The sequence below is a fragment of the Haliotis rufescens genome, unplaced genomic scaffold (genome assembly GCF_023055435.1).
Source record: "Haliotis rufescens isolate VD_foot unplaced genomic scaffold, xgHalRufe1.0.p SCAF_48, whole genome shotgun sequence".
In the NCBI taxonomy this organism is placed as follows: Eukaryota; Metazoa; Mollusca; class Gastropoda; order Lepetellida; family Haliotidae; genus Haliotis; species Haliotis rufescens.
The window spans coordinates 940,456-1,084,634 of NW_025964201.1; the positions used below are offsets into that span (position 1 = coordinate 940,456).

At 39.5% G+C, this 144,179-nt stretch overlaps 5 protein-coding genes across 22 annotated transcripts in view; 2 read left to right on the plus strand and 3 right to left on the minus strand.

The window, feature by feature from the left end:
• The window catches only part of LOC124117252 (protein mono-ADP-ribosyltransferase PARP15-like), a 75,031-nt gene extending 42,604 nt beyond the window's left edge, over nucleotides 1-32,427 (minus strand). For 14 of the 17 annotated variants that reach the window (XM_048383386.1, XM_048383380.1, XM_048383385.1 and 11 more), the window contains exons 1-3: nucleotides 32,159-32,427; nucleotides 29,982-30,093; nucleotides 15,250-15,439 (exon numbers count right to left, since the gene is read on the minus strand). The gene's annotated coding sequence lies outside the window, so the exon portion shown is untranslated. Of the gene's footprint in view, nucleotides 1-15,058; nucleotides 15,085-15,249; nucleotides 15,440-29,981; nucleotides 30,094-32,158 lie in introns of all 17 variants that reach the window. The other 3 variants (XM_048383378.1, XM_048383376.1, XM_048383377.1) reach the window with 3 other exon arrangements.
• A 6,739-nt stretch (nucleotides 32,428-39,166) lies between these two features.
• LOC124117236 (protein mono-ADP-ribosyltransferase PARP15-like) lies at nucleotides 39,167-106,728 on the minus strand. Its single transcript, XM_048383392.1, has 34 exons — nucleotides 106,642-106,728; nucleotides 86,718-86,825; nucleotides 85,929-85,958; nucleotides 85,331-85,378; nucleotides 84,510-84,539; nucleotides 83,917-83,964; nucleotides 83,096-83,125; nucleotides 82,503-82,550; nucleotides 81,682-81,711; nucleotides 81,089-81,136; nucleotides 80,267-80,296; nucleotides 79,675-79,722; nucleotides 78,853-78,882; nucleotides 78,260-78,307; nucleotides 77,438-77,467; nucleotides 76,845-76,892; nucleotides 76,023-76,052; nucleotides 75,430-75,477; nucleotides 74,608-74,637; nucleotides 74,016-74,063; nucleotides 66,229-66,293; nucleotides 65,270-65,503; nucleotides 62,949-63,164; nucleotides 60,755-60,848; nucleotides 52,151-52,194; nucleotides 51,753-51,986; nucleotides 49,568-49,789; nucleotides 48,265-48,304; nucleotides 46,826-46,875; nucleotides 44,980-45,155; nucleotides 43,564-43,626; nucleotides 43,283-43,401; nucleotides 42,539-42,675; nucleotides 39,167-42,287 (listed from the first exon to the last, which is right to left on the minus strand). The coding sequence occupies exons 22-34, from the start codon at nucleotides 65,294-65,296 to the stop codon at nucleotides 42,033-42,035; spliced, it is 1,677 nt and encodes a 558-aa protein (XP_048239349.1). The 5' UTR covers nucleotides 65,297-65,503; nucleotides 66,229-66,293; nucleotides 74,016-74,063; nucleotides 74,608-74,637; nucleotides 75,430-75,477; nucleotides 76,023-76,052; nucleotides 76,845-76,892; nucleotides 77,438-77,467; nucleotides 78,260-78,307; nucleotides 78,853-78,882; nucleotides 79,675-79,722; nucleotides 80,267-80,296; nucleotides 81,089-81,136; nucleotides 81,682-81,711; nucleotides 82,503-82,550; nucleotides 83,096-83,125; nucleotides 83,917-83,964; nucleotides 84,510-84,539; nucleotides 85,331-85,378; nucleotides 85,929-85,958; nucleotides 86,718-86,825; nucleotides 106,642-106,728; the 3' UTR covers nucleotides 39,167-42,032.
• Nucleotides 106,729-114,541: 7,813 nt separating this feature from the next.
• Nucleotides 114,542-120,184, plus strand: LOC124117235. Its single transcript, XM_048383419.1, has one exon. The coding sequence runs from the start codon at nucleotides 114,542-114,544 to the stop codon at nucleotides 120,182-120,184; it is 5,643 nt and encodes a 1,880-aa protein (XP_048239376.1).
• Nucleotides 120,185-124,082: 3,898 nt separating this feature from the next.
• LOC124121032 lies at nucleotides 124,083-129,353 on the plus strand. Its single transcript, XM_046483977.2, has one exon. It carries the CDS (start codon nucleotides 124,083-124,085, stop codon nucleotides 129,351-129,353), a length of 5,271 nt encoding a protein of 1,756 aa, XP_046339933.2.
• A 7,369-nt stretch (nucleotides 129,354-136,722) lies between these two features.
• LOC124117255 (protein mono-ADP-ribosyltransferase PARP14-like) overlaps nucleotides 136,723-144,179 on the minus strand; it is a 20,283-nt gene continuing 12,826 nt past the window's right edge. For both annotated transcript variants that reach the window (XM_048383393.1, XM_048383394.1), the window contains exons 7-15: nucleotides 143,112-143,345; nucleotides 142,458-142,679; nucleotides 141,807-141,873; nucleotides 141,243-141,307; nucleotides 140,700-140,875; nucleotides 140,468-140,524; nucleotides 139,393-139,511; nucleotides 138,845-138,981; nucleotides 136,723-138,014 (exon numbers count right to left, since the gene is read on the minus strand). In XM_048383393.1, coding sequence (XP_048239350.1) covers nucleotides 137,844-138,014; nucleotides 138,845-138,981; nucleotides 139,393-139,511; nucleotides 140,468-140,524; nucleotides 140,700-140,875; nucleotides 141,243-141,307; nucleotides 141,807-141,873; nucleotides 142,458-142,679; nucleotides 143,112-143,345 — 1,248 coding nt within the window. In that variant the 3' untranslated portion in view covers nucleotides 136,723-137,843. The remainder of the gene's footprint in view (nucleotides 138,015-138,844; nucleotides 138,982-139,392; nucleotides 139,512-140,467; nucleotides 140,525-140,699; nucleotides 140,876-141,242; nucleotides 141,308-141,806; nucleotides 141,874-142,457; nucleotides 142,680-143,111; nucleotides 143,346-144,179) is intronic.

The following is a 144,179-nucleotide window of genomic DNA, read 5'->3' on the forward strand; positions in this document are numbered from 1 at the left end:
TAAGCAGTTCTACAAACATGACTCTTCTTACATCAGTTCACGACATCATTGTCAAAAGCAAAAGGTTTGAGTAGCTTAATTTTATGCATGTAGTAAAGGAAAACTGCATTACCTTATTTCACAGACACCACTTGCTTCAGTGTATTGGCTTTGTGTATTTCATTTGTGCATTTTGTATGTTTATGTTCAGCACTCTCTTTTATATATCCAGCTGTTGTTAAGTTGTTACCTGGAGAGATATTTACATAAGCAAGTTTTGCTTGTTTACCGATAAAAATACGTTTAAGCCAACACAGCTTACCCTAAAACACATGATTGTAAACTATTCAAAAAGGGGCACTAATCTCTGGCTTCTTCTCGGGTGTCGGACTCAAACTCAAACTCATTTATTCTTAGAAAAACATGACATCCAATTATCTACAATTTTTATTATGTACAATTTAACAAAAATAAGAAAAATAGGATACGTGGATACTAATACAATTTACCAATTGTATTGTACACATTGTTAAGGAATTTAGATAGGCCTTTTAGATCTCTTACACTGTTAGTGGTCATAATTAATTTTCTTAAATGTTTGGAAACTTAAGATATTGCTTATTTAAGAGTTCATATCGCCGTTCGTGAAAAGCTTCACATCGGAATAAATAATGCAATTCATCTCCCACAGCGATAGAATCACAGAGTGGACATTGGCTGTCTTCCCTGGGAATGTTCAGCTATGGACTAGTTTCAACTGGTAATCCTTGGTTAGAAGTTCTGACTTTTAGTATTGGGAGAAATATTGATTTTGAGAGCAGTAGATATTTCTCAAATGAAGGTTGATTCTTCAGGTAATACGACCTTTGGATTTCCGCTTGGGCTTACTAATTGCGGTGAGTCAATTTGCTCGCTAACGCAACCGAGCGTGACAATAGACTGGGCTACCAGTCTGCAAGGACAGCTACATAAACTTACGCATTTTTGAAAATTGATTGGTTACCCATGATCTATGAAGATTTCGACAAAGGGCGCATGGTAATTAATTTCTTCAGCCTAAACAAACAGACAAATAACGGCGAAAGCTCATCGGATGTCGTTATTTGGAAATACCCCTGATGGTTACAGGTTAATAATAAAAAAGTATCCCTGAGTGAAAGCATTTGCGGATTACGGATTGCGTGGATGATACAATTACTACTCCCTTGTTGTCATCCACATTTTCTGATATAACCCTACACTTGTGTATTTGTCGTAATTCACTTGCTGCTCAGTTAATGAATTTATAACATGCACACTTAGTTGAAGCACCACTCAGATTACCCGGTAAAGGTTCCAATTTGGTCTTTCTTGTACCTGGGGTAATTATTCAATCTAAATCCAGGCTTGAAGTGAGGTCGAATGTGAGTTATGTGATATGCACGTGGCAGCCCAGCAAGAGATGTATGATCAGTTGCTTTACTTTTTTGGTAAATCAACGGATCATTCCCAGCCATCAAAGGATCAACAGGAAATACGTTGATTGATTAATTACTGTTATCTTGCGCAGTGGATATGTCAAAAGTAAGTGTTTACATGTGAAGGTAGGTTTACTAAACCTAGGGAATACACTCATATCATGACGTGAAGTACAGATGTAAAAACAACATACTTTGTTCAAAGGGTAACCGATAATACACTGACTGGTTGTTCATTGTCATCTAACTCAATGGATGTTTTTAAGAATCGTGGACATTATAAAAATAGTTGTCACGTGGGCTTTCACAAGTGATCAGTTAAGAAACGAACACGGGTTATAATATCCGATACATTTAGATAACGTTTAAAAACGATATATTTTAATATTTTAATATATTTCATATATATTACAAATATTGTTTCCAAATAATTATTATCAAAGTATTTGATTCTCACAGACATTTGACATCGAATAAGTATTTTTGTACAGCTGCAGACGCAATGGATATTGTTCATTTATGTTGATATTACCGGATACATTATAACTTTGGTAGGTTTGTTTTCATTCATTCGCTGCAGCTTTGAACAGAATCATTCTTGTTCCTTTCCGTTTGGTTGGGAAGTTTTTCGATGCGCGATAGACGTTGTTTTCACAAGTATTTTCTTTTGTAAGCGTGTATATGTTACAGTCAATGTGTAAAATATGATTCACTGAGGCAATTTATTAAATGCCTAAATATTTCAGTCATTTTACAAATTGAATGAATAATCTGTCCATTTATTTAACCGACTGACTAAAAATGATAAAGACGATCAAAAGAGCTTAAACACATCACAATATATTAATTATGCTAAGAAAAGAAGCCATACAATACAGAACTGTACTTGGTGATGATATTAAACATAAACAAATATTTGGAATTCGTTATCATATTAATAAAGATGGACATATTTTTCAGCTAATTTGTAAAATAACTGAATATTTAGGCGTTTAATAAATTTCCTTAGTGAAATCTGTTTGCATTTTGAGTGTAAACATATACACACGGTAAAATAAGCAATGTTCAGATGAAATATTTACTTTGTGTTGCAAGTCAAAATAGTGTACACGAGGATCGCACAATTACCAAGCAAGTGACTTATCAAAACTTCATCACCATTACCGATGCTCCCCACAAATATACCTACATTTCCAAAACTGTATTTCATTTTTGTTGTTCAGTGTGACCATACGTCCTTCTACTATCAATAAAAATGCGCTTACGAATGGCGAGCACAGGTCGCGAACAAGTCTAGATTTCTGCTATATCATCCGGGTACTCACTGGGAAAATACAGTAATGCACAGGCAACAACTACTCCCGCGGAATTGCTTTAGATCAGTGCTCCTTTGTACATTGAAATACTATATATTGTGAATGCCAAAATGATGTATCAAGGATCAAGTAGAAGATACATTGACAGTAGCGCTTGGAATTTATTCAACAGACCCGTGAAAATAACACTGCTGTATCTTATTATTTATTTTAGATGACACAGTCAAAGCTCACTTCTCCTGGCGGCCATTATCGAACGGCCAGCTAAAACACAACCCCGCGCTTACGTCTACAGGTCTCTTTCTGTAGTACGGTAATTGTATCCTCAATGATATAGCCCACCATCATTAATTACATGCTGCTCTTTTCCAGCCACGTGGAGCTGAGATAAAGAGTCCAATTTATCATAAAGTAATTAGGGTCCAATAAAAACAATGCGCCGCCAAACCTCATTCATATTATCACTGAAAGTCGTACTACAGACGGTTCATGTCAAATCACAATAAAGCATTTCAATGGCAATAACATTTTCCAGGACCACGTATTCTCTTAACACCATCGGATTTAGAAGCAATGGTCGTATAAAACAAGCCAGATCTATTTAATCACAACAGTATTCATGTTATTCCCACAAAATCACATAAAAAAAGGAGACATTAGCAAATACATGTGTATTATCATTTTTCGTCAGGATAACAAAAGTTTCTCTCCTTGTTACCACCTCCAGATTCAGCTTAACACGGGTCCTCCTTTGGTCCAAAGTTTGTTCCCCCTCTAATGAGTGTGTCACGCGTTGCACATGCGTGGCGGACGGGTTCCACACGAATGACCAACCCGATGCACACTGGTTGCGTAACGCATTGCCCATGCGTGTAAGGGGAATGAACTAGATTCTAGGCAGTAGTGTACACCTTTTCTCAACAACAAATAATGTGTTATCCGATCGGTATATTGATTTGTTATTGCAAAGTCATCAGGATTGTTCGCATTAGCTAAATTGTCCAGGGAAGATAACAGAAACTGTACAGAGTATATAAATCTAAGCCCATTACTTTGCTTTATTCTGGCTTTCCCATCCTTGTCCGTATAATGTATAGTTTTAGTCAGTGAGAATGATATGTATTTTTCCATATTATTGGGAATACAAGTTAAGCAGCCGTCGGTCTTTGAGCTAGCTTGCATGATGAGATGAAAATCATATCCTCTAAGGTTGTGAAACACAACGGGTATGGGTATTGTTTGAGAATTCATTTTTAATTTCAAGTTACACTCATTATGCGCGGCTCCCCGATAATTATCAGTGACGTGGCAACGATCTCTTACCGAATCCCAATTCAGGGGTTTATTACAAACATGACAATTCGTTGACTTCATATAGGCCCTCCAATCATCTCTCGTCATACACATGGGTTTTCCCTGATTGTTCTCTCTTCGTTTTGTAGATATTCTAGGAACTTTCCCGCTGCATCGGGACCTCTGTCAATCACGGGCGGGTTTGTTTTCCCATCATACCTTACAACTATATATCCAAACCCACACGGAATATGTTCCTGAGTTTTATACATAAAACTACATTCAGTATTGTGTGAGGTATTTTCTATAGGGGGTTTGATAAGTGCTTCGAAGTCAGCATTAATTACGTACGGCACTGGCATTTGATTACAATAATGTTCAAATTTTAATATATTTCCCCCCTCTTTAGGCATATCAATAGCAGTCTGTCAAACACCTCTGCAGTCTTCTTTATGCGCTTCTAATAGATCTTGTCTGCTGTACCCATGCAGGCATCTTTCACAGAAATATTTCTTTCCTGCATGTCTTGTTTGATCAGATAATGGCCTGCTTTAACTCTTTATCCATGTATAATGATATTTACCATCTTTTTCGATCAGAAATGATTTGATTCTGGGAATATCTTCCGGAGCAGAGCTTATCCTGTGTACAACAATTCCTTTAGAAGAATGTCTGAAAACATTTATGGCTAAATTATTTTGCTTTTCCGCCTTATCAATTTGTGAGATTGGTGTAGGTTCGTCTATACCAGCAAGGTTCCGTCCATCGTTTCGGGGATAGCTAGAAGACCTATCCGGATTTTTGTCTACGGGGAACAATGCAGATCTTATCATCATTCTGAAACAGTCATCGCCTTTATTTTTTACATTAATTATGGCTTTTTTTCTTTTTATAATACGGGGGTAAATCTATGTAAGATCCACCTTTGAAAGGCATATAATTTGCTATATCTAAATATAAACTATCGATTTTATTCACAGCCCAACCCGAACCTCTATTAGTCCAGCGTTCTAAAGTTTCTTGTATCCTCTGAATTGATGTATCTAATGATGTGTCTATAGTATCAGATTCGGTTATAACTTCTTGATTGCTCTGGAAATAAGGTTCGGTATATTCAGTGCTATAGTCTGCATTACTTTTACTCAATGACATTTTAATCACAGCTGGTATTTTATACTATTTAAATCATCTAACTCCTTGTTAATTTTGCTCAATACAATGGGCTTAACATCATTAACATCCATGTTGGAATTAATATCCATCTTCCAACCTCTTAGGTATTTACCAACCCCGGCTGTGGGAACAAATTTAAACTCATTATTATCAACAACATCACCAACTGATTTATTATTATCTAGTAAAGCGATCAATTCAGCTCTTCCCATTCCAGAATAACCTCTCAGCCCAATTTTTTTCGCTTCAGCTTGAGTTCTCTAACAGTCTGGGGTTTGTTGTATTCCAAACCGAGTAAATCAATCAATTCAGCTTTTCTCATTCGAGAATATCCATGTAGACCACGTTGTTTTGCCAAAGCCTTCAACTCTCTGACAAAAGCCATTGTGATTTAATGGTATATACAAAATGATTCAAATGTCTAAATTGTTGTTTTTCATATATAGATATGTATTCTCCCCAACCTATTCCTCTCATTGATGTAATCTCTCTTCCTAGCGTAAATAATCTGCTTCCTGACCCAATCAGCACCGTGACTCTTACATAAACAGTAACTACCTTCGACCCCAATCCCACATACAGAACAAACGTATTTTTTATATCCCTGTCTGAAATAATAAGAATGGGTCCCACAGTTAACACCCACACATGGCTTCTAACATTGAATCGATTTCCCCATGAGTGTATATCTGCACAGATTCATGGTTATACACATATCATATCATTTGTCTAAAAGGTTAATCACATCTCCACTGGTCAGTCCACTAGTGAGCTGTCATCGTGACATAGCTCATAGCTTATGTGCAGCTAAAAATAGACAACAGTCTTCACGACATAGCTGAACAGCCAGTCAGTCCTATTTATAGATTAGCAGTCAGGGTTATTATTAATGGTTGATACGCAATAGAACATAGCTAAAAAAAGCCATGGTGGACATTCCCAAAGCTATAAATTGTATGTATGTGCATAAAACTGACATTTGGGTCAAGTTTCTTTCCACAAACAAGGAAGCATTCGTGCATGGCAGATTCAACATCCTTAAATGTTTGAATTGAATGAATGTCCTTGCTTACGCAGTTCTTCATAAATAAAATCTAATCTTAATATTCTGCGCCTGGCCCATTGTGACTGTGCTGCTTCGAGTTGTTCTACTGCTTTATTATGTCTTTTCTGCTCCTTGCCCTCATACTAGAAAATTAAAAATTACTGCTCGAAAAAGCTAAAGCATTAACAATAGCTCCACCGACCATCATCGCAATTGATGCCATATTAAATGAATATAAAATATTCAAATGTTCAATTATATAAAATATTCAAATGTTTAATTACTTCATTATGTCTTCTGGGATAAGCCCTTGTTTGATTAGCATATCTTTTGTAGCCATTGCCAATCCAATATCAAGAACCATCATACCGATATCATAACCATTAAATTCTAGCTTGGGTGGCGTGGCTTTAGTAATCATTTTAGCTATATTGGCATAGCCAATGGCGAAGCCGCTGACCACCGCTGAATGATACGTTGCGTTTACCAACATTTTACCGTCTGTAACTGGAGTAGTCATTATAACATTATATGAGGGCTTACCTCTAATTGAACTTGTTGTTGTGTAATCGGGGGTGACGGTCTTATAAAACAGCCATACCCCCTCTATAGCAACAACTCCTAGTGCATAGGGAGCCCAAGTTTTAATCCGACGACTATGTTCAATATTTGAATTATGTATTAGTTTTGCCTTCCTCGCTAGCGCACCCTTCCTCCACGCTGCGATTTTCAAAGGATTCTTAGTCACTCTGGCTTGTGATTTCACAATCGGGATTATTTCCTCGTTCAGTTGTTGTGATTGTGTTTCCACAATCTGTGATACAATCGGGGTTTGTACTTCTTGTTGTGTCTCCACAATCTGTGGGGTCACTTGAGTCTCCATTATTAGTAAGTGGGTTAAATTGACAATACCTAGCCGTTATTAAAGCGGTTGTTACCGAAGCTAAGAACATTCTGTATCTATGATAAAACTCACAGCTTACTGCGCTTATAGCGTGTTCGATGAATCGAGAGATTCGCATAAATACGGGCGATGTTCTGCCAGGATAGGAAGAAACGTACTAGCTACGACTGTGTATAGTTGTAACATAGCCGAACCTATTGTTTTAATCATGGTAGCTCCCAGACTCGTTACGTGAGTACAGTTTTTTATTTTCTCCATCGGTCATGTTATCAATTTTTTCGATGGTATAATTTCCCCAAAAATATTGGTAACATTTTCCACCGGCTACCAAAGCAGCGAGTCTTTCTCTATGTTTATCTAAAGATTTATCTGTAACTACTTCTGCATGTTGATCAGGTTTGAGCATTTGTTCGATGAGTTCATCGCATTCCATAATGTAATACCTGAGGAGATATTTAAGTCTAACATAATGGAATATGGCATATCCAATACAGCCCAAAATAATAAACTGTTGCGAAAGAATGAGGATTTCAAACCACATTATTACATAATAACTGCTACTGTTTAATTTATCGTATTTTTGTTATATTTTTGCTGTATTTGCTAAAATTTGCTATATTTTTGCTAAGCAGTTGCTATAATTTTGCTAAGCAGTTGCTATTTTTGCTATATTTTGGCCATATTTGCTATATTTTTGCTATATTTTTGCTCAGCAGTTGCTATTTTTGCTATATTTTTGCCATATTTTTGCTTAGCAGTTGCCATAACTTTGCTTAGCAGTTGTTGTTTTTTGCCATTTTATTTCTAAGCAATTGCATAAGCAGCTGGTTGATCGGTTTTTAATACGAGTTTACAATGCTTCATTTCCGCTAACAGTTTTCTGACTTTATCTCATTCGGGCTTGGTATAAATAACATCATTTTCACGTAGACATTCCTCAAATGAATCTCGGTCTTTGCAATGAAAGAGGGCTACCAATTTGGTCTGCTCCCTGAGATCTTTCAGGACAGTGTTGTATTTTTGAGTAAGTACACAAACGCTATGCTAAGTATGCCGACCGGAGAATGCTAAATATGAAAGCATATCTTTCTTTTTGGTAAGTTCTTTACTCGCACTGCAGTCTCCTTTTGTTTTTCATGACATACTCGTAAACAGTCTTGTAAACGGTCGCCCATATCAAATCTGTGCACCCCGGGATCATTCATTACCCAATCTCTCGATAACGTTTATAGTCGGCACAGAATAATAATATGGTCGAAAACATAGCAATAATGACTTTTGATAATATCTAGAATAAAAGCTGTTTTTCCACAACCCGTTTGCCTGCAGATGAAAGCTCAGTGTGGTTCTTAAGGTAAAAGATTATTAATAGATCTCTTGCACGAATCTTCCATTCTGTACATTAAGTTGGGCGTCCATAATCACGTACAAATATAAATTTAATTTACCAGCCGCTTCCTGGAGCTTCGTTATCTGTATAGTAATACCCTCGCTAGCATTTTCTATTCTCCGCCCACTGCTGTGTAGTTAGTCATCTTCAGTGGTTTGCATGTCGAGCCATAGCGCATACTTCGTGGCAAGGAATTTAGCAATCGACACAACCCACGAGAGACAGATCTTTCACGACCGCGTTAACTTCTGGGCTTCGTTTTATAGAAGGGAGTTTTTTAATCTCATCCCACTGTTGATATGCTCGCATGCCTTGACTATATAGTTGATTAGGCAAGCCCTCAATAGTCAATTCTACTTTTGTAATCTTGAGGTTGTAGAACTTCTCGGTATCTCTTGCAAATGCATCAGAGGGGTCCTCGAACAACATTAAAATACCCTTCAACTATCTAAGGGGAACGTTTAGATTGATATTTCACGTCGTATCTCTTTTGTTCCTGGTGATCTTTCGGTGTCGAAGCACGCGATCGTACAAAATGGTTAAACTTCCAGTATACTGGTTACGAATTTGTCTGGCTAATTCAGGATCTGTTATCATATCATACTCCAGTGAGATATTGTTAAAAGAATAGCTAGTACCATCTTCAGCAGCTTTGATTACTCTGCTGTAGTCATTAAAAGTAAGTTCGTATTCTAACCTATCGTCTAGGGATGCTTGATAGAAGGGCATGTGACTATCTAGTAATTCAAAGTCTAGTGGAATATAGAATTGGTTAACTAATGCATCAGCAACAGCCTTATATTCTACGACGGTATTATCGCCACTATCAGCACCCACACCCAGTCTCAATGTGTTCTGATTACAAATACCTTGGTATTGTAAGTTTTCCCATACTTTAGCCGTTCCCCAGAGATCCTTGTATCAGAAATATACATCGCTGTCGTCAATACTCAAAACTTCATTGCCGCTAATTTTAATCGTGATTTTCTTAACAATCGCACGACCTATGTTCTGAACAAGCTCTCTGCTAGCGTCGGTAGAATTCAAACTAATTGTAAATGGTAGTCGTGCAGTTCCCAGAACTAACACATGGTGTGCGTCGAGATTAGGAAAGCGAACCAGAAGTGTTTGATTCTGATCAATGGTACTCCGGTTATTAGTTATAGTTACAGACTGGCAAATTGCTTTGACCCCTAATGGATCCCGAAGTCTATGTCGTGGGTTTAACTTGAGTCTGTATTGCGAAGACATTTTTATATTGAAATTATGTATCCTTATGTTTAATATTAAAATGGATGATTTAAATCTAGATAACTTTGATAAACCGAGTACAATCGAAGAGGGTACTGATGAAACCAGGTTTATGAATCTTAATGATGAACTTTTACAATCAACCGTAAATGATTATTACAATGCCTTAAAAGAAACTTCTATTGGTCGTGACTATTCAAAGTTTACTATAGATAGTAAAGGAATATTGCGACTGCGTGGCTCTCCTTAAATTGATCTTAAGAATTCTCGTACTCTGAGCCCTGTCTTCGATAGCTGCTAAACATGGCATCAACACTGTTCGTGATGAATTAGGTTTTGTAGAATACTCAACTTTCTGTGAAGAATACTAAGGTTCTTCAGTCTGTGCGTACTGAACTCAGTAACATAGATAAAGATAATTTGGAAGAAAGCTCGAAGCTGGCCTCGGACAGACTATGAGAAATCTTGGATACCTACTACGATAATTCCAGGTTACAGGTACCATCCTCGGAGTTCAGTATTAGGGAATTACGAGGCCTTGACAAGGCAATGCAAACAATGCGAGGAGAACTCATCAATAATATAGCCAAGCTATCCGAACTCGACAAGCATATAGCTTATGAGAAACAAAACTTGAACAGGCGCGTGATGAATTCAGTAGACGCCGCGTTGCAGAAAGACTGTGTAACTTAGAAAAAGAAAGATCAGCCACCCTCGAAGCAGCTTTGAGTAATAGAAAGGCACTTCGTTCACAAATCAGTCGAATTCCAGAAACTATTGATCAAGTCGTCAATGATGACACTACATTGGCCGATAAAATTAAAACATTGTTCAGAGAACAGGGGATAACCATTGCCAGTATTTTAACCGCTAGGGATTTATTATATCGACTCTCGCGTTAACCGGTGGTACAGGCGGTACAGGAGGTGGCACACTGCCTAGTGATAAAAATGGTGTAAAAGAGTGGATAAAAAAGTATTTAAAAGCATTAGAAAAAGCACTGGAATAGCTCGTTGGGAAAGCCGCGTCTGCACTTCCCGGTATAATAGGGAGTATCGCGTTAACCGGTGGTACAGGCGGTACAGCAGGTGGCACACTGCCTAGTGATAAAAATGGTGTAAAAGAGTGGATAAAAAAGTATTTAAAAGCATTAGGAGAAGCACTGAAATAGCTCACTGGGAAAGCCGCGTCTGCACTTCCCGGTATAATAGGGAGTATTGTTTCCTGGCTCTTGAATTTATTAGCAATGACCACCACTTGGCTTAGTCAAAACTTGTGGGCACTGATCGCAGCAATTGCCGGGCTGTTGTACGTATCCGCTAAGAACTATTTAACCAAATCATGAGTAAACCAACTCCATCTACTATAAGCGCTGTTTGTTGTTGATTTTTAGCTGCAATATGTGGTGGCACTTGTAGTTGTGCGTTAGTAGATGTGTTAGTAGGAGCGTCAGTAGATATCTGTGGCTTGACTATTCCCGTTTCGCCTGTGTTTGTTTGCGTTATTAATTCAGTGTTAATATCTGAATTTATACCTAGTTCTTATTGATCAGTAGCAATAACAATTTTATTATTATAACCGATCACTTGACCAATCTTAAGTTCCATATTACTCGGAGACATGTATAGTCCCGGTGCATAAACGTAGTCTACTTTGGATTGAGCGTACTGTAATACATCTTGATATCGTTTTATAGAAGATGGTATGTAAACTGGTGAATTAATAGCATCCTCCACGTTTGCTACAAACTGTTTTTGCTCATCAAGCGCCGTCCCAGAACCAATTATTCCCGTTCGTGTTTGCGATTGTGCACCGAGAATTGCCCATACTTAAGTTCTTATTGATTCATTAACTCTTACAACTCCTTACAATTATTTTCTGTTTTATCATTTAGAAATTCATTCCAAGCGCTTGCTGTATCATTCAGTTGCACAATTGTTTTAACAATATAAGCTAAACCACCCTTAAAACTCATAAGATCTCCTCTCCAATCGTTACTCGAAAGTTCCCAAACATGATTAAGATTATGCAATCTTACAAAAAGATTGTTTTCCTGTAACAACTTAAATGGATCGAATGGTAAATGAGGTTTTTTTAACTAAATCATCACTTTCTTCTTTAACAGTTTTTTGTCCACTCTATGGAACACCTAGACCATGGTTAAGTCCTTAAAAACGCCAATCTTTACTCGTAGAAATATTAAATTCCTGACAAATACGCTCATACCCGAACCTATTGTACGGATTATTTGATGCATTCCATGCTCGATCCTGCGGTAATGGGGCACTAATTTCTTTAAGAATACATCTAATCTGATAGTACACGTGAAATGATAATACTGACTTATTTAGTTCAATCCTGGGGCATAAAGAGATACACCACATGCTGTTGTGGCACACCATATGGCAAAGTTTAACTGGTTCAGCCAAAATTGCATCGGATTGTGGAACCAATCCTGCAACATTTTATCGCTAGTTGTCATGACCCTGTATTTTTCAAAGATATCAGGGAAGTTAACAAAAACATTAGCACAAGAGGCACTTACTAAAATCGACTGATTAGTAATGTAAGTTGATTTCATATTTAAGTTATGATATAGTATCTTTTTATATTTAATATGTATGTTACACTCCCAGGAATAACAAATGATCAGTCTATTCAACTGCTTCATACTATTGATAACTCGGCTGGTCAACTTGAAGTCGCTCTATGTGATGTAACATATTACCCGCGGTGGACTAATATAAGTGCTGCAAGAAGAAATAATTGGTTTTTAATAGGTGAATTAGGTATTGATCACAATCACATTGTTATACCTGATGGGTATTACAGCGTATGCTCACTCAATGATTAATTTGTTAAGCCTTTGGGAATTAGTCTCACACAAAATGAGTCGAATGGGATGCTGATTTTAAACTCTGGAGAAAACAGTTTAATGCTTAACCCGAACGTAGCAGATACACTTGGACTTGTAAACTCCGGAGGAGTAATATTGACAATAATAAATCCCAAAGAAACACGGCATGGAACTAAATTACCTGAACTGCTAGAATGGGACTCGGTGTAGCTATTGTTGGTTTAATATCAACTATAATCGCCCCGCCTATGGTACTTTGCATGGAAATAGCCGCAGGAGTCTTAGGACTGGCAGGAATAGCGATAAAATTTATTTCTTGTAAGTTGCAAATGAAAGCATTAACACATGATAATATTCGGATACTCACCCAAGCAAAGTTGAACAGCATTGAGGATCATAGTTCAACAGCACTGACTGATTGTAAGATATCCGAGGAGCAGTTTCGTTTAGTGCTGTCAGAACTCACCAAATACAACGCAATGAAGCTGGAGATTCGATCAAATTCTCGTAAGACTAGTGGTATTAGCAAAGACGAGAAAAAAAAGTTCTTAGAACAGGGGAGACAACAAGCGCGTCAATTATTCGGTGCCAAAACCAAAGAACTTGTTGGAGATTAAAAATAGATTGTTTCCTATTGTTGGATCACATTTAAAGGAATGCTTACATAAGTATATAATAATGAAGAATTACAAACCAACAAAGGGAGAACTCGTAAAAGCAATCAAAGCATTTTTGCTCATGGACAAAATTATCAAATGGAGAGAGTTACCACAAGGTATATATTATATCAGTGATGTCAAACCACCCAAATACGGTTATCAATTGTTTCTTTCCAATTACCAAGAAGAGTATATAGTATGGTTTCCCAGAAAAATGAACGAAGAACTTAGTAAAAATGTTGAATATCACTTTGTTAAAAATAATGGTATGCGTATCAGTAAGAATGATAGAGAATATTTTCATTACAATTTAGTTTAATATCATGACGTTTGTTGATGCGCATCATCATTTTGACATAAAAAAAAATCATCTGTAGTAGCGGTATAGGTATACAAGTCTGGCTCCAGTGGAAGTGAGCCAGAATCACCATTACCTATACTACTAGTTCTATCCAAGTTCCTGTACTTCTGACACTATGTTATGATCTGTTGTTCTCACAATTGACCAAACCAACCGTGATAATGACGAGGGAGACATAGGTTTGAGTCTTCGTTGATGTCCGTCGTGACTGACTACACACATATGGTTAATGTCACCACATATGATGTGTTTCACAATGTACAATATTGGGAGGATATATTTAGTGAAAGAAAAACACTCTCTCTTGAGCAGCAAGTCCACAGACATATGAAGAAAGTAAAGAACAGTCAGACTACAATTGCAGACAGGACGAGCCCCTAGGTGACCAAGTCTATTTGCAAAAGGAAAAACAAACTGCAAAATAAGCAGAAATCCTATTACCGCATGATTGAGCAAACTTCCCCAGTTACACACAATAGCCACAATAAGATGGTATCACAACTAAAACAGAACACCTGAGGGTGGCCATGGTTGTTGAATGGGTTAGCCAAAGGTGCTAATGTTATTTGAAAGTGATGAAAGTTTAATGAATAAAACAAGCAGGTTTAAACGGTCGGTCACTTTTGTCATAAATTTTGTACCTCATAGGCAGTTTATAACTAAGTGTAATAGCGACATAGAACAAGTCATATTGACTATTCAGCAAGTGCTGAATCGCTATCATTCGGATAGATTAACAGATCTTTGCCGAGTTTGGCCACAAAAGCAATCATTTTTATCCTTTGTCCGGACAAGCACTATGTTTCCTGGTTGACGTAGTATCTAATGCACATCTGAATACTATTCGCAAATCAGATGGGATTAACCTATATATTGTTGAGGAAGGATTATCAATTGTAAACTCATCGAGGGTATGAACAGTTAATTTGAATGACATTTGGTTATCTCTCTTTAAAAGCACTCTGAAAATGCAAGCAGGACACAACCGGCAAACAACAAGGAGGGACCAGCAGAGAGGCAAGTCAAGGACAAGCTGGGGCAAACACTGACTAGCAAGTCCAGCCCATCAACTAGAGACACTTCTATAATGTGGCCTATATTTAGATCTGATAAATGACTGTACTCCGAGAGTGTTGTACAGAATGTAGCCCCTGCTCTTATATAATGTAAAGACAGTTGATTTTGCTAAATCATACGTTGAAGTGAACAAGCAGAACCTGTCAAGTATAATGAACCTAAATAATAAGGAACATTTCTTTAAAAATTGAGTACAGGTTATTTTCGTTTTAATAGTGTTGTCAGTGTCGACAGCTAAAGATGAATTATCTTTAAAAGATTAGGAATCTTTGTTTCCTGTAGTGATCACTACATACGTTTAGAACTGCTTTCCAGTGACATCCTGCAAGACATGAAAAGGTCGAAAAAGATAACGTAAGATGATATACACACAAAAGATAATACGATGACATGTCGTCATTCTTCTCCAAACCAGAAAAAACAGCGTTGGACTATGTCTCGAGGGCTATATCCTGTTATAAGGTGTTACAACTATAATCTAACTCACCACTTGTGATGGAGCTGTTTCAAGCTGAAACGTGTCAATCACACTGTCGTCATTCACTTTAACAAAATGGCCTCGGTCTAGCGGGTATTCAACATTCGTCTGACCTCCGGTTTACTAATCTCTTTGCTTTGGCGTGCCTAAAGGACTGCACAGTGAATCGCGGCGCCTATGACGACTGGGCCACCCGTGCCTGAAATTGAAAAAGAAAAAGTGAGAATGGAAGCAGGAAAAGAGAAAGAAAAATAAGATAGAGAATATCGACTTAAATTGAGATTGGAAGCTGATAAAGAAATTCGGCTAAAAGAATTTGAATTACAGAATTATCACTCTCTCAGTGCCTGAACAGGTGATGGTGCGTTGGTGTTTTTTTCCGCCATTCTGTGAACGTGATGTTGAGAAGTTTTCTTGAATTTTGAAAAGGTGGCTAACAGTTTGAAGCGGACTGCTCAGAAGTTTATTCACATTATAAAAATGCAATAATCCAAAAATGGCTATCACGTTGTAAACAAAAAGTTATTTTTAAAAAGCTTTTGACTCCGTTGTTGTTCGTTATAAACTATGGTACTGGTTAAGAACTACTGGTCTTCAGGGGGAAATGTACTCTATATTAAAAGCTATTTATTCAAATATCAAATTTCTTTGACTGTCCTGTTGGCTTACGACAAGGATGTATCTTGAGTCTGATATTAGTTCTCATTTTTTATTAGTTAATTATATTATGAAATTATGGCTAAGGATAAACATGATATTCAAATTTTCCCAAATGTAATAGAAATTTTGTAAATTATGTCATTTTAGTATTAGATTCTGTTGTTGGACTACAAAAACAATTTAACATTTTAGAATGTTACACCAAAGAGTGGAAACTATCAGTTAAGTATGATAAAACAAATATTGTCATTTTCAGAAGTGGGGGTAAGGTGCCACTGAATGAAAGATGGTTTTTCGTTGGCAAATGTGTTAATGTTCTGAGCCATTATACATATCTTGGTGTAATGTTTACCCATACAATGAACTTCAAGAAAGGTGTCTCGGAATTAACATCATGTGCAAAGAAGGCCTTAATCAATGTAAGGTCTGTCTTGCAGAAAGTGGGAGCTTTTACACCAAATATATTTTTTAAATTATATGATGCCCAAATCCAACCAATGCTGTTATGTGGATCAGAAGTATGGGGATTTTAGCGATACAACATTCTCGAAAAGCTACATCTTTTAGACTGTAAAAAAATCTCATCCGTTGGTCTATCAACATCCAATTGTATGGTCTATGGCGAGTGTGGCAGATACCTGTTATATATCCACTCGCAAATTAGATGCTTAAAATGCTGGTTTAATATTCTTGGAATACATGGACACCGAATGCCCAAACTTGCATATAATATGCTTGCACATTTAGACGACATGGGCAAAGTTACATGGGCATATTAGAAACCTTTTGTTTTCTCATGGCTACGGCTTTGTATGGTTAAACCAAACAGTTGGTGATATTAAACTCTTTTTGAAACAATTTCATGAACAATCTATAAATATATTTTACAAGAAATGGCATTCCACTGAAGAAAATAGTTCAATGTATGACTTGTATAGAACTTTTAAGAGTCTATTCAACCAGAAAAAATACTTATCTACATTAACATCAAGAATCATTTATTCAAGTTAGGACCGGATAGTCAGATATCATTTTAAATGAAGGAAGAAAAATGTCCACTGAAAAATCGAAGAGGATGTGCCCATTATGCCATTCAGCTATAGAAAATGAAATTCATTTTAATTTTGTATGTCCTTATTATTGTGATCTAAGAAACAAGTTTAAACCAGAACGCAATGTCTAATTATCCCGAACCTGCTTTATTTCTCCTCTTTTTTCAAAAGATGATGTTGTCATATTAAAACTTGCTATATATGTTAAAATGCAATTTCCCTCCCAACAAATTGTTAACATGAGTATATATCCAAATATGAAAAAACTACTTATTTGTAACTATTTTGTATATGGGCCGGACGCCTTATATAGAATAAATATATTTGACATGACATGACTTACCTATTGATAGGAGTTCGGATTATCAGGTTGTTAAGTTTTGAAGTCTTATGAATTGGTTCCTGAAGCTTACAGGCAAAAGTATACGTCTGCTAAGAAGATGGATGGTTCTACTTTTGTTGCGTTTGCAATGGAGAAGGAGTGATTGAGTGATTTGGGTTTAACACCACTTTTAACAGTATTCCAGTTCTGTCACAGCATGTCAGCTTAATGTGGGAGGAAAGCCCCAAGTGATGCAGGTCTCAGACGTTTACCACTTCGGTGAAACGCACGAGCACGGGTATGGTGCTGACAAATCTAGAAACATAATAAGGTCGAACCGGGATTCAAACCCACAATCATAGGTTTCTGGCGTGTCCAAGGGACGAATCGCGGAGCCTTAGACGAATAGGCCACCTGTGGATTTTCATCTGAGCCCACTTGTAGATATTGCTGCAAGTCAGGGTACATCATTTCTAACTGTAGAAAGATTGCTTTCAAAAACAGGTCATTCATCCCAGAATGCTTTTGTGAATATCAAGTCACAACCTTTTTATGGTTCAGAGTTAGGTGTTGTAGACAAGTCATCAAAGTATGTCGTTGTTAGTGAGGAGTACATGTACTTACCTTATGTTAGTAAAGGTTTTGTGTCACCTGAAGGTGACAGTTCCAATGTTATGCCCATTACCGTTTTGTGGGATACTGGTGCTCTTCAAACTCTGAGTTTGGCCACTTTCTGGGGAGTCATCAACGAACTGTGAGGTTTTAACCAATGGTTGTGGTTGTACCAGTGCACCTCTCCATTTCGTGAATTGGAAGACCGAATTGGTGTCTGGTTTGGTCAAGGTTTTCGTTGTAGCAACTCTACCTGATAAGGGTGTAAAGTTGCTCAATGGGAAGATTCGGCTGGGGGAGATGTTTGGCACAGCCTAGTGTTTCTTTTGAGCCTACCGCTTTGGAAAGTACTAAAAATCTTGAAAAAGAGTGAGTGAGTGAGTTAAGATTTAACGTCACATCGGCAGTATTTCAGCCATATCGTGACGAGAAGTACATGAATAATACATATTGTTATACAATATAAAACGCTGTCAAAGATGGACAGTACTAGCATATCACAGTCTATTTAAAACTAGTTGAGAAGATATCTTGAAAAAGAAATTCCAGGTACTTTTCCTTCGTGTGTTGTTACTTGCTTGTGCTATGGCAAAGCAAAGTTCTTCTGAAAATGATTCCAGTTGCCTGGTACCTTTATTGATCATTCTTTTAGACTGGGTTTGAATTTGGTCTTTCCCGCATATTCGCACAATTGTCTCGTCGATTATCTGTACCTTTTCTCCCAATACCCATTGTCATTTCGCTCTCACTTTCGGATGCGATTGTTCAGGCATTGCATTTATCTACCTTCTCCAGCTACATCTATTGGGAACTGTAGATGCAAGATTTCCTAATGTTTCAAAGTATGAACTGTTAGTGAAATGACATGAAAACAAGTTAAAATTGTTACAATTCATTTAACTTATTATCCATGGTGGTCCAATGATTAAGACACTTTTTTATTACTCTAACGTTCTAAAGTTCAATTTTCAATGTAATATTTATCAATTCTAAGATACGTGTATACAATGTTTACATTTTCTCAATGACCTTAACCTTCATGTGCAATGTGAAACCTCACAGGTCATGCCGCGACCTCTTCAAAACTCATGCTTTTCGAAGCACATGCTCACCAGTGTGTATTGGACCTCCATGCTGCCAGGTCCTCACCTTACTGCCTGCTATATTTGAACTATCTAAAGACACATGTGAGAACCTTTGCCTTTCATTGTTAGGTTTTCTGAACACCCTGAAATTGTATATATGCCGAAATATTAATTTAGTGCAAAATTGTTTAGATATTTCACACAACTGTTACATTATATTTGCAAATGTGTGCTTGGTAATTTTGCATAATTTCAATGTAGTCAATGTATTTATTGCTTCATTTGGATGTAATTTCGAATGTGTTAAATACTAGGAAAATTGGTCAATGTTTCTGAATTTACAGAAAGCTTTTGTTAATTGTAGTTTTCTGAACCTCATCAACTTGTCGACGCTTCAAGTTGTCACCAACTCGTCACCAACTTGTCATCAACTGTCACCAATTGTTCCTAAAGCCATGGCTCTAACTAAAAACTGTACTAAGTTAAACGTCACGAAATAAACCCTGTTGATGCGAGTGTTAGTTTTGCCGTCTTGCATCCACATTAGTTCAGAAAAATATACAGACAGTAGGGTGTAATTATTGGTAAAATGGCAGTATGTTGAACGTCTGACCGTAATGGAGGCCAATTCACACTCATCTTAGACTGTGCAGTCTGGGATACGTTTGAAGTTTTTTTTAAGCTGTTTATTGCTTAACAGTACATGTATTAAACGTTTAACCATAAAGCAATCTATCGCACAACAGGTGTTAATTGTTGAAAAGTGACATCTGTATTCTTAAAAGTCATGGCTACAAGAGACATGCGGGATTACTCGGACGTTTCCAATCCTGTAGAAGAGGACAAACACTGGGACATGCTGGGAGGCGAAGAGAATAAGGACACTTCACAACGTCCAGTACGACAGAGAATTCTTACGGAGAAAGGCAAAAGTGAACATTTACATCTGCTAAGGAACAAGAGTATTGCTGCTCTTTCTGCGTTGACTCAGATCAAAAATGAACTTGTTTCTCTTATGAACAATCACGATAATTTGCATTTAGTTAAATCTTTTCTTGATAATTTTGCTGCTTTGTTTTCCAGTTACAAAAAAAGAAGTTCTCAGCTCTATTCCAGTGAACTTGACACTCCTGAGGAGAAAGTGAAGTCTATTAAGCATGCTGCGGTTAAGCTGAATGAAGCTCATGGTTTCAGGGATTGTCTGATCAAGGTAACAGAGAATCAATTTCAAAACAAAATTCTATAATCAGTGGGCTATCTAAGCGTTCGTTTAAGTCTAAAAAGTCTACCATTAGCTCTACTAGGTCTGCTCATATTTTTGAGAAAGCGAAACTTGCTGAGCTCCGTGCAGAAAAGGCTATGCTGCATTCGATGACACAGGCCCAGACATCCATGCATGAAACGCAGCTGAAGATGAAAGAGCTTGAGCTCGACATGGAGATCGCCAAGACCAGTGCAAGAGAACAAATATTTGCCGATGCTGAGGTAAAGTCAACAACAGAGATGAAGGTAAAGATAAGAGGTACAGACGACGATGAGATGAATCAGATCTTTCCTTTTACATCCGAAATTAAACCTGATATAATTTCCAATGCTGCGAATCACTGCACTGACCGGCCATCTTGGCAACTATCGAATCCTTGTTCCAATCCTGTACATTACAACACTGGTCAGTCCTCGCAACCAAGGTTAGATCCTAATGCAAATGACTTTCTGCCAGAAAATAGGAATATTTCAAATAACTTTGTTCAAGATCATGAATGTTTATCTGATTATCAACTTCATTAATCAAACCATGTTTTCCTAGAGACTCAAAGACAGATGGCCAACGCCATGTTTCTACAACAACCGGAAGTCCCCAAGTTCAAAGGTGACTCAACGGAATTTGCCGCTTTCTTGATGGCGTTCGATGCCCGGATTGTTCCACACACACAGACCGATGCTGATAGGCTTTACTACCTAGATCAACAGTTGCAGGGAGAGGCAAAGGATCTTGTTTCTGGATGGCTCTACATGCATGTAAATACTGGCTACAGCAGGGCAAGAGATTTATTGATGAAAGAATATGGTGACCCATATAAGTTTCTACAGCATACTTGAACAAAATTCTTTCATGGCCTGTATTGAAAATTGATGACTATGTTGGACTTAAACAGTTCTCCTTTCTCCTGATTAAATGTTGTCATGTAATGCAAAACATTTCACGCATGCTTGTTCTTAATCATGCTCCACATATGCAAGCAATTGTCTTAAAGCTTCCACAGTATCTGCAGACCAAGTGGAGGGATCGCGTAACCCAAGCAAGGATTCGAAACCACGTCATTGGTTTTCCAGACCTGGTCGACTTCATAGACTTTGCAGCCAAGTCGGCGAACGAACTAACGTTCGGTAAGCAAGCTTTGACCAACTTACACGATGCATCATATCACAAGTGGACATATAATAAGGCCAAGCAGATGTCTAACAGGAATCAGACAACCAGTTTAGCAACTCAAGTTGGAAATAACACTTCACAAGGTAAACGATTTTCTTCAACTTGTTATTTCTGCAAACAACCTCATGATCTTGATGACTGTGGATCCTTTGCACAAAAGTCTCTCAGCGAGTAGCGTGACTTCTTAAAGGAAAGTAACCGATGTTTCAGTTGCTATGGCCTTAATCACTCTGCCAAAGGTTGTCTAAAAAGACACACTTGCAAAAACTGTAGTAGACGTCATCCTACCGCTATGCACGATAACAACTTCCAGCCACTGAAAAGGCCAAACGAAGTAGTGTCTGAAAGTAGTAACAAGCAATGAAGCGATGATACTCCTGTCAAACAGGTTCATGATGCTGCAAGTTGTAATGCTTCAAAGTCCAACAACTGTATCAAAACTGTTCTTCAGCCTATTCTTCCAGATAACGGTAGTACAGGCTGCTTTAACATGGATGACCTACGAGATCGACTTGGTGCCAAGCGTTCGCCTACTGTATTCAAGCTTCAGACAATAAATGGTATAGATTTCGGCCAGACATCTGCTGTAGATGACCATGTGGTTTCAGATCTTGACGACACGCAGCATGTAGATTTGCCACGCACATTTTCCAAAGATGTTTTGCCCGTAGATCATGATCACATTCCAAAGCCCGAACTACTGAAACAATTTTCTCATCTTAAAATTGTTTCTGACAATTTACCAGTACACATGCCTAATCTTGACATTGGTTTACTGATAGGCAGTAACTGTTCACTTGCGATACAGCCATTAGAAGTGGTCCCACCGCTAGGTGAAGGACCCTTTGCAGTTCTTTATAGGCATGGTTGGACAATTAATGGTCCAATACAGCTCAAACACAATCTTTCCAACAAAGATGTAATAGAATTGTTCTGAAAGAAATGGAATGGAAAAGTCAAAAGAATGCATTGCTCCTGAAACAGTTTTGAAATTGTTTGAGTTAGACTTCAATTAGCACGATCTTGGATCGACTCCAAACGAACGAGGCTATTCTGTTGAAGATTGTCGTTTTATGAAAGACACTGAACAAAATCTGAAATTCGTTGACGGCCATTTTGAAATTCCTCTTCAATTTTGAGATATGTCTCCACTCCCATGTGACAGGGAACAAGCTTTTAAACGCGTCCTTTGGCAAAAGCGAAAGATGCTAAAAGATGACAGGTACCATAAAGATTATGTTAAAATTATGGACACCATATTGTCTAAATGATATGCTTGTGAGGTCCCTGAAGATGAACTGCAACGACAAGAAGGTAAAACTTGGTATTTACCGCATCATGGTGTCTATCACCCAAAAAGGCCAAATAAGATTCGCGTCGTATTTGACTGCAGTGCTAAATTTGATGGTTGTTCACTTAATGATGTTCTGCTACAGGGTCCAGACTTGGCCAACTCTTTGATTGGTGTCCTCACAAGATTCCGCTCGGATGATATTGCTTTTTGGGGTGATGTGGAGGCAATGTTCCACCAAGTAAAAGTGCCTAAAGAACAACAAGACTTTCTAAGGTTTCTGTGGTGGCCTAACGGGGATTTGAACAGGACTTAAAGGAGTACAAAATGACAGTTCACACTTTTGGAACTGTGTCATCTCCCACTATTGCAAACTATGCACTGAAAGCTTCTGCAAGAAATGCAAAGTCAAAATGTGACGCAAAGGTTCTCGAAACCATAGAAAGGAACTTTTATGTAGATGACTGTCTCAAGTCTGTTGAAAACAACCAAGTAGCTGTTGACCTGATAACCAATTTGCAATCTGCATGCGCAGAAGGGGTATTTAATCTTACCACATTTACTAGTAACAGCAAAACTGTTTTGGCATCCAATCCCACAGAACATTGTTCTAAGGAAATCCAAACAGTTGATTTGAATTATGATGACATTCCAATGGAACGAGCACGTGGTATGTAATGGGATATAAAGTCAGATAGTTTCAAATTCTCCGTAGATTTGCCAAAGAAATCAATGACAAGGAGAGGAATTTTGTCTACAATGTCTTCCTTGTACGATCCTTCAGGCCTTGTGGCATCAGTCTTACTACCTGCCAAAAAGATCCTTCAAAGCTTATGGAAGGACAAGTCCTTAGGCTGAGATGATGAAGTCAGCACTGAGCACAAACGAGGATGGGAACAATGGCTTCAAGAGTTGGAATTGTTAAGAGGCTTAACTGTTAAACGCTGCTTCAAGCCTTCTTCTTTTGGCACAATTGTTTCCAGACAATTGCACATCTTTTCTGACGCTAGTACTACCGGGTACGGATGCTCAGCTTACCTTAGACTATGTGATGACCAAGATAACATACACACTGCTCTGTTACTAGGCAAAGCCCCTTTGAAAAAAACTCTGACCATCCCAAGGCTTGAACTGACAGCAGCTACAGCTTCAGTTAAACTTGGTCAGTTTTTGTTGCATGAGTTTGAGATCAGCATTGATAAAGTCACTCATTACACCGACTCCACAACCGTTCTTCACTATATCAGCAATGAGCGGAACAGATTTCCAGTTTTTGTAACAAACCGTGTGAAGATGATCAGAGATTACAGTGAGCTCCAGCAATGGAAGTATATTGATTCAAAAGTTAACCCAGCAGATATTGCTTCTAGAGGATCAGTTTCTCAAGTCAACACTCTGGTTTGATGGACCACAGTTTCTTGGAACTCCTGAAGTCAAATGGCCAGTCTCTGATTGTCATGAATTAGCTGAAATGGCTCATAGTGAGACAGTAGATACTTTGATCAATCATTATTCTTCATGGTATCGTCTAAAAAGAACTGTTGCAATTTACCGCAGATTATGCGCATATCTTCAGGTCAAGAAATCGCAATCCTCAAGTGCTTTGAAGAAGCAATCCACTGCAATGAACGAACCCCTCACCGTCCAAGAGCTTGCATCAGCTGAAAGAAACATTCTTAGATTTGTCCAATTGAACACTTACAAGTCTGAAATAGTATTTCTTGAGAGCACAAGCAAAGGGAAGAGGCCGAGCACATGTCAAATTACCAAAGACCAGTTCCATTCAAAAGCTGAATCCTTTTGTCAACGATGGTTTACTGCAAGTTGGTGGTCGTTTAAGCAAAGCAAATGTGCCTGATCTTGTCAAACATCCAATGATCTTGCCCCGTAAAAGTCATGTAGCTACCTTGATCATTCAACAGATCCATGATAAACTTGGCCATGCAGGTCGTAATCATGTGTTGTCTGCCTTGAGAGAAACATACTGGATTCCAAACGGAAACTCTGCTGTATGGTCAGTTCTCAACAAAAGTGTTGTATGCAGGAGATATAAAATGCCTACAAGTGTACAACTAATGTCAGAACTTCCAGCCAACCGTGCCAACCCAGCGCCTCCTTTCACATATACAGGTATTGACTTCTTTTAGCCACATGTTGTGAAAGAAGGGCATAAGTATGTCAAACGTTATGGTTCACTTTTTACATGCCTTGTCAGTAGAGCCGTTCATATCGGAACCGCAAATTCTTTGAACACAGATTCCTTCATTAATGCTCTTCGGCGATTCATTGCTCGTCGAGGTCCAGTTAAAGAAATCCACTGTGACAACGGAACAAAAGCAGTGCCAGGGAACATCGTCAAGCAATAGATGACTTGGATCAGTCAAAGTTACATTCTCACCTGCTTCAGCAAGACATTAGATGGAACTTCAATCCACCCTCGGCAAGTCATATAGGTGGAGTGTGGGAAAGGCTGATCAGACCTGTCTGCACTGTCCTGAATCCTTTACTTCATGAGTTTAGTCAGCAACTGGATGATGAAATGTACAGAACCTTCCTATGTGAGGTAGAAGCAATTTTGAATTCAAGACCTCTTACTCCAGTTTCTAGTGACCCTGACGATCTTGATCCACTCACGCCAAATCACCTACTCGTGATGAAATCAAAAATCTTTATTCCCCCACCTGGCGAATTTCAGCTAAACGGTGATTATGCACGTCAACGCTGGAGACGCATTCAACATCTGGCAAATGTCTTCTGGTCACGTTGGAAAAGAGAATATCTTGTAACACTACAACAACGTCAAAAATGGACTACTCCAAACCGCAATTTCCAATTGAATGATATCGTGCTCATAAAAGATGATACACTTCCCCGAAGCACTTGGTCTATGGGTCGTGTGACCGGAAGTGAGGCTGATGAAAGCGGATATGTCAGGAGTGTCATATTGAAAACAAAAGACTCTGAACTGCGAAGACCTATTCACAAACTCGTTTTACTAATTCCCTCAAACAATTGATTAAAATGTATGTTTGACGTCTTGTTAATAACAGTATCAACTTGCATTTTTGTAGGTCTGTTTTTTGCTGTTAAACACACCGTGAGTATGTTTAAGAGGCCGAGTGTGTAGATGCAAGATTTTTTCATGTTTCAAAGTATGAACTGTTTGTGAAATGACATGAAAACAAGTTAAATTTGTTACAATTCATTTAACTTATTATCCATGGTGGTCCAATGATTAAGACACTTTATTATTACTCTAACGTTCTAAAGTTCAATTTCCACGTAATATTTATCAATTCTAAGATACGTGTATACAATGTTTACATGTTCTCAGTAACTTTCCACAACCTCGTGACCTTAACCTTCATGTGCAGTGTGAAACCTCACAGGTCATGTTGCGACCTCTTCAAAGCTCATACATTTTGAGCAAAATTGTTTAGATTTTTCACACAACTGTTACATTATATTTGCAAATCTGTGCTTGGTAATTTTGCATAAATTCAATGTAGTCAATGTATTTATTGCTTCATTTGGATGTAATTTCGAATGTGTTAAATACTAGGAAAATTGGTTAATGTTTCTGAATTTACAGAAAGCTATTGTTTATTGTAGTTTTCTGAACCTCATCAACTTGTCGACGCTTCAAGTTGTCACCAACTCGTCACCAACTTGTCATCAACTGTCACCAATTGTTCCTAAAGCCATGGCTCTAATTATAAACTGTACTACGTTAAACGTCACCAAATAAACCTTGTTGATGCGAGTGTTAGTTTTGTCGTCTTGCATCCACAGGGACAACCCAATAGACACAAACAACGTCAAATTAAAGACGTCCTCAAGTTGCCAATGCATGTTCGAATCTCCATAAATGACGTCATGATCGAACAATGTTTTATCGTGAAATTGATATCGCTTCCTTCTTCTTTGTTCTTTTCGATTTATAGCGTAGCTCTCTTATATCATCAAATGTAAATTTCTCATTGCTTCATCATGACGTATCCGTGTCATAACCAATCATGTAGCAATAGCATACACAAATATAGTTGATTTCGACATAGAATAGTGTCATGATATATAATTATCCTTTGGTGTGCAATATTTCTGATTGATAAATCTAACATATGCTTACTTATAAGAATAGCGACTTTACATTTTTATATCACTTTATCAGGTCCCTGTAACATTTGCAAAATAAAACAAATTTAATAATACAACTGAACCTAAATGTATGTATGTTGTAATATCCTTAAGTTGCTGAGTGCGGCATTAGACAATAAACAAAACATAATATCTTTAATAATTATATTAACAATGCTGATGCTAAAAAATAATCTCCACAATATCCATACCTCTTTCTCTATGTTTAATATGAAAACATAATAACTCTTTTTAATAATCTGAAGGAATACTAATGACAATAATATCATAATAATATCATCATGTTCTCAACTGAAGTAGTCCTCAACACTACTTCATTCAGTGAAGAAACCCATGAACATATTATCTATGTAACATACATCAATGGAAATTAGATGAACAGTTGAAGTAAATTGTGAGTCTACAATGATTTTTGCAAGGCTGCTCTCATAAATGTCATGACGCTACGTATTCACAACATATTGTGCTGGGCACAGTATAACTCATGATTCTGGACTGAGGGAGGGCCGTATTCCTCCTTGTGGGTCACCTGCTTGGTAATATGGGACGGGACAACTGCAGGGGGTGAGGGCAGTTAAGTTGAAACAGACAGATAACAAAGATCATTTTACAAATGTGAAACCCCATTCCACAAAGAAAGAGGCGTAAGCTGAAACTTGGTGTTTCTAACTGACTCTCGGGGATACATTTAATATAACAAATTTTGTGTGTGTGTGTATGTGTGTATGTGTGTGGTAGTGTGTGTGTGTGTGTGTGTGTGTTGGAGAATGATGAAAACCAACACTGCCATCTGCAGAGCCTTGGTGAGCAATGGCACAGTGATTTATGAGAGTTTGTGCGTGAGTCGGATTTTACGCCGCCATAGCAATATTCCGGCAATATCACGGCGGGGGATTCCCACTTGTGCCTTTGATATGCAGAGAATCGAACCTGGACTTTCGGCACGAGGAGCGAACGCTTTTACCACTAGGCAACGCCAGCGGCCTTGATCATAAGATCAACGATATGTGTTTCCATTTTTCAAATGTTATAGTTTGCAATCACAGATAATGTTTATCACCACTGTAAAATGCAAGGATACCAGCATATCATCACCATTACCATCATCATCATCGTCGTCGTCGTCACCATCATTATCATCACCACCACCACCACCAGCAGCATCGCTACCGGTATCGTAATCACAGGTATATACGGTACTCCACACAGAGATTAACGAGGGGCATCTATTTGATCAGGGGTTATTTAAATATCCACAATAGCTGTGTGTCAGTATATCCAGTTTCTGTCAGTGCAGAAAAATACCAAGTCGGTCAGCTGTGAACACGGTTCTTCACCATTGGGTATCAGCTGATTTTCTTACGTCCTTGACACACAAAGACTTCTTGACATGATGTAACTTACAGGTAGAGGGGATAGTCGGATTGCAGACACGAGGTGGATGTCGTCCAAAGAGTGCTACGAACTACCAGAAACCGTTTCATAGATCATACTTTCTGTCTAGGAAACTATTCATTACTGCTGTACAGTATCAAATATATTGGAACAGTAAAAGAAAATAACGACACCAATTCTCAAACTGTTTAAAATTATATTCCCAGGATATATATACACATCCGGGCAATTGAAAATGCCTGCCCTTCTAATGTCAATCCTGTGCACTGTGAAATTGCGACCCCCGTGTTCCTTAAGACGTCATGTGCACGTCACCTGTTGTGAGATACGCATTGATATGATGCATGTAGTATCGCCTAAGATACCCGAAGCAAATATATCTCCATCGAATAACAATTTCTTGTTTGTTTCATTTTTTACCACCAATTAATTACAAATTGCACAATGAGGTGAGGTGAAATGGGGTTTAACGTCGCGTCCACGATTATTGCACTTTTATAGCGATGTGCATGCACGTGTGTGACGTGTGTGCGTGCGCGCGCGCGCGCGTGCGTGCGTGCGTGCGTGCATGCGTGCGTGCGTGCGTGCGTGCGTGCGTGCGTGTGTGTGTGTGTGTGTGTGTGTGTGTGTGTGTGTGTGTGGTGTGTGTGTGGTGTGGGGGGGGGAGGGGAGGGGGGGGGGTGAGTGTGAGTGTGTGTGTACATGTAGGTCTATTGGATATTGCATAAAACACTCATTTTGAGCGGGATGATAGTTCGAGTTGGATAAACACGTTAACTATGATATTCTTAAGGTAGAGAATGCCGCGCATGAATGTATTAATGGGATTCCCAGGTACATGGGGCCTTTTCGGCAGAATATCCACACAGAAGAGACTTTAATGGGGATCGTGTGAACATAATGTGATACCTGGTAGATTGTGTGTCATCAAACTGGACAACTTTGGTCTTTGACGGATTGTGGCGTAAAACACACTTATTCATTTACTTGTATCGGAAATTGAATGTTCACCTTAATTGTTATTGATGAACACGTAATATATTTTTAATAAATAAATGTAAATAAACGTTATAAATGTCATACGATTTCACTTGTCTACCATCTTGGATGCAAGGCGAAAACATTTCAGCGCGTTTGAAGCTTCTGAGAATGCCCCCTGCAGTGTTGGACGAACATTCTGTGGTAGCGCGGCGGTGTTGACCAGAGCCTGTCAGCATTTTTTCCTGTCCAGGTTAATTAGGTCTCTGTGTGTGTGTGTGTGTGTGTGTGTGTGTGTGTGTGTGTGTGTGTGTGTGTGTGTGTGTGTGTGTGTGTGTGTGTGTGTGTGTGTGTGTGTGTGTGTTCGTTCGTGTGTTTGTGCGTGTGTGCGTGCGTGCGCGTATGTGTGTGTATGTGTGTGTGTGTTTTTTTTTTGGGGGGGGGGGGTGAGAGTGTGGGGATAGATGATGGATTTAACAACAAGTAAGGTCATCTTGAGCGGGACGGTTTTCGTAGATGGATTAGCATATGAACTATAATTCTCTTTAGGTAGAAACTAAAGATCTACGATGTTCGACCTGGTAGAAGTGTGTAATCAAACCGCACAGCATTGGTCTTTGAATGACTGTAGCGCCAAACAAACTCATTCATGTACTTGATCTGAATGTTCATCTTAATTGTTATGGATAGTCACGGAGCCGTGATCCAGAGAACAGGGTGTCATTAGATAAAAATGAAGTAATAATAGGATTACCAGAACTTATGCTGGTCTACAGGTGGGGATTCCTCCCAGACAAAGAGATCACCCCCTCCTGCTCCTCCCAGACACAGAGATCACCCCTCCTGCTCCTCGTGCTATTCCTGGCCTGGGATAGATAAGCACGTTATATAGCAACTGTGTATATATTCAAGGCCTGGGATTGATAAGCACGTTATATAGCAACTGTGTATATATTCAATGCCTGGGATTGATAAGCACGTTATATAGCAACTGTGTATATATTCCTGGCCTGGGATTGATAAGGATATTATATAGCAACTGTATATATATTCATTGCCTGGGATTGATCAGCACGTTATATAGCAACTGTGTATATATTCAATGCCTGGGATTGATAAGCACGTTATATAGCAACTGTGTATATATTCCTGGCCTGGGATTGATAAGCACGTTATATAGCAACTGTGTATATATTCAAGGCCTGGGATTGATAAGCACGTTATATAGCAACTGTGTATATATTCCTGGCCTGGGATTGATAAGCACGTTATATAGCAACTGTGTATAAATCCCTTGCCTGGGATTCATAAGCACGTTATATAGCAACTGTGTATATATACCAGGCCTTTGTTGAGAAATACTTTCTTGCTTGTCATTGTATGTAATAAGAAAGATTATAAGAAATAATTTGTATGATCGTAGATACTATTTAAAAACATACCTTATTATTATCTTACTTTCAAGTAGTTAATGTAGTACACAACAGTCAAAACGCGACTGAATGGTTCAACAATAAAGTGGTCTCTGCCTTGACCCAACGAGATTCAACAAATAATTTATATCTGCCTCATGACTTCACATAGAATTATGAAAAAAAGATGAATTCTACAATGTTACCAACAATACTTATAAAAAAAAATTTTACCTTGAGATGTTAGAAAGAAGTGCTATTGAGACTCGGTCTTCAACCGTTAAGAAATGTCAAAAGGAAATGACACAGCCTCAAGATCTGTATCTTTATATAGCCTGTAGTAGGGTCAGTTCAAACCGGTTACAAAACGCAATGATTCAAATATAACTCTTCTGCAGTTTCAAACGATTCAAACACATCTTGCAATCATATATGGCCATTTTGTGATAGCAGCTTATGCAAACAAAGGTCTCAGTGGTGAAGCGTAAAGGCTATCCCCTTATCCATACTTATAAGGTCACCAGCCACAAGTCTTTAACAAGGCTGAAATAACTGTTTCATGTTTATTAAAAAGTTTAGATTTAAGTTCATACAAAATATCTTGCTACCGAAGTGATTATTTGTAATTGTTTTTTTATAGTAAGGTCGTATATAACTTTTTGTGTCTGACGAGAGTACACCAACACATGACATAGTGGACATGCCCGGAACATGTTATAAGTGTTTGTATATGGTTAAGTCATTCAGAATCATGTGTTGACACAGCCGATAGACGACTGGCTCGATTACCTGATTTGACGCGCTCAACATTGATCTATTTGTAACACAGGCTACCCCGACATTGTCCCTCGATCGCGAACGCTGGCGAGCTATTTTTAGCGTTGAACCTGGGCACCTGGGGCAGAACACCCCTTTCCCTATCATCAGTATACGACTTGTTGGTTGTTTGTTGGTTTCACACTAGGTTATTTTACATACAGATTTCGGGGTAGACATTTGGGAATCGACACGTAACACTATGTAGAAAGACAAAACGTGTTGGTTAATTCAATATTTGTTGTCTCTTTTAGGGACACAAAATCGCAGACTCATGCTTTCAAACATGCATTTCGGCTGTTTCCGATATTACACGATCGATTTATGATTTCCGGCTTGACCGTAGCAAAACAAAAATAGGAGATCTGCAACATTAGTCAAATGCTAATACTAATAGCATGTCACGGGGTCAAATGTAATTTATGATTGAACACATGTCCTCATACGTTTTAAGTTATCGACATTACACAATTTTTAATTGTTTTTTACAACGTCAAATACCAAGTGATCTTGAAACAAACAAAATTACGTTAGATGTGAGAGACACACTAAGTACGATCCAATGATATGGTTTACACATCTTATAACATAGGCACATTGTTTTCTCGGAACCCATACGTGAATAACGAGTGCATTAGTCACCTCGTCCATTCCTCTGCCTATGTCACAAGTCCACATAGTCAAAATAACACAATGATCTTACCTACTGGCGATGATAAACTGTTGTATGCTGAAATATGTTTCACACTGCTGTCATTCTTTACAACAAAATGGCCGCCCTCTCTTTCTTCTCAAAGTTGTATTCACTGAAATCCTACTTTCTCTTTGCCTGTGATATTTATATATACCCGTAATACAGCCTCTGACGTGGAACAAGGGTAACAGTGCAGGTATGTGCCCACATATATCAAATCCAGGTAACAATACCCCTAGTTCGCTCCAACACTTGAGTGGACCAATAGATACAGTGAGTGTGCTACACTTTAAGGTCGCTTTATTTCAGCCAAAGAGCCATGTCATAGAAAGTTGGATACAAAGGAAAGTAAAATGGATCATCTATCTATTTGGGAGGAGTTGTGTGTGCGTGCATGCGTGATGTAGGTGTAAGGATACCATAATTAAAACAACGTGATAGAAATTTTAAAAATGAAATGCACTGCCTTGAATTATAAATATTGTAAAAAGAGCCCTTCAGTGTATAATGAACGAATATCACGCAACCATTATGATATGAATATCATGTCTAGGCAGGTTGACATTTATGGGATTGTTTCCCCATTGTTTTAAAAATTGCTTAATTGGCATGTACATTGAAGCAATAATATCCCAAGGTAGCGTAATGCTCTAGGAAACGAGTTTGTTTATATACATCACTGCACATTGTTAAATGTTTCGTCCGTCTTGTTTCATGGAGGTGGTGATCATCAATCTTCTAGCAAACCTCAATGTACGATGACATGGATTCATGCGTCAACCCATTGGATCAATGCCAATACGCTGCTGATAGAGCTTGTTTATCAAAAGCCCTGTAAATGCGTTATGAGGGCAAAGCGTAAAAACCGGTGTGTAAATCCACGTCATATGGCCAATGTAGCGCAAATGACCTCATTTTTAAAGTGAGGTTTTGTCCTACTCAGTTGCTAGTGGCATAGTTGCTTGGTGGCATAGTTTCAGATCTTGGCGATGTACATGTGTTCCTTGGTTGGCTATGGCTAAAAGGTAAAGGTTTCCATGAGTAATGTTTTTCACGTTGATGTGGCCACCGCAAACCTCCCCCTTCAGTGTATTTATACATGTGTATTACGCACACCAAAGATATTTTTTTGCTATTTCTTCAGTGAAGAAAACTACACACAATACACATTAGCCACACATGATGTGTATATGAACTTAAGGCTGTTTGAAACTTTCTTGGAGTTATCTCCCTTTGACCATGCAACTTAAATATTCTCCAAGTCAACGTAAATGAAAGTGTCAAAACCCTTTCAAAAATCATAAAATAATGTCAAATGCAGGAATCAAACCTTTCTGCTAACAAACAGTGAGGACACCAGGTGTTCTCTAAAGGTGCCCGTATCCTGCTCCGTCGGTAGCACTCGTAACCTAAGTTTACTCACTCATACACTCATCACAACCTTCATGCTCAGGTGTTTCAGTCTGTCGTCCTTCACTGACCCGAAGAAGCATCCAGGCAGAACTTTGTGTCAGTCGGCATGTTCTGCTCCACCGGCACAATCCGCCATCCACACAATAGCTTGAATGATTAGTGCGGTGTTAAACAACAAACATAGATGACTAAATGTCCACCCACTTGTTCTCGGGGTCGTACAGCATACACTTGTAAAGCTGAGACTCAAGTGTCCTGCAGTGATCGTCCTCTCCTGACATCGGCCGAACAGTCGCGGGCGTCAGCTTCAAATATTTTACCTGTGTGCCTTTCATTATCTCTCTCTCTCCAACAACATTAAACGACTCATTAAATATATCCTACAAGACGAAGACAACGTTTGATAGCTGATGCCATCGAATATTGTCTCTACTGTGTGGTCAAGTATTCAGACGTTCAGACACTGTAAACATAATCACCTAGGTAACCACGCTTCAAGAACACAATATTAATGTAAAATAAACTTTGCTTCACAGTTGGCAGTTTGGATTTGACACAAAGAAGGTGAGATGTCACTATGGTTTACATTGTTATTGAATTTACTTGTATTCAAATGACTAACTTTTCCCCACTACACAAGTTCACACATTTTATACTATTTGTAAATATACAAAGTCAGCCCAGAGAATAATCAGTCTCGAGGATCTGCCGATATAGTGATGAATATTGCATCGATGGGCCACTGAGAATCAGTGACGACAGCGAAAAGAACAACACACCCACATAAACTCATGGCATGATACCAAGATCATATCCGGTTGTTTTATTGAGGGTGAAGGTTTCCAGACACACCCCATCGTGTCAGCTTGATGTGAGAGGAAAGCACGAAGTGATGCAGGTCTCATACATTTACAACTTTGGTGAAACCATAAGCAGGCTATGGTGCTGACAAACATAAAAGCATAATCGGAGTGAATCTGGGAAACAATTCTTCGCAGCGACCAGGACCACCCGTGTCCCTAACACTAAAGTACTGACCCCATCTCACCTTCTCCTCAACTAGTTGTCCGGCTAACATGTGTGTTTGTTGTCCTAAGTCGATCTGTGACCCATCTGAAATGTTTAAGAAAATGTACTACTTTCGTTGAAGTATATTGGAAAATATTGTTTCAATAATAATAATAATGTACTACACTGCAAACGAAACGTCACCATGGATAGATATATGAGAAACCTTATTTGTCCAAACACTGTAAACATACTTTCAGACACATTAAAAAGATGAAACTTGGCACAACTGATCATCAAGGTTGACATTAATGTGTCAAATGTCCTTAAAGTGAAGCACGACGCTAGTCTCTGGGAAAATGGCATCACAAGTCAGTATCTCTTGTGTCCGCCACATGATGACTGCCGTGCAACGTCGATACATGGAATGAATGAGGCGGTTGATGAAGGCCATAGGCACTTGAGCCCGCACTCTGAGAAACGCCGTTCAGCTGCAGTTGTCGGCCTTGGTTGGACGTCATTCAGCCGTCTTTGAATCTCGTCCCACAGGTGCTCAGTGGGATTTAAATCGGGACTTGATCAATGTACCGACCTGCTGTGAAACCATTGCTGCTCCCTGGACCGTTTTACTGGAAGACCACAGGGCCGACCCTCTGTGCAAGACCAACTACACCCCACACCATCTTGGTCGGAACACCCCACGAGTCTCTCTCAACAACACAGGCATCCGAATAACGTTTCCCACTGGCGTCGCCAGACTCTCTCTGTGCCATCTACTGTTGAGATACAGTAACGGCTCTCGTCTGAGAAGAGGACTCTTCCCCACTGCTGGTGGCGCCAATGCTGGTGCTGTGTTGCCCACTGAAGACGGTCCCGGCGATGACGTGGTGTCAGAATAGGTCCTCGGTGTGGCCTGTGACAGCTGATGTGTCTGCTCGTCAATCGTCGACGCAAGATGTCCGCACTAATGTGTCGCTGGTGTGTCCCCATGGTTTGTCAAGCAGTTTCCGCAGCAGTAACAAAGCGATCTTGTAGATGCTGTTGCACAATCAGACGATCCTGACGTCGGGTGGTGACCCTTGGTCTTCCTCTACGTGGTCGGTCATCTGTAGTGTTGGTGATCTGGTACCGTTGCTGGAGCCTGTATATGGTCCTTACGTGGAATTGAAATGCATTGGCTACTTGCCGGGCGGTGTGTCCAGCTTGCAATCGTCCAAGTGCTTGGTGTCCCTGATTTCTTGTCAATCTTGGCATATGGTAGCACGTGCATCGGGTTACCATGGCTGTTGCCGTGATGCGTTTGGGCGATCGGTTTTATTGTCATTTGCTTTGGGGTTTTTGTCATCAAATTTCATTTTTCCGTACAAGGTAATGTTACATTTTATAAACTTTGACCAAAATTACCCAAATATTTAAATGACAACTTTTCATGCAATGTTACTTGGAGTTACGTTTCTTTTGCGGTTCAGTATAATAATAATCTCAATGTCAGTGGTGATTTTCTTGATGGTTCTGTACTGCTGGACGGTACAGAAAAGAGTGCCATCCAAGCGAAGTGCCCAGATCAAATCGGCCCAAATCAGCAACCCTGCAGAGTCCTCCGCTTGGTTGAAGTCGTCTGGCCTGAAAAGTGAAACAGAAGGCTTTTTGTTTGCTGCTCAGGACCAGTCACTTCCCACTTGAAACCATCAATGTGTGGTTTGGCATCAAAATATGAAAATGAAATGTGAATTTGCAATGAATTTAATGAGACTGTCCAACACATTGTCAGAGGATGCCCTGCTTTGGCACAAACACAGTATCTTAAGCGACATGATAGAGTGGCTAGATAATTTTATTACCGTTTTCGCAATGCTTGTCGTTTTGACACAGAGGTCCATGCATGGTACGACCCAGCATATGTAGAGGGCGTCATGCAAAATGAGAAATACAAAATTCTTTGGAATAGGCCCGTATATAGCCTCAGACGTATCCAGGCTAACAAAACCTGATCTTGTCCTTTTTGATAAATCCAATGATCATTTATATCATTGAATTTTCTGTCCCTTCAGACAGTAATGTGATTCAGGAAAAACATGGCAAATATGCGGACCTCGCTTTCGATATTCTTGCTTGCCTCTGTGACGCCTGTTTACCTCACTTTCCTCTGTCACGCCTGCTTGTCTCTGTGACGCCTGTTTACCTCGCTTTCCTCTGTCACGCCTGCTTGCCTTTGTGACGCCTGTTTACCTCACTTTCCTCTGTCACGCCTGCTTGCCTCTTAGAAGCCTGTTTATCTCACTTTCCTCTGTTGCTTGCCTGCTTTCCTCTGTGACGCCTGTTTACTTCACTTTCCTCTGTCACGCCTGCTTGCCTTTGTGACGCCTGTTTACCTCACTTTCCTCTGTCACGCCTGCTTGCCTCTTAGAAGCCTGTTTATCTCATTTTCCTCTGTTGCTTGCCTGCTTTCCTCTGTCACGCCTGTTTACCTCACTTTCCCCTGTGACGCATGTTTGCCTCACTTTCCCCTGTGACGCATGTTTGCCTCACTTTCCTCTGTGACGCATGTTTGCCTCACTTTCCTCTGTGACGCATGTTTGCCTCACTTTCCTCTGTGACGCATGTTTGCCTCACTTTCCTCTGTGACGCATGTTTGCCTCACTTCCTCTGTGACGCATGTTTGCCTCACTTTTCTCTGGGACGCATGTTTGCCTCACTTTCCTCTGTCACGCCTGCTTGCCTCTTAGACGCCTGTTTATCTCACTTTCTTCTGTGGCTTGCCTTGCTTGCCTCGGTGACGCATGTTTGCCTCACTTTCCTCTTTGACGCATGTTTGCCTCACATTTCTCTGGGACGCATGTTTGCCTCACTTTCCTCTGTCACGCCTGCTTGCCTCTTAGACGCCTGTTTGTCTCACTTTCTTCTGTGGCTTGCCTTGCTTGCCTCTGTGACGCATGTTTATCTCACTTTCCCCTGTGACGCATGTTTGCCTCACTTTCCCCTGTGACGCATGTTCGCCTCACTTTCCTCTGGGACGCATGTTTGCCTCACTTTTCTCTGGGACGCATGTTTGCCTCACTTTCCTCTGTCACGCCTGCTTGCCTCTTAGACGCCTGTTTATCTCACTTTCTTCTGTGGCTTGCCTTGCTTGCCTCGGTGACGCATGTTTGCCTCACTTTCCTCTTGGACGCATGTTTGCCTCACATTTCTCTGGGACGCATGTTTGCCTCACTTTCCTCTGTCACGCCTGCTTGCCTCTTAGACGCCTGTTTGTCTCACTTTCTTCTGTGGCTTGCCTTGCTTGCCTCTGTGACGCATGTTTATCTCACTTTCCCCTGTGACGCATGTTTGCCTCACTTTCCCCTGTGACGCATGTTTGCCTCACTTTCCTCTGTGACGCATGTTTGCCTCACTTTTCTCTGGGACGCATGTTTGCCTCACTTTCCTCTGTCACGCCTGCTTGCCTCTTAGACGCCTGTTTATCTCACTTTCTTCTGTGGCTTGCCTTGCTTGCCTCTGTGACGCATGTTTGCCTCACTTTCCTCTTGGACGCATGTTTGCCTCACTTTCCTCTGTGACGCATGTTTGCCTCACTTTCCTCTGTCACGCATGTTTGCCTCACTTTCCTCTGTGACGCATGTTTGCCTCACTTTCCTCTTTTAAGCCTGTTTGCCTCACTTTCCTCTGTGATTTGCCTGTTTGACTCTGTGACACCTGGAAAAGGTTTTGTAGCTTTTATTTATCAGTTGATATCACGCCGTTTACATTTACTTCCCACGAGAGAGCGTTGCCGCGATCAGGGGCGAAGTCTGTTTTACCGATCGTTGTCCTAAACCTGCGCAAATGTTTGCCGTTGCGTGTATCAATTAGTAGACAGGAACGTTTATATTTGCGGAGCCTTCTACCAAAACGCTTTCTTTCACAAATATACGCTTGTCCCTATGAATTTCGTTTCACTGAAGACTTACATGCTAACGATTGGCTAAATCTTTTTTATTCAACTGAGTCAACAATTTCTGTCATGAGTGTTTGGCCTTACAGAAGTAACAAAATCTGCATAAGCCCAAATTATGTTTTGTTAGGAAGTTAGCTGATCTTCATTTCTTATAATTCACCATTTACCTTATCAACCATAGATGAAGTGGTGGTATCCCACACGCACGTTATACATACACAGATTCCCTTCCACTGAAGAGTCAATGGAGGGAACACCAGGGGAGTCCTCGTTAATGTCGATTACCTCCCTTGGAATACCGTCCACAATTTGTACAGAATCACTTTTTACTGCAACATGTGCATACGTTTCCACACAAACTTACATCACCTTCATGATCTGCGTCATTTGCTAGCGTGGATCGCGTATATCTTCATCTTCATAACGTAACATTTCAACCATAAAGTCCTTAAAAAGAGTACACACACACACACACACACACACACACACACACGCCAAATAGCCCCTCATAAAACGCCAGACCCCCCCCCCCCCCCCCCCTCCCCACCCCTACCACCCACCCACCGAAAAAAAGCGTGAATATTATTAAATGGCCGGCCCTTACGATGAGGGGTACCTTCACGTCTTCCTTTACCTGTGATTGATGAGGAAGAGTGGATGAGGAAGAGTGGATGAGGAAGAGTGGAGATGTTTTACTAGGATCACTGGATTAGAAATAAATGTGAGTCTGTAAATGCACACGTAGGTAAACTTCAGGAAATGACAGTTCTTGTGTCGTGTGGCTGCGTCGTTATATGCACTCACTCACTCACTCACTCATGAGGAGATCGCCTATCATTACACAATGTTCATGTCCCATCTTCCTATTTGCACAAGAACAAACTAATATTTGGATGATATGTTTTTAATCTTTGCTGCTGTAGCTACAGTATTGCTGACTGCAATGTGTGAAGACCATTTCTTGCATCCCGGTCGTGATGTCTCCGGAATATTACTAAAACTGCGTAAAATCATACTAAAAAAACTCACTCACTCATCCTGCTTTTTCTTTAATGTTTGTATTCAATGATGTGCTTATGGTCTCTTTAGTATCTACCCAATGCTCATCTAACTATAGTTTTAATTCACCCCCTGTTGCTGCCCGCTCGTGATATGCCGGTATGAATCAATGAACGAATTTCTTTATTTCCTCCGGAATTAACATCCGAGCAAATGCATGGTGCTAGTACATATATACATATGAAAGTACAAGATTCGATAGCCACAGTAAATACAAATTTTCATTAAATGCTGAACCATATGTATTTTGAAAAAAATATTTCATGCATAGGAGATACTTAGTTCTTTTAAGAACTGGAGGTGCAAAAAACTACAAAAATGTTGGAAGATGGAAAAATGTTGAAAAATGTAAAAGAATCTGTCAGAATTGTAATTTGAATGAGTTAGAGGATGAATTCCACATAATAATGAAATGCCTATGTTAAAATGATTTGAGAAACCTTTTTGTACCAAAGAAATATTTAAGCAAATGCACATCCAAATGTTTTGTTAATTTAATGAATGATTATGATCAAGCTAAAGTAGAAATCTTGTTAAAATTTTGTAAAGCTTCACTTGTAAGGAGATCATGTATATATGTATATGATAAACAGCAATTACGCTTGATGTATATTTTGTATTTCGGTATACTTTGTATACTTTGTATATGGGCCTTAGGCCTCAAGTACAAAAAAGATTGATTGAATATATAGTTATCATCAACAGTATATGTACAAAAGTGAGAACTATTGCGATGTAATTTGGGGATAATCTGGTACATGTTTCAAATTTAAGATATACACATAGAATAGTAATTATATACCATCCCAAGTACGTTGGTTCCAGATTGTGCAAGCATATCATTCTCTTCCAGAAGTTCAGTTTAAACATAACTTTCAACATTCCTTTTGTCTATGCGGGTGAAGAAGAATTCAATTCGAACATTTATTAAATATTCAGTGTAGTAGTACATATTTGTCATAATCATAGGCATGCCTTTCACATTCAGAACATTCTCTTGATGTCATGGGTCTGGAGGCTATCTTAAGAGAGTATTGGATGCAATACCTAAGATCAGGATATGTTAATGCTTCAATGAAGAGTGGACATTTTAAGGTTAATTTTACAAGGAGATAATATCATTATGCCACATATGCTAGTGCTAATTTTGACATTATGAACATTGACTAAGACTAAGCTAAGTATGCACATATAATGTTTCATTGCAGTGTAGCATGAGTTGTACAGAGTCCTCCGAGGAGTAGTAGCCTGCATTTGTCTACGTATCCTGTTAGTGTCCACATTCCTAGATTCGCTATGGCTGAATCAGTTGATGATGTTGGTCTAGACCTTGAATGGCTCTGGCAAAGTGCTGTTGAGAATTCTCTATCTGAATAGTATCTTTACCATGTATGCCGCTTAGCAGCTCACACGCATAGAAGCTGGTAGAGAGAACCATTCGGTTCCATATTTTCACACATACAATAGGGTGGAGATCATAACTATGTAATCCTACAAACGTGAGTGAGCTTACTGTGCGTCCTGTGTTTTGTCAACATCGCACTATCATATTTGTACATGCAAGTTTAGTGTTTAGGATGACTCCCCCATATGTCACACTATCACATGTATCCTTGGTAGGAACGCTACCCAGCTGAAATTTGAATGGATTATGTTTTACCTGCGTAAAACCATACTCCCTCACTCTTTCATATTTTATTCAATGATGTGCCTATGGTCACTATCTATTCCATGCTCATCTAACTGTTGTTTCAATTCACCCGCTGTTGCTGCCAGCTCGTGACATGCCAGTATGTATTTGGATTGATATTGTATTGCTGCTATGCAGCCACAACTGGCCACAATGACTACATTACTAAAATGCCAGTATATATTACATAATTAAACGTTTACTTGGGCACGCACGCCTAGACAGGAGATACATGTAATATTCATTCTGCACTAATACATGCTACACATGTTCCTCCGGTTTTACGCTTGTGTGGACCTTTCTACACCAATGAGGTAAACTTGAGCGTAAGATCTAAATTATTTTAGCCACGAGAGAGAGAGAGAGAGAGAGAGAGAGAGAGATAGAGAGAGAGATAGAGAGAGACGGTGGAGAGAGACACACACAGAGAGACAGACAGAGTATATATTAACAGTTATACTTCGATGTTATTAAAGTTCCTTAGTGTTCTAAAAAATGTTTGTTGCTCTTCTGCAGGAACAGGAAATAACTTTACATCCATCCTTGCCTAAGAAAGTTTGCCATTACTGCATACACAAGTCTTTTCTTTTTCTCAACATACATATATAACTCAGTATGTGTCAGGTTGGAAACACCAGAAGGTCGACCGCTGTAAATGACTGCATGATAATAGGTGATATATTTACAACAATTGTATATCAGGAGGAAACGAGTCATGGCTATGACACTTTGCTAGATTTGTGTTAAAACTAGCAGATGTTACATTCTCCTTCTCCAACTCAGAATCCTGGAAACTCCTCTCCTTTATGCATGTCCATTTCGTACAGATACTGACTAAGAGTGTGATCATCATCAAATGGAGATGCCCCATCGTCTGGAAATTTAAACCTCCCCAAGATGTCGAAGTGCACAATGTAGCAGGGGAGGATGCAGGCATCCTCATAGATGACAATTTCTTTGCCGTACGGGTCAACGTGGGAGTCGTATCCTGGCTCCTTAGGCGCGCCCAATTTCATTTTCTCACATTTGAAGATCTGAAAAATTATGCATGCTTAATAGAACACGTAACAATGAAGAGTTAGTATGTCGCTGTTACATTAACTATGCCGTGACTGCATACCTTCTATGGTTGTTACGAATTTATTCGAATGTATTGGTTTTAAACATTTTCTTGGATTTAAGCATTTATATTTGTTCTCATTTGTTTTGTAGTTACACTATTACATTGATTTTTTATATCTTTAGTTGTTTTCCTTTAACGAACATATCCATATTTGAATCTAACCTTTCCTTGAAGAACTTTGCACAACAACAGCTTGCAAGTCTTTTGCATATAATTCATGGAAAATCTTGGGTATTTACTGAAGTAGATGCCATTCCCGTACCACCCAACGTCAGTGGATTCTTCGAAGTAGGGATGATCTGAAAACGTATAGTTTCTGCAAATGTAACTTGGTCCTTTTTAGGAAGAAACCAAATCTCTCATTTCACTTATTCTGTTATGTATATATTTTTCACTAATAACCGCAGATTAGAGGAATATAATTTGAAAACACTTTAGTGATTTGATAGTTCTGTGTGAGTGAGTATGGTTTTTTGCCGTTTTTAGCAATTTTCAACTAATATTACGGCAGGGCACACATTAACACATTGTACCCATGTTGGGAATCGAACCCGGGTCTTCAGCATGATGAGCGATCGATTTAACCACTAGGCTACCCCACTGCCCCTGACGTAGTTATGAGCTGTCGGTATACACTTTGAAGTCACGCATATCTAAATTGTAGGTATTTACTTTTACTTTGTAACGAGCTTAAACTTCCATTCAGGTTGCTCCTATGTATATGAAAGTTCAAACTTCAGTGAGGGGAAGTGAATTCTCAATTTTGATAGATGCTAATTTCTCAGGTCTTATTTGAATGTATAAATGTTTTCTAACATATTCCAAATATTGAAAAATTCAAAAGACGTTTACAATAAAAACATGTCTTCGTCCACTATTTTCCACAGCTGATCGCAATGAACAAACCTATTTGCCGGAATCCTTCACGACAGATACTTTTAATATTATCTTCGGCAGTTCCATGAAAACCAAGAACGTGATTCTCAAATCCGGTTTGCTTCTTAGCCATCCGTCGTTGCGCTGCTCTGAAAGAACACACACTCAATGTTGTGCCTCTGACTCAATCATGGTCATACATTTACTACATACATGTGAAAAAGGCCAAACCTTTCAAAAGCTACTATGATTCCTTTTCCTCTGTGTGTGGCATCGTATTTATACCGTTGAACACATTTATTCGTGCTTACCTAAATTGCTTCACAAGTGCAGGGTTCACCACATATTCGACCTTTGTCAATTTGAATGTGTGTCTGAAACATGAAAATAGTGAACGTTACGTTGGCAAAATAAATTGACGGGAAATAGTTCTAATAATAAATATATATTTAAATGTATTCACAAAGAAACATTTGCTTCCTGCTGCAGATTTACTTAAACATATACATTTAGCAAAGTGACGTCGCTGGTATTTTGATGTATCTGATGTGTAAGAAAATATACATGGAACATCATCATCAATCTAGCAGGTGATGATTGCTGTAATTACACATAGACACTGTGTCAGTTTCACACTGGAAACTACAGTTAGATGTAATCTGGAAATAGGGGCCAGATCTCTAAAACTAAAATTTTATTTTCATCACAAATACAAGGATTCTTGAGGACTTTTTTATCAGTCGCTATGAGCGGCGCAAATTTGCCAGCGTGCTTTCACAAACATAACATTTCATTCTTTCATTAACCTATAAAACTCTGCCCTCAACATTATATATTTTATCTCACCCTCAGTCAGTGACCACCATCAGATACATCGACTTGGTTCTTGTAAACAAAAGCAACAAAAGACCCGTGAAGATCCGGGATAGAATAGGTCTTCAGCAACCCATGCTTGCTGTAAAAGGCGACTTTGCTTGTCATAAGAGGCGACTAACGGGATTGGGTGGTCAGCCTCGCAGACTTGGTTGATGCATGTTATCGCATCCCAATTGCGTGGGTCGATGATCATGATGTCTATCACTGGATTGTCTGGTCTAGATTCGTTTATTTACAGACCGCTGTCATATAGCTGTAATATTGCTGAGTGCGGCGTTATACAACAAACACACAAACAAACTAAGAGACAAAAGCGACAAAACCAATTTCATATTCACAACAAATTTCTGCCCTAAGCAGAGTTCATTGGAAATTCTCATGGAAAGAACATGCCTTATCGATTTTGTATGAACAGATCTAAATATGAAAGCGATGACGCGTTTCTATTTCAAAGGAGTAAATCAGTGGAAGGGCATTGTCTATTTCATCATTATTATTATTATTATTATTATTATTATTATTATTATTATTGAACGAAATCAGATCATCCCTATACCCAAGGCTTAAGTTCAACCTCTTGGCCAAATTACCTTGCGAATCCGAGCAAACGGTATCAGAATGTAAAATAGTTTTTTTTCGTGTGTGCAAACAAAAGAAGAATTCAGAGCCGACTATTGAATCCTTAGCATCGTATGTTCAGAAACCGGTAGTCAATTAAGTTTCCACCTGTCACATCAATGAATCGAGTCAAATTGATATACTATTTATCCATATAAAACATTGCTGTATGTTTATCAAAAGGGTTATCTATTGACACCCCAATTGTATTCTATCGGTTACCACCTGGTTACCTGTTGACACTGTCTTTCGATAGGAAGCTGAAGAACTGAGACTCGACCACACTGTAATGGCTGTACTCTGGCGTGTCGCGAAGAACGGGATTGTTTGTCAGCTCAAAGTACTTGACTTTCGTTCCTTCCAAAGCTGCTTTTTCTCCAGTGACATATGGTGTCTTGCTGAAGGGATGCTGTTAGTCGTAGTTTTGGAAATTTTAGATTAGCTATGCATGGAAGGAAGGTATCATAGATTGTGAATATTAGTTGGTCACATATACTCGGAAAACAAGTCAGAAAAAAGACACTGAAACATTATTCAAACTATTAAACTAGTGTGTACTTTAGCATTGGACATAACGTCATATATAAGTGAATTAGGCGACTGTTGGTCATATGGATAATTTGCTACGCCCATAGAATGCTGGCACGAAGTTATGTGACTATGTGGGATAGATGGCGTCCATGGCTGGACAAATAAAAGCCACAACATGGAACACTCCTGCCTGGTCACTAATTCAGACCAATACCATGATCACCAAACCATTCCATGAAGCGCTCTTCAACACAACTCTCTTCATTCATCAGCGTACACCCCTTACTCTAACTGCTGTGGAACTACAGTATCAACTCTCATTTGAGAAACGGATCCTTTTCCTCTGCTACTTGTGCCAGTTGCGACGTTTCATAGAACAATGCAGTCTATTTTGACGATGGCGAGTTTTTTGGATGCCACCAGATGCAAGACGTCAAAAAACTGAGCATAAGCAACACTTCCAGTTGATGATTTGGAAATTCAAATCCTTCGAAGCATTTCTCATTGTCAGTTGATGATTCGAGACAGTTCATTGTCGTTTTGGGGCCTGTTAGATATGTGTAGAAGTGACGCTAAACACGTCCATATGTTCTGTTATTGTCCCCTTCCTTATCCCATGCGCAGGTTAGGGAAATGGGGTCTTACCTCAGACAGTTCAATATAAGCTAGCAGGGGAAAGTAACCATGCTGCATTTATAGTTGTGTAAATGTGATATTATATGGTAAATAATAACGTAATATTTGGTCATTCGTCTGATTGATGGCCGTGACCAATGACCGTGAGAGGCAGCTTGACTCCTGAGGGTTTCTAGGGCTCCGATCTTGACCCACACTTAAGGACATGTAGGACATGTGGTGTCTCCTTAGTCAAGTGACTTTGTTCCAAATGTGCCTTTGTTCACCCAGCAGTGAATGTGTACCTGGTGTGATGAGATGTTAACCTTCTAGCGGCTCACAGGCACATTGGGCGTATTTGGGCGTATTGCTGGACGTTGGAGCCACATGTTGAGCTCTATTGATACACCAACCGAATATGGTTGTCTTGTTGACGTGACGTCACGCTTGGACGACCGGCCCTTGGAATGTTAGCCGTTGCCCTGATATAGATAACGTCACCAAAGAGATGATATTGTGATTCAAAGAACGTTTGAATGTCTGACATCTTCGTTTTTTGCCATTTCCGTTTGCAGCATACCAACGGCGCGTTGACATTGGTTTTCAGCAGGCCTAGGCATTGCGAAAGCGTTATTAACAGTTAAAGAAAACTGTTGTGATGAGCAGATGATAGCAACACAGTCATTGTGTGCTGTTCACATTTTAAGAAAAAACATGTTTGTGAGTATCATGCTCCCAACAAACATGTAAACATCCAAATTGTGCACCATGGATCAACATGCAGGTGAAATTGGTAAATCATGACCTTAAAAGAAAGATGTATTATTAATTTCAGAATATAGTTATTTTTATAGAAGTGCATACGAAGCACAGTTACTTTTTTCCGTTAGTAATAATTGAATCTCTCTAATTTTTTTCAAAGGTTATACTTACCTTCTGTCCTGAACCATAGGGATCATCCGTTCCTCTCATTGATGCTCCACCTAAATTAACAGTTGCAAGTAAAACTGTCATATCCTGATTTTTACTTTATAATTCCAACTAACTATGGATGTTATACAAAAGGTATCGGGAACAAAGATCAATTTGGCCTCCGTTCACCCAGCAGTGAATGAGATGTGAAATATAAGCCCTTTTTCATGATCATATGAAATTAAATCCAACCATATTATAAGCATGTGTTGATGGTTTTTTATCAGTTAGTGATGATACCAAGTGTAAATGTAACCTGCCCCACCTGGAGATGTAGTGGAAATGAGTCAATTTTCACTATGTGTGTCAGATATAGATACATCACCTTCCTCAAAGGTTCAGTATAATTTGTCAAAAATGAAAGCAAATTTCATCTGTAGTTTTCTGAGAAAACAATATGTGAGACACAGGACTTCCGCATTGATAATATCTGTGTAAAATTTGAGTACATCAAATTTAGGCAAGAAGTAGGCATCCCACATGGGATCATGCCGACCTTCTTACTGATCAACCCATGCTTGTCGTAAAGGGCGACTAACGGGATCGGGTGGTCAGGCTTACTGATTGGGTTGATGCATGTCATATAGCTGGAATATTGCCGAGTGCGGCGTTAAACAACAAAGTAACCAAGTCTTACTGATCAGTTTCTTTATGCAAATGAATTGGAATTTCTACTCTGATTGGCCAAAAAACAAGGATATTTGAATTCAGGTATATCAATGATCTGATATCGTTGAACAATGGTCAAAAAGCCAATTCCCTTACAATAGTATACCCACCTGAACTAGAAATATAGGAGACCATTGTCTGTTTCATATTTAGATCTATACATAAAGATTCAGAGTGACAAAAAAAAGTCTCCACAAGACTGTATGACAAGAGGGATGACTTTCCAACAGTCAACTTTCCCTTTATGTGGAGCCATATTCCAATAGCTCCAGCCTTTGGTGTCTACATTTGACATCTTTTTAGGTACAATCGAACGTGCTCTTCCTACGGAGTTTTCAGAGAGCATCATACGACTCTTGCTCAAAAGTTGTTTCATCAAGTTTACAACAGTCAAGTTCAGTAAAGCTTTCAAAACGTTTCATTGAGGACATTTCCAAATTTGACGCATTAGTGCCAAAAATGTTGTCGGATGCAATTCCCTATTTTGATTAAAACTGACTTGAATTTGGATTTGTTGGGGACGTGTGTCACCGATGAGGCAGAATATGCCCACCTTGTCGCGAACACCTGATATCATTACTGTTTGATGGTGATTAATAGACACATGCTTATGATGTAGCGGGGAATGAAAACTAAACAATACTAGAATTTGTATTTTTCTACAAAGGTGTAATTCCAAATATAGCATTTGTTACATTTGACACTTTCTAAAAGGCATTGTGTATTCATACCTTCCGCTTCTTCGATCTTGCTGACGTGCGCTTCCACAACCTGAACAAAGAAATAGAACAACAAGGCTCCGAAGTTCAACTGAATAGTATATGAAACCAGACAAGCTTTACGTGAGTATGTGAGTGCACCATACCTCACCTGGTTCAATCAGTGAAATGACGCCAGGAGTAAGCATATCCTGCTCTCCCGGTAAAACTGTGATTACATTTTGAAAAAGGCATTACAGGCTTTTTCGAATCTCTGATGGGAACACACCTGCAGTTTCTGATACCTCGTGCTATGTTAAGGGCCATTCTTCCGGTTCTTTGTTTTGGTTTGAGGGTCGTCAAAGCCATGGATGAACACATTCTTTCGGGACAGATGGGTGGCCCTGAAAATGGCCTTTGATCGTGAGAGACTAACTCCTCACCCACACAGGTGCTGTGCTGCAAAGGCACGGATGGTCTGCCACCTGTTTCCTGACAGGACACTGACTGGTGTTGCGATTGCATGTGGAGATGCCCCCACCACCACAACAACAACAAAAAAAACCTCCTCCTCCTCCTCCCTCCCGCCACCACCACCACCATTTTTTAAAAAAAGAAAAAAATGAACATCAAGGATTTTACAGGTGCTTCTTTCAACTTTGATATTTTCATATTGTACGAGCGCTTCTTATCGTCCCCCTCCTCCCCTGAAACGGATGTGCCGTCCTCTTAAAGGTGCGCACGCCCACCGGAAACGGACATGCCTCCTTCTTGGATGCGCACGCCACCGGAATGGATGTGCTGCCATCTTGGATGCGCACGCACCAACGAAACCGGAAGTGTCGTCATCACGGAAGCACACACCACCAGAACCGAAAGTGACCTTCGCGCATGCGCAGAACCTAAAGTCGTCCTGGGGTTCCGTCCTCAACTACTAATGTTCAATTTTCTATCCCATGGTGTAAAATTAATTACTTTTTATCGTAAACACATACAGTGCGATGACAAGTTTTATTTGACAGCTCTATGTAAACTGTGAGCGAAATCCGTTTTCAAATCGACGTGTAAATATCTCGTTAGTGTAGGTGCGTTTTGATGATCTGCATGGGTACAACGTGTCGCATGAAAGCGTGTCCCATTTCACACAACTCACGTCCAACATTTTGCATACGTTTGAAGTGGGTCCGACCTGCAGGTTATCACGATGCAATGAAGTTCAGTTTGAGTTAATGTGCCTGTTGCCTATCTGTGTTAAGCCTGTTGAATTAAGAATTAGACATGCTAAACTCATATATGATTAAATGTAGAACATATGCCCCCTTCCCAAAATATGCACCTTTCTTAGGCTTTCGTCTTTTGGGTGAATAACAACAGATACGGTTTCAAGGGAGGTGTTGGGATGGTTGTCTATGAAATTCTTGAATGCTGACATCATCACCATGGCTGACGCTTCTGGGGGATATCCAGCATAACCAGTTCCCAGGATTGGAAAGCTGATTGATTTGAAGCTCTGCTTTGACGCCTTTTGTGAACATTTGGTGACTATTGACGCAAAATCCTGTTGAAAAATAAATTGGATTATACAGTGAAAGTGAGTTACGAATTGATAAGAACATAATAACAAAATATTCAGCTGATACCAAAATGTCAGCGCAAGAGAATAAACAGTCTCGAGCATCTGTCCAGATTCTATAGGGCATTAACAGCAATATAGTGACAAACATTATTTGAAGGGATCACTGTAAATCAATGATAACACCAGGTGTTCGCAAAAATGGGAAGTACACTCTTCAAAAACAGAAACACACAGGTAGATTTTTCGGAAATTTATTGTACCTAATAAAGTCGATATATTTAATATCATAGATACAAATATGCAATTTTGGAGCTCGATAATCACATGTTGTCGTAGTACAAAGGCATTGAAAACTGTTCAACAGTTGAACTCATGTGACCGACCCGGGCAGCAACCACGGTTCTGCATCTCTGGAAATCTCTGCAGTCGGCACTGACTGGATAAGTGTACGAATTCTGTCCTGCGGTATTCTGCGCCATTCTGCCTGTAACGCGATGGGCAGTTTTTGAGTGTCTTCGGCGTGTTCTGACGTTGACGTACACGTTAATCGAGTTCATCCCAGAGGTGTTCGGTTGGTTTGAGATCTGGAGATCTCGACGGCCAGGGCAAGGGTTTCATATTGGCATTATGAAGGTAGTCTACCGTGACACGAGCTGTATGCGGTGGAGCGTTGTCTTGTTGAAACTGCTCCCTCTTGCAGTTAATGATTGGAAGTAGGTGAGGTTGAAGAATATGATTTAGCAATTTCCAGTTTCTCAAATTCCAAAGTTGTAAGGTATGGCACCAGTGCAAGCGTCGATGTGGATAGATGTGTTGCAAAACGCGGACGATAACTTGTCTTCTGGGTCGGATTCCAGCCTCGCGGAGATGGTTCCTGACAGTCTGGTGCCATATCCTGCTCAAATCAGGGATGCGTCCTGCAGTCTCCGTAGCATTGCAATGACGTAGGTGGAACAGTCGAATGTAGCGATCCTGTGCAGGGGTGGTAACTCCTAGTCGGCCGGTTCTCGGACGGTCAGAAGTGGAAATGTACCGTATGTATCGGTCACAAAGGCGGCAAATGGTGCTGTGGTGGACGTTGAAGTGGCGTGCAACAGAAGACTGCGATTCCCCTCTTTGAAAACGTCCTATTATGATGTTCCGAGTCTCGGCATTTTCAAACTTTGAATGACAAATTATTGGCTTATGCTTTCCTTTTTATAGCCACTACCACGAGTTACGAATGCCATAACTTGCACGTGCATTTTGCTTTTTCTGTTTTCTGAATATCTGAATATCACTGAATATTGTTTCTCTGATTTCCATCTCTGGTTTATAGTGAGTGAGTGAGTTGTGTGTAACGCCACTGCCTGTCAGCTTAATGTGGGAGGAAAGCCTCAAGTGATGCAGGTTCTAGACGTTTACTCTGGTTAATAGATGCGGTGAGGGTAATTAATTATACATAGTCATCAATACATCTGAAACAGGGGTTATTTCTTTGACAAAGTGTCAATTCTTTGGATTAACAAAAATATATAAGAATTCGTCTTGTATACAAAGAGAAACAGATTGGCTAGAAGAGGAACACAGAGACAAAAGAGCTGTAGCAACTCAACTATGATAGTCTCTCTTACGTTTGCCAACTTGAAATGAACCTCTTGAATTGGTAACCACTCTAGTGTAATAGGAATATTGCTTTTCACGTTTGTGTATAATTAATGTCTAGCTTTTAAACAAATAGTATTTGATCTGTATTTGGCAGATGTGAATCCGTTGTTTCTAATTAAAAGTTCACACAATCTTGTCACCGTTTCATTAGTAAATTACGACATATTGTTATCTTAAAATTATTAGGGTTTTTAATTCACCTCGTAACACCACAACATTTAAGCAGGTAGAATTACACCTGGGAGGCCACACCTAAGGAATATGTATGTGAGTGTTGTTTATGGGGCAAGGGGATTACCGTCAGCGTTTTCTTGTTCTTCTGTGCCCACTCTTCTAGAACGACATGGAATACTTTCTTGCATGCGAGCTTCCCACCTTGTGTCTGTACCAGTGTCCTTGCCTTTACACCCGATGGGTACTGCTGTCTGCACTCGTCTTGAAGAACCTGACCTCCAGCTTCAAGAAGAGATCCAGACACGGCACCAACGGACAGATTCAGGTCAGCCTGGGTTGTGTTGACCAGGGCATCAGCCTAGAAATTGAAGTATGTATATCACTGACCTCACTATTTCCAGTGACCTTCTGTGATATTAATGACAAACATGTTCAATCATTTATGTACTTTCATAACTTCATGTAGTTCTTTACTGCTTACTGTGAGACAAAACATAGTTTATATAGTAAATTCTTACTTACCTGTGACTCAGCAAGTAGTCCTGCAATAACCAAGACAGTCAGTCCTGCAGGCAATTGAAATTAGCTGTAATCTTGCAGACATCACTCAAGACCAACTATCGATTTTATAAGTCATGTTTCTTATTTGGGAGTTGGTGAGAGAGTAAGGTTCAACGTCGCTTTGAATAAACTAAGTGTCATTGCGTGCCAGCTTGATGTGGGAGGAGAGTGAATGGAAGCCTTAGACGTTTAATACTTTGGTAAAACCCACGCGAGGTGGTGCTGACAGACGAAGAAACAATCAGAGCGAATCTAGGATTCAAAACCAAGATCACACGTGCTTCCTCCTATTTGAAGAGTTGTTCCTGTATAAAATGTTTTACCACTTACAACATATTCCGTACTTTTCCACATAGTTCAGTGTGACTTCGTAACAGAAATAACGTTTTTGGATTAGTCCATCCTTCTCTTTCCCAACATCGTAATATATACCATTTTCCTGTTAGAGTTATTAAAAGTTTGACTTTAAATTCATCTTCTCTAAAAGTGAGGGAGTGACTGAGTGATTATTGCTAAAAGCCACATAAGCAATCTTGCAGCTATTCGCGGCGACTTCTCAAAAAGAGGGAACATCTAATAAGGAGTGAGTGAGCATGGTTTTACACCGCTTTTAGCAATATTCACAAGAAAAAATACCCATATATACAAAATATACAATTTTGTATATTTGATATTTCCAAAATATACAATTTTGTATAGTTGGTATTTCCAAAATATACAATTTTGTATATATGGTTAGATTTTACCACTGCTTCATTCAATTTCATCACCTCTTATAGAATGTTTCACATAATATGTGGTTGCAAAGTTTACTAATGATACCGAACAGTATAATTATTGCATGTGACAATAATGCTTTAATACTATTTTCATTATGACAACTATATGATGTTATGAAATAATTTGTATTTGGTTATGTTTTACAGATCTTAATAACAGTTTGATCAATATAAAATGCGTACGCCAGCAACAAGTAGTTGAAAGTAGTTTTAAACATTGATGTTTATCGTTCCAAAGCTCTGTTCTCCAGCTCAGTTCATCTTTGTTTACGAGAACGTTTTTAATATGGGCAATTTTCTTCTTTCGGGACATTGGAGCAGTCATAATATTCATAACATCATAAATATTAAGATTACAGGCAATTTTAACAACTTTAGTACTCCATGAACTTTTACATAGTAACCATTTTCTTCATCAAAGCGTTACAAGTACTGTTATTAATCTTGGGGTAGTCTAAAAACATTAGCATGTAATGTAACAAACGGGGAGGAGAGACCCATGTCTCCATTAGTGGCTATACTGGAGGTACCGTTACTAACACCAAGAAATAATTTACCGGCTCTATTGTGGATTAGATTAACGTTTTATCCTCATATACCAGAGCCATAGAACATTACCGGCTCAACAAGACTTTCATACAGTTTCATAAAAAACATCATAAGACATACACCCAACAGAATAAGACAAAGCATGGCTGGCAGAATTGTACAACTCTTTCACAGTTTCACATATCTAGATTCTCGTCAACCCGTAGTCCCAGATAACGATATGGTTCTACATAGACCAGTGTTTGCCCAGCGTAGAGGAATCTGGTTAATCTGTATCACTTAACGAGTGGTGAATAGCTTACTCTGCCCACAGTCGAGAGCAGCACAGTAATTAGTAGTTTAGACCAGGCGAATACACTGGTCACACTTGACTGGTCTGTCTGATGATTCGGTCACCTGCCAAATGGGATGTCTGACAATTGGGTGTGAACCTTACAGAGGAAGTTATTTTATGAATGCGTCACGTGTTTCAAAAGAGATGACCATTATCTAAGTAAAATACTTCTAAGATCATAAAGGACATAACATTTAATAAAGTGAAATTCATTTTCGACAAACTTTAATGAACAATTTTAAAACAGTGCGGGCAAATTCTATTTTCTAAAAGGTTTGGGGGGTTGTAAATCGTCCTGTTTCGATCCAGATCTAAAACTAGCTAAAAAGCGACGGTGGTCCCTGTATTTAAAACATAAGGAGCAACAACGTTACGATCATGAAAGTTCTTAATGTATTGCCCTTAACGTTATGTTTATCGTTCCAAAGCTCTGTTCTCCAGCTCAGTTCATCTTTGTTTACGAGAACGTTTTTAATATGGGCAATTTTCTTCTTTCGGGACATTGGAGCAGTCATAATATTCATAACATCATAAATATTAAGATTACAGGCAATTTTAACAACTTTAGTACTCCATGAACTTTTACATAGTAACCATTTTCTTCATCAAAGCGTTACAAGTACTGTTATTAATCTTGGGGTAGTCTAAAAACATTAGCATGTAATGTAACAAACGGGGAGAAGAGACCCATGTCTCCATTAGTGGCTATACTGGAGGTACCGTTACTAACACCAAGAAATAATTACGGGCTCTATTGTGGATTAGATTAATGTTTTATCCTCATATACCAGAGCCATAGATCATTACCGGCTCAACAAGACTTTCATACAGTTTCATAAAAAACATCATAAGACATACACCCAACAGAATAAGACAAAGCATGGCTGGCAGAATTGTACAACTCTTTCACAGTTTCACATATCTAGATGCTCGTCAACCCGTAGTCCCAGATAACGATATGATTCTACATAGACCAGTGTTTGCCCAGCGTAGAGGAATCTGTTTAATCTGGTTAATCTGACTGTTGGAATATTATCTATGCATTATCCCGTCTATAAATCTAGATATATTTACATTTTAGCGATAATGAAAACTGAGTAGAGATAAGATATATTGATGAACAACGTCTTTATTACAGTTAGGAGCGACGCTTAGGTGTATGTTGTAACACCATTATCAAGCAAGTGATGTTGTTCATCCACAGATCTTATCCTCTCTCAATACTCCAACTTCTAAATTCCTCGCAAAGAAGATAATGATACTTGTTTTGAATCTTTCCATCGTACAAAATATTCTTCGCACAGTATTCAAGAAACAATGTAATATTAATATATTACTACGCCATCAATATATGTTGTGCAATATTTGAGAGGTTGGCGCCTGTCGGGACGGTGTGAGATGCTAAAACTGTTTTTGTATAGTCTAGTATCCTTTGGCTAGTGACAGCTACCACTGTTTATTCCCATTCAAGTTGCTAATGGTGTTTCATCTAAACAGTATTATGGGAACGGAAATTAAAACATTACTTCATTCGTTATGCTACCATTTTTGAATATATGTCCATGAGATTAATCTGTTCATTTTTCCGTATTTTTATTACGGAACTTATAGCTTTGTGTGGCACAAACGATCAAATAGTAAGATGACTACAATTAAAGGGCATTAATAACGAGAGGCTGTTCACATATATGTACATCATATATGTATCACGCGAATCATTTCTGGTTTTACTCGACGTAAGAGCTAGAAACGTTACCTACTTCCGGCGCAGCGGTTCTAGATGTTGGCGCTATCTAGATTGGGTCCCTGACACATGCAGCCCTATTTGATGGGTGTATTGTATTAATAAGCTGAACTTTTATAAATCTATTTTTTGCAAATATATACTGGTCACTCCAACTAATCATTGTTACTAAAATATATAGGATTGTTGTCTATAACGTGTCCATTCGTATGTCTGGTTTACGTCTGTTCTACTAATTATTGACACTAAGAAACTCGTACAATTTTTTAAATCATTACTAAACGTGTTGTACTTGTCTACATCTGAATTGAAAAGTGGGAGAAAAGTTGCTTACTGTATTTTGCCGCCTTTGATGGTTCTGATGATCAAGATGACAACGTCAAAATCTAAGTGTTCAAGTGTTTATGTCCAGGCCCCCGTGACATGCAGTTGTCATGTGACATGTAATTAACTAATTGAATTGCCAAAACAATTCCGACAGCAAATAACCGCATCCACAACAACAATGCGTGGATGCAAAGAAAGAAACCATTTTAAACCCCTTTCTGTATATTTGTATTTGTATTCCTTTCTGAAACTATCATTCTACAAACAGTTGTGTTCACCGCCAATTGTGATACTTCTACTTAAGAAAATAAAAAAGGATGTTTATTTAGTCATTTGACATGCGTTCATTGTAAACAAGGATTAGTGTTAAAGGATTACTAAGTTTGTCATCCAGTATAATGCACTTCCTCGATTAGCATAATTAGAACAGAGTTTGTAATTAGTTATATCCTGACTCCAGTTAACCAAGGCAGCTACATCAGTTGTGATTTATGAATTTGTGGAATCTTAATGAAAATAACGACCGCCTGTCACAAAAATGCAAACGAACATTGAACACGCACAGTTGCAGATTTTCCTTTCGTACATTTGAGGGTGAACGTGAACGAAGCCGTGCAAGATGCTTTACAGCGATTTGTCTTCAGAACACATATTGAGCTCAGGTAAGTTTATTAATGATGATATTTTCATCCATTCATAGATATGGCGATCATGAGCGCTGACACTATATGTATTCGCAATAGAACATTTGGAAGACTAGACACAAATTGAGTCACAATATGACAACATCAAATCAAAGAATTTGTTTAATGCAACAGATTTAAGGCATTGAAATTGTACATTATTATAAAATACATGAGTGTCGCTACGTCTCATGTCAAATACATCAATGAATTCTTTATAAAAAAAATAATTTAATATTACTATGAATTTATAGCTAAAATTATGGAGTCTTGCATGTCGAGCCAACAAACTATAGTACATATTATTCACCTTGGAATTTCTGTTTACTGTGCTTGCGGTGGGGTCAACCCTATTCCCAAAATGGACAGTTCCAAATACTACTGCATAAAATATTAATGCCAATTTGGAGAAAATTACCAAATGATTGAATGCAAGTAAAACTTAATCCAGGGAAAAAGAAAACTGTTCAATATCACGTCAAAGTGTGCCCAAGTGCAAAACCTAATCTTAAAATGAAAGGACTTTGGTATTAATATTTCAGTCAGATTATGATATTGGCGAGTTAACGAGGTAAGCCCTATGATTAATTGTCTTAAATACCTTTCTGGTGTCCACCGCCGTGAACCATACTCAATCACTCAGATAAATAACCCCTTTTACATAAGTCATGAACAAGCATATATATATTGCCAATATTTTGCTCCCATGTTTTGGATAATTGTACCAAAGAAAAAGAATTAATCATAGAATGTCTACACATTAATTCATTACGGACGCTGAAATAATGCCGATGAGACGTTAATTTTTACCTCGCCCACTCACTGATTACGGACTATTTGTGGGCCAATAAGAGGTTCAAGCCACGTGAAAATGTAGAGTGAGACCAACGTAGCCATTACACCTTTTTACAAGATGGAAAACATCTTTGCTGTTAGTGATTACATATAAAGAAATCTAACCAATTCACAGGCTATACGTTGTAGAACTGAATGCAAGTCATTCCTACCTGATACCATTAATAATTGGAATAGTCACCGGAAAAAGAGGATTATTAAACTTAGACAATGTTATATTCAGTTAAGCCATGATACCAGATTTTGTCACTTTAAACTTCCATCGGCTTAAAAAACACATCTCAGATAACACATCATGCATGCTCTTGTGGCTGTCACAATGGTACACTGCATTAATTTTTACACATGCCCCAACTACAATATATTTAGAAACGATTCTATTCTAAAGGTTAAGTGAGTTTCTAATCAGTGGTTTATTGGAAACAATTTGAACAGTGCCTAATTTAGCTATTTTGAAATCGGCCATGTACATCCGACGTTCGGGTGGATTTGCACATATATAATAACTAGTAGTAAGACTTAATACATACTTTGAGACACGTATTAAGTATTAAAGAGTTAAATAACTTTTCTTAGGAAACCCCTTTCCATCAACCGCACTGTTGACCTATCTTTTTTGTTCTGTTTTGATGTATTATTTAATACAATATGTATATCTCCCCTCATCCCAATGTTAATAAAAGGAAGCTTGGTGGGGACTTTTGGGATATAAGAAATGAATACAGACTGCCATATTGTCTGAATGTCTTAACAATCACCGGGTGTGACCACGTAGACAGGATATCATTCGGGTTTCTCATAATTACTCCATGAGCATGCTTGGCATTGTAGCTTGGGGATATTAAATGTAAGTTTGTTATCAGAGGAGATTGATAGTGAACTTTTAGTACCAGTTAGATATGATATCTATATGACTTCTTTCTGTTTGACAAAGGATTAAGGGTATATGTGTGGGTAATCCTTCCATGCTGATGAAAGAAAGTCACTCTACTAGTTCATGTAATCTACGTCAAATAAGATCAGAACACATGCATTATTACAACATACTCAGGATACCAATAACAACGAAATGTACAAATTAACAAACATGATCAATATTATTATTACATGTTAATGCCATGTATGTAAATATAGCTATATAAACATATGTTTAATTTTTCAGCTTGTGTGAAGTCGTCCATAAATACAAGAAAACGTATATTTTCCCAAAATTATATTACCCTCAAAAGGGCAATTATATTCATGTTACATTTTTTCAGTCTCTTTTTTAATTCGAATGACGTAACATTTATGTTACTTTGATTTTATTAGACCCATGTTGTTGTTACAGACCCAGGGATTGACTAGGTTCATTACATGTCATAAAAGTGCCGGGACATAATATGGTGGCAATACATTCTCTAATTAACACCTGTCACAAAGGGACGGGCAATTTGGGTTTGTCCTCAGGGAATGTGTTATGCAATTTGTGTATTCACGAAATAACATTCAACAAATTATGTACATGGTCCTGTGATGTAGGATTGATGCATTCGTACTTTTTATAAATAAATGAATTGCATTTTTTTTTTAACCGTATGCGAAATACGCATAATGTCGGAAAGCGCAAGTTAAATACTGACTTCATCCCAAAATAAATCACAAACCCTCTCTTATAATTTGTATATTATTCTATATTTTAATTATGTAAATCACGTTCCTGTCACTTTTAAAGTAGAATACGTTACTCACTCAACCAATTCCATTATTATTTTCCCAAAGATCAAAGATTAAAGCAGTTATCAAGATTTATTTTCCATATCTTTAAAAATACTTAATCTTTACATTGAAACTGCCATCATGATGTATTATTATTATTATTATTATTATTTTTACTATTATTATTGATGTACATATGGTTTGCACCCAACCATGCGCGTGCCAAATTATACAGCGTCAAGCTTTTAGAGCGCCAACTAAGTTTTCCAAAGTAGAAATTAAGCCAAATGAATATATATCAAGTTTCCTTTTGCTAGAACATATGCATGCTGTTGTGTTTTTTCAAGGTAATCTTCGTTCTCGCATTGATAACAATATTTAAAGATCAAGTATTATAAAATATAATACGGGAATATATTACACACGTTATTTACGCATCCGGTTGCTCATAATACAATTTTCCCCAAGGACTACCGTTTTACAAAACGCGATTTTCCGCGTTTCCGCCGAGATTTCACATTATAACAATGTATATCTACAATGAAACCGACAGCTCAGAACAAACCAAATTCAACACTTTCAAGTAGTGATAAAATATTTTTCATCCTCTGTGCAATCCACTCTGTTGGCATATGTGCACGAGAGCATGTTACAAAACACATCGCGGCCTCCCCGTAAAACAAATCCAAGCTCAAACACTTTCAATACAGAAGTTACCGCCAAAGCAATCGCCCCCGACAGCTAATCCCCTCTGTGCATTTGACCATAAAGTCTACTCACATACCAAGCACCGCGCCAGGAAAAGTACCAGACGCCTCAACCGCCCACCCGTCAATATCATTGCAAGGACAGTATGTACTCCCGCTAACAGTGTGGAGTACTAATTAAACCCTCCAGTAATGTTACCCACCACTAAATCAGTTTTTTGTAACTTGCTGATACTATTTTGCACATACAAAACATTTATAGAGCAATACATAGCAATTATCCTCCTTTACCAACATATACAAAGAAACACAGTGCTCAACTTAAAACACTTCAATTTGCACATATATCATAATTATACACAAATGCATAATAATTATCTCCCTTTACCAATATATACAAACAAAACAAATTTGGATACACCATATATACAAATTTGTATATTTTGTATATGTCATATATACAAACTTGTATATTTTGTATATATCATCTTTCCAATCTTGTATATCCTTTGGAAATATCATCTTTCCAAAGGATATACAAGCTTGTATATATGGATTTTTTTTGCAGTGATTCCATCAATATCACGGCGGAGGACACCAGAAATGGGCTTCACACATTGTACCCATCTCGGCAATCGAACCCGGTTGTGCGGCGTGACGAGCGCACGCTTTAACCTCTAGGTTACCCGACCGCCCCATCTAATAACGATAGCTATAACAAATACTGTAATCTATTGCGTTCATTGTGTATGCTGACATTAACTGTACATACGTAAACCATACATCCAACAAACTCGAAACAAAACCCTCAATGTTTTTACTACCCATTAAAAGGAGTCTATCTTAGAAAACAAAGAAACTTATTGATATGAATCAGACTGAGACTTACTTTTATCGTGTGCTGCTTGGCTATTGAAAACTACCTCCCTAAGTTTTGTGTTGTCAAATGTTGCCGAAAGTCCCTGTCGCCTTGCTTCAAATTCCTAAAATATATTCATGTGGCAAAAACCTTAATCGTTTCAGATGATACGTGAAATAGATGTGATGGACCTTTTTCACACATTATCTGAATAAGTTGAAAAACAAGTTAAAAAGTGTAAACAAACAACACAATGACACTCGAGTTTTTGATGGGATGAGCACATGAGAATTAGGAACAGTCACAAAAAGGATGTTCGATACAACTCCCTATTCTGACTATATGTTCTCGTGTATTTGCAGCTGAACACCTTGCAGCCTTTGCATTTGCTTGTGGTGGGTGCCCCCGGTGGGCGATAAGTTTTTACCTGTTCGCCAACTAATTGAAAGTGATACATAAATACACAGCGACAAAAGTCTTCTGTTGGCAGAAATTTCTTATGATTGGAAATGTTTTTGTCGCTTTACATTTATCTTGAAGGTATTAAAAAGGGAACGATCCATAACTTTCTTCGTTAGCGATATAGATTTCTAAGAAAAGGTCAAAATATACTGCCCGACAAAAGAATATTTTATTTGATCAACAAACTACAAACGTTTTAAAAACGTTAATATGCTGAAAACAGTCGCAAAATTATTGTCCAAAACACAACTTTAAAACCCGTATCAAATACATCACCATTGAATAACCATTTTTTTTTTTTTTCATCTTTAGCCACCTTCAAACATGGGTGTATACTTTCGTTTACTCTAAAAAGGAAATAATACATGCGAAATGCCACTTCATAATGTTATGTTGCAGTAGTGTTGATTGTAAGTGGCAGCAAATTTATTGAGGCGCTCATAAAGTTCCAAGTGTTCTCTTTGCTTATGGTGACACTCCCACAGCATATCCTCGCCTTCCGTAAACCTACAAGAACCCCTGGCTTCATTCCTGCGGTTCCGGCGACCTCAAATTGCCTGCCCCTGATTTCCATTAGCCAATTTGATTTGCTACGCTACTCAGTTTAACGGACCAATCACAATGCGAGTTTCAACCAGCCTCATTGGGAGTTGGTGATATCAACAAAAACCATGGCGGCTAGTCCCATTGATTACGACTGAGTTTACGAGAAAGTCAACATTGAAAAACTGCTAGTTACAGTTGTCGATGGACTACCTGATTCTCAATCTTCACAAAGTGAGTGAGTATGGTTTTTCGCCGATTTTAGCAATATTCCCGCAATATCACGGCGGGGGACACCAGAAACGGGCTTCACACATTGTACCCATGTGGGGAATCGAACCTGGGTCTTCGGCGTGACGAGCGAACGCTTTAACCTCTAGGCTAACCGACCGCCCAGAAGACTGGTTGGTAGCACCTATTTAAGAGCGATACGAGGGCGATTCGAGGCCTTGCTTCTACGATTTGATTTGCGACTTTTCATCTTGCCCAGTGCGGAAGGGATACCTGTTTCAAGCATTCAAGAACGGAGCACGTGCCTCAATCAAAATTTTCAACTGTGACAAGTATTGGACATTTGTCAGTATTTCAATAATCCTGTGTATTTCAATATAATGTGTTGATTGTTCATTGCCCATGTGTGGTTATTTAATGATTTCATAATTTCATTCTGTACGTACAGATTTCTGGGTTAAGCTTCACGTTTCAGTTTCAACACGTAACAATACTACTCAGATACAAAAATTATGTTTAAGTTACTGCAGTTTATGAATCACAATTAAATAGTGATGATGCCAGGAATTCGCGAAAAGTCGAGCATATCCCGCCCAAAAGTGGCACCCGTCCCAAACACATGGAAAGGCAAGTCAATTGTTCACCTGAAAAAAACATAGAAACTTACAAGAACAAGTCAAAATACAAGTCTTCGTAGAAAGAGCATGCTCAGCGGAAGGGAAATGTCTATTTGACTGTAACTGAACGATATCAGATTATCGATATACCTGAAGCTTAAGTTCAACTTTGCAAGATTTCCTTGTTCTGATATAGCCAATCTGAGCAGAAATGTCGATTCACGTGCATGAAGAAACAGATCAGCAAGAATGGGAGCACGGTTGGTATCCAAGGGAATGTCTAAATTTCCTATTTTACATAGATGTTATCTTTGAGGAAATCAAGCATTTTCTGGGCACAGTACACCAATATTTTCAACTTATTAGCTCACCTTTCTCATAAGCTCATTTGATGGATGTACCACAAGCTTAACTGTTCTAAGAGTAGAATTAGTCTGCAAAAATGCTTCAACGGCAGTGATGATAATGTCAGCAGACCGATTTCCGGGGAATCTGTGAAACCCTGATCCAAGTGCAGGAAAGGCAATGGATGTAAAACCCTCCTTGGAAGCCTTTTGTAGACAATTGTAGACTACCTCCAGCAGGGTCTAGAGAACGGACAATGGTATATCAGTGATAATTTTATGCTGAACACCAAAAGAAACGCGAAATCTTCAAGTTCCTATTTAATATGGGAAAATGGTTGTGAAAACGGTTGGCTGCTATGGTTCCATTGTAATGGGCTTTAATTGTTTCAAAATGACCCTAACCAGATTTAAGGGCAGTGAACACTTAACCCGCAGCGCTCAAACGCACCGACGTGGAAGTCAGCGTGGGATGGATACGCACAAAATGCACGTGCTGCTTATGTCGCAAAAACTGTCCGTGAAGATGTTGTCTTTAAAAGCCACGAAAGTGTCACTGTGAATCATTCACTCATCAACGTCAGTGACAATGCCACGACTGTCACAGATCGATCGAGAGAGAGCTATTGGGCAACTTCAAGCTGGTGAGAGTGTTCAGAGAGTTGCAAACACCTTTAACGTCCACGCTTCCACCATCTACCGTCTGCAGGAAAGATTCCAGACAACCAACAGCACCAGAGACAGGCATCGTCCCAGCAGACCACGTGTGATAACACAACGTCAGGACCGTCACATTCACAGGTCACATCTGCAAGGACGTTTCCTGTCGGCCAGTGAAACTGCTAGTCACGTTGTTGGAAACCACGGGAGGGCTGTAAGTTCCAACACAGTAAGACGGCGACTTCGTGATAGAGGGCTTCAGTGTAGGCGACCATCACAAAGTCCTGTTCTCACTCAACGTCAACGTCACCGTCTCCTGAGACTATAGTGGGCCAAAGCACGCTTGAAATGGCGTCATCAGCAGTGGAGAAGAGTTCTGTTCTTTGATGAAAGTCGGTATTGTGTTGATCGTGCCGATGGACGTGTTACAGTATGGCGACGTCGCGGTGAGTTCTATCATGACCAGTGTTTCCTTGAACGGAACTCGTGGGGTGGTTCTAGTGTCATGGTTTGGGGTGGAATAGGGTTCAATCAGAGAACAGACCTTGTAATATTTCAGAACGTTGGAGCTGGTAGGGGCAATGGTGTCACTGCTCAGCGTTACATCGATCAGGTGTTGAGGCCCCAGGTTGTACCGTTTTTCGCAAGACATGGCAACTTCCAATTTTAACAGGATAACGCTCGTCCCCACGCCGCCAGGATTACTCAAGGCTTCTTGCAACAGCACAATATCAACACCATGCCCTGGTCGGCTCTTAGTCCTGATCTCAACCCTATTGAACACTTGTTGGATGAAGTGCAGAGACGTTTGAACATGGCGCGTCCGAGGCCAAGGACAGCTGCACAGCTCGAGGTTACCATCCTGCAGGTGTGGCGTCACATCCCCATGAACACTAACAACCGTCGTATTTACTCAATGCACAGACGGTGTGTCGCACTTGTAAATGCAAATGGGGGCCATACCAGGTATTGAGGTGTACTTCAGTATGGTCACGTGGTGTTGTGTTGATGGATACAGAAGATGTCTGATGTCCTGAGAACTGACTCTTTCTTACTGCTAATGAATTGTGTTGTATCCATCATTATTATGTTTATACCAGCTGAAACAAAATACATCATGTTTCCTATACCTTCTTGATTCGCGTTTCTTTTGGTGTTCAGTGTATATTGTCGTGAAGCTTTAGGTGAAGGTAATGATGCTCTGGGGTAGAATAGGTCTTCAGCAACCCATGCTTTCCGTAAAAGGCGACTATACTTGTCGTAAGAGGCGACTGATGGGATCGGCTGATCAAGCTCGCTGACTTGGTTGATGCATGTCGAACCCAAATGCGTAGATCGATGCTCATGATGTCAATCACTGGATTGTGTGGTCCAGACTTGCTGTCATCATACAGCTGGAATATTGCTGAGTGTGGCGTTAAACATAAACAAACAAATATTCACATCCTGTTGGCTCACAATACTACCAAATTTGTTGCTCATGGATATTTGTTCTTTCTTTTTAAGTAGCTAGTATGCCTGTCTATAAAACTGAACACATAAATTCTTAAATGCCTTTTTAGATCTGTGGTAGTAATCATGCCATATTTATAAACATCTTTTGTAAAAAAAAAGGTTCATCATTTCGACTTTAGATCTGGATGTCAGGATGTCACACATATATAAGAATATTATGAACATAATGATACCAATTCAGCTGCATCATTGTTATTCATCCACTGCCTCAACACAACGTGGAACACCTTCTGGCACTGTAGTTTCCCCCCTGTGGTCTCAGCTACGCCGCCGACTTTCAGACCAGAAGGACATGCTCTGGTCAGCTCCTCCTGCAGCCCCTTCCCTCCTGCCTCCAGGAAGGTGTAGGAGACGGTTCCAGCCAGGAGGTTGACATCAGTCCCGGTTGTGTTCACCAGGACGTCAGCCTGAAACAACGGTTGTAGGATATGCATCAAGTACAACGTCCATGCTTTAAGCTAACATCAGTCCCGGTTGTGTTCACCAGGACGTCAGCCTATCAGAGACAAGATAACATATATATAACCTTTACGTATGGCGGTAGTGCTAACATAAACAGCCAATGTATAGGTATCAGAGATGTAACGGGATGTTTGTAATGATTTGTCATCGTGTGTCACAAAGGTATATTTGTGCCTTTGTTAGGCAACGTCCGTTGACCAGTTGAAGGAACACAGATGACTTGAAAGATTTGTTTCAAAAAGTTTTAAAGATAGCGTTATGTCGCCGTATGTATTATTGCATGGAAATTAATACATATGTCTAAATGTTTCTACATTCCAAATGTGTCGCATCAGTGACATCCCCATTTTGATTTGTACCATGTGTTTGTTCAGGTGAACAACTGACTTACCTTTGCCTGTATTTGTGATGAGTACCACCAATGGGGTAGGATATTGTCACTCATTGACAATAATTTGTAAACACATCTTTATGATATCGTCGGAATCGTAAATGGAGATTTGCTGTGATTATGGAATTTGTCGCTTTTATTTATGTGAAGTTTGTGGTCATTATAATAGCAAATGAATGGTTCCTACTGTAATCGCATCATTGGACATGTTCTTAGCAGCACAGCCAATATACACAAATAAACACACGTTCATTATGAATTTGTAGGAGGTATACTAACATGCTCCTTCGCTATTTCTCCAGTTACAATACATATGGGCTGAGGCACAATCGGCAAATCTGCAACTGAAAGTACATGGTCGGAATCAAACACAAAATAACATGGAAAATACAGAAGCGTGTTAACAGAAATATTACATGTGCAATCTAACATTACAATTTTGGTTAATCTATTTAGTTTCCTTTACCTTAAGATTCTATCATCTGTGCAATGATGCTGAAAAAAGTGTTTGCCCAACCACAAAACCAATAACAGTGTCAATTCTTCGAAGTGTCAGAGGATAATTTCACAAATTGCATTTTCTGTTTATTGGGTAATTCGATTATGAACAACTTTTGTCTATTACTTTTAAGGATTGTTCAACCAGCTGGAAAAAGGGTCTTATTCAGCCCCAAACACCACTATTATTGACGAACAGATCTTAAGTATCTACAAAAAGTGTGAGCTGTTGTAAAATTATAGTAGTTACAGAAACACTTTCAACACAAGTCACAGTTAAACAAACATGGTGATTCGCTATCTGACCAACAACCTGCTTGCAGTTTTTATCTAAAAAGTGTTTTCTTTGCTCGATAAAAGGACCAGTTTTCCATGTCAGTTACGTTTTCGGAGAGCATAACTTTTTTGAATATATGCAAAGTAAATTGTTTGTGAATATTTTGCGATATTGGGATTTGAGAGCGAATGCCCGAGCACTCGACGAGTAATTACTAACGACAACACAAACAGTGCTTAATGTGCCTGTTTCAGCCCGACTCACTCATTCCAGTGACCCCTCGTCTAATATATTTCACAGGAAATGTATAATCCAATATAGACAATATTTTCAGGTATTATCCAAGATAAATTGTTGACCATATATACCTTGAAATAAGAAGAAAGGAAACAATAAAACAGTAAAATCAATAAATGATTGCATTGGAAGCCTGGTTATCACCGCATCAAAACAACATTATGTCAAAGATGGGATAAGCCGTCGTCTTTCTTGGTTTTACGCTCACAATTTACTGCCAACATGTTCTGTTGATTTTCATGTTACGTGACATTTCCACATATTGAAATCATTACAAAATTAATGTAATGCAGAAGTTGTAATGAACATTTAGCATCCATATAAACTAACTGATAATAATTACAAGGTGGGGTGATCACATCACTTGGAACTCGTGAAGCTGGTGCTTGCATGATAAAATATCTCAAAATTAAGATGTAGCAAGTTTTGAAAGAATGTTCTCATCATTGTTACAGTACAATGTACAATAATACATGAAGCGATATTTTCTTTTTAGTTTTCTTAAAACAAAAATATGTTTAGGATAAATCTTTCTTGTGAGTTTTGTAAACAATGTTATGTCAAATGTTAAAAAAGACTTGGATCTTTTATGTTATATAAAACAACATAATGAAACAAAATACAAACTCTTTTACTCTTATATATCTTAATAGTATCATTCAAATATTATTATTTCCGTTTGGTTATCAAACATTTAGTTTCCTCTTTTTTGCAAGTTCCAGGTAACTGGGGAATACTTGGAGTCAATAGAGGAACAAGGTCAGTTGATTTAAATAGTAGTATAGACGATGGGAGTACGGTGACACCCCACCCTGGACCAGCTCCTAAAATTACTTTCATGGAGGTCTTAGGCTTTACCAATTATTAAAACATCCGGATAGGGTAAGTGTAATATAAGATATATATATAGCAGCCAAGTGAACTCGAAGGAGGCCAACACCTTGCATCTGATCCCGTTTGGTCTTTTAAAATATATAACATTAGTTGATTGGTTATGAAAGAAGATGAGCCTCTTTATATTTAGAGATGGGTTTGAAGAGGATTAGTACACGAAGAGTTGCTTATGGTTCCCAGCAATACAGTATTACCTTCCTAAGTAGCTATATGCATAATCCACCTTTTTGTATCATAGGGGGATAATGATATCTTATTTATTCTTAATCCATATATCCTGTGATTGTCACTTCTTAAAGTATTCATCTAATGATTGAATGTTCTACCACTGAATAATGCTTCTTTATACTGTTCGTGTTTGACATACTGTTTTACCACATACTTCGTAACGCCTTTAGCTTTTCTTATCTCCTCATTATCAGACGCATTCATCCTTCATCTTACCTAATACCGTTTTATTTACTCTACTGTGCGATGGATTATCTTTTGGGTAATTACTTATATCATACATATCTATTTGTTTCTGCCATATCTTTATACACATCATAGGTTTACATTTACATTAACAAAGAATCGGTATATAACACCTCACATCTATCACCATATTGCCTCTTAAGTTCATTGAAACAAAAGTCATACATTAAGTGTTTTGACAAGTCAGGAATACTCATACCAACATATACAGTTCAATTTTAAAATGCTTCCCCTCATATATAACGTCACTAAATCATTATCAAATATCTTACTTCAGTTAAAATCTTGACTAGCTGTTAGTTTCCTAAGTCTTATTCCTCATGAGATCTGACCAACTTCTTTTTTGGTTCTTTTTTTCAAAACCATAAGTAGCTACATTTCTTAAATCTGTGTTCAGCCTTAAATAGGGTTCCATCCAAGGGCTTTGATCAAACTAAAAAAAATAAACAAGAGCATATCATAATCAACAAGTAGCTAGTGTAGTTCTAAACCGGTCTTTCTCAACAATGTATCCCACGAGAGTCTTGGACTGGGATAGTACCATGCTGCATCCAAGCCATATTGATTTAAACAGGCCTTTCTAAATATCACAAATACATCAGTGAGTAACAGTATATCGGTTTTCAAGAGTAGATCTTGATAATCACCAAAATTCTAACATCCTAGTTTATCCCACACATTAAGAGCATGTTAATTATCAGCATCAGTTATGTTTGATTCTGTTAAGTTACTATAGAATGGTTCAATTGGCGGTAATTTAGTTTCATCACATCTCGACTAATCATCCATATTTCGTATTGATATATACCCTTTCTCAGCAACAAGTATTGGGTTAAATTATCAGTATATCAATTTGTTATAGCAAAGTCATCGGAATTGTTTGCATTAGCTAAACTGTCCAGATAAGATAACACAAACTGTACGCTATCTATGAACCTAAGTCCATTACTTTGTTTTGTTCTCTCTTTTCAATTCGTGTTTGTATAATGTATAGTTTTAGTCGAAGAGAATGATATATATATTTCCATATTATTAGGAATATATGTTAAGCCACCATCAGTCTCAGATCCTCTAAGATTATGAAATACAATGGGGATTGGTATTGTTTGGGGATGCATTTTAAGTTTTAAGGTAGACTCATTATGAGCGGCTCCTCTGTATTGACCTGATTACCTGAAGTGTCTGATTCTGATTAATGGTACTAGGATTATTAATTATAATTGCAGACTGGTGAATTGCTTTGACTCCTTATGCTTCGCACAGTTTACGTTGTGGATTTAACTTGTGCCAATATTGTAAAGATATGGTTACATTAAATTAATGTTCTCTTACGTTTAATATAAAATATTATTATATATGATATTATTCTAGATAATCAAACAGATACTACAGCTTCAGCTGAAGAAGGAGAGATTGATGAAACCAGCTTTCAGCAAGGAATAAATATTATTGAGGAACAATAACAATCAGCTGTAAAAGATTATTACGATGCCTTAAAAGAAGGTAAAAAATATGTTACTTTTTTTGCCTTTTTTTATTCCAAGTTTAAATTAGATAGAAAAGGAATACTTCGACTGCATGGCTCTCCATATATTGATCTATTAATTCTCATACTCAGAAACCCCTAGCATTGTCTAATATATCTTCTCGTTGTGGCGGTTTCAACCTCATTCGCAATGACTTGTAGACCATTACAGCTTACAAGCAAAACTTTCTGCCAAATCCACCAAGGTTTTCAAACAGTGCAAATGGAACTTGGATTGAAGTATTAGAGAATTACTAGGCCTAGACAAGGCAATGCAAGCAATGCTAGATTCACTCATCAATTATAATAGCTCAGCTGGAAGAGATCAACAAGCATACAGCTAATGGGAGAACAAAACTTACACAAGATGAATTCAGGAGATGTCATGTTGCAGAAAGATTGCAAAAGACGAAAGATCAGACCACTTAGAAGCAGCTTCCACTACAAAATAAGCACTTTGGTCGCAAATCTGTCGAAATCGAGAAACTATTGATCAAGTTCTCAATAATAGCTCACTGGCAGAAAGAATTAAAATATTGTTCAGAGAACAGGGGATAACTTGTACAAGTATTTTAACTGCATTGGGATTTATATACTTCAGTGTGAAAGACTGAGTTTTCTGAAGTTGAGAAAAGTGATATTTTCATTGCAGTGAACATAACACTTGATATTTCACTGCAGTGAACATAACACCTGATATTTCACTGCAGTGAACATAACACATTGACGGAACTATGTTGGCCTACACGAGACAGCTCGTACACAAACTGTTGATTTACGTCAGTTCAACGTTGACAAGTCATATAATGACAGATGGTCATTTATGTAGTTAATACCGATTCTTACCGTTTGTTATTTTGTTGAAAATGATTTGTATTAAACTGTGAATTTCACTTCTGATTTGTCAGTCGATACTTTACGTTTTGCACAGCGCCATTTTGTTACTTGTATATTGCGTGTATTCTTTCGCTTCGAACAACCGTCTCATTGATTTGAAATTTGTTTTTTGATGAAGTTGATTTTGTATGTAATCATATCCAAATGTATACTGAAGAATTTTAGTGACATCAAATATTTTTGGTTACTTTTGTTTATATTTTTTAAGATTTAGCAAAGACGGAACTACATTTTTAGTCGTACTTACAGGGGGTGGAAAACCGTCCACGTGTGTTATGTAGGGAGAATTTACGCTTTGAGGTTTTACATTTTTAATGAAATAACTTAATCTTCCTGCAGACAACTACACCAAAAGTATATAATAAAAAGGATATTTCATGTGTCACATGAAATATCCTCTATATGTTGTATCAACTTTGGTTTTAGCTTTAGTTGGTGGTGGTACAGGTGGTGGTACACCAACACGACCTCACGAGTAAAAGACTGGATAAAAAAGCATTTAAAATCACTGGGAGAAGCTCTAGGAAAGCTTGTTGCATCAGCACTTTCTGGCTCTTGTATTTATTAGCTTAGACTGCAGCTTGGCTCAGTGAGCAGTTATTGTAGCAATTGCAGGACTGTATCATGTAGCCGCTAAAATCATGAGTAAACCCGCAGTGACTCCACCTACTATAAATGCTGTTTCTTCATCGGTATGTTGTTGATTTTGAGTTGCAATATGTGGAGTTTTGTTTCTCGTAAAGTTAATCACATTTTTATATGACCGTGGCTTGACTATTCCTGTTTCGCCTGTGCTTGGTTGTGTTATTATTGCAGTGTTAAGATTTGAATTTGAATTATAACCTAGTATTTGTTTATCAGTGGCAATCATAATTTTAGTATTATAACCTATCACTAGACCAATCTTAAGTTTCATGTTACTCGGTGACATATATAGACCCATATGTATTCCAAAAACATACACCATAGTCTACTTTAGAACCAGCATACTATATTACATCTTGGTATCGCTTGATTGGCCAAAGATTGATCGACAGGTGATGAAGCAACATCCTCTACATTCGCAGCAAACTGCTTTTGTGCAACAAACGCTGTAACTGCACCAATATACTTTGCACGTGTTTGCAACAGAGCTCCCACAAGAGCCCATACAAAATTTCAGATTGAGTCATAATGTCTTTCAAAGCAAGGCCGAGTAAAACCTTCCGATTTATTTCAAATGTAGAAATATATATTTGTATATATATTTGTAGAAATCATAAATGTATTGCAAATACGTTCATATGCCCGCAATAGTATGGACTATTTTATGTACTCCATGATTTAATCATGTGGTAATGATGCATTTATTTTTGCAAGGATATATCTAATATGGTAGCATGCATGAAAGACACTGAGTCTGTCAGGATGATCATGAAGAGATATACCACAGCCTGATGTAGCACACAATATAGCAAAGTTGAGCTGGTTTTGCCAGAACTGCATTTGCCTGGAGAACCAAACATGTATCGTTTTAATGTTTGTTTGGACCTTTAATTTCTAAAGATATGGGGGAATTGTCATGAAACTGGGCACAAGAGGTGTGTGAGGTCAGTTGTGTCTAAACTACTTTCAGGGTAAACCATTCCAGTCTTAAACTTGGCACTTCTTTTATAAATGCTTGTCACATTGAAGTTATAATTTGGTGTCTTTATGTATTAAATATGTATGTTACACTCCCGGGAATAAAAACTGGACAGTCTATTCAACTGTTTGGGAAACGCAGAAGGATTTGACAAACGTGGTATAGATGTCAAGTTGTATGCTTTACACTTACAAGATGACGTATACAAGCATAGAGAAGTTATACCTATAGTAGAAACTGTTGCAGCATTTAATCTAGTAGATTTTGAGTATGTTGAGATTAGCGCACTCCGTAAAAACACCTAGTAAAATCTTACCTGCACTGATGATAATACATTGATTTGATCAAAACAAAAATCGACTGGCGACTGAAAATCATCATTAACTACCATATGTGATGACAATGGGTAAGGTTCATCATTTGGGCTAATATAATCAATATTCGGATTATGCTCGGGGCTTATATTCCATCAAAACGAAAGGTGTTCATTGCGCCACTACCGGAGAAACCAGACCGTATTTTAATAAGTGAACAAGCATTCAAAGATATTAGCTTAAATTTGGTTACTGAATTCGATGATGCATTAATGAACTTGAAGGTAATACCTCAAGGCTTTACAGTTTTGATTGATTTCTTGTTTTTAGGATGCTCCATAATATTTCCTCAGAGTATTACCAGGACTCTCACTTAAATGGTTGAAAAAACATGAACGTCAACATTGTGCAATTTTATAGAACTAGGAATAGATACATTTATAACCTTTGCTGGGGTTTGCGAATGTAGCTAGGAGCATTTCACTTGCTAAGATATTTATGCCCAACAATATACATCTAATAAAGTTGAGTTATAGTCTGAAGACATTGCCAGTGAACTCTTGAAGAATGTCTGTCTGTCTGTCTGTCTGTCTGTCTGTCTGTCTGTCTGTCTGTCTGTCTGTCTGTCTGTATGGAGTTATATACTGCACTTGATCAAGGACTAGCATGGAGCTTGGTGCAGATGCTGTTGGTTTATTATAAACTATAATCGCTGCCCCATACGAACCGGCATGGAAGTAGCAGCAGGAGTCTCTGGACTGACAGAAATAGCTCTTTAATTTATTTCTCACAAGATGCAATGAAAACTTTAAAACATGATAGGATTGGTGTACTAACTGAAGCAAAGTTAAATAGCATTGAAGATCATTTAACAAAAACACTAGCTGATTGTAAGATATCTGAGTTTCATTTAGTGCTGTCAGAACTCACCAAATACAACACAATGAAACAAGAGAATAAATCAAACTCGTAAGACCAGTTTCATTAGTAAAGATGAAAAAAACAAGTTCATAGAACAGGGAAGACAACAAGCATGCCAAGTATCCCATGCCCAAGCCAGAGAACTGGTAGGAGATGAAGAAAAAATTGTTACCTCAATATAGGGTGGCATCTTGATCAACATTGATGCCATACATGACGATCATTGGATCATCATCAAATAATTGGTAAAATTTAAGCCCCGTATGGAAGCATTTTCAAGAGCTGGAACTGGTCCAGGATGGGGTGTCACCGAATCCCCATCGTCTATACTACTTACATAATTACCTGAAGGAAGTTTCTTTGCACTTGTTGACACTGGTTTTGGAGCAGGAGCTAGTAAACATAATATTTTGTGTAAAGTGGTTGCACAATTCATGTTACACAAAACATTTATCATTAATAGAGAGATGCAGCCAATATAACAGCTATGCCCATCTCACAATTTATGTCTTTGGTAGCTTATCCTCCATGTCTTGTGATCTTGTCATGACTTTCCTGTTTTGTAGTGTAGATGTCCCCAGAGTAGTGAACATAATATTCAAACATGTGACCAATGTTCTAACAATTCTATTAATGTTTCCATCCTACAAGTGTTTAGCATTTTATGATCACCCACCTGTCACTTTTTAATCTGATTGCTCTTGCCAACTTGCCCCTAATGACAAATTTGAAACCTAATTTTACTACGTTAGCACCATTGGTGCTAATGCATCCAAATCTGCTGAAATATTTCCAACTATATGGAAACTATATTCATATCAAAACTGTATATTTTCATTGGACGCTACACATTCATATCACACATGTGTACAGAAGACATGCCACAAATGTCGAAATGTAAACATGAATAAACTTAAATGAGCAGGCATATATTCACCTGGTGGCCCTTCAACTTGGAACAAAGGATCTGAAAGATAATGCATATTATACAAATACATGTATTAACAAATGGACTGGAGGAGACATGTGGTGGTTAAGATATGTTGATGTGCATATTGTAATTAGCAGACGTTTAAATAGCTCACAACCGATTCTGATTAGAAGGTGTATGATAATTTCCTGGCTGATTTTTCATTACAGTAAACTGAGGATAGACCAAAACATACAAGTTATAAAAAAACATCACATATATATTTTCCGGACATCCACCAAGTCATATCGGCATGGAAGTAGCAGCAGGAGTCTCTGGACTGACAGAAATAGCTCTTTAATTTATTTCTCGCAAGATGCAATGAAAGCTTTAAAACATGATAGGATTGGTGTACTAACTGAAACAAAGTTAAATAGCATTGAAGATCATATCTCAAAAACACTAGCTGATTGTAAAATATCTGAGTTTCATTTAGTGCTGTCAGAACTCACCAAATACAACACAATGAAACAAGAGAATAAATCAAACTCGTAAGACCAGTTTCATTAGTAAAGATGAAAAAAAACAAGTTCATAGAACAGGGAAGACAACAAGCATGCCAAATATCCCATGCCCAAGCCAGAGAAGTGGTAGGAGATGAAGAAAAAATTGTTACCTCAATATAGGGTGGCATCTTGATCAACATTGATGCCATACATGACGATCATTGGATCATCATCAAATAATTGGTAAAACTTAAGCCCCGTATGGAAGCATTTTCAAGAGCTGGAACTGGTCCAGGATGGGGTGTCACCGAATCCCCATCGTCTATACTACTTACATAATTACCTGAAGGAAGTTTCTTTGCACTTGTTGACACTGGTTTTGGAGCAGGAGCTAGTAAACATAATATTTTGTGTAAAGTGGTTGCACAATTCATGTTACACAAAACATTTATCATTAATAGAGAGATGCAGCCAATATAACAGCTATGCCCATCTCACAATTTATGTCTTTGGTAGCTTATCCTCCATGTCTTGTGATCTTGTCATGACTTTCCTGTTTCGTAGTGTAGATGTCCCCAGAGTAGTGAACATAATATTCAAACATGTGACCAATGTTCTAACAATTCTATTTAATGTTTCCATCCTACAAGTGTTTAGCATTTTATGATCACCCACCTGTCACTTTTTAATCTGATTGCTCTTGCCAACTTGCCCCTAATGACAAATTTTAAACCTAATTTTACTACGTTAGCACCATTGGTGCTAATGCATCCAAATCTGCTGAAATATTTCCAACTTTTTGGAAACTATATTCATATCAAAACTGTATACTTTCATTGGACGCTACACATTCATATCACACATGTGTACAGAAGACATGCCACAAATGTCGAAATGTAAACATGAATAAACTTAAATGATCAGGCATATATTCACCTGGTGGCCCTTCAACTTGGAACAAAGGATCTGAAAGATAATGCATATTATACAAATACATGTATTAACAAACGGACTGGAGGAGACATGTGGTGGTTAAGATATGTTGATGTGCATATTGTAATTAGCAGACGTTTAAATAGCTCACAACCGATTCTGATTAGAAGGTGTATGATAATTTCCTGGCTGATTTTTCATTACAGTAAACTGAGGATAGACCAAAACATACAAGTTATAAAAAAACATCACATATATATTTTCCGGACATCCACCAAGCCATATCGGCATGGAAGTAGCAGCAGGAGTCTCTGGACTGACAGAAATAGCTCTTTAATTTATTTCTCGCAAGATGCAATGAAAGCTTTAAAACATGATAGGATTGGTGTACTAACTGAAGCAAAGTTAAATAGCATTGAAGATCATATAACAAAAACACTAGCTGATTGTAAAATATCTGAGTTTCATTTAGTGCTGTCAGAACTCACCGAATACAACACAATGAAACAAGAGAATAAATCAAACTCGTAAGACCAGTTTCATTAGTAAAGATGAAAAAAAACAAGTTCATAGAACAGGGAAGACAACAAGCATGCCAAATATCCCATGCCCAAGCCAGAGAACTGGTAGGAGATGAAGAAAAAATTGTTACCTCAATATAGGGTGGCATCTTGATCAACATTGATGCCATACATGACTATCATTGGTTCATCATCAAATAATTGGTAAAACTTAAGCCCCGTATGGAAGCATTTTCAAGAGCTGGAACTGGTCCAGGATGGGGTGTCACCGAATCCCCATCGTCTATACTACTTACATAATTACCTGAAGGAAGTTTCTTTGCACTTGTTGACACTGGTTTTGGAGCAGGAGCTAGTAAACATAATATTTTGTGTAAAGTGGTTGCACAATTCATGTGATACAAAACATTTATCATTAATAGAGAGATGCAGCCAATATAACAGCTATGCCCATCTCACAATTTATGTCTTTGGTAGCTTATCCTCCATGTCTTGTGATCTTGTCATGACTTTCCTGTTTCGTAGTGTAGATGTCCCCAGAGTAGTGAACATAATATTCAAACATGTGACCAATGTTCTAACAATTCTATTTAATGTTTCCATCCTACAAGTGTTTAGCATTTTATGATCACCCACCTGTCACTTTTTAATCTGATTGCTCTTGCCAACTTGCCCCTAATGACAAATTTGAAACCTAATTTTACTACGTTAGCACCATTGGTGCTAATGCATCCAAATCTGCTGAAATATTTCCAACTATATGGAAACTATATTCATATCAAAACTGTATATTTTCATTGGACGCTACACATTCATATCACACATGTGTACAGAAGACATGCCACAAATGTCGAAATGTAAACATGAATAAACTTAAATGATCAGGCATATATTCACCTGGTGGCCCTTCAACTTGGAACAAAGGATCTGAAAGATAATGCATATTATACAAATACATGTATTAACAAATGGACTGGAGGAGACATGTGGTGGTTAAGATATGTTGATGTGCATATTGTAATTAGCAGACGTTTAAATAGCTCACAACCGATTCTGATAAGAAGGTGTATGATAATTTCCTGGCTGATTTTTCATTACAGTAAACTGAGGATAGACCAAAACATACAAGTTATAAAAAAAACATCACATATATATTTTCCAGACATCCACCAAGTCATATCGGCATGGAAGTAGCAGCAGGAGTCTCTGGACTGACAGAAATAGCTCTTTAATTTATTTCTCGCAAGATGCAATGAAAGCTTTAAAACATGATAGGATTGGTGTACTAACTGAAGCAAAGTTAAATAGCATTGAAGATCATATAACAAAAACACTAGCTGATTGTAAGATATCTGAGTTTCATTTAGTGCTGTCAGAACTCACCAAATACAACACAATGAAACAAGAGAATAAATCAAACTCGTAAGACCAGTTTCATTAGTAAAGATGAAAAAAACAAGTTCATAGAACAGGGAAGACAACAAGCATGCCAAGTATCCCATGCCCAAGCCAGAGAACTGGTAGGAGATGAAGAAAAAATTGTTTCCTCTATATAGGGTGGCATCTTGATCAACATTGATGCCATACATGACGATCATTGGATCATCATCAAATAATTGGTAAAACTTAAGCCCCGTATGGAAGCATTTTCAAGAGCTGGAACTGGTCCAGGATGGGGTGTCACCGCACCCCCATCGTCTATACTACTTACATAATTACCTGAAGGAAGTTTCTTTGCACTTGTTGACACTGGTTTTGGAGCAGGAGCTAGTAAACATAATATTTTGTGTAAAGTGGTTGCACAATTCATGTTACACAAAGCATTTATCATAAATAGAGAGATGCAGCCAATATAACAACTATGCCCCTTGCACAGTTTATGTCTTTGGTAACTTATCCTCCATGTCTTGTGATCTTGTCATGATTTTCCTGTTTCGTAGTGTAGATGTCCCCAGAGTAGTGAACATAATATTCAAACATGTGACCAATGTTCTAACAATTCTATTTAATGTTTCCATCCTACAAGTGTTTAGCATTTTATGATCACCCACCTGTCACTTTTTAATCTGATTGCTCTTGCCAACTTGCCCCTAATGACAAATTTGAAACCTAATTTTACTACGTTAGCACCATTGGTGCTAATGCATCCAAATCTGCTGAAATATTTCCAACTATATGGAAACTATATTCATATCAAAACTGTATATTTTCATTGGACGCTACACATTCATATCACACATGTGTACAGAAGACATGCCACAAATGTCGAAATGTAAACATGAATAAACTTAAATGATCAGGCATATATTCACCTGGTGGCCCTTCAACTTGGAACAAAGGATCTGAAAGATAATGCATATTATACAAATACATGTATTAACAAATGGACTGGAGGAGACATGTGGTGGTTAAGATATGTTGATGTGCATATTGTAATTAGCAGACGTTTAAATAGCTCACAACCGATTCTGATTAGAAGGTGTATGATAATTTCCTGGCTGATTTTTATTACAGTAAACTGAGGATAGACCAAAACATACAAGTTATAAAAAAAACATCACATATATATTTTCCGGACATCCACCAAGTCATATCGGCATGGAAGTAGCAGCAGGAGTCTCTGGACTGACAGAAATAGCTCTTTAATTTATTTCTCGCAAGATGCAATGAAAGCTTTAAAACATGATAGGATTGGTGTACTAACTGAAGCAAAGTTAAATAGCATTGAAGATCATATCTCAAAAACACTAGCTGATTGTAAGATATCTGAGTTTCATTTAGTGCTGTCAGAACTCACCGAATACAACACAATGAAACAAGAGAATAAATCAAACTCGTAAGACCAGTTTCATTAGTAAAGATGAAAAAAACAAGTTCATAGAACAGGGAAGACAACAAGCATGCCAAATATCCCATGCCCAAGCCAGAGAACTGGTAGGAGATGAAGAAAAAAATGTTTCCTCAATATAGGGTGGCACCTTGATCAACATTGATGCCATACATGACGATCATTGGATCATCATCAAATAATTGGTAAAACTTAAGCCCCGTATGGAAGCATTTTTCAAGAGCTGGAACTGGTCCAGGATGGGGTGTCACCGCACCCCCATCGTCTATACTACTTACATAATTACCTGAAGGAAGTTTCTTTGCACTTGTTGACACTGGTTTTGGAGCAGGAGCTAGTAAACATAATATTTTGTGTAAAGTGGTTGCACAATTCATGTGATACAAAACATTTATCATTAATAGAGGGATGCAGCCAATATAACAGCTATGCCCATCTCACAATTTATGTCTTTGGTAGCTTATCCTCCATGTCTTGTGATCTTGTCATGACTTTCCTGTTTCGTAGTGTAGATGTCCCCAGAGTAGTGAACATAATATTCAAACATGTGACCAATGTTCTAACAATTCTATTTAATGTTTCCATCCTACAAGTGTTTAGCATTTTATGATCACCCACCTGTCACTTTTTAATCTGATTGCTCTTGCCAACTTGCCCCTAATGACAAATTTGAAACCTAATTTTACTACGTTAGCACCATTGGTGCTAATGCATCCAAATCTGCTGAAATATTTCCAACTTTTGGAAACTATATTCATATCAAAACTGTACACTTTCATTGGACGCTACACATTCATATCACACATGTGTACAGAAGACATGCCACAAATGTCGAAATGTAAACATGAATAAACTTAAATGATCAGGCATATATTCACCTGGTGGCCCTTCAACTTGGAACAAAGGATCTGAAAGATAATGCATATTATACAAATACATGTATTAACAAATGGACTGGAGGAGACATGTGGTGGTTAAGATATGTTGATGTGCATATTGTAATTAGCAGACGTTTAAATAGCTCACAACCGATTCTGATAAGAAGGTGTATGATAATTTCCTGGCTGATTTTTCATTACAGTAAACTGAGGATAGACCAAAACATACAAGTTATAAAAAAAACATCACATATATATTTTCCAGACATCCACCAAGTCATATCGGCATGGAAGTAGCAGCAGGAGTCTCTGGACTGACAGAAATAGCTCTTTAATTTATTTCTCGCAAGATGCAATGAAAGCTTTAAAACATGATAGGATTGGTGTACTAACTGAAGCAAAGTTAAATAGCATTGAAGATCATATAACAAAAACACTAGCTGATTGTAAGATATCTGAGTTTCATTTAGTGCTGTCAGAACTCACCAAATACAACACAATGAAACAAGAGAATAAATCAAACTCGTAAGACCAGTTTCATTAGTAAAGATGAAAAAAACAAGTTCATAGAACAGGGAAGACAACAAGCATGCCAAGTATCCCATGCCCAAGCCAGAGAACTGGTAGGAGATGAAGAAAAAATTGTTTCCTCTATATAGGGTGGCATCTTGATCAACATTGATGCCATACATGACGATCATTGGATCATCATCAAATAATTGGTAAAACTTAAGCCCCGTATGGAAGCATTTTCAAGAGCTGGAACTGGTCCAGGATGGGGTGTCACCGCACCCCCATCGTCTATACTACTTACATAATTACCTGAAGGAAGTTTCTTTGCACTTGTTGACACTGGTTTTGGAGCAGGAGCTAGTAAACATAATATTTTGTGTAAAGTGGTTGCACAATTCATGTTACACAAAGCATTTATCATAAATAGAGGGATGCAGCCAATATAACAACTATGCCCCTTGCACAGTTTATGTCTTTGGTAACTTATCCTCCATGTCTTGTGATCTTGTCATGACTTTCCTGTTTCGTAGTGTAGATGTCCCCAGAGTAGTGAACATAATATTCAAACATGTGACCAATGTTCTAACAATTCTATTTAATGTTTCCATCCTACAAGTGTTTAGCATTTTATGATCACCCACCTGTCACTTTTTAATCTGATTGCTCTTGCCAACTTGCCCCTAATGACAAATTTGAAACCTAATTTTACTACGTTAGCACCATTGGTGCTAATGCATCCAAATCTGCTGAAATATTTCCAACTATATGGAAACTATATTCATATCAAAACTGTATATTTTCATTGGACGCTACACATTCATATCACACATGTGTACAGAAGACATGCCACAAATGTCGAAATGTAAACATGAATAAACTTAAATGATCAGGCATATATTCACCTGGTGGCCCTTCAACTTGGAACAAAGGATCTGAAAGATAATGCATATTATACAAATACATGTATTAACAAATGGACTGGAGGAGACATGTGGTGGTTAAGATATGTTGATGTGCATATTGTAATTAGCAGACGTTTAAATAGCTCACAACCGATTCTGATTAGAAGGTGTATGATAATTTCCTGGCTGATTTTTATTACAGTAAACTGAGGATAGACCAAAACATACAAGTTATAAAAAAAACATCACATATATATTTTCCGGACATCCACCAAGTCATATCGGCATGGAAGTAGCAGCAGGAGTCTCTGGACTGACAGAAATAGCTCTTTAATTTATTTCTCGCAAGATGCAATGAAAGCTTTAAAACATGATAGGATTGGTGTACTAACTGAAGCAAAGTTAAATAGCATTGAAGATCATATCTCAAAAACACTAGCTGATTGTAAGATATCTGAGTTTCATTTAGTGCTGTCAGAACTCACCGAATACAACACAATGAAACAAGAGAATAAATCAAACTCGTAAGACCAGTTTCATTAGTAAAGATGAAAAAAACAAGTTCATAGAACAGGGAAGACAACAAGCATGCCAAATATCCCATGCCCAAGCCAGAGAACTGGTAGGAGATGAAGAAAAAAATGTTTCCTCAATATAGGGTGGCACCTTGATCAACATTGATGCCATACATGACGATCATTGGATCATCATCAAATAATTGGTAAAACTTAAGCCCCGTATGGAAGCATTTTCAAGAGCTGGAACTGGTCCAGGATGGGGTGTCACCGCACCCCCATCGTCTATACTACTTACATAATTACCTGAAGGAAGTTTCTTTGCACTTGTTGACACTGGTTTTGGAGCAGGAGCTAGTAAACATAATATTTTGTGTAAAGTGGTTGCACAATTCATGTGATACAAAACATTTATCATTAATAGAGGGATGCAGCCAATATAACAGCTATGCCCATCTCACAATTTATGTCTTTGGTAGCTTATCCTCCATGTCTTGTGATCTTGTCATGACTTTCCTGTTTCGTAGTGTAGATGTCCCCAGAGTAGTGAACATAATATTCAAACATGTGACCAATGTTCTAACAATTCTATTTAATGTTTCCATCCTACAAGTGTTTAGCATTTTATGATCACCCACCTGTCACTTTTTAATCTGATTGCTCTTGCCAACTTGCCCCTAATGACAAATTTGAAACCTAATTTTACTACGTTAGCACCATTGGTGCTAATGCATCCAAATCTGCTGAAATATTTCCAACTATATGGAAACTATATTCATATCAAAACTGTATATTTTCATTGGACGCTACACATTCATATCACACATGTGTACAGAAGACATGCCACAAATGTCGAAATGTAAACATGAATAAACTTAAATGATCAGGCATATATTCACCTGGTGGCCCTTCAACTTGGAACAAAGGATCTGAAAGATAATGCATATTATACAAATACATGTATTAACAAATGGACTGGAGGAGACATGTGGTGGTTAAGATATGTTGATGTGCATATTGTAATTAGCAGACGTTTAAATAGCTCACAACCGATTCTGATTAGAAGGTGTATGATAATTTCCTGGCTGATTTTTATTACAGTAAACTGAGGATAGACCAAAACATACAAGTTATAAAAAAAACATCACATATATATTTTCCGGACATCCACCAAGTCATATCGGCATGGAAGTAGCAGCAGGAGTCTCTGGACTGACAGAAATAGCTCTTTAATTTATTTCTCGCAAGATGCAATGAAAGCTTTAAAACATGATAGGATTGGTGTACTAACTGAAGCAAAGTTAAATAGCATTGAAGATCATATCTCAAAAACACTAGCTGATTGTAAGATATCTGAGTTTCATTTAGTGCTGTCAGAACTCACCAAATACAACACAATGAAACAAGAGAATAAATCAAACTCGTAAGACCAGTTTCATTAGTAAAGATGAAAAAAACAAGTTCATAGAACAGGGAAGACAACAAGCATGCCAAGTATCCCATGCCCAAGCCAGAGAACTGGTAGGAGATGAAGAAAAAATTGTTTCCTCTATATAGGGTGGCATCTTGATCAACATTGATGCCATACATGACGATCATTGGATCATCATCAAATAATTGGTAAAACTTAAGCCCCGTATGGAAGCATTTTCAAGAGCTGGAACTGGTCCAGGATGGGGTGTCACCGCACCCCCATCGTCTATACTACTTACATAATTACCTGAAGGAAGTTTCTTTGCACTTGTTGACACTGGTTTTGGAGCAGGAGCTAGTAAACATAATATTTTGTGTAAAGTGGTTGCACAATTCATGTGATACAAAACATTTATCATGAATAGAGGGATGCAGCCAATATAACAGCTATGCCCATCTCACAATTTATGTCTTTGGTAGCTTATCCTCCATGTCTTGTGATCTTGTCATGACTTTCCTGTTTCGTAGTGTAGATGTCCCCAGAGTAGTGAACATAATATTCAAACATGTGACCAATGTTCTAACAATTCTATTTAATGTTTCCATCCTACAAGTGTTTAGCATTTTATGATCACCCACCTGTCACTTTTTAATCTGATTGCTCTTGCCAACTTGCCCCTAATGACAAATTTGAAACCTAATTTTACTACGTTAGCACCATTGGTGCTAATGCATCCAAATCTGCTGAAATATTTCCAACTATATGGAAACTATATTCATATCAAAACTGTATATTTTCATTGGACGCTACACATTCATATCACACATGTGTACAGAAGACATGCCACAAATGTCGAAATGTAAACATGAATAAACTCAAATGATCAGGCATATATTCACCTGGTGGCCCTTCAACTTGGAACAAAGGATCTGAAAGATAATGCATATTATACAAATACATGTATTAACAAATGGACTGGAGGAGACATGTGGTGGTTAAGATATGTTGATGTGCATATTGTAATTAGCAGACGTTTAAATAGCTCACAACCGATTCTGATTAGAAGGTGTATGATAATTTCCTGGCTGATTTTTATTACAGTAAACTGAGGATAGACCAAAACATACAAGTTATAAAAAAAACATCACATATATATTTTCCGGACATCCACCAAGTCATATCGGCATGGAAGTAGCAGCAGGAGTCTCTGGACTGACAGAAATAGCTCTTTAATTTATTTCTCGCAAGATGCAATGAAAGCTTTAAAACATGATAGGATTGGTGTACTAACTGAAGCAAAGTTAAATAGCATTGAAGATCATATCTCAAAAACACTAGCTGATTGTAAGATATCTGAGTTTCATTTAGTGCTGTCAGAACTCACCAAATACAACACAATGAAACAAGAGAATAAATCAAACTCGTAAGACCAGTTTCATTAGTAAAGATGAAAAAAACAAGTTCATAGAACAGGGAAGACAACAAGCATGCCAAGTATCCCATGCCCAAGCCAGAGAACTGGTAGGAGATGAAGAAAAAATTGTTTCCTCTATATAGGGTGGCATCTTGATCAACATTGATGCCATACATGACGATCATTGGATCATCATCAAATAATTGGTAAAACTTAAGCCCCGTATGGAAGCATTTTCAAGAGCTGGAACTGGTCCAGGATGGGGTGTCACCGCACCCCCATCGTCTATACTACTTACATAATTACCTGAAGGAAGTTTCTTTGCACTTGTTGACACTGGTTTTGGAGCAGGAGCTAGTAAACATAATATTTTGTGTAAAGTGGTTGCACAATTCATGTTACACAAAGCATTTATCATAAATAGAGGGATGCAGCCAATATAACAGCCATGCCCCTTGCACAGTTTATGTCTTTGGTAACTTATCCTCCATGTCTTGTGATCTTGTCATGACTTTCCTGTTTCGTAGTGTAGATGTCCCCAGAGTAGTGAACATAATATTCAAACATGTGACCAATGTTCTAACAATTCTATTTAATGTTTCCATCCTACAAGTGTTTAGCATTTTATGATCACCCACCTGTCACTTTTAACTCTGATTGCTCTTGCCAACTTGCCCCTAATGACAAATTTTAAACCTAATTTTACTACGTTAGCACCATTGGTGCTAATGCATCCAAGTCTGCTGAAATATTTCCAACTATATGGAAACTATATTCATATCAAAACTGTATATTTTCATTGGACGCTACACATTCATATAATACATGTGTACAGAAGACATGCCACAAATGTCGAAATGTCTTCTGTACATGGATCAACCTAAATGATCAGGCATATATTCACCTGGTGGCCCTTCAACTTGGAACAAAGGATCTGAAAGATAATGCATATTATACAAATACATATATTAGCAAATGGACTAGATGAGACATGTGGTGGTTAAGATATGTTGATGTGCATATTGTAATTAGCAGACGTTTAAATAGCTCACAATCAATTCTGATTAGAAGGTGTATGATAATTTCCTGGCTGATTTTTCATTACAGTAAACTGAGGATAGACCAAAACATACAAGTTATAAAAAAAACATCACATATATATTTTCCGGACATCCACCAAGTCCAACAAACAAATGTTGTTTTTAGATAAGGTGAGGATAAATGGAGTTTTTCAAGTTTTTCTCAGTTAGTAGTCTCATTCGTGTTGTTTTCATTTAATAACTTGAGACAAACTTCATGTCAATTCAAAAGTAAATTATTTGGAAAATAGGGTATTTCAATTTTCCTGACATTCTTTAGTGACTTGTCTTTCTTTCTTTTTCTAAATATGTTTCTCGTATTTTGGGTGTGTGTGTGTGTGTGGGGGGGGGGGGGGGGGGGGGGGGTGGAGCTTGGCATGAAAATATGTAACATAAAATAGGGGGGTCAGCTAAATATGATACAGTCGTAAGACCAATTCAACCCCTACCCCATCCCAAACACGTTAATAAATACATGATCTGTCCCCTGCAACTTTTGAAGCTTAAAGTTGAGGCCGATGCTAATGCATCCATGAATACGTTACTGCATCATTACTGCTCAGATGTTTATGATCGCAGAATGTTTTCATGTATGAGAGAAACGAAATTCTTACTTATTAAAAGTTTCTTCTTGGGCACATTAGCTTCTTTTTTAGATCCACATGAACTGCATTGGTCCAATGCATTATCACAGAAAGTGTTGCAAGACTTACACACCCACACTGAAAGTGACAAAATCAAACTCAAAGAAGTATAAGATATTTTGATGACCTCACTCATCCAACAGCAATATCAATGATAATCTTCACCAATCAAAGACACAACTGAGGAACCATATCCAGTGCCAACCTGGAAAATGCAAAACCTGGAAAGTTGTGCGACAAGAGGGACAATTTCGACTTCGTAATCGTGAATTTCCCATTCATTTCGAGCAATACGCCATCTGCACCAGCTTGAGGCATCTACATTTCTAAATGGTACAGTTATTGCACAGAGGCCCATTCCTCTTTCTAGAAGATAACAAAAGAAACAGTCTAAGACTTACTTAAGCATCAACTAGTCAATTCCCTTCAACTGATTTTAAAGGAGACCACTTTGTCTGTTTCATATTTAAATGCAGACTTTCCGCAAGACTGTATGCCAAGAGGGATGACTTTGAACTTTCCAATAGTCAACCTTTCCTTTATGTCGAGCAATTATCCCGCAGGTCCAGCCTTCATTGTCTACATTTCACAACTCTTTTATCATGCGACATCTTACAACATTCAAGGCCTCAGTTAAACTTACAAAACGTTTTATTGTAGACATGGATGACATTTCCAAATTGAACCCTCAGTGACCAAAAGGATGTCAAATACAAGTCCCTTTTTGTACCATTTGTTCCCATTGTTTTTTTCAAGTCAACAATTAACTTGCTATGCAGTCTGTTTGGGTTAAAGTTCGAAACGGATTATAATATAATATAGTAAATAAATATTGGGTTTCGTGAACATAATAATGAGATATATTTGCAAAAATGAAGATACATATGCAGTGATAGATATGGTCGGTACACACAATATGCTCAGTCAATTCGAAGACTGTATGGAAAAGACAATAGTAGATAGATAAATAGGTATGGATCTTACTTGTTTTAATCCAAAGTCAACCGGTGACCTAAAACAGTAGATAAAATAAAAAAAATATGTCTTTCAGTTCACATAACACGTTTCTCTTCAATGAAGCCTCTTTGATTCAATTGCATAAATGGACATTTTGAGACAGTGTTAATCAAGTGCAGTCAAATGTTGTGGAACTACACCGTGACCATCCAAAGTAACCAAGGCTGAATAAATCTCACAGAATGTATTTCAAATGATATGATGGCTCGACAAGAAGATACAAATATTTGAAGAATATATAGACTCGGAGACACAATATGCAGTTAAGCATTCAATAGGCAGCCCGTCATGTTGATTATTGATAACTACTGTAGATATACAAATACAACATCACACCGGCATGCATCTGTGGCCCAAAACAGTGGTAGTATTTTACTTTATCTTTACGCACCTATGATAACATAAAAGCTTGTATGAAAATAGAGATTACTACACGAGTGACTGTCAGATACAGTTGTAAACAATTGTGACAAACCCTAACACGCACCATTTTAGCATCTAATGTGTATTGTCATGATCACGGTGACGCATTAATACATAACAAAACGGCCATGAGTGACGTCATCCAGCTTACTTATTTTACCTTTTGTTACATGACCATCCACAAAAAGGTTTTTGATGATAATGAAAACTAAATGAGATCAAAGGATATTTTTTGAACACTCTAAAATGATAACGTTTCGACACAGATGTAATAATCTGACCTTTGGTCATCACCATGGAGTAGCCAATCACGGACCTAGAATTCGATCTCACACATACTTTAGCTAGTTTCATATTTTTTCAGGTAGCTTGGTGATCGTACAGGTCTTCCAGATCTTGTAAGCACTGCTTCAGGGGCTGGAATAGTAGGCTTCACTTAAATGTCTGAAATACGGACACTTGCTGGCTCTTTGGGGGTCCTTTAGTGTTAAATATCCCCCTGGCCAGTTCTTCCCAAGTGAAGTTCCGGCCTTGGTCAATATTTCAGCCGACTAATAGCCGACTAACGGGATCGGGTGGTCAGGTTGCCCGGACATCAAGTTTCCTGTTTGATGTGGTATCTAATTCACATCTGAATACTAGTAAATGTGATATTCGCAAATCAGATGGGATTAACCAACATAGTAGAGGAAGTTTTATCACTTGTAAACACATCGAGGGTATGACAAGTTCAATCGAATGACATTCGATTGTCTGCCTTTTAAAGCAGGCTGAAAATACAAGCGGGACACAACCGCAAACAACAAGGAGTGACCTGCAGAGAGACAAGTCAAGGACAAGATTTATTAGACATTTTATGACTGCTATAATGTGGCCTATATACCGATCTGATACATGAACTTACTCCGAAAGTGTTGTACAGAATGTAGCCCCTGCTCCTGAATATTGTGAAGAAAATGGAATTGGCTAAATTATACTTACTAGTGAATAAGCAGAACCTGCAAAATGTAATGAACCAAAAAAATGAGGCAAATTTCTTTAATTAGTGTTGTCAGTGTCGACAGCTAAAAGCAAAGTATGTTTGAAAGATTAACCATCTATGTTTCTTGAAGTGACATCCGCTGACATCCTGCAAGACGTGACATCCTGCAAAACACGAAAACAAGTAACGTGAAATAAGATACAAACAAAAGATAACACGATGACATGTTTTCAACACAACAGCGAAACAGCGTAAGACTCTGTCTCGACGGCGATATCCTGTTATAAGGTGTTACAACAATAATCTAACTTACCACCGGTGATGATAAATTTGTTTCAAACTGAAACGTATGGGGTAGGGACGACCTCGAGTAGGACGTGCCGCTTGTAGGAAACGTCCTGAGGTGAGCTGGAGCTCCGCTCACCTCATATATGCCTGAGCTGGAAGGTCCGCTCATCGCTGTGTTTGTGTTGTCAGAGCAGGCATTCCGCTCATTGTGCAATTGTTGTTTATTGTTTACATGTTGTGCATAAAGCGTTCCGGGACAGTGATGTCGATTTTGTTCTTTATTTCCCCAAGAGCTAATTCCCCGTGAACATGCGCATTGACAGGTTTAATGCTTTAGCGTCCAATCTACAGTAAACAGCCAACAAGTTAAACGTTAAGGCTGCCTCGGAATTATTTCAGAAACATTGCACTGAGGCCAAGTTATAATAATCAACCAAACTGCTGCTGTAACTATCAAGCCTCTGGGTATGATATACTAGCTGACAATGCTGGACTACCTGGAACTCGAGGTATTATTAACTATAGCTGCAAATGCTAGACCGCCGCATTTTGTATATGAAGTATAAAGTTAGAACAATTCGAGAGACCATTATTAGCCTGGCACTTTATTGATCATTCTCTTGAAATGTTTAAATTTTCGAGGGAGAGTACTAATATTCTCAAAGTTTTGCTGTTGAGGAACCAGTTCAGGAACAGTTAGATACGTTACAGGGGTAAGACCCAGAACTCAAAGTTCTCTCTTGGGGAGAAGCAGGCAAGGTTCCAGTTTGCTATTATTTCAAGAATATCGTTTTGAAGAGGAAATGGAGGCCCCTAGATGTACGAGGGCCATTCAATATATAACCAGCCTAAGTTTTTTATCAGATCTTAACGGTTGCATGCTTGTCACGTGCTGTGCATCAATGAATGTCACGTGCATAGACAATGTTTCACTGAGGAAATTGTATTTGAAGTCACACACATGATCTATAAGGATGGCAAGGGTAGATTCTGCCAAATTTTCATCAAAGGTTGAATACAGGGCTGTTATTAGGTACCTCTTCTTAAAAGGGAAACCGGCAAAGGAGCTACATGATGAATTGTCAGATGTTTATGGTGACAGTGCACCTTCGTATGCACAGGTCAAATTCTGGGTTGCAGAATTTAAGAGGGATCGGGTGAACTTGAAAGATGAGCCACGCCCTGGCAGGCCTGTAGAGGTGACCAATGAACAAACCAGTGCTGTGAGACAACTGGTTGTCAAAGACAGGCGAATGAAGGTGTCAGGTAAATACTGTTTTTAAGTGTACATATTATATGGCTTTCGGTCTTCCAGTGTTGAATAAATATTGATTGATTGATTGATTGGTATGATATAAATTGGCATGGAATGGCATGGCATTATATGGTATGATATTATAAGATATGATGGGACAAGCTATGAAATTGCTAATGTGGTGTGTGATATGACATGTTGAAATGTGATATAATATAGGTGTGATATATGGTACGATGGTATGTATGGTATGTTATGATATGATAATGGTATATAAAATAATACTATATAGTATGATCTTATAATGATACAATATGATATGATGGTATAGAATATGTTGTATGATATAACAAGTTGTGATATGGTAAAATAGAAATTATGAAATTACAGGGTATGCTATTGTACTGTATGTGTGAAATTATGTGACTGTGTTGAGATGTGATGTGGACTGATGTGAGGTGATTTGGTGAGATATGTACATAAATTGTATAAAATTGTATATTCTTCAAATTGTACTATAGGCCCGTGGCCTCTTCAGTACATGAAATAAAGATTGATTGATGTCGTCAGCTGCAAATAGGTTAGGCTGGTTATATATTGAATGGCCCTCGTACCTGCTGATAACGAATGGAAGGTTTTCCATAAAGTTTTCTTCCAAATTCTTATCAAAAGCATGTTTTGAGTTTGGCACATGACACTCCTTTGGCAGGTCATTTGGATGTGAACAAAACTTGTGACAAAATTCTGTTCCATATTGTTTGGCTGAATTTGCAGCATGGTGTGTCTGAATTTTGCAAAACATGCCATGTGTTTCAAATGGTTGGCAAACCTAATCAGAAAATCTCAACCTCACGTTTGAAACCCATTCCAGCTTTAGAAGAACCTTTTAGCAAGGTCATCATTGATTATGTTGGTCATTTGCCTAAAACTAAGTCAGGAAATCAGTACCTGCTTACAATCATGTGTGCTTCCACAAGGTTTCCAGAGGCTATTCCTTTACAGACAATTACAGCTCATGTTATTTGCAAGTCTTCGGTAACATTCTTCACCATGGTTGGTTTCCCTAAGACTTTACAGTCAGATCAGGACTCTAATTTCATGTCAGGCGTTTTCCAACATGCAATGTAACAGTTAGGCATAAGTCAGATTAAATCTAGGGCATATCATCCTGAATCTCAGGGAGCTTTAGAGAGGTTTCTATTAAGAATATGTCTTTCATCAGACATAAAGAGTATGGTAAGGGCTTACTGAGACCGAGAAGGATTTGGATGTAGGCATTCATTTGTTTGTTATTTGCTGTGAGGGAGTCAGTTCAGGAGTCCCAAGGTTTAAGTCCTTTAAGCCTTGTCTTTGGCCATACTGTTCGTGGACCTTTAAAGCACTCAAAGGGTCATTGGCTGAATAATAGGTCTTGTGAGGTTGTTCCCGGTACTGGACAGCTTCGCCCGAACGCAACGGTCCCCAACAGTAGTGTGTGGCTGCACGTGGAATCATGGACTATGACGCGTGATCCGATTTCGATTGTAAGGAGTCTCGTTATTGTCTTTGTCTAGTAAACGTCTTGTGTTCGTACCTCTGTGTTGTATGTTATATGGGCCAGAAGACCTTACAGTCTGAAAGATATATTTGTTGGAGTGTGTCATCTTTTGGAGATGGGTTTTCAAAAGCTTGTGAAGTTGTTAGGGATACATTGAAGGAATCCCAGGACAAAATGAAATATACATTATGACAAAAAGTCTGAAGTGAGAAATTTCAGTCTGGGCTATAAAGTCTTAGTGTTTTTGCCAATAACTGGTCAACCATTACGTGCGAGGTACCAAGGTCTGTATGTTATTGACAGACAAATCACTGACTCTGTTGTAGAAGGACACAGCTCTGGCATGCCAATATGATAAGAAAGTATCATAAAAGAAATGACAATGTACCATGTAGGGTATTGCCACTGTTTCTCATGTAGATATTGTTTCAGAGTGTGATACTGCTGAGAATTGTGACTTTGTCAGGTTTCATGGCATTGCTGACTATGTTAGCCCTACGCTAAACAATTCTGAAGTTTTAGCTTACTTGGATGCTAAGTTAGGTCATTTGTCATCTGAACAAAAGGCTCAAGTGTCAGAGTTAATTTAAGAGTCTGCTCGCTTGTTCACGGGTGTACCTGTTCACAGATGTAGTGTGTCCTAAAGGTAGATGTAGGTGGCACTGTGCCTGTGAAACAACATCCCTACCGTATGAATCGAATCAAGCTTGAAGCTTCAGTACATACTGAACAATGACATGACTGAACCAAGACATTGTGACTGGAGGTCACCTTTCATTCTTGTGCCGAAGCCTGATGGTAAAAAGAGATGTTGTTCTGACATGGAGCGTGTCACTGCTTTTATCCAATACCAAGAATCGATGACTGCATATGTAAGTAAGTATGTAAGCATGTTTGACCTATTGAAGGGGTATTGGCAGATTCCACTGATTGAGCATGCCAAGCATTTGTAACTCTGAATGGACTTTATCAATACAAAGTTATGACATTTGGCTCAAGAACTCTCCATCCACCTTCCAGCATCGCATCAATGACATTACAGCCACTCATGAGGACGTCAAAGCCTACGTTGACGATGTCATCAACCATTCCATGGAGTGGGAGGAACACCTGAAGAGGACCCGTGCCTTTTTCACGAGACTCACGGAAGCCAAGTTGACTATATATTTAACGAAACGTGAATTTGCACAGGTGCATGTACAATCTTAAGGTCATGTCATAGGCCAAGGTCAGGTGGAAGCTATTTCAAAATATCAACTCATGAGATTTCTGGGTATGGCTGGTTACTACCGTAAATTTTGAAATATAATTCTCACATGTGGCAGCACCTATCACTAATTTGCTGGGCAACATGGCGAAATTTGTTTAAGACAGCAACTGTCAGGTTGATTTGGGAAATTAAAGCCATTCTCATGAATTCTTCTGTACTCCAAGCATCAAACGTTGAAAAAAAATCAATTTAGGTGTAGATGCTCGTGGCATTGCTGCTGGAGCTGTCCTGTTGCAGTAAGATGCTTCAGATTTTTATCATCCTGTTTGTTATTATTCACGAAAGTTGGACAAACATCAGAGAAATGATTCCACCATTGAAAAACAAACTCTTGCTCTATTGTTAGCTTTGCAACAATTTGGAGTGTACTTTGGTATACTTTGTTTCCTATTCAAGTGTACACGGATCACAATCTACTGTCTGTTCTTCACATATATCACATGGTGTGATTTATGGGAACAGACTTTACTTGACTTGACAGCTGGATTTATTCCATCAGTTGCGGGTGGAAATATAAAACCTGAACGCCAGAAAATAATCAGTCTCGATTATCAGCCGAAACAGATCCTATTGGCTGTAACAGGCAAAATAGTTATTAGAATTATTTGAATGGACCACGAAACTCAGTGATGACATCACATTTTCGCGCAAAGTGTAAACATGTCCTGACCTACCCGTATCATCCGCCACTCACACAACCTGCATAAAGAAGTAAGAGTTTGTTCGTTGCCCAAGGCATCTTGCCGATGCAAGGCAGTTAACCGATAATAAACGTCCAGTTTCCACCTTTGCCGAAGTAAGCTGGACTTTCTGGGCTCGATCGTGGGGCCACCAGCCGCTAGTTCTAGTGTCTCATCAATCAGTGCCACCTCTCATATCACTTCAAAGAAGATGGCGGCTCCCAGTCAATCTGATCGTTAATCATCTTTATTGTAACAAAACGGGTTTTTCTTCGGGAAGTGCATCAAATCACATTCTTTCCTGAGGGATTGCTCTCCACTCCTCCTGCAGTGCAACGGCTAGTGCATCCAACGTCTGCGGCGGCGGTGTACGTGCACGTACTCGTCGGTCCAGATAATCGCAAAGATGTTCGATTGGGTTGATGTCTGGTGATCGGGAGGGCCATGGTAACACGTTGACGTTAGAATTCTAGAGAAAATTCACTGTTGCATAAGCAGTGTGTGGCCAGGCGTTGTCTTGTTGAAAGAACTCCCTCTGTTGGTCGATAATCGGCAGAAGATGAGGCTGTAAGACGTCATTGATATAGCGCTGGGCTGTCAAATTGCCACGAATGATCACAAGTTCAGATCTTTGGTTGTAAGACATGGCTCCCCATTCCATGACACTCCCTCCTCCAAATCTGTCGACCTGCCGATCACAATTCGTGGCAAAACGCTCGTTTCCTCTTCTATAGACACGCAGTCTTCCGTCACGGCGTTGTAAGAGAACACGAGATTCGTCACTAAACCAGACGCGCCTCCAGTTTCTGAGGGTCAATATCCGAACGTTGGTGCACCACCTGAGTCGTTGGCATCGATGTTCGTTGGGTAAAACAGGTCCAATAAGTGGTCTTCTTGTACGTAGACCGGCCTCTCGTAGACGGTTCCTAATTGTTTGTGCGGACACTCTTCTCAAACCTGGCACCTGTGTTGCAGTGACGGTAGGTGTGGCTAGCCGATTACGTAGGTGGGTGACCCAGATGAATTGATCCTGAGGTGGTGTGGTAACCCATGGCCTACCACTTCTGGGGCGATCTTCAGTTGCATGAAACTGGGTGTATCGTTTCCAAAGTCGGGAAATCGTTGTTTTATAAACATTGAGGTGCCGGTCAACGTTTCTAAAGCTTTGTCCGGCCTCAATACGTCCAATGGCGATATTTCGATCTGCAGCACTCAACCTTGGCATATGCGACCTTGTCTTTCGGTGAAAATGATAGAGTGAATCGTTAATCAATACGTGCTTTTATAAACCCATACGTCTACTGCTCTTTCCATGAATTGCACGTGCATGAGGCTTTTGGCATGGGCCACGTGAAAATTTTGCTCACTATGATAAAAGTAACAATAAAATGCCCTTGTGCACGAAAATTGGTGTGTTTGGGCGCTTACGTTAATAAACAGTGTAAATGGTATAAGTGCATATCAGAAAAATTGTATTTACAATCAATATTTTTCTTCTTGGGGTTTTCTCACATTTTCAGACTGGGGTTGCGTTTCTTTTTTGAGAGAGTGTATCTTCATTAGTTGTATAAGTACAAAATGTATATGCTTGAGTTAAGAGTCCAAGCGGTTGGTCCAATTTATTGAAAGGTGGACAGGTTAGTCTATTCCTGTCCCTTTGTCACTAACTCTCTAGCTTGTCAATACAAAAGCTTTCAGCTTCCTAGCTGATTAACAGTATCTCACTTCAGCTTTCCTCCCTAACATTTGCACATTTTTTATTCACTCTGCTTATAACTCTGCACAGACAGGACATGGACTACATATAGTTCGGGTTAGTTATGTACATTATCTCTCCTAAACAGAATTCTAACTTATCATTTAAATATGGAAATGGAAAATATTGTAAATGCCTACCTATGATATCAAATAATCAAGATATCTTCTATTTTATCAGTATAAAGTGTTTAACATGTAAGTAAGTGTGAGAGCATGATTTGAGTGGGAGTTTTGAATGTAAGGATTGAATTAGAAGTTGGTTTTCTATAATTTAAGGAAATGGTTGTATGTACGTATATATGTATGTTATGTTATTTACTTTTTATAGGAAATCCATAATCCCATATGATGTGGGTTTATAGACACACTCCGGTGTCACCCACAGGGTATGTATAAATCCTTTATTTTATCACTCGCTTATGAATGAATTTATATGTATTAACAATGTGTTATTATTTAACACAACGTGGTAGCATTTTATATATATATTCCTACTCTTAGAGATAATAAGTATATATTTATGACGCCACACAGCTACTAGTATTCTTCTAACTATGTAGGGGGGCACGGGTGGCCCAGTCGTCTAAGCGCGCCGCGATTCGCTGTGCAGAGTTGCGTCCCTTGGGCACGCCAGAAACCTATGATTGTGGGTTCGAATCCCGGTTCGCCCCGATTATGTTTCCAGGTTTGTCAGCACCATTCCCGTGCTCGTGGGTTTACCAAAGTGGTAAACGTCTGAGACCTGCATCACTTCGGGCTTTCCTCCCACATTAAGCTGGCACGCCGTGATATAACTGGAATACTGTTGAAAGCGGCGTTAAACCCAACTCACTCACTTACTCTTACTATGTAGCGTGTAACTGAGATATTCAGTTATGATAAGAGATTACTCTTTTAAAATTCGGTAATTTGTATTTAATATAAGTTATCAACGAACTAGTGATGTGTAACTGTATGCGTTGCATGTATGTACTAATGTGACTGCTCAAACTAGGAAATAATTAATATGCAGGCGTATCTTTAAATGCTAGCGCTATTCTATGTATAGTATATATATAGAATACTAAACGAGCTCCCGTGTAATACCAATTTCATGAAACGAGTGAATAGTTCTGGTATCTGACGAGCGAAAGCGAGTCAGATACCACAACTATTCACGAGTTTCATAAAATTGCTTTTACACGGGAGCGAGTTTAGTATTTTATTTATTACTGGCCATTTATAACGTTTTTAGAATTATACTGTTTAGTGTGAATAGGCTGACACCTACACGATCCATGGCATAATCCAACTGAGTTTAACACAGTAACACTTCAAATACGTCAAAAGTTGAAACGTATGAATTTAATACCATCCAACGGTCCACCTTTAGAATTCAGGCGTCCGTTCCACAAAATTATCGTAGCGTTAAGGTTATCGCAACTCATATACTTTAAGTTAGACCAACGACTGTCGTTGCGCTACCGTACGATCGCCTTGTTGAACGGGGCCTTGCACCTCAAAGGTTACAATCACGTCACAATACCCGATAACGTAATTTGTGGAATTTTGTTGCAAGATCCTACGGCGAAACAATGCCATGTGACGTCAACCTAGCAACAAGGTTGCGGGGGTCATCGAGTGTGCATAAGCTCCTATCAGTGATCTAGCATCTCCACACGCGATGTCGTTGAATAAGCCAAGGGATGTTGAGAGCTTTCAATATTTGTTCGTGGAACGTGTTCCGAGAGTACATAAGCACGCGTTTTGGTATTACACAATGTGTAATACAGCTGTATGTTTATTAAACGGGTGATCTCTTGACAGGCAAGTAATAAATCGCTTGATCTCATCCAAGCGATATCTCCTGTGGGAGCCAGTTTTGGATGATAAAACGATACAGCTACACTTTCGTGCTAGAATGCATACCCGCGCTAGAATGCTATCTCATTCAAATACGATCTAATTAGTTCTAGCGGTTGTGAGCACTGAGATCTGATTTTGCACTGGGATGATATGAGTGACCGTAAATCAAAATGAAGAGGCTATTTAAGCGCTCGGCTTGTTGCGCAAACCAAATTGAAAAGTTGAACCAGTTCAGTTGATGAACAATCATTTAAATTCCTCGACATTACATGCTACATTTAACCGAGGTCTGGAGTTGAGACCCTAAGCTGTACCTGGGTCCCGTGACCGTCCCGTCTGTCAATTTGCGCAAGTTGACGACGTGCATAAGGAGCCGGGAACCAGCTTAGGATCAACTCGGTTCATAAACTGGTTCCACTGTTTACGCGACGCAAACCGAGCGCTTTCAGTATTAAGTTCGGCCGCGTCTCTCATACCACAATATAGGCTTGGCCATGTTGACGACGCCTGCGCATTTAAGTAGAAAGGAGCTCAGTCTACTCGGCTTAATCCGCTGCAAGGCTGCTTGTCACGGAATGAGACGTTTGTTTCTGGGGTGGAATAGATGCACAACACCCAGCTATCGGCGATGTTGTTTCTGGGGTGAAATAGATGCACAACACCCAGCTGTCAGTCATATTGTATCTGGGTTGGAATGGATGCACAACGCCCAGCTGTCAGTCATATTGTATCTGGGGTGGAATGGATGCACAAGGCCCAGCTGTCAGTCATATTGTATCTGGGGTGGAATGGATGCACAACACCCAGCCGTGTTGTTATTGGGGTGGAATGGATGCACAAGGCCCAGCTGTCAGTCATATTGTTTCTGGGGTTGAATGGATGCACAGTACCCAGCCGTGTTGTTTTTGGGGTGGAATGGATGCACAACACCCAACCATGTTGTTTCTGGGGTGAATGGATGCACAAAACCAAGCCGTGTTATTTCTGGGGTGGAATGGATGCACAACACCCAGCCATGTTGTTACGTGGTGAATGGATGCACAAGGACCAGCTGTCAGTCATATTGTATCTGGGGTGGAATGGAAGCACAAAACCCAGCCGTGTTGTTTCTGGGTCGGAATGGATGCACAACACTTAGCCATGTTGTTTCTGGGGTGGAATGGATGCACAAGGCCCAGCTGTCAGTCATATTGTATCTGGGGTGGAATGGATGCACAACACCAAGCCATAGTGTTTCTGGGGTGGAATGGATGCACAAGGCCCAGCTGTCAGTCATATTGTATCTGGGGTGGAATGGATGCACAAGGCCCAGCCATGTTGTTTCTGGGGTGGATTGGATGCACAACACCCAGCCATGTTGTTTCTGGGTTGGAATAGAGGCACAACCCCCAGCCATGTTGTTTCTGGGGTGGAATGGATGCACAACACCCAGCCGTGTTGTTTCTGGGGTGGAATGGATGCACAACACCTAGCCATGTTGTTTCTGGGGTGGAATGGATGCGACGCACCAAGCCAAGTTGTTTCTGGGGTAGAATTGATGCACAAGGCCCAGCCATGTTGTTTCTGGGATGAAATGGATGAACAAGGCCCAGCTGTCAGCCATGTTGTTTCTGGGGTGGAATGGATGCGAAGCACCAAGCCAAGTTGTTTCTGGGGTAGAATAGATGTACAACACCCAGCCATGTTGTTTCTCGGATGGAATGGGTGCACAACGCCAGCTGTCAGCCATGTTGTTTCTTGGGTGGAGTGGATGCACAACACCCAGCTGTCAGTCATATTTTGATCTGGGTTGGAATGGATGCACAAGGCCCAGCTGTCAGTCATATTGTATTTGGGGTGGAATGGATGCACAACACCCAGCCATGGTGTTACTGGGTTGGAATAGAGGCACAACCCCCAGCTATCAGCATTGTTGTTTCTGGGATTGAATGGATGCACAACACCCAGCCATGTTGTTACTGGGTTGGAATAGAGGCACAACCCCCAGCTATCAGCATTGTTGTTTCTGGGATTGAATGGATGCACAACGCCCAGCCATGTTGTTACTGGGTTGGAATAGAGGCACAACCCCCAGCTATCAGCATTGTTGTTTCTGGGATTGAATGGATGCACAACGCCCAGCCATATTGTTTCTGAGTGGAATAGAGGCACAACCCCCAGCTATCAGCATTGTTGTTTCTGGGATTGAATGGATGCACAACGCCCAGCTAACAGCGATGTTGTTTCTGAGTGGAATAGATGCACAACACCCAGCTATCAGTCGTTCTGTTTCTGGGGTGGAAAAGATGCACAACACCAAGCTGTCAACCATGTTGTTTCTGGGGTGGAATAGTTGCATAACACCCAGCTATCAGCCATGTTGTTTCTGAGTGGAATAGAAGCACAACGCCCAGCTAACAGCCATGTTGCTTCTGGGGTATATGTATGAGTGTATGAATGGAATGTCCCATGTAGTCTCGACTGACTGATGGCTTGGCTCGTCTCATGTTGATAGCTTCTTGGAATTTGCACTCCCTCCAGTTGTTAATGTTTGTACAGAGGACGTTATTAGGGGTGAAACGATAAATCGGTACACTGGTGCATCGTTAGTTTTCATACGACGATACGATACACGATACGTTTTCTTCTGGATCATTACAAGACGATAACTTACTAAAGTATATTACTTGTCGTTTAATGCCCCAGCAAAAGCATATGTTGTGGTTTTGAACTGTAAATGTTCCTAGTTTCTAGTTACAACTTTTATTTATTGCAAGGAAATTGATCAAAGATGTCACTGATAATCTTCCTACCATTTTTCATGTTTTATTGCAGATAGAAGAACATTTTACATCATGTACAGCTAGCCCAAAGATCCTCATGAGGGGGAAGTTTGAAAAGATGAAAAGATGAACTTTTCAGACATTAAACAACTGCACTCAGAAGCAGCTCGACTCCAGACATTCGTACGCCCCTAGCCTCCGCAGTCAACCCCCAGCGACTCGCCAAGACGGGGTTTTATTATGTCGGACCGAGTGACAGAGTGAGGTGCGTCTTTTGTAACGGAATCCTCAAGGGTTGGCTCCCTAATGATGACCCAGAAACAGAACACAGAACCCACTTCCCCGACTGCCCATTCCTGCTGGGTAGGGAGGTAGGAAATGTTCCCATGGCAACACGGCAGGTGGCAAGACCAAGGTCGCTTGTTCACATGGAGAGCGTTCGGTTTCCGGCGTATGAGAAGTCCGTGTCTAGACTGCCAGAGAGTGTACTGCAGAACAGACAGGTGATTGCAGAGGCAGGCTTCTTCTATACAGGTGAGTGAGTGAGTGAGTCCGTGTCTAGACTGCCAGGGAATGTACTACAGGACAGACAGGTGATTGCAGAGACAGGCTTCTTCTATACAGGTGAGTGAGTGAGTGAGTCCGTGTCTAGACTGCCAGGGAATGTACTACAGGACAGACAGGTGATTACAGAGACAGGCGTCTTCCATACAGGTGAGTGAGTGAGTGAGTCCGTGTCTAGACTGCCAGGGAGTGTATTACAGGACAGACAGGTGATTACAGAGACAGGCTTCTTCTATACAGGTGAGTGAGTGAGTGAGTGAGTGAGTCCGTGTCTAGACTGCCAGGGAGTGTATTACAGGACAGACAGGTGATTGCAGAGACAGGCTTCTTCTATACAGGTGAGTGAGTGAGTGAGTGAGTGAGTCCGTGTCTAGACTGCCAGGGAGTGTATTGCAGGACAGACAGGTGATTGCAGAGGCAGGCTTCTTCTATACAGGTGAGTGAGTGAGTGAGTGAGTCCGTGTCTAGACTGCCAGGGAATGTACTGCAGGACAGACAGGTGATTGCAGAGGCAGGCTTCTTCTATACAGGTGAGTGAGTGAGTGAGTCCGTGTCTAGACTGCCAGGGAGTGTATTACAGGACAGACAGGTGATTGCAGAGACAGGCTTCTTCTATACAGGTGAGTGAGTGAGTGTGCGAGTCCGTGTCTAGACTGCCAGGGAGTGTATTACAGGACAGACAGGTGATTGCAGAGACAGGCTTCTTCTATACAGGTGAGTGAGTGAGTGTGCGAGTCCGTGTCTAGACTGCCAGGGAGTGTATTACAGGACAGACAGGTGATTGCAGAGACAGGCTTCCTCTATACAGGTGAGTGAGTGAGTGTGCGAGTCCGTGTCTAGACTGCCAGGGAGTGTATTACAGGACAGACAGGTGATTGCAGAGACAGGCTTCTTCTATACAGGTGAGTGAGTGAGTGTGCGAGTCCGTGTCTAGACTGCCAGGGAGTGTATTACAGGACAGACAGGGGATTACAGAGACAGGCTTCTTCTATACAGGTGAGTGAGTGAGTGAGTCCGTGTCCAGACTGCCAGGGAGTGTATTACAGGACAGACAGGTGATTGCAGAGACAGGCTTCTTCCATACAGGTGAGTGAGTGAGTGAGTCCGTTACTAGACTGCCAGGGAGCGTACTACAGGACAGACATGTGATTGCAGAGGCAGGCTTCTTCTATACAGGTGAGTGAGTGAAGTCCGTGTCTAGCATGGTTTGAGTCTGCTTATACATCTGTGTTCGTTCCATCGTTGTCTTCAGGTCAATGTTTACCATTAATCTGGTCATATAAATATAACTAAATAACATTGTAATCTCGGTTCCCCGAAACCTAAGCTGGTCTACAGGTGGAGATTCTGGGTGAGAATTGGTCCCCCGCAACCTATGTTGGTCTACATTGTGGGGATTCCGGGTTGGAACTGATCCCCAGCAACCTATGTTGGTCTACAGGTGGGGATGCCAAGTTAGAATTGGTCCCCAGTAACCTATGCTGGTCTACATTTTGGGGAATCCGGGTTAGAACTGGTCCCCAGTAACCTATGCTGGTCTGCAGGTTGGGGTTCCAGGTTAGAATTGGTCCCTAGTAACCCATGCTGGTCTGCAGGTGGGGATTCCGGGTTAGAACTGGTCCCCCGTAGCCGATGCTGGTCTACATTGTGGGGATTATGGGTTAGGATTGGTCCCCAGTAACCTATGCTGGTCTACAGGTGGGGATGTCGGGTGAGAATTTGTCACCAGTGACCTATGCTGGTCTACAGGTGGGGATTCCAGGGTAGAATTGGCCGCCAGTAACCTGTGCTGGTCTACATTGTGGGGATTCCAGTTGAGACCTGGTTTCCAGTAACCTATGCTGGTCTACAGGTGGGGATTCCTCCCAGACACAGAGAGCACCCCCTCCTATTCCTCCTAGACACGGAGAGCACCCCTCCTGCTCCTCGTGCTATTCCTGGCCTGGGGTTGATAAGCACGTTACATAGCAACTGTGTTTATATTCCTGGCCTGGGATTGATAAGCACGATATATAGCAACTGTGTTTATATTCCTGGCCTGGGATTGATAAGCACGTTATATGGCAACTGTGTATATATTCCTGGCCTGGGATTGATAAGCACGTTATATAGCAACTGTGTATATATTCCTGGCCTGGGATTGATAAGCACGTTATATAGCAACTGTGTATATATTCCTGGCCTGGGATTGATAAGCACGTTATATAGCAACTGTGTATATATTCCTGGCCTGGGATTGATAAGCACGTTACATAGCAACTGTGTATATGTTCCTGGCCTGGGATTGATAAGCACGTTATATAGCAACTGTGTTTATATTCCTGGCCTGGGATTGATAAGCACGATATATAGCAACTGTGTTTATATTCCTGGCCTGGGATTGATAAGCACGTTATATAGCAACTGTGTTTTTATTCATGGCCTGGGATTGATAAGCACGTTATATAGCAACTGTGTTTATATTCCTGGCCTGGGATTGATAAGCACGTTATGTAGCAACTGTGTATAAATTCCTGGTCGGGACTGATAAGCACGTTACATAGCAAATGTGTTTTTATTCCTGGCCTGGGATTGATAAGCACGTTATATAGCAACTGTGTATATATTCCTGGCCTGGGATTGATAAGCACGTTACATAGCAAATGTGTTTTTATTCCTGGCCTGGGATTGATAAGCACGTTATATAGCAACTGTGTATAAATTCCTGGCCTGTGATTGATAAGCACGTTATATAGCAACTGTGTATATGTTCCTGGCCTGGGATTGATAAGCACGTTATATAGCAACTGTGTTTATATTCCTGGCCTGGGATTGATAAGCACGATATATAGCAACTGTGTTTATATTCCTGGCCTGGGATTGATAAGCACGATATATAGCAACTGTGTTTATATTCCTGGCCTGGGATTGATAAGCACGTTATATAGCAACTGTGTATTTATTCATGGCCTTGGATTGATAAGCACGTTATATAGCAACTGTGTTTATATTCCTGGCCTGGGATTGATAAGCACGTTATGTAGCAACTGTGTATAAATTCCTGGCCTTGGATTGATAAGCACGTTACATAGCAAATGTGTTTTTATTCCTGGCCTGGGATTGATAAGCACGTTATATAGCAACTGTGTATATATTCCTGGCCTGGGATTGATAAGCACGTTACATAGCAAATGTGTTTTTATTCCTGGCCTGGGATTGATAAGCACGTTATGTAGCAACTGTGTATAAATTCCTGGCCTGGGATTGATAAGCACGTTACATAGCAAATGTGTTTTTATTCCTGGCCTGGGATTGATAAGCACGTTATATAGCAACTGTGTATATATTCCTGGCCTGGGATTGATAAGCACGTTATATAGCAACTGTGTATATATTCCTGGCCTGGGATTGATAAGCACGTTATGTAGCAACTGTGTATAAATTCCTGGCCTGGGATTGATAAGCACGTTACATAGCAAATGTGTTTTTATTCCTGGCCTGGGATTGATAAGCACGTTATATAGCAACTGTGTATATATTCCTGGCCTGGGATTGATAAGCACGTTACGTAGCAAATGTGTTTTTATTCCTGGCCTGGGATTGATTAGCACGTTATATAGCAACTGTGTATATATTCCTGGCCTGGGATTGATAAGCACGTTATATAGCAACTGTGTATATATTCCTGGCCTGGGATTAATAAGCACGTTACATAGCAAATGTGTTTTTATTCCTGGCCTGGGATTGATAAGCACGTTATATAGCAACTGTGTATATATTCCTGGCCTGGGATTGATAAGCACGTTATATAGCAACTGTGTATATATTCCTGGCCTGGGATTGATAAGCACGTTATATAGCAACTGTGTATATATTCCTGGCCTGGGATTGATAAGCACTTTATATAGCAACTGTGTATATATACCTGGCCTGTGTTGAGAAATACTTTCTTGCTTGTCATTCTATGTAATAAGAAAGATTTTTTTTTAAAAACACTATGTGAGAGAATAACTTTATCTTTTACGCCTACAAAATAATTTGTATGATCGTAGATATTATTTTTTTTAAAACACACCTTATTATTATCTTACTTTCAAGTAGTTAATGGAGTACACAACAGTCAAAACGCGACTGAATGGTTCAACAATAAAATGGTCTCTGACTTGACCAAACGAGATTCAACAAATAATTTATATCTGCCTCATGACTTCACATAGAATTATGAAAAAAAGAATTCTACAATGTTACTTACAATTCTTATTAAAAATAATTTTACCTTGATATGTTAGAACGTTGTGTTTTCCAAAATGAATCAAACGAAGTGCTATTGAGAGACTTCAGTCTCGGTCTTCAATCGCTAAGAAATGTCAAAAGGAAATGACACGGCCTCAAGATCTGTATCTTTATGTAGCCTGTAGTAGGGTCAGTTCAAACCGGTTACAAAACGCAGTGATTCAAATATAACCCATGCACTCTTCTGCAGTTTCAAACGATTCAAACACATCTTGCAATCATATATGGCCATTTTGTGATAGCAGTGGTGAAGCGTAAAGGCTATACACGCATACCATACTGATAAGGTCACCAGCCACAAGGCTTTGACAAGGCTTATATAACTGTTTCACGTTTATTAAAAAGTTTAGATTTAAGTTCATACAAAACATCTTGCTACCGAAGTGATTATTTGTAATGTTTGTTTGTTTTTTATATAGTAAGTTCGTATATAACTTTTTGTGTCTGACGAGAGTACATCGACACCTGATATAGTGGACATGCCCTGAACATGTTATAAGTGTTTGTATATGGTTAAGTCATTCAGAATCATGTGTTTACACAGCCGATAGCTGGCGAGCTATTTTTAACGTTGGACCTGGGCACCTGGGGCAGAACACCCCTTTCCCTATCATCAGTATACGACTTGTTGGTTGTTTGTTGGTTTCACACTAGGTTATTTTACATACAGATTTCGGGTTAGACATTTGGGAATCGACACGTAACACTATGTAGAAAGACAAAACGTGTTGGTTAATTCCATATTTGTTGTCTCCTCTGGGCACACAAAATCGCCGACTCAGGCTTTCAAACATACATTTCGGCTGTTTCCGATATTACACGATCGATTTATTACTTCCGGCTTGAGCGTGGCAAAACGAAAATAGGAAATCTGCAACATTAGTCAAATGCTAAAACTAATATCATGTCACGGGGTCATGTGTAAAAGATATAAAGTTTTATTCATAAAATGTAATTTATGATTGAAAACATGTCCTCATACGTTTTAAGTTATCGACATTACACACTTTTTAATTGTTTTTTTTACGACGTCAAATACCAAGTGATCTTGAAGCAAAAGAAATTACTTAAGATGTGAGAGACACACTAAGTAGGATCCAATGATATGGTTTACACATCTTATAACACAGGCACATTGTTTTCTCGGAACCCATACGTGAATAACGAGTGCATTAGTCACTTCGTCCATTCCTCTGCCTATGTCACAAGTCTACATAGTCAAAATAACACAATGATCTTACCTACTGGCGATGATAAACTGTTGTATGCTGAAATATGTTTCACACTGCTGTCATTCTTTGCAACAAAATGGCCGCCCTCTCTTTCTTCTCAAAGTTGTATTCACTAAAATCCTATTTTCTCTTTGACTGTGATATTTATATATACCCGTAATACAGCCTCTGACGTCATTGTGTAATGGCGTGGAACAAGGGTAACAGTGCAGGTATGTGCCCACATATATCAAATCCAGGTAACAATACCCCTAGTTCGCTCCAACACTTGAGTAGACCAATAGATACAGTGAGCGTGTTACACTTTAAGGTCGCTTTATTTCAGCCAAAGAGCCATGTCATAGAAAGTTGGATACAAAGGAAAGTAAAATGGATCATCTACCTATTTGGGAGGAGGTGTGTGTGCGTGCATGCGTGCGTGTTGTAGGTGTAAGGATACCATAATTAAAACAAAGTGTACTTGTACTAATGTGATTTTAAATTTAAAAAATGAAATGCACTGCCTTGAATTATGAATACTGTAAAAAGAGCCCTTCAGTGTATAATGAACGAATATCACGCAACCATTATGGTATGAATATCATGTATGGGATTGTTTCAACATTGTTTAATTGGCTTGTACATTGAAGCAATAATATCCCAAGGTAGCGTAATGCTCTAGGAAAAGAGTTTGTTAATATACATCACTGCACCTTGTTAAATGTTTCGTCCGTCTTGTTTCACGTAGGTGGGGATCATCAATCTTCCAGCAAACCTCAATGTACGATGACATGGATTCATGAGTCAACGCATTGGATCAAAGCCAATACGCTGCTGATATAGCTTGTTTATCAAAAGCCCTTAAATGCGTTATGAGGGCAAAGGGTAAAAACCGGTGTGTAAATCTACGTAATATCGCCAATGTAGCGCAAATGACCGTTTAGTGCACATATGATTTTTTAAGTGAGGTTTTTTCCTACTCAGTTGCTAGGTAGGTGGCATAGTTTCAGATCTTGGCGATGTACATGTGTTCTTTGGTTGGGCTTCAGCGAAAAGGCATAGGTTTCCAGGAGTAACGTTTTTCACGTTCATGTGGCCACCGCAACCCACCAATAGCTTGAATGATTAGTGCGGTGTTAAACAACAAACAGAGATGACTGAATGTCCTCCCACTTGTTCTCGGGGTCGTACAACATACGCTTGTAAAGCTGAGACTCAGCTGTCCTGTAGTGATCGTCCCCTGCTGACATCGGCCGAACAGTCGCGGGCGTCAGCTTCAAATATTTTACCTATGTTCCGTTCATTGTGTCTCTCTCTCCAGCAACATTAAATGACTTATTAAATCAATCCTACAAGACGAAGACAACGTTTGATAGCTGATGCCATGGAGTATTGTCTCTAGTGCGTGGTCAAGTATTCAGACGTTCAGACATTGTAAACATAATCACCTATGTAACCACGCTGGAAGAACACAATATTACTGTAAAATCAACTTTTGTTGACAGTTGGCAGTTTGGATTTGACACAAAGAAGGTGAGATGTCACTATGGTTTACATTGTTATTGAATTACTTTATTACAAATTACTAACCTTTCCCCACTTTTCTAAAGCGATTTTGAAGAAAGTATGTGTCATCATGTCATGGATGCAGATTGAAGGGTGAGTTGTGCTTGCATTTCTCCGATGTCACTCTTATTGGTCTGTACACAAGTTCACACATTTTATAAATATGCAACGTCAGCCCAGAGAATAATCAGTCTCGAGGATCTGCCGATATAGTGATGAATATTGCATCAATGGGCCACTGAGAATCAGTGACGACAGCGAGAAGAACCACAACCCCACATAAACTCATGGCATGATACCAAGATCATATCCATTTGTTTTATTGAGGGTGAAGGTTTCCACACACCCCCCATCGTGTCAGCTTGATGTGACAGGAAAGCACGAAGTGATGCAGGGCTAAGACATTTACAACTTTGATGAAACCCGTCAGTAGGCTATGGTGCTGACAAGCATAGAAGCATAATCGGGGTGAATATGGGAAACAATTCTTCCCAGCGACTCGGACCACCCGTGTCCCTAACACTAAAGTACTGACCCCATTTTACCTTCCCTCAACTAGTTGTCCGGCTACCACGTGTGTTTGTTGTCCTAAGTCGATCTGTGACCCATCTGTAATGTTTTAGAAAATGTACTACTTTCGTTGCAGTATATTGGAATATATTGTTTCAATAATAATAATATACTAAACCGCAAAAGAAACGTCACCACGGATAGATATATGAGAAACCTTAATTGTCCAAACACTGTAAACATACCTTGAGACATATTAAAAGATGAATCTTGGCAAAACTGATCATCAAGGTTGACAAAGTGTCAAATGTCCTTAAAGTGAAGCACGACACTAGTCTCTGGGAAAATGGCATCAAAAGTCAGTATCTCGTGTGTCCGCCACATGATGACTGCCGTGCAACGTCGATACATGGAATGAATGAGGCGGTTGATGAAGGCCATAGCCCTCTCTCTGAGAAACGCCTAACGCAGTTCAGCTGCAGTTGTCGGCCTTGGTCGGACGTCATTCAGCCATCTTTGAATCTCGTCCCACAGGTGCGCAATGGGATTTAAATTGGGACTGAGGGGAGCCCACTTCATGACTCTGATGCCATTCTGCTGGAGGAAGTCTCTTGTTGCTCACGCAGTGCCGGCACGGGCGTTTTCGTGCTGAAACTCGTGGTTGCGGCGACGTGCCAAATCAGGTATGGCGTGTGGTCGCAAGACTTGATCAATGTACCGACCTGCTGTGACACCATTGCCTCTCCCTGGACCGTTTTTTCTGGAAGACCACAGGGTCGATCCTCTGTGCAAGAACAATTCCACCCCACACCATGATGCTCGGACCACCCCACGAGTCTCTCTCAACAACACATCCAAATAACGTTTCCCGCGGCGTCGCCAGACTCTCTCTCTCTCTCTCTCTCTCTCTCTCTCTCTCTCTCTCTCTCTCTCTCTCTCTCTCTCTCTCTCTCTCTCTCTGCTCTCGTCTGAGGAGAGGACTCTTCTCCACAGCTGGTGGCACCAATGCTGGTGCTGTGTTCCCCACTGAAGACGGTCCCGGCGATGACGTGGTGTCAGAATGGGTCCTCGATGTGGCCTGTGACAGTGGAGGTGTCTGCTCGTCAATCGTCGACGCAAGATGTCCGCACTAATGTGTCACTGGTGTGTCCCCATGGTTTGTCAAGCAGTTTCCGCAGCAGTAATTACAAAGCAATCTTGAAGATGCTGTTGCACAATCTGACGATCCTGACGTCGGGTGGTGACCCTTGGTCTTCCACTACGTGGTCGGTCATGTGTAGTGTTGGTGATCTGGTACCGTTGCTGGAGCCTGTATATGGTCCTTACGTGTACTTTAAATACATTGGCTACCTGCCGGGCGGTTTGTCCAGCTTGCAATCGTCCAAGTGCTTGGTGTCGCTGATTTCTTGTCAATCTTGGCATGTGGTAGCACGTGCATCGGGTTACCATGGCCGTTGCCGTGATGCGTTTGGGCGATCGATTTTATTGTCATCTGCTGCTTTTTTTATCATCAAATTTCATTTTTCCGGACGAGGTAATGACAAAAATTACCCAGATATTTAAATGACAAGTTTTCATGCAATGTTATTTGGGGTGACGTTTCTTTTGCGGTTCAGTATAATGATAATCTCAATGTCAGTGTTGATTTTCTTGATGGTTCTGTACTGCTGGACGGCACAGAGAAGAGTGTCAACCAAGCAAAGTGCCATATCAAATCGACCCAGACTCAGATTTTCAAGGAGAGGCTATCGAGTTTATGTGCAGTGTTGAGAGGTTCAGCAACCCCGCAGAGTCCTCCGCTTGGATGAAGTCGTCTGGCCTGAAAAGTGAAACAGAAGGCTTTTTGTTTGCTGCTCAGGACCAGTCACTTCCCACTCGAAACCATCAATGTGTGGTTTGGCATCAAAATATAAATATGAAATGTAGATTATGCAAGGAATTTAATGAGACTGCCCAACACATTGTCAGCGGATGCCCTGCTTTGGCACAAACACGGTATCTTAAGCGACATGATAGAGTGGCTAAATCATTTCATTACCGTTTTCACAATGCTTGTGGTTTTGACACAGAGGTCCATCCATGGTACGACCCAGAATATGTAGAGGGCGTCATGGAAAATGAGAAATACAAAATTCTTTGGAATAGGCCCGTATATAGCCTCAGACGTATCCAGGCCAACAAAACCTGATCTTGTCCTTTTAAATAAATCCAATGAAATCATTTATACCATTGAATTTTCTGTCCCCTTTGACAGTAATGGGATTTACAAGATTCAGGAAAAACATGACAAATATGCAGACCTCGCTTTCGGTATGTCACGCTTTCTTCCCATATACCAAGTTGTCCGACTCCCAATTGTTCTCGGTACCTTAGGTTTGGTACCTCCCAATCTGTTGACTGACATTGGGAGAGTACCCGGGTTTTCTACCAGGAATACAGCCCTTCTGACAATCTGGGTAATGCAGAAGGCTGCAGTGTTTGGGAGTCTTCACATTCTCCGAAAAGTTGACTAGGCAACGCTTCCTGGGAGAAGTCCCATTCGCTGTCTTCGCTGCATTTAGAGGGGACAAGGGCCCTGAGCTGATGACGAGTCTTACCAGCCTGACTGTGCCAGGATCACCCAAACTCTCTTTGATGTATTTTAATTCTAATCTGTAAAATATAATAATAATAGCGTTTTTTTCCGTGCAGCCTCTGAGTCGCTGGCTGGTTAACAACCACATTGTCATCCATCTACTGGGCAGGATTCACTGGATTTGTCGTAATATGTCAGGACAATACCATGTACATTATATGCCACACGCACCTGCTTTCACAACTGACGTGGCAGCGTTCATGACATCCTCTCCTTGCAGTTCCACAATCTGGTAATCATGGGGTACACAATATCATTAATGGAATCATTAACACTATTATGGAGTATATGAAACAAATAGCATAATATCATTTCTAAATGGAACACCAGTTATTAAGTTTGGTTAATTTTGGATCGAATAGAAGGTTTTTAAAACAAAACAAATTCCCATTTCATACAGAGAATCAAAATTACTACATCACGAGAGTTGATTGACTATGTTAAGCTTGTAAACAGCGCACCTTTCTGATGGCAGTATCTTTCTGATGGACTCCAATTAACACAGTCTGAAGTGTTGATTCGGGGTTGTTATCGAGGAATGTCATTAGGGCATTCATCATGAGTTTTGCTGACTTCTCTGCCGAGTACTCAACATAACACGGGGCCGGGAAACCGATCGAGATGAAGTTATGTTTTGAGGCATGTTGTAGACACGTGATACACCTGGATGCATGACGTAAATGCGATTGTGAGTTTGGTTTTACTCCAGTTTTAGAAATTATCCGAGAGCACCCCTGTTTAATTAATTGGACGATTCTAGTGAGGAACTGTGGTCACAGATATTAACTGATCTTGGCTCTTTCGTGATAAGGTGATTGGAGCTTCAACTGAGCAGGACAATTAGGTGTTGTGGGTGTACGCCTGCTCTTCAGATACAAGTGAAACATAAGTAAGCTTAATTAAGCTTTGGACATTTGCCTAAAATAAGGAACATTATTCTTGTACACACGCATCAGTGGATATACAAGCGCAAGTGTTATGTTTCTAACTTTGTTTGTTTGTTGTTTAACGCTGCACTCAGCAATATTCCAGCTATATGACAGCGGTCTGTAAATAATCTAGTCTGGACCAGACAATCCAGTGATTGACATCATGAGCATCGATCCAAGCAGTTGGGATACGCTGACATGCATCAACCAAGTCAGCGAGCCTGACCACCCGATCCCGTTAGTCGCCTCCTACCTCAAGCATAATCGCCTTTTACGGCAAGAATGAGTTGCTGAAGACCTATTCTACACCTGATCTTCGTAGATCCATGTCAGGTGTCACAACACACACGTCTGGTTATACTTCATCCAGCTCCGTTGTCCCCGTCGATCAACTGTGTGAATTAACAGGCGTGTTTAACAGTGAGAGGGGAACACGGACTGCCCACTTGTTGTCTTGGGTGCCTTTATCGCCGTGAAGAGTTTTGTTTCGTCGCCTGTCAGGATCCGTTGTCAGTGGGGTACACTGGTTATAAGTGTTTCTTTGTAATACATAGTAAAGTTATGCCGATACATACTTCAGAGGTAGTGGGATAGTGTATTGGTGAAAGCACTCTGTCACGCTGAAGGCCCAGTTTCGAATAATTACATCGGTTAATACACGAAGCCCGCTTCTGGAATCCCTTGCTGTGATATTGCTGGAATATATCGTTTAGCGGCGTGAAGCCTTACGCACACAATCATGTTTACTTCAGGTGTTTCAAGCAGTGGTGGTCAAGTGTCTACAACAGGCCTCGAAACACCCGGTCCTTGGCACGGGTTATGTCGAGTACCCAGCAGAGGAGACAGCCAAACTCATGATGAATGCCTTGATGAAATTCCTCGATGACAACCCAGACTTGACTCCAGATTTGACAGGAACAGTATTGTTTATATTTGTGGTATACTTGAGCAAGCTATGCATTACCAAGGTGCTTGTCATTTATATCTAGCAACTGGTAAAATTCAAATGTGTAATGGTGATGACCATGGTCTGAACCATCCCACTTTCTCTAGGGTTATCTCCAAAACGCTTGACGCAAGTATCCCGAATTGTCAGCTTCCCTGTACACCCCCAAGAATTACGACGCAATCACGTCGTTTTCATCAGTATGCCAACTTCACCGATATTGAAGTAATTGACGACACACACATTCAGACCCATTGGTTAACAAGAATGAATTCGTAAAGGGGCATTATTAGCCCAGTGTAAGTACACAGATGGTGTTTGACAGAGACGAGCGCATCATCAACATTGTGGCACGCTGGCCTAACTGAACATACGACACATGCATCTTGACCACAAGTGGGTTGGTTATATCGGATGTCAGAGGGGAACCAGTAACCGATCAGTTGCCATCTGCTTGGCGACAGTGACTAACTCCGTCGGAGATGGATTTTACACTATTTTGGCGTCCTCTCCAAGGACCACCAACTACAACATGTATAGGTATTACTTCGTTCAGTTAACCACGAGCACAAAGCAGTAGGACCCGTGAAGATTCCGGAGTAGAATAGGTCTTCAGCAACCCATGCTTGCCGTCAAAGGCGACTATGCTTGTCGTAAAAGGCGACTAAAGGGATCGGGTGGTCAGGCTTGCTGACTTGGTTGATGCAGGTCATCGTATCCCAATTGCGTGGATCGATGCTCACGAAGTCAATCACTGGATTGTCTGGTCCAGACTCGACTATTTACAGATCGCGGACGTAAGCAGAATGACATGAACTTGTGTAGGGTGTAAATGGCCCATAAAATTTGTAAGTATTAACAATATATATAAGGAACAACATGTAAATCATAACTAGCAATGCTATAACAAATGTAAAAGGGTAAATTGCATGTTGAGAAGGTTGAAGTGTGTATCACAGATGTTTCGTTTAAAATCCGGAAAATAATGTTGAAAATAACATAACATGTACTTACTACCTTAGTTACAAGTTGTAATATTTCCCATTTGTTTTTATTATAGCTTGTACCTGTCAACAATAGGCCTTACAATTAAAGGGCCAGTAAATGAATTTGAAGGAAAGACATAATACAAAATATCTGTCAATGATTCAAGACTGAATGAAAATGTATTCATCAATCTATGCTGAAGTTATAAAATAAACCATTCAAGACAGTGTACTGGATTATGTGTCAATGGCCAAAGCGTATCACCTACATAAAAGTACAAGAAATTTTTATACATAACAAAGAATGTTATCATCAGACATTAGAAGTGACACAGACAGCTGGATTGCTAGAGACAGAATGTCTAATGTAACAATAAATAAAGATGAAGTTCAGAGTGAAAGGATAATTCAACTGAATAAAGAAAGAGCGGGTATCCAATCTGCATTCACCAGAACTGAAAATCAGATAAATGGTCTCATTGTAAATAAGAATGCTAGTCCTACAGACATTGAACATGTTGAAGGATCAGTGAAATCAATTGAGAAAATCTTTGACAGTTTGACACAGAAAGTAAATCAGCTGAAGGAGATAGTGCAAGATGATGCAGAAGAGATTAGTAAACTGGACATGTACATGAATAAGATGTCAGATAGACTGAAAACAGTGATGTCTAGTGTACAGATGTGGCATCATGATACAGTAAAACCAAGTGATTCAGCGAGTCAGGTAGGAAGCCATGCAAGTAGTGGAAGCACGAGATCGAAGATTGCAGCAAGGAGAGCTGCACTGAAAGTCAAACAATCTGCTCTGAAGAAGAGTCAGGAACTGAAGTTAAAGAAATATGAACTTGAATTACAAGAAGAGACTCTTCAAATGGAGACTGAGCTTGCAGCCGCTGAAGCTGAAATAAAGGCAATCAATGAAATCGATGGACCCCCTTCTGTTAAAGATGATGGTATAATGGGCACAAATCCCAAAACAGTGCATTTAGTGTCAAGTAACCCGATACCCACAGACAGAGTGAGTGATCAGCAACTCAATCCAAATGCAGTGTCTTGGACAAGCCATAATGATACTGTTCAACCACCACAGCCAGGTAATACGCAGTATGAAATGTTACATTTGCTTCAGTTGCCAAAAGTTGAAATCATGAAATTTGATGGAAATCCTCTGCAATACTGGGCATTCATCAGGTCTTTTGACATAAGTATAGGGGAAACATCAATCAGCAATAGTGCTAAACTGAATAGGCTTTTGCAGTACTGCACTGGGCATGCTCAAGAGGTTATAGAGTGCTGTGTAATCATGAATCCAGAGATTGGTTACTCTCAAGCCAGAAAGTTACTGTTGGAGAGATTTGGCAATCAATATGTCATCGCTAAAGCATGGGTGGATAAGGTGACAGAAGTCCCCAACTTGAAACCTAATGACAGTGCTGGACTGAGAAGATATGCGGATTCTGTTAGAAGCTGTGTGGTTTCACTTACAGCAATGAGCAGACTGGGTGAAATCGACAATCAATTGAGAATGAGAAAGATTGTAGAGAAGCTTCCCTTCTTCATTCAAGGTAGATGGAGAAAAGAAGCTGTAAATGTTTTAAAGCGCAATGGTCAGTATCCAGGAATTGGGCATCTTGCTGAATTTATAGAAATTGTTGCTGAAGAACTGGATGACCCGGTGTTTGGAATCAGTGTAAAGGATTCTACAGAGAAACCACCTCCACAAAGGACAAGCTTCAAGTGTAAGTCAGCTTCCAATTTTATTGCACAAGGGAACATTACTCAGGAAAACAGAAGCCTTCATGAACAGCCACAGAGAGCTTGTAAATGTTGTACTGGCAGTCATCCTCTTTACCAGTGTCCTACTTTCAAGAAGATGACTTTACAGAAGAGACTGGAGTTTACAATAAGACAGAAGTTGTGCTTTAATTGTTTCTCATCAAGGCATTTGTCATCTCGATGTATGAAGGACAGCATGTGTGACAATAGCAGTTGTAAACAACATAACTGGAAGCATTCCAGTTTGCTTCATGACAGTTCAAGGACATCTTTGAAATCTGTTAAAGAGCCGATTCCAGACAGCAAGGATATGAATCCCACGTTACATTCTCCAAGTTGCAGAGAGCATGCAGAGAACAAGATTCAGTCAAGTTCAGTGTATGGAGTCAATGGGGCCGGAGGAACAAGAATAGCTCTCCCCATAGTTCCTGTCTGTGTGAAAGGATGTAGTGAACATGAAGTAATTCAGACTTATGCTTTGTTAGATCCAGGAAGCCCAAGTACCTTTTGTTCCAAAGACTTGGCAAATACTTTGAAGTTGGATGGCAGTGGTGCTATGCTTTCTTTAAATACTCTTACTGACAAAAGCTATGAGTCTCAGACAGAGGTTGTCTCCCTTAGCTTAACAGACATCAATGGAAGACATGTTACAAACATGTCAAATGTATTTGTGCTCTCTCAGATGCCTGTGTTAGAAGGCAGCGCTGTATCACAGTGTGATGTTGACAAATGGAAACACTTTCAAGGGATTGATCTACCCACAGTTGAAGGCAAATTTGCCAAAGTGACAGTGCTGATAGGTCAAGACAATCCGTTAGTTTTAACCCCACTTGAGGTGCGATCAGGGAAAGCTGATGAGCCCTATGCCACAAAAACAATATTCGGATGGGCCATCAATGGACCTTTACACAGAGGCATTCAGCAAGACATGACGTCCAACTTTGTGCAAGTTGAAGCTAACTTAGAATCACAAGTCGAGAAGTTCTGGCATCTGGACAATGTGAGTGATGGAAGATCACAACTTTCATTCCATGACAAGCAGGTCATTCAATTATGGGACAATACTGTTGAGAGGGAGAAGAGGCATTACAAGTTACCTATACCTTTCAAAGTAAATCCCCCTAATTTGCCTAACAATTTCTGCATGGCTGAAACCCGCCTAGTATCATTAACCAAGAAGCTGTCTAGGAATGATGATATGTATGAGCATTACAAAGCAGGTATTGATGACATGGTGTACAAAGGCTACGCAGAGAAGGTTCCTGATGATGAAGTATGTATTGATGATGGATCAGTCTGGTACCTCCCTCATCATGTAGTCACCAGTGACAAGAAGCCAGGGAAATTCAGAATTGTGTTTGACTGTTCAGCCAAGTTTGGTGGAATCAGCTTAAATGAATCAGTTCATCAAGGTCCAGATTTAACCAATACTTTGATGGGTGTACTGTTGCGCTTCCGTGAGAAAAGGATTGCCATCGCCGGTGATATTGAATCAATGTATCACAGAGTAAAGGTCGCTGATCAACATCGCAATGCTTTGAGGTTCCTTTGGTGGAAGAATGGTGAACTAGGTGGAGATAAAGAGGTCTATAGGATGACATCATATCTATTTGGTGGCATATGGAGCTCCAGTTGTGCCAATTATGCACTGAGGAAAGCTGCAGCAGACAATGTGGAAGATACAATTCAGACTGTTACTGACAATTTTTATGTAGATGATTGTCTGAAATCTGTTGATTCCAAGGAGAAAGGTATCAAGTTGGTTCAGAATGTGTGTGATCTCCTACAGAGAGGAGGTTTTAGGCTCACAAAATGGACCAGTAATAGTAGAACAGTACTCCAGAGTATCCCAGTTAAGGAAAGAGCCAAAGAGTTGAAAGACATCAATCTGTGCGATGATGAGCTCCCTCAAGAGAAGGCTCTTGGCGTGAAATGGGACACTGAAACTGATCAGCTTGGTTTCAAATTCCAACCAAAGAAGAGGCCTGCAACCAAGAGAGGTCTCCTCAGTATACTTACCTCTGTCTATGATCCAATAGGATTCTTGTCACCACTGATCTTAAAGGCAAAGATGATATTTCAGGATGAATGTCGACTCCGAAAAGGATGGGACACCGCTTTGGAATCAATCAGCAATGAAAGGTGGTCAAACTGGCTGTCTAAGCTGTGTCATATTGAAGACTTCACTGTCCCAAGATGTGTGATTCCGGATGACTTTTGTGAAATGATGTCTGCTGAATTACACCATTTTGCGGATGCTTCAATAGCAGGATATGGTGCTGTATCGTATGTCAGGATCGTTGATTCATGTGGAAGAATCCATTGCTCCTTTCTGATGGCGAAGTCGAGATTAGCGCCAATCAAAAGTATCACAATACCAAGGCTTGAACTCTGTGCGGCTGTGCTGAGTGTAAAACTTGATGAAATGTTATGCAAAGAACTGAGAATGGAAACCGAACAATCTACATTTTGGACAGACAGCATGATAGTACTACACTATATCAAAAATGACTTTCAAAGATACCAAACGTTTGTCGCCAACAGAGTGACACAAATTCGTGAAGGTTCTTCACCACAAAGTTGGAGATATGTCCCATCATCACTCAATCCTGCTGATGATGCATCTCGTGGACTTGATGCTGATGAACTACTTGCAAAGGAAAACTGGTTGCAGGGACCGAGCTTCCTGTGGGAGAATAAAGATACTTGGCAAAATACACCAACAGTACTTCCTGTGTCAGGAGAGGATTTGGAAGTTAAGAAAGTGAAGGTCAACTTTGCAAGTTCTGATAAGGTTGAACCATCCACTACAGATCGACTCCTTAGCCGATATTCCTCTTGGTACCACCTCAAGAAAATGGTTGCTTGGATACTGAGACTAAAGCACTGCTTGTTAAAACATGTCCGAGAGGGAAATTCTGAAGAAAGGATTTCCATGGAACCTCTTGTTGTTTCCGAGATGAAACAAGCTGAAACTGAAATTGTTAGGTACACTCAGAATCTTGCATTTCGGCTTGAAGTGGAATGTCTTCTAAATGACCGCTCCATCACAAAATCAAGCCCAATTTACTTACTTGAACCATTCTTGAATCGAGATGGAATACTATGTGTAGGAGGGCGTTTGAATAATGCTCCAATATCTGAAGAATCTAAACATCAGATGATCCTACCAAAAGGACATGATATTGTCACGTTGATTGTTCGTTGTTATCATGAACAATTAGGTCATTCAGGGACTGAGCATGTTCTGTCACATGTAAAACAAAGGTTCTGGGTCATCAGTGCTCGCAGAACAATCAGAAAAGTACTGAAAGACTGTGTCAAATGCAAACGATTACAAGGAAAACGCTCCCATCAGAAAATGGCAAATCTACCAGAAGACCGAGTCACACCTGGAAAACCACCATTTGCTCACACAGGTGTGGATTGTTTTGGACCGTTTCTGATCAAACGTGGGAGAAGCGAAGTTAAGCGATATGGTTGTATCTTTACCTGTTTAACAACAAGAGCTATTCACCTTGAGAAGCTAGACAGCAAGGACACGGATTCCTTCATAAATGCTTTGAGACGGTTTGAAGCACGAAGAGGCGTCCCAGATATAGTACGTTCTGATAATGGAACCAACTTTCGAGGAGCTCAGAAAGAATTAAGAGAAGCAATTCGTGCATGGAATCACCATGAAATCCAGGAACACATGCTACAGAAAGAAATTCAGTGGATGTTTAATCCCCCATCTGCCTCTCACATGGGAGGAGTTTGGGAGAGACAGATTAGGACTGTGAGGAAAGTACTGAATGCATTATTGTATCAACAGTATGGCCTGCATGATGAAGGATTGTCAACATTGTTCTGTGAAGTGGAGGCAATTGTCAACAGTAGGCCAATAACCATCGTATCTGACAGTCCCAGTGATATGGAGCCACTTACACCAAATCATATCTTGTTGCTGAGATCAGGAAATTCCTCACCTCCAGGAAGGTTTTCAGTACATGACACTTACCGCAGGCGCTGGAAGCATGTTCAGTTCCTTGCGGACCAGTTCTGGAAACGATGGCTCAAGGAATACTTACCAGGCTTACAGCTCCGTCAAAAGTGGCTACAATCTACAGTGAATCTCAAAGTGGGTTACATAGTGCTACTTGTAAATGAAAATTCTCCAAGATGTGTGCGGCCTCTCGCGAGAATCACAAATGTGTTCCCGGACAACGATGGTCTAGTGTGATCGATTGAAGTGAAAACTAAAGACTCTGTGTTAATAAGGCCAATAAGCAAAGTGTGTCTACTTGAATCAGTTTATGATGCATGAAAGTGATGAAACAAAAGACCACGATATGAGATGGAAATGAAAACCTGAGCAGTTGAACATTGAATGTGAAGGACTGATATGACCTCAATATTGAGTTATAATGTTAAATGTTTCACATTTAAGGGGCCGGGAATGTAGGCTACCACTTGTGAGGATAAGTCATTTTAGTTCTTTTATGAGAGCTTCATTTAAGTTCTCTAATTTTTTGGTTTGTCCTGGTTAATCATCCGGGTTATAGTCAGTGCATGGACAAGCACGTGGACGTAAGCAGAATGACATGAACTTGTGTAGGGTGTAAATGGCCCATAAAATTTGTAAGTATTAACAATATATATAAGGAACAACATGTAAATCATAACTAGCAATGCTATAACAAATGTAAATGGTGTAAAAGGGTAAATTGCATGTTGAGAAGGTTGAAGTGTGTATCACAGATGTTTCGTTTAAAATCCGGAAAATAATGTTGAAAATAACATAACATGTACTTACTACCTTAGTTACAAGTTGTAATATTTCCCATTTGTTTTTATTATAGCTTGTACCTGTCAACAATAGGCCTTACAATTAAAGGGCCAGTAAAGGAATTTGAAGGAAAGACATAATACAAAATATCTGTCAATGATTCAAGAGTGAATCAAAATGTATTCATCAATCTATGCTGAAGTTATAAAATAAACCATTCAAGACAGTGTACTGGATTATGTGTCAATGGCCAAAGCGTATCACCTACATAACATTCGCCGCCAGTGCCCACGCTGCAAGCACACAGAACACAATAAAACATATTGCCTACCTTTGCAGAAGCAACTCCCAATCAAAAACAGTATGAGAAACATGCTGTGCTCGTTTCCTGGAGTAGTCTATACAACTACACAGTAAGTACTTGATTAATATTTCAATATAAATGCCCGTAACATTCTGCAGAAGAATTGTGTTTATCCAATGCCCGTGACTCTTTCAGTTAAAAAAGCGCTCACGTGTGAACTGTGTTTATAACACAAGACATATATATATCATGAAACGTTTGACGTTTATGGACATTAAGCAATAACATCTGCATGCACTAAAGCTTTAGCATTACCAGATCAATATGATAAAATATGTGTTTAGATAGACATACATACGTTGTAAGTCACCACACTAAAGCTGTAGCTCACCTGCCTGAAAGACAAGTCAGCTTATGTCATGGGTCTGTAAACATTCCCAGAAAACCTACCAGACCAATAAAGCTGACATTCGCCGGAAGCTAGTCACCGGAATTCGTTCAAGAGGCCGCCGCATTGAAAACAAAATCTTTTTATGGACATTACTCAATCATCAGTGTTTACAATGTAATGAACGTTGGTATATGTGTATGGTAGTAGAGGGGCTCAATACATATGTTGGATTCGTTATATTTAACTTATACCTTGATTTCGGTACATCGGCCACATTGGAAGCGAAAACGTCTTATGGACATTATTTGCATTTTGACCTTTAGTTGACCTTAGCAGTTTTACCATTCTCCTAAATTCTCTCAAAATACACTTCCTCTTATTGCAAACATTATCTATCTGAAAACACGGGGGATGACCGAGACGGGTTGATATCGAGCGTTGGCGTGTTGTGTTCAAGCAGTGTCATTAAAATCAAATCTTGCTACCGCTAATCAAAGATCTGAAGACATCCATTTACAGGTCGGGTAACCTTGACACCGTTGATGTCGCAGCCGACGTTGCAGGTCCGTCAAAATGACACCTCGAACTGGTCTTCCAGCGTACAGCGTGTGAACGGTTCCTCACTGTCTGGGCTGATATTCTTTCACGTAGGTGACGTAGTCGTATTGAATCTTCCCTGTGCTCAAGTAATGATACGTGGTCGTCCAGTGTGTAAAAGGTTCCTCACTGTCTGGGCTGATATTCTTCCACGTAGGTGACGTAGCCGTATTGAATCTGCCCTGTGCTTAAGTAATGATACGTGGTCGATCGGATCTGGGAAGGCCACGTGGTCCCGTGTGTTTGATAATACAGTCGTGTTACAGCTGAAGATAATTCTCCTGTTTGCAGTCGGCCGATGGCGTTGGGCTTCCGTCAGTCGTGGCATGTTGAGATTGTGATGGCTTGCAAATGAAAACACGACGTTTTTATACCCCAAAGTGATGTTGCACGTGCATTTCAGGTTGGTGTCATTCGGCGCCAAGTACTCACCAAATTTCTGCAGTTCCTTATTCTTGCCACACTAATCAATCCCAATCCATGCAGATATGACCAATTCCACTTTAGTATTACTTTTATATATCGGCAACGCACTGTCAGATATTTACGATTTTACTACTTTTGTGTTTCATCTTTTGCAGAGGATATATGTTCGTTTTTGGCGCTATCTTAAAGTTGACAATGATTTGATTTTGCCATTTGACCATGCCACTAAATTACCTTAAATGCATTTCCTCTGTAAACACCATCTACACAGAAGCCACTGGACCAATGAAGCATTGTTAATTAGACCAATACTGTCAACTTATAATTTGTTAAATAGGTTGGAATCGGATTTTCAGTGTAGCCTCCACAACAGTCATATTGAACAAAAAATAGTTATGCCCTTTGTAAGTGTCAAAATTGTTAAGTTATTATTTGCAAAGTTCAGAATCATATTTCCTTTGTTTGTTATCAAAGTATTAAAATATAAATCATATTTCGTTTTTGGCAAGTATTAATTCATATTTCATTTCTTCTCCATTCAAATTTATGTTTACTCATCATAATATGCCAAGGGGCATAACTGCTTAGTATCGTGTATTATCTTCCATGTGGCCCTAAGAGCATGCAGCATGCATGTGAGAATGAAAGAAATGAGAAAAGGTTTTAAGGATAAAAGAGTCTAAAAACAATGTCAATGCTGTAATAGTTTGAAGTCTTTCTTTCTAAAATGATGATTTCTTTATTCTTTCATGTTTTGCATTCTTTCTTTTCTTTACATTCTTTTTGTTTCCATTTAGATAAATGTCTTTCTTTTCTTAACTAGAATCTCAGTATTTTTAGATTGACTGAAATACAAATAATGAGATTCTAGTTAAGAAAAGAAAGACATTTATCTAAATGGAAACAAAAAGAATGTAAAGAAAAGAAAGAATGCAAAACATGAAAGAATAAAGAAATCATCATTTGAGAAAGAGAGACTTCAAGTTATTACAGCATTGACATTGTTTAGACAAAGGTATGGAAGGAAAAGAAAAGGATAATGTTTTGAAACAAAGACTAAGGAAGATGACAGAAAAGGGTTTGCAGTATGCTAAGCAAACTAAATATAAGAAAATTAAGAGTTTATATAAACAATTGTTGGATGATTTTGATAAACTTTATGCCAAATCTCATGTTGAAACTTTCACTTCTGAAGAGATAGAGGAGATTAGATGTAGTCATGGAAGCTGGTTGAAATTCTACGAAACACTGTTAGATCTCCGCAAAGACTTTGCATCACTGTTGGATGAAATTGAACTTAGTCCTTTTATTGAAGAATGTGAATCACAAGACTCTGTTCTGCTGACATGTAAATCAAAGTTAGAAGCATTCTTTCTCAAACACATCCGTGATCCAAGTGAAACAGAGAAAAAGAATGTTAAAGATTCACTGAATGACAAAAGTGAAGATGAACAGAAACCAGAAGTTAAACAAACTGATAAGAAAGATATAAGTAGACAAGGTTCAGTCAGCCTGAAAAGTGCTTGTATATTTAAAGAAGAATCAGCCTCCTCTAAAGGCAGTCATTCATCACTAACAAGTCGTGTTTCATCAGCCCATCTGAAAGAAAAACAAAAGCAAGTTGAATTAGAGACATGAAAGCATTGAAAGAGAAACAGAAAATAGACTTAGCAAAGATGGAATTGAAAATGAAGGAAGAAGAGTTAGAACTGAAAACAGAAATGGAGATTTCTCAAGCAAAGTCTAAAGTGCTTCAAGATTATTTCTCTGACAGAGGTAGTGTGAAATCAGAACGTTCACTACAACCGCACGATCCATATGTCCCTGTTCCTGTGAATGAAGATGTAAATGAACATTTCAACACTGAACGTAAACGGTACTTACCTGATAACATAAACTTACCTCTTCAAGAAGACTTCAATCAACACTTGTCTCCACAAACTACTGCAGCAAGCGGTGAGAATCTTATTCAGTGTGTTGTGCAACAGCTCCGAAAGCCGCCTCCTGAAATCATGAAGTTCTCTGGGGATCCTATTGAATATCAAAGATTCAAGCGTCAGTTCAAGGTGAAGATTGTTGTCAACTCAGAAACAGAAGATGAGAAGATGTCATATCTAGAACAGTTCACATTAGATGAAGTGCTGAAAATTGTCAAGGGATATAGTTACCTGGAGGCCAGTCAAGGGTATCAAAAGGCATGGCAGGAACTTGATGAACGATACGGCAATGAAGACGCTATTGCATCTGCTATCGTCAAGAAAGCATTGGGATGGCCTAATGTAAAAGTAGACAACCCTAAATCCATGGATGAATATGCCATCTTCCTACAAGAATGTGAGAATGCAGTAAGCTCCATCACAGCAGTAAAGATCCTGGAGTATCCTGACAACATCAGAAGGCTCGTTATGAAACTCCCTTTCCATTGCCATGAGAAGTGGAGGAATATTGTCATATCTATCAGGGATTCAGGAGGAACTGTAGCATTCCATAACCTGGTCAAGTTTGTGAAGAGAGAAGCAAGAAAAGCAACAGATCCAATGTATGGAAAAGATGCTCTGAGGAATGATGACAGAACAAAGACACAGCCAAAGAGAAACGCAGGAATTGCTTCACAATCATCATTCAAGCCTTCCTTCAGCACAGACATGGTAGAGAATACAACTCAGAACACCCAGTCAAGCAAACCTGAAGGTCAGCAGATCTTGTGTATATACTGTAACAGCAATTCTCATAAGTTGCAGATTTGTGATCAGATTGTTAAGAAGACTTTGAAGGATAGACTGGCATTTCTTCAGAAAAGGGGATTGTGTTTTCGATGTTTGTGTTATGGTCACTTGAGCAAGTCCTGTGAGAAGACAGTAACCTGCTTCAGATGTAACAGAAATCATCAGGGAATCCTGCATGTTGTGTATGAAACTGAAAGAAAGCTGGTTGGTGCATGTACCGAACAAGATGGAACATGTGAAGCTATGGAGGCCGGGGCCATGGAATGTACTCTTGCTATTATTCCCGTGAAAGTGTCATACAGTAACGGAGTCAAGGTTGAGTCAACATATGCCTTCCTTGATCCAGGCAGTACTGTCTCATTTTGTTCCGAATCGCTTTTGAAGAAACTTGGATGCAGTGGGAAAAGTATGGATATTACTATTGATACAATGGGGAAGCCCTACACCACTTCAGTGCAAACAGTGAATGGCTTACAAGTGCACGACCTTGACCTCAGGAACACGATCGCACTACCTACCGTTTACTCCAAGGAACACATACCAGTTTTGAAGAAACACATACCTGTTTCATCTGACGTTCAAAAATGGCCTCACCTTAATGATATATATCTGCCTGAGATTGATGCAAGTGTAGATATCCTCATCGGGGGAAATGTACCAGACTCCTATGCACCACTAGAGATTCGTACCGGTCCTGATGGAAGTCCTCATGCAACAAGAACCAAGCTTGGATGGATACTTTGGAATGTCCTCAGACTTGCAAAAGAAAACAGATTTCCATCAATGAGAACAGACATAACAATAAAAGCAATGGAAGATCTACAGAACATTAATACTATGATGAAAAACAGCATGAACTATGACTTTCCAGAGAAAGCAGCAGAAGAAAGAAAAGAAATGTCACAAGAGGACAAAGAATTTATGAAGATTGTGACAAACTCTATTCATAAAGAAGATGGACACTATGTTGTCAATCTGCCCTTTCGAGACAAGGATGTCATCATGCCTGACAACAGTGAACAAGCCTTACAGCGTTTGAGAGGACTCAAGAAGAAATTTACAATGAACCCTCAAATACATAAAGACTATAAGAAGTTCATGGAAGACATCCTTAGCAAAGAATATGCTGAAATTGTTCCTCAAGATGAACTGAAAGGTAAACCAGGCAAAGTATGGTTTATCCCACACCACGGGGTGTACCATCCACGCAAGCAAGGGAAAATAAGAGTTGTCTTTGACTGTTCAGCAACATTCCAAGGTGTTTCCCTAAATAGTAGTTTGCTTCAAGGACCCAATCTATGCAACAGCCTCCTCGGTGTTCTAATGAGATATAGACAGGAGAACATTGCCTTCATGGGTGATATCGAATCCATGTACTATCGAGTCAGAGTGCCAAAAGAAGACAATGACTTCCTTCGCTTCTACTGGTGGCCGGACGGAGATTGTAGAAAAGAACCTAAAGTGTATCGGATGTTAGTCCATATCTTTGGAGCTGTATCTTCTGCTTCATGTGCATCCTTTGCCTTACAACAAACAGCAAGGGACAGTCAGGATAAGTTTGTCCCAGAAATTATAGAAAAGTTGACTGACAACGTCTATGTAGATGATTGTCTGGCATCCGAATTGAATGAAGAAAAGGCAGTATCAACTGTAAAAGAACTTACCAGTTTGTGCAGTGAAGGCAGCTTCAGGCTTACCAAGTGGATCTCCAACAGCTCTACAGTAATGAAATCAATCCCACCTCAAGAAAGAGCAAAGGATGTTAAAGACTTGAACTTGGACTGTGAAGACCTTCCATCTGAAAGAGCGTTAGGTGTCTACTGGTTTGTGCAATCAGACACCCTTGGATTCAAGATAAAGAGCAAGATGAAACCAGACACTAAACGTGGCATCCTGTCTGTGGTTAGCAGTGTGTATGACCCTCTTGGACTCATGGCTCCTTTCATACTCATTTCAAAACAGCTGCTCCAAAACCTGCATAAAGAACAGAAAGATTGGGATGAAGATGTTGATTCAAAGACACAGAAGATATGGCATCAATGGCTGAAAGATCTTACCTTGTTAGAAGATATCCACATTCCAAGATGCTACAAGCCTATGGAGTTTGGACTTGTAACATCATGTCAACTTCACCTTTTTGCAGACGCGAGCAATGTAGGATATGGAGTCGTCGGTTACATCAGATTTGTGAATGAAGATGAGGAGATCCATTGTGCTCTGGTAATGTCTAAATCAAGGGTTGCTCCCTTAAAGAAAATAACCATACCACGCATGGAACTCACTGCTGCTACTCTAGCTGTACGCATGTCATCCCTTATTCTTCAAGAACTTCAGGTCAAAGTAGACACAACTTTCTTCTGGACGGACAGCATGTCAGTGTTGAGATGTATCTTTAACACCAATGCCAGGTTCAAAACCTTTGTAGCAAACCGGATTGCTGTGATAAGAGACTGTTCTGATATTGATCAATGGAGGTATGTGTCATCTAAAGAGAACCCAGCAGACTATGCTTCAAGAGGCATCAAGCTTGATAATGAGCACCATATTCAGCATTGGACGGGAGGACCAAGATTCCTATGGCAGCACCACAAGTACTGGCCGAAGCAATACAGCAACCAAGAACCTCAAGAAGATGATCTTGAACTTAAGGAATGTGTTCATGCAACCATCATGGAGAAGGATAGCTTCCTAGACTTTCTAATTAACCACTTCTCAAGTTGGACAAAGTTAAGAAGAGCAGTAGCATGGATCATGTTAACTATCAGATGTTTGCGCCAGAGAGTCAACAAGTCTCAATCCACCAAGAAAGTGAACTACACCATGAATGTTCAAGTCCTTGAAGATGCAGAAAAGCTCCTAGTCCAACACTGTCAGACACAACATTTCTCGAAAGAACAACGATGTCTCAAGCAATCTTCTGCAACAGTTGATAAATCAAGCCCTCTCTACAAGTTGGATCCATTTCTTCAAGATAACGTCATTCATGTTGGAGGACGCCTCAAGAATGCAGAGATCTCCTTCAGCGAAAAGCACCCAATCATTCTTCCCAAGAAATCTCGTGTAACATGCTTGATCATTGAAGAGACTCATAAGATTGTTGGACATCTAGGAAAGAACTCCATCTTGTCACATCTCAGACAATGGTACTGGGTGATTGGAGCAGGCTCACTGGTGAAGACAATAGTTTCAAAGTGTGTCACATGTCGTAAATATCACTCCTCTCCAGGACAACAAAAGATGTCTGATCTCCCAGATGAACGGATAACTCCTGACCTACCACCTTTCACCAATGTAGGTATGGACTTCTTTGGTCCTTTCAAAGTGATACGTGGACGTACCTCAGTAAAACGATATGGAGTTGTATTCACTTGCATGAATCTTCGTGCTATACATCTGGAAGCGGCTGCCACCCTAGACACAGACTCCTGTATCCATGCCATCAGAAGATTTGTCGCACGACGTGGACCACCCAAGTTCATCAAATCTGACAATGGTACTAACCTTGTCGGATGTCAGCGAGAGCTATGTGAAGCATTAAAGAACTTAAAAGAATCAAAGATTCACTCTGCCTTCGTTGACAAAGGGATTGAATGGAGCTTCAATCCACCTGCAGCCTCCCATTATGGTGGATTCTGGGAGCGGATGATTAGGACTGTACGGAAAGTGCTTCATTGTTTACTACAAGAGCAGAACATTAAGCTGGATGATGAGGCGTTGAACACTTTGTTTTGCGAAGTGGAATCTATCATCAATGGACGTCCTATCACTGATCTGTCATATGATGTGCATGATCTATCTGTGCTCACTCCTAACCATCTGTTATACCTACGTTCTGGTGAAAAGATGCCTCCCGGAACATTCAAGAAAGAGGACATCTATAGCCGTCGACGATGGAAGCAAGTACAATACCTCGCAGACATCTTCTGGAAAAGATGGAAGAAAGAATATCTACCTCTCCTGCAGCAAAAACAAAAATGGAATCAGATCAAAAGAAACCTTCAGATTGGAGACATTGTGCTAATTATGGACAATACACCACGTAATGCGTGGGCTCTTGCAAGAGTAACAGAACTCTATCACGACAGAAAAAACCTTGTGCGAACTGTAAAAGTGAAAACTGCTTCTTCAGAATTTGTGCGACCTGTTGACAAACTGTGTCTCGTTATGGAAGACAATTAGTAGAGCTGTATACAAACATAACAGAACTTTCAAAGGGATGTGCTAAGTAAAAGTGTAAACACATGAATATTGACAATTAAGTGTTTATTTAGGAGTGTTTGTGGGTTATTGTTTCTTAGTTAAGATAATTGTTTCATTTCATCCTACAATTAGGAGGCCGGTGTGTAAGTGTCAAAATTGTTAAGTTATTATTTGCAAAGTTCAGAATCATATTTCCTTTGTTTGTTATCAAAGTATTAAAATATAAATCATATTTCGTTTTTGGCAAGTATTAATTCATATTTCATTTCTTCTCCATTCAAATTTATGTTTACTCATCATAATATGCCAAGGGGCATAACTGCTTAGTATCGTGTATTATCTTCCATGTGGCCCTAAAAGCATGCAGCATGCATGTGAGAATGAAAGAAATGAGAAAAGGTTTTAAGGATAAAAGAGTCTAAAAACAATGTCAATGCTGTAATAACTTGAAGTCTTTCTTTCTCAAATGATGATTTCTTTATTCTTTCATGTTTGGCATTCTTTCTTTTCTTTACATTCTTTTTGTTTCCATTTAGATAAATGTCTTTCTTTTCTTAACTAGAATCTCATTATTTTTAGATTGACTGAAATACAAATAAATAAACAATAATTACTATTTTGATCAAATGATGCATTAATGCAAATAATCATAATGACATTATAATTGAATTAACCTAATAAAATTGCATAGTATTTCATGTCACTGAAAGGTAGTCAATTTTATTAGGTTAATTCAATTATAATGTCATTATGATTATTTGCATTAATGCATCATTTGATCAAAATAGTAATTATTGTTTATTTATTTGTATTTCAGTCAATCTAAAAATACTGAGATTCTAGTTAAGAAAAGAAAGACATTTATCTAAATGGAAACAAAAAGAATGTAAAGAAAAGAAAGAATGCAAAACATGAAAGAATAAAGAAATCATCATTTGAGAAAGAAAGACTTCAAGTTATTACACCCTTATTCAATCATGTTTGTTCAAACTGTAATGAAATTTGGTATCTTGGAAGTCAGAAGTGGGCGTCAGCATGTATGTTCCGTGTTCGGTAATATATTAAATTGTGACCTTGACCAGGCTCCTAAATTATCTTAAAATGTGTTGTGGGCTCTGTAAATGTTTTCTCTTCACAAACCAGTGAACAGATGGAGCTGAGAATCCTCATGCTTGCCCTCACAATAATGAAACCTGAATGTGCTCAAGAGGATCAAATCAGATTTTCAATATGGCCCCCACCTGAGCTATACTGACAAGTCTCAGCCAGTCCTGGTCAAATTCTCTCGAAATGCCGCCTCCGTGGTTTTCCCTGAGAACGAATGGTTGTGGGTCCGTTTCCCGGTCGTGTCATACCAAAGAAGTTAGAAGATAGTATTTGTTGTTACCATGTCTAGCGCTAGGCATTCAGGGGCTAAAACAAGGACAGCTCAGATCAGTCAGTATACTGTGTCTAAGTGAGGTACTCATGTTAAACTGGTATCTCAGTGGGCTTGCACTATAAAATCGGCATTAGTCCGGACTAGTAAGCAGTCGTGCACACGTGCATGCACGTCGCTATAAGTGCAATAATCTTGGACGCGACGTTTAACCCCATTTCGCCTCACATCACCGCAAAATACAATATTAGCTCTCTAAACACCTTCTCTGAAATTTTGGTGAAACAGTTGGGAAAATTGTATGACATTAAAAATAGTATTCTCCTTGGAAGTTAGATAAAGCTCAGAGCTCCTTGAAAAGTAAATGTTAACTTGCATTGCAATAATCTTATTCAATAGTACATTCATTCTTGCAGATTTCGAAACATTGTGAACATTTAGTCGTTTAATGTTTTTTGCACGTTTGTCTTCGGTATTATGCAGATAATAATGAAATATAAATTATGACAGCCAATGCTGTGGTTTTGTGAAATTTATTAATGTTGACAACATATTCAGATGAGCAACACTGCCAAGGCACTATTCTTGTTTATCTATCGTGATTTAGAATACCTGTAATAACACTTCCAAAATGTAACGTATTTACACTATCATTTGACAAATGTGTTGAATAGTTGAATGTGAATATAATACCTCTTATATAACCACGAAGGACGTACCACATTGTTCAATTACACTTACAATATAGTCATAAATCATACTGTAACTAAATATATCGAGATTTAGATGACAGAAGATATTTCTATGGCCATAATAAACTTCGAACAGCTGTTACATGGCACAGTAACTGTTTGTTTTCGATTTTTTCAAACTTCCTAATTCTTTTCGCGGTACATACTTGCTATTTGACTGATAGGCGATGTTGAATATAAATGAAGTTATGTTACGTTCATGTACATCACAATTGCCCGTCGTACATAATTACACCTGTCTGAGCTGTCCTGACTGAGCTGTCCTGACTGAAAATGAAGTGGACTCACTCCCTGACCTTGTCAAGCGTCGTACCAATGAAGCTGAAACTCGGCACGTTTGTTCGAACCAATAGTGACATCGGAATTTGTTATCCTTGTTTGTTCACGAACGTCTGTGTCATAACCGATCTTCAGGGATCCAACCTAATAAGTTACCATTGTCGCGTACACCTGGTGTCATCACTGATTTTCAATGATCATTTCACATAATTTGGCTATTTTGCCTGTCACTCACAATGAATTATATGCTTCCATGTTATCAGCGAGTGTTTTTTACAGTTGTATGATCATTTTAGCAGTCGTCCCAAATGAAGCTTAATGGTATGATATAACTGAAGAATTAAATGCTAAGAGCAACTGAATTAAAGAACAATCTGTTTCAACCAATGTTATGTCAAAGTTAACACCATTTAATACCAATAAAAACAATGTCAACACACTGGATGAACGAAAAATGAGTTTGACTCCATCAAATGACATACATTTTACACTCAAATAAATGCAATCGAATATGAAATGACCAAATAGTTTAAGATGACATTTGAGAACATCTTGCCAAGAGTCTCCATAATATATCAGATTATGCAGCTGTCAGACTGAAGAGAAACGATAAAAAGTCACGAACAAGCCTGTGCTATGGGGTACACCATTTTTAATGGAAAACATATCGGGGACCCTGCGAGGAATTTTAATCACCTCAGACCTTGATTTCGGTAGTGACACCGACGGAAATTTCCGGTTTCATTCCGAAGCTCAAAAACGAATTCCCACACGATAGGTTACACATGTAATAAAAACTCGTGAAATGATGGGTCGGAGGGCTATCGGAAACACGTTGGCTATCAATTTCAACTAATCACCTATTTGATAATTTCAGGGTGAAAACCTCAACACCAGCTCTTACAAACACCTGATACTAACAGAGAGGGTTCAGTGAACAAGGAAGCAAAACTACCCAACGAAATACCATTCCAGAAAGGCATTTACTGGCAAATATACTTTACGAATCACCTTCATTGTGACGTTGACTATGAACATTGGTCACTCTCGACCTGTGCCCCGCACAAAGGATGGCACGTACCAAGTTTCTTTGACACACAGTGAAGCCTTCTTAAGTAAACTCATGAGGGTTTTCGGCTAAGACCGGCGAATGACCTTGACTCTTGACATGATATATCACATTTATGTTTGTGGGTTTTAAAGGAGATGTATATGCCCGAGATAGCCAAGCACCACAAGGTCGTATGTAAACATCTTCCCCTCTGGAACAATTGGACCATGAACCTGAATAAATTGATAAACACCCAAGCGTCGTGTGACTTACTGATACATGTAGAAATGTTACTGCAACGGGCACAAATGGCATTTTAAACTTCGGATTTCTGTGAGAAAGCATTTAGAACCATGGCTGGGAGCATTTTGAAAAGTTTCAGCTTCATGTGCCTTGCAGGTTCAGAGAAGATAAACGCCATTCACAGAGAACATAACACACGAGCTTACTTGAAGTAAACACCTCAATGGACCTTGACCCGAGACTCTTAATGACTTTCTTAAGCGAGGCTTTCCGATATATATCTAACGTTTTGGCAGAGGAACAAACGAAAACAACATTTCGGTTTGCATTTACCCTCTCAGAGGCCGAGATTGGGTTTCCTGTATACAGAAAGACTTAGATGTTCTCCATCCACCATGCAACTCCAGCGAGCACTAAAGCAGGTTTAAATCTGCGGTTGCACCTTAACCCACGCAACTCCAGCGAGCACTGAAGCAGGTTTAAATCTGCGGTTGCACCTTAACCCACGCAACTCCAGCGAGCACTGAAGCAGGTTTAAATCTGCGGTTGTACCTTAACCCACGCAACTCCAGCGAGCACTGAAGCAGGTTTAAATCTGCGGTTGTACCTTAACCCACGCAACTCCAGCGAGCACTAAAGCAGGTTTAAATCTGCGGTTGTACCTTAACCCACGCTACTCCAGCGAGCACTAAAGCAGGTTTAAATCTGCGGTTGTACCTTAACCCATGCAACTCCGCTCCGTTAAGATGAAGAAGCTGCCTTATGAAATGACATAATGTTTAGATGTGCTCAAAATATGTTAAGCGATGTTTGAGAGGTCTAAAGTTAATGTCATTTCAAACAAATGTGACTTTAATATGATGTAAAAGTGCACTCTCGTACGCTTGGGCAACATGACTTGTTTATCGATTGAAGCTGAGCACAGGTCATGTGTATTCCACATGAGAACCAATGCCGCAATGTATAGTCACGTGATTTTATAAAAAAAACAGGATCAACTACTTTTTCGCGTCTTTCGGCGGAATTGCTGCAGAAACTTGAACTAATTAGTTATTTATTCAGGTTGTTTACAGCCAACGAATTTGTTTTTATCATGTCGCATTTGTGCACTAAATCGATGACGCACGGTGCAAAATGTTCTCATGGTTGTTTGTAACTCTATCAAATAATCCATGCGTGAGCCGTCCTGTTATTCTTCCCCGCCCTTAAGGCGGGGAAGTATACGGGAGAGGTTAATTTTGTGGCATGTAAGTCGACATGTTGGTTTCTTTGAAATTTCAAGCCACGCAGTTACCGAAACGAAACATACAAATCATGTGAAATGTGCGTGAAATGTTGATGTTTATCTTTTCCAGCAATAAGAGATACTTCAAAATCGTCTTGCTATTCTGAGACTCAGTCACTTTTCGTAATGCTGATAACCCATGAAATTTGTTCATTTTGTTTTTGAAAGAGCTAAAAATGATCCCATTTCGCTAAAGTTAACCGGTCTATATTTTGTAAGAATAAACTATTGCGCATTGAGCGATTATCTCCTTTAGCTACAGGCGTAGTATAGAAGTGATAAATCACGCACTGACCTTGCATTGCTGTACATCGTATCTTATTCAAGCTGTATCACTAAAGAGTGAGTGATTATCTCCCTTACCCGAACAGCTCAATTGCGCACTACCTTTAGCAATGTATCGTATGTTATTCAGGCAGCCATCGAGAAACGTTCAAGGAAGGAATTTAGGCCAAGCCTGTCACGCGCACTCAATTTTCACACTGCTATTGCAACATATTGTTCAACACGATTAAATAACAGGCTTCTATAAAGTATGACTTTGTTCAATAAACAACACATGTAAAACAACGGGTTTGATATGAGAAATTTTTTATTAGATGTCTTCATAATCACATGTATGGCGCTTGCTGTGCATAGTTGAGCACAGCATTGTTTTAAATACTTCACTGTATGTAATGTATGGTACATACCGTTTCATGCGGCGGTTTACGTTTCTGCATGGTTTATTGCTTTGACCCAAAAAAATTTAACTTCCAGCAGAGATCATACACCCGTATATGTTCTTAGCTTCTGGATACATAGGAAATCAACAGGTTGGTCTGTAGTTTGCAATTATTTTCCAAAAAGATAATACAGTTGCATGATATCTTCACGATGTTAAGGTTGAACATAGTAACATTCTTCTAAACAAATTTCAAATCTAAGCCGGAAGCAATCACAACACAAACCCAGTTAACCAAACGGAACCATACACAAGAGTGAGTGGGTAGTTGGGTTTAACGCGGTCTTGAATAGTATTCCGTGTCAGCTTGATGTTGGAGGAAAGTCTGAAGTGATGCAGGTCTTAGACGTTCACCACTTTGGTGAAACCAACGAGCAAGGGTTTCGTGCTGACAACAAAATCGGGGCGAACCGAGATTCAAACACACTGTCATAGGTTTCTGGCGTGCCCAAGGGACACAACTCTGCATAGCGAATTGCAGCGCCTTCGGCGACTGGGCCAACCATGCCCCAGTAAACAACTGTAAGAAATTATTATACAACAAAGATGTTTTAGTGGGTATATATCAAGTTTTGCCTGACAGGCCCAGTTTTCTTGCCTGGGTTTTCTTTGTGCTTACCGACCGCCTCCGTGGTCTTGTGGTAGAGCGTCCGCCCGGAGAGCGGAAGGTCCAGGGTTCGATCCCGGGCCGCGTCATACAAAAAGACGTTAAAAGATTGTACTTGTTGTTTCCCTGTCTGGCGCTCGGCATTAAGGGGCTAAAACAAGGACTGGTCGGCTCGGAGTCAGTATACTGTGTCTGAGTGGGGTATTCATGTTAAAACTGCGGCATGGTATCTCAGTGAGCTAGCACTATAAATCGGCATCAGTCCGGACTAGTACAAGCAGCCACACACACACATACACGTGCATGCACGTCGCTATATAAGTGCAATAATCTTGGACGCGACGTTAAACCCAATTTCACCTCACCTCACCTTTGTGCTTACCAATGGGCGATCTTTTTCAATTTATCTTCCCTTCACTAACCCGCTAGGTGCGCTGACCCGGACGGTCCAACCTTAAACTGACGGCGCATGTGGTATGCGCAAAACGAGCACTACATGTTACTATGACGCCTATAGACAGTTAACTAGTATAACCTTCACCTCTGTCGGCAACAGTCACGCTTGTGTGTGGGCAGCATATCTTTTCGCCTAAACAATGATTTATCTATTGCCATGTCCGGAAATAAATTTTCCATGATTTAATGATATATCAGGGATGACCACGACTGATTGTATTGTATAGTTATCCACTAGATAGGCGTTCAAAGCAATGCAGTGAGATCAGCTGATTGTTCATCCCATGTCGCTTTGTTGATCGGTACTGAAAGAGTTGGCCTTGATGTATGAATATGAAAATTAAGTAGATTTTGTATACGTTCCTATATCTATGTTGTAGCATCGCCGAGCAGGCTACATCATATGCATGCATTTCAGTATGTACAACGGTGAGGCGATACGGTACGCGAAATATGAAGGTCTCATGCGACGTTGCCCGTAGCCTCAATGTTGTGAATATTGACAGCAACACATGTACGAGCGTAAGTATTTGTCAGATATATAACAGAGAGCAATGAGAAATGTTCTCAAGATATTGTTAGAGTAACAGGCACACTGTTTCTTTTATTGTGCTTTCCAAAGATAAGTACATTAATAACAACCAATTTGTACTTAACACCAATTCTCTCCCCCAATAGCTTACACTTCCTTCCTCTGCACATAACATTATATCGCGGGGAGCTATTGATGCTCTGCAGCAATCTCTACTTGTAGTGCACTGGCGCAAGGTTGCGCAAGTGTCAACAGCAAATTAGCCGTGATTATACAACCACGTCTCATAGAACGTGTGCATTCTTTTTCTAAATGTTCTTGTTGTATCTGTTTCTATGACCTATTTGTTCGTCAATCGTCAACATTCTCCCTTGAGACAGCACTAGAGAAATGCTTAGATTGCTAATTAAATGGCATAGAATCACTTGCAATTTATTGTTAATGTGATAAACTTTGGTTTATGTATAATTGGTAATAGGGCTCAACATAATATTATATGTCACGTTGTTTAGATATTTTGAATTCTGGTTATTTGAATTTCACACTTCTTTATTCTCGCAGAATGCGAGAGTTTGACGAGAGTATTCAATCAATGTTGCATGGCAAAGTATATACACAGTTGCTATACGTGCTTTATATCCCCAAAAAGGTTATTAGTTATGGTATCTTAAGTTGCCGTATACGGTGTCATATAAGGTTAGCAGAATAATTTGGGGCAAGGCGTCACTTTATAAATAACGAATTTATTATGCCGAAAAGTTTACATTCTCTGGTATCCATATCGCACGTGTCATGTCAAAATGAAAACTTGACACTTACAACCGTACGTTGCCGTTAAGGGTCAAAGGGAGACCACTCTTCAAACCTTAGAGGCCAAACCTTGTTAACTATAATTTTTGTCAATAAAGTCACGAACGTGATCTAAAAAACAGATTGTCCTTGCACATCACAATTCATGATAGTAATACACAAAAAAGTGTCAAATAACGAATTTCGGTACCATAATTTCCATGTGAAATATGTGAGGTGGGTGTTGTAAAATCCAAGATGGCTGTTACTGACGGTATACGGTCTCATATTTGGTCAGTATCAACCATCTTGGACACATCTTGATGTCCTCGTCAGCTTTAGTAGCCGTTCTAGTCCTGGAAACTGATGTTGCCTAGTCTGATAGCTCGACAGGGTTACTGGCAATCTGAATGTAGTGGACGATGTAGCAGGGGAGGATGCAGTCTTGGTCGTAGATGACGATCTCCAGACCATGCGGGTCTACATGGGAGTCATACCCAGGTTCTTTGCCAGCTCCAAGCTTCTGAGCCGAACACTTGAATATCTGAATCGACACAACGTGCAACACAATCAAATACTGACCCGACATCTATATGACACCACGTATATATTCACGACATTTCACTGAGTCTTAAAAGGGTAGGAAGGAAGAGGATGCAGGAACTCCCTTTGGTTTTGACGTGAATTCTCTATGTTTAGGTTGGTTGGTTGGTTTGTTGTTTAACGCCGCACTCAGCAATATTCCAGCTATATGACGGCGGTCTGTAAATAATCGAGACTGGACCAGACAATCCAGTGATTAATATCATGAGCATCCATCCACGCAATTGGGACCGATAACATGTATCAACCAAGTCAGTGAGCCTGACCACCCGATCCCGTTAGTCGCCTTTTACGACAAGCATAGTCGCCTTTTACGGCAAGCATGGGTTGCTGAAGACCTATTCTACCCCGGAATCTTCACGGGTCCTCTATGTGTAGGAGGAGTAGGAGGGGACTCTGTGTCTGTGAATATGAAGGAATCTCTCTGTGTCTTGGAGGAGTAGGAGGGGACTCTGTGTCTGGGAATATGAAGGAATCTCTCTGTGTCTTGGAGGAGTAGGAGGGGACTCTGTGTCTGGGAATATGAAGGAATCTCTCTGTGTCTTGGAGGAGTAGGAGGGGACTCTGTGTCTGAGAATATGAAGGAATCTCTCTGTGTCTTGGAGGAGTAGGAGGGGACTCTGTGTCTGGGAATATGAAGGAATCTCTCTGTGTCTTGGAGGAGTAGGAGGGGACTCTGTGTCTGAGAATATGAAGGAATCTCTCTGTGTCTTGGAGGAGTAGGAGGGGACTCTGTGTCTGAGAATATGAAGGTACTCTCTGTGAACCTACCCTGCCCTGGAGGACTTTACACAGCAGCAGCATCTGCTCACCCTCCACGTACTGGGAGGAGTAGGAGGGGAACTCGCTGAAGTAGATGCCGTTCCCGTACCAGCCTACATCAGTGTTTTCCTCAAATTCAGGGTGATCTGTAATATATTGCATTTTGACAATTTATGACCAGAAACAGAAGGACGACAAACATTTATTTGACATCCATAGAAGACGCTAACCTCCACAATAAGACCTGATATCAACCGGTGATTACTGAGATAAAATAGCCCAGTCAATCGAATGATCCGACAGTCAGCATCAGGGGGATCTGTAATATAATGGACTTTGCACAAATATGAACAACATCAATAGAGACGTTTGTGATCGTCACGAACTGACCGTTCATTCATTACTGGGCCTCCCCAACGCAAAAAAGCCACAGTTGTCGAGAACATCACTACCATTAACATTGAACTATACCATAACAGCCCCATTCACTTGCTGCCAGTCCTTATAAAGAAATAGTATTACTGAGCTTCTAAAGAATATCCCAACGAAGTCAATACCTGGTTGGCGGAATCCCTCTTCGCAGATGCTTCTGATGTTGGTATCCTTCGTGCCATGGAACGCCAGCACTGGGACCTCGTACCCTGCCTTGGTCTCTCGCATCCTCTCCTGGGCCTTCCTGCATACATACAATACAGTGAGTGAATGATGTTTTACGCCACCATTAGCAATATTCCAGCAATATCACGGCGGGTAACACAGAAATGTGTTTCACACATTGTACCCATGTGGGAAATCAAACCCTTGTTTTTGGCATGAGGAGCGAACGCTTTAACCACTAGGCTTCCCCAAGAGAAGCAAGGGTGTTGATGTGTGAGTGAGGGGAGTAGAGTGAGTGAGTGAGTTGGGTTTAACACCGCTTTTAACAGTATTCCAGTTATATCATGGCGTGTCAGCTTAATGTGGGAGGAAAGCCCGAAGTGATGCAGGTCTCAGACGTTTACCACTTCGGTGAAACCCACGAGCACGGGTATGGTGCTGACAAACCTAAAAAATGCGTGATGGTGGTGAGGTGAGGTGAAATTGGATTTAACGTCGCGTTCAAGATTATTCTAAGCGATATATGTGCACGTGTGGTTGTACTGGTCAGGACGTATGCAGGTTCTTTAATGCTAGCCAACTGAGATACATGCCGAAGTTTAACATGAGTTCTCCTCTCAGACACAGTAAACTGACTCCGAGCCGACCAGTCCGTGTTTTATCCCGTTAATGTGTAGCGCTCCTTTTGGTTTGAAGGGGCCGGGGAACGAACCACAAACGCTCTAATTATAAGACCACGATGGCGATCCAGATGGGTGAGTGGGTGAGTGAGTGCGGTGAGTGGATGAGTGAGTGAGGGTGAGTAGATGAGTGAGTGCGGGTGAGTTGATGGGTGAGTGGAGTAGATAAGTATAGACAGAGACAGAAATGGTTAATACAGTGGATCTGGACCGTACAGCTCCAAATGACACAGGTAGTAGCGGGATCAGGACCAAATAGATTTCACTGTAGATAGTCAGTATGTAAACAGAAAGTAAATGAAGAGTAAATGTAGACAGACAGACAGACAGACATTGTAGATGGTAAAAAATGTACCTGAAATGTGTACACAGTGACGGGTTTACCACGTATTCAACAGCTGTCACCTCATATCTGTGAAATGTGAAAAAGATCCATTCAAAACGTATGCTAATATACACTGTCATTTATCCAAAGGTTTGTGCCAATGATGACACATCTAGTGTATGTATATAACATGTATGAATTCGGATAACGTAGACAATGATATATCATTCTTTCTTCAAATTTTACGCTGGCATCTACTGACTTGTTTTCCGGGTCGTACAGCATGCGCTTGTAGAACTGGGCCTCAACCGTTCTGTAGTGATAGTCTTCAGGGGTCATGGCCTTGACATTGTCGGAGGTGAACTTCCGGTACATCACTTGTGTTCCCAGCAGAGCTTCCCTCTCTCCGGCGACGTGAAACGACTCGTGGAACAAATCCTATAAAGACGTTTAAAACAAGGGCTTGTATTGAAATTAAAGTAAACATTCCAAAGGCAAAGCTTCAATCATATGTTACTTTAACTCAGTGATGTTTCAATGATAGTCCACAAATCGTTATAAAAAAATGTTTATTCATTTACGTCTCGGGGTTCGAGGCCAGCATAGGTCCCCAGCACCCCACGATTGTCTCACTATGGGGTTTCGGTCAAAGTGACCTGTCTGACTGTCCTCGTGTCCGCCGACGTCGTTCTGGTCCAGTCTCGACCGGTAGTAAATTAGGCTGCGGCTTAAAACACCCTACATTTCCTCCCTCACTTACATCAAGAATTTCTATCCCAGTGATCAACTGCCCCTGTGCCCTCACCTTCTCCTGCACGAGCTGCCCTGACACCACGTGGGTGTGGGGGCCAAGCTCCACCTGGGAGCCATCTGAAATGAACAGTTGGACAGCGATAACTAAATGGTGTCCGTCAAAATATTTATTTGTCCTTTACTTTGATCTCGACACAAGTCACATATGTTTTTATTGTGTTTTATGACTTAAATCACATACAACATGTTACATAAGGGATGTATAATCTCATAATCTTCTTCGTCAGGTTATTCTTCATCACATATAAAGTTAATAAACTTATATTGGATCAGATGCAATCAACACTGTCTGAGTGTAGGGTGCTGACTCAGGCTTGTGAAGGGTCAGGGGTGGCCCAGTTCGCCATATCAGAAACCAATGAGTGTGTTTCTACACATATGGCAGATCCATACCCGTGGGTTTCACCAGAATGTTAAACATCCATGACCTGCATCGTAGGCGTTCCTTCTTTATCGATCTGACATGCCGTCATATAACTGCTGTGAGTTGAAAGCAGCATGACATCATGCTCACTCACTCACTCATTCGTGTTTGTAGGCAGCTCTTAAATCTCACCTGCTATGACAACAGACGAGACAGCTTTCATTATTTCCATCCCGTGTGACACCTGTGATTCCAATACCTTGAAAACAATGTTTCATTATTAGCTGTTATGTCTAAAGGTCTCATCGTAAGAGGCATTTCTAATAGTGTTTTGTCGGTATTAATGGTAAATCAGTATGATACTTGAGCAAGATACAACATGGGCAAAGACAAAGTCGCATTCAGGAGGGACGATGATGCAAAGAAGTTTTAATCTTTGATAGTGGTATCTTTAAGATGGACAAACACATGGACATATTCACCTATTAATAACGGTATCATTAGGATGAACAGCAATGGACGACCAACTCACCTTTGTCATCGTGGCATCTTTAGGACCGACAACAATGAAGCTAAATTCACCTTCCTCATAGTGACATCTTTAGGACCGAGAACGATGAAGCTAATCTCACCTTTCTGATAGTGTTACAAGGTGGCATCTTTGGAATGGACAATGATGAAGGACCAACTCACCTTTCTTAGAGTGGCATCTTTAGAACCGACAACGGTGAAACTAAACCCACCTTTTTGATTGTGGCATCTTTAGGACCAACAGAGATGAAGCTGAACCCACCTTTCTGATTGTGACATCTTTGAGATGGACAACGGTGAAACTAAACTCACCTTTCTGAGAGTGGCATCTTTGGGATGGACAACGATGAAGACCGTCTGGAGCGTGGAGTCCGGGTTGGCGTTCAGGAAGCTCACCAGGGCCGTCAGCATCAGCTTTGCGGACTTCTCTGCTGGATACTCAACGTAGCCAGTGCCAAGGACAGGGAAGCCGATTGACACAAAGTTCTGCCTGGATGCCTCTTCAAGGCAGTGGAGGACGACAGACTGTAACACCTGAGGGTGAAGGTTGTGAAACATTCATCATGGGTCGTTCCTTTCATGTGAAATGTGGCCGATTTTGTATCAAGAGATGAGTGTATGAGTGAGTAAAGTGAGGTGACGAGAGCAGGATACGCTCACTTTCCAGAACACCTGGTGTCAGCACTGTTCATTATTAATTAATAAACGCATGTTTGTCATATGGTCGGAATGGTTTAATGGACACCGCATTGGACATAATTTTATGAAAGGGTTATGACACTTTAATTAACGTTGACTTGGACAATATTTCAGTTGCATGTTTATCACTTTGGTGTAACCTATAAAACATTACTCTTCACAGCAGATATGGGCACCTTAGACCACAAGTAGGCAGCCCGCATCCACTCTTGAAGAAAAGGAATGGATTTGTTTTGAAATTGAACATCAAACACTGAAAATACTAACTTTTTCGGAATCATTCAGCCCATTGTTCCACACCGGCAGCACGACATGGAATATTTTCTTACACTGTAGCTTTCCTCCTGTGGATTCCACCATTCCGCCAATATTCAAACCTGTAGGCTTCTTCTCGGTGCACTCCTGTTGTATCGCCATCCCTCCTTCCTCCAGCAGCGAGAAGGACACAGCCCCGATAGACAGGATGAGGTCAGTCTGGGTCGTATTCACAAGAACATCAGCCTGGAATACGTCACAGATGAAGTTTATATAGGATTACTGTGGATTATGAAAGCAAAGCAGACAGTATCAGTTCACCTGCATTGAGCGCACATTGTACATATACACAGAGAAAAACGTATCACAACAGCCCTATTTGATTATACTGCTGGTGTTTGATTCTATGTGATCGCTACATTACGTGTGTAAACCAATGGTGTCTCAGTGTTCTTTGTAAAGCAAATATTGAACAATAAGAAAACGTTGGAATGAAATTGTCAGTAAAGATCGTAATGTGTTTATGTTGAGTTACCAAAAAGACCCAAGAAATGGAAAATATCCAGTGCGAATAACTATGGCTAAAACAGGTCTATCTGAATTCATAAGACAATTTCCAGTCATGTCATCCTCGGAAAGTTCATCGAGTTTGCAAAACAGTGAAACATATCTGGTGTAACCTCCTCCAGCTTGAATCACATGTTCAATCCTCCTCCTCATTGACCTTATGACTCGTCTGATCTGTTCCTGTGTGAGAATGTTCCACTCCTCGTGTAGTGCCTGTTCCAATTCATCAATATTCTGCAGTGGTGGCTCCCTCTGACTGAATGTCCCAGATATTGGACTGGCCAAGGTGGGGTAGTGACATCCTCTTGACGCAGAAAACCCATAACAGCACGCGCACGGTGTGGTTGCTCGATATCATCTAGGAAGACTGGCCTTGTGTTTAGAGCATGATTGTCAAAATGAGGCACTACAACTGTTTGGTATCGTTGGCCATCAAGGTTGCCTCTCACTGTTACCAGTGGCAGCTTGCAGTCATATGACAAGCAACCACAGATCATAACAGAGCCGCCGCCA

What these genes read in the sequence shown, in the direction of transcription:
- LOC124117236 (XM_048383392.1), bottom strand. Translation starts at nt 65,296, where the DNA reads ATGAATAACAATGATGCAGCTGAATTG. An exon ending in AAGACGAAAGCCTAAGAAAG is followed by an intron (nt 48,305 to 49,567) that starts GTGCATATTTTG and finishes TTCTTTGTTCAG; the next exon opens with GTTGTGGAAGCGCACGTCAG. An exon ending in GCAAAGTTCTTCAAGGAAAG is followed by an intron (nt 42,288 to 42,538) that starts GTTAGATTCAAA and finishes ATAATTTTTCAG; the next exon opens with ATCTTCAAATGTGAGAAAAT.
- LOC124117235 (XM_048383419.1), top strand. Translation starts at nt 114,542, where the DNA reads ATGTCTAATGTAACAATAAATAAAGATGAAGTTCAGAGTGAAAGGATA.
- LOC124121032 (XM_046483977.2), top strand. Translation starts at nt 124,083, where the DNA reads ATGAAAGCATTGAAAGAGAAACAGAAAATAGACTTAGCAAAGATGGAA.